Source organism: Chroicocephalus ridibundus, chromosome 23 (genome assembly GCF_963924245.1).
Source record: "Chroicocephalus ridibundus chromosome 23, bChrRid1.1, whole genome shotgun sequence".
Classification (NCBI taxonomy): Eukaryota; Metazoa; Chordata; class Aves; order Charadriiformes; family Laridae; genus Chroicocephalus; species Chroicocephalus ridibundus.
The window spans coordinates 3,693,334-3,834,966 of record NC_086306.1 but is presented as its reverse complement, the minus strand read 5'-3'; the positions used below and the strand labels follow the sequence as shown (position 1 = coordinate 3,834,966).

Below are 141,633 nucleotides of genomic sequence, written 5' to 3'. Positions count from 1 at the left end.
CTTGGAGTAATATTTAAGGTTAAATTTCATTGTAGGTAGTCATGAAGACCAATCTGATTAGTAGTGTTAGTAGCACAGAAGTCGTCTTTGATATTAGATTATTGCTGCTTTTCCCCTATCAAATTTTTTTGCCAGTGTTCATTGATTAAGCGTGCTGCTCCAGGCACAAATAAATAAATAAATAAAATCACATCCTGCAGCTAATCAATGAGCTGGTTTTTAGAAGTCTGCAGATCATATTACAAGGGCAACTGCTATTGCAGGTTCAGCAGATGTGACTGCAAGCTGTGATTTTGCATGCAAATGTGATTTAAAAATAAAACAGTGTCTGTCTCCCTTTCAGCCCTCTGGTTTCAAAAATGGCCTGTTCGCTCAAATGCTAGAATGCATTTCTTTAAACACCATGTTATGTGATGAGGTTGGCACAACCAAAAACTTGTTTCAGCTTTTCTTACTATTTGGTCCTTTGCACAAGGCAAAAAGAATTTCACATCACAAAACCCTACTTTAGCCCATCGCCATTGATCAATATCATTGGACGCAGTGCCCTAATATATACTGGCAAAGCAATTAACTCTCATTATTTTGCCTGATTCCCATCCTGAAGGGACTAGGTGGAAGCAGTGTTGACTCAGTGCAGTTGTAATGGAGATGAGCATTTCAGTGGATCTTTTAACATGCCACAATCGTAATTTCTTTCCTTTAATTTGATGTGCAAAAGCGTACATTTTATTTTTGTCAATATGGCTCTCTCTAGTCACTTATTGACATTTTTATATGTGGCACTTTGACATTCTAATAATATTCTTAAGGGTCCTTCCAATGTTAAGATGATACTAAAAAGCTGAGAATGAAATAAACAGATTTGTGAAAGTTTTGTAGTAGGAATCGTACAAGAACAGATTCCCACAGAGATAATGTTTCAAATTGATAAGGTGGGTAAATAATGGAAGAAGGTTTGTCCAAAATGGCACAGTGCAGTAAGGAAGACCAATCTGAACCTTGCTGTTATTTTCAGTTATCCATTAGCTGATGCTACTCTTCCTCCTTACAATCCCACATAATAGTCCGTGTAAGAAAGCAGACTCCAGCGCTTGCTGTGATCTCACCCGTAAGTGTTTAACTCCATCTTTATGGGCAGTGTGTGCTATTACTATATCCTAAAGTGGCTAAAGAAAGTGGGACTCCTTTTTATTGATTTCTGTGGACTTTTAATTAAGTCCTCATGCAAACCTGCCTGAATCTCTTAAGAGTTACTGGGAGCTTTATCAACAATTCTGCTCAGTTCAGAAGAATATTTATGCCCCTAACTTAGTAAGTCAGCAGGAGTCCTGCTGTGGAATGGGGGACATCTCCGTGTACCTCCATCCTCCTATGGAAGGGTTATAAATGCTTAGAAAATTTTGAGCTGTCATGTGAGTGCTTTTAAGTCAGTAACAGCACTGGCTGAGGTCCACAGACATTAAACTAACCTTATGTTCTAAATATCTACTTATTAAATACTGTGTTTCAGTACTCAGTGATGCTTATTTCCGCACGCCTGGGTGTCTGTCCTTTCTTTCTTTTCCACAGCTAACGCTTCCTAGATTTTACTCTTTCACATTTATAACAAATGTGTTCTTTTGAAATGCAAAACAGTGGCAGAAACCGTTGTGTGGAGAGAACTCTTGAGTAGATTCTGTAGCTGTGATGAATCTTTATTTTAATAACGGGTGGGTTAACAAACATGAAAGGAAAAGCTTTTGAGGAAGTGAGGCTTGTCTCTTTCCTACCAGGCTGCTGATATACTCCTTCTCAACCACAGCTGCTTTGAGCCATTGTGTTCCTGTATACATTACATTTCAGCCTGCGCTTTTTATAGATCCCGTGATTTTTAAAGGAAGGGGATATCTGACCACAGGACCACTGTAAGGTTATAAAATGTTACATGGAAAAACAAGAATCATCCTATAGGATTTAAATTTTTAGTACCAAGTCACCATGGGCAACATCCTGCTTACTTTACTTCTATTTTAGCCAAAGGGTGTTTTGTAAGGATAGGTTCAAGAGGGATTTGGCCTTGTGTCTTTCACAAGGTCATTTTTGTCCAGCCTAGCTGTGGCATGTCTACAGAAGTGCCAGCGTCTGTGACTTGTCTAGCGATCAACAGTGACAGCAGAACATGACACTATTGTGCGTTGGCAGATAACAGCAAACAAATTGACCTTATGTATCGTGCATGTCAATAAACCAAACAACTCTATTCTTTTGAAAATAACTGCTCTTACTTTCTCTATTTCCTGCTTTCTCTCTTCCCCCTGCCCTCCCCCCCTCTTTTTTTTCCCAGTAGGTAGAACCAGTGGTGTGTAATGTAGACATTTCAGTTTTGGTTTAGATAGTCTTCGTGTACCAAGCTACAAATCCCGTTTTGAGTGCTTATTCTGAAGATGAGAAGCCAAGGGCTGCTGCATGTTATTCCAGGTTCTGAGACCAATAGTTAAGTATATCAGCTGCCCTTTGGCTATCTTGGAGCAGAATCCTTTGCCTTTAGATGTCCTTTATTCCTCTATGGAAGACTTACAGAAAAGAGGATGATCTATCTTGTGCAGTGCAGATTTACTCTTTCATTACCACGTTCTCTGTTTCACGATATACTCCTTTCTGTACCAGTCACCTCAGTATACTACCTGACTTCTTCCTGAATAGTTCCTATTTTAAATTGAATTGCACAATGTCATGCAGTTTCTTTGGGATTTTTTTGTTTTCTTTTTAGAACAAGGATAAGTAAGGAAAAGGCTAAAATGCCTGAGAGCCTGCATATCCGAGACTTCAGGCGTTGAGCACTGAAAGGCATCTGCAACACATTATTCAGAAAATACTAGGCAGACAACATACCCAGTGAGTAGGATCAGGGTATCTGAACTCCATCTTTAATGCCAGTACCTTTGTGCTTCTTGCTAGCATGATTTACAGCGCCTTAAATGAATTAGTACCTGAGCTTCACTGGTCTTGAAAGAACACCTATGCATCATCTTACTTTGACAGAGCAGCTAATCACATCCAGGAGAATTAGCAGACACGTAACCATAAATTCTGGCATTTAAACTTCAGATAAGGATTGGAGGTGAAAAACTGGGTTGGGAGCCAAGTAGATGCTGTAGTTTACAAAACACATCCTAGGCATTTGGGCAGAAATCTGGAAATCACAAGGTCAAAGTGTGCAGAAGTTGGTTTTAACTCAGATGCCCTAATCACTTGTTTGCACTCCCAAAGCTTACTAAAGTAACCAGAAGTATTGATCTCTAAGTTTCTTTCCTCCAAACATTAGATGTGTGTTCAGATAGACCGCTTTCCCATTCATCTTGCTAGTGAAGTGACCAGAACTTCCAGTGGTCAACCCCACAACGTTCTCATGCTGGCTGCCCAGAGGTGAATTATCTAGTAATGGAAGCCAGCTTTTCCAATATCCAGTCAACAACTGAAATGAAACAAAGTAAGGGTCTCAAGCAGAGTATCTTTAGCCAGCAGATGTTAAGGATGCTATTTTTATAGTGTCAACAGTAGGAAGAAACCACTTTCTAGTCCAGTTAGCTTTGTCTAGTCCCATCTAGAGGGGAAGCGCCAGTAATAGAGAGCCTTTGAGGAAGGAATAAAACAAGATGAAAGAAACGTAACCTTATCTTTGCTTTCTACTCATAAATCACTAAAGGTAATAATATGTGTCATCAGCTGCAGTGAATTAGGAAAGCTCTGCAGAAATCCTCTTTATACCAGCTTGAAGACGTGGGACAAAACACAGGTTCTGCGCAGTAAGTTTGTATTGCTCAGTACCAGATAACTCCCTGCAAACGTCCTTGAACTCTGAGTCAGTTTGGATCTCCATTTTTCTCTCTGTAAATGGTAAAGGATCTATACATGCAACAGTAAAGGTGTATGTGTAGCCTGGATTGCAAGTGCTCAAGGAACCTTCTGCTATTTTGTTTCCTACTATTCCACCGTACAACATCAAGTCCTATATCCAGTAGTTTCTATTACTAGACCAGGGATTTGCTTTCATTGGCACACTTACTGGGAAAGGTATCTCTAAATACAGGTATAAAAAAAAATGTACAGCAGTCTTATATGACATGGACTGCTTTGAATCTCTTTCTCATATAGATATATACACACATACATATGCACACACACACTGGTGTCTTTATACCCACCGGTGATTCCACTGGCTTGAATTGCTAAATTACCTGAGTGTAAAGGGAAAATCAGACCCACCTACTTAACAAAAACCATTGTACTTCGTTTTTGTTCTGACTGACGTGAGAAGGATTCAGTGCTTCAGCTGTCAGCAGTGAGACAGTAGATATCACCCTTGGAGCTGCTACAAACAAGCAAGAGCACTGAAAAGCTACTGACAGATTTTTATTTCTGTTAATGGGAGGTTTAGGCATTGATGTGAATACAAAAGAGCATAAGTTTTCTCTGTTAGGTACGTTTGCCTGGCTTATGTGTAAGGGCTCAAAGTCACTCCTGTTTGCATTTTCACATGGCATTTTTTTTTTTCATCTTTCCTCTATAACCGGACACTCTCTGAAAGGGATGTGTCACTGATTTCCTCCACGCTGTACTACATATTGTCTTGATTTTTCTTTTCTTTCCTGCAGCCTCAGCCAATTAGACTGTTAACATAGTTATTTGTGATGAAGGATGGGAGGAAGGCAGGAATCTAGGCTCTGAAACAGAACAGCAAGCCGTATGATTCTGCAGTGCATCCCTCCTGTCCATGCTGCATAGTCATTAATAAAGCCCCATAGGTTTCTCACTGCGTGCTCTCAGGCTCAGAATCTGGGCTGCCCTTCACAGGGGAGTCAGGATAATGCTGGTTTGGCTCTTCCCAAATTCAAATAGGTCTAACCTCTGGGACTGCTCTAATTTATTGTCTACAGCAGCTCTCCTGCAAGCTAGTGACAGACAACCTAGAACAGGTGAACTACAAAATGTTTTGTCTGGGTTTCCTCAGATCCTTGCACAGAAGCTTTATTCAATGGCAAGGAGGAACAGCAATCAAAGATAAATATTTGTGTGTAACAGATTGATTTGTTTAGTAATCTAACGCAGACAAAATTTTGATCTTGGAAAGAAATTCAGGTCAATTGTGAAATTAAAAGTCAAGGGCATTCCTTTAGAAAATGTTTCTCTGCTTTAGCTTCAGCAAAGTTCCACTTTTCCTTTATTCTTCTGACTGAAACTGTTTACTGAAGTTGACCTGGATTTACAAATAGCCGGTTTTTCATCAAAAGTTTAATGAAAGCCTGTAAGAGAATTTGTGTGGAACCTGTGCCTCGGTTTACCATATAACCCAGATGGGTTTGGGAAACTGCACTGTCATGCTTGCTTTGTGTCGGATCTTTGCAATGAGATGCAAGAATCAAGATTCTCAGGCAGGCATTTGCAAACCCTCTTCTCTGCGGCAAGCACTTCCTACGTGAAAAACAGCAAACCAAAATATTCTTTACACACATATATACTGAAACTTTGTTTTGAGGAAAGAGGGTATCTATAGTGAATACGGATCGCTTATATCCTAAGTTTCTAGCTTAAATACTGCATAATGTGATGCCTGCTTTTTTGAGGCAGTTTGCTTTAAAAGGGTTAAGCTTTGTGTTTGTCGACAGCATTGCAGCAAAGGGGATGAAGTAAGCTTGAAGGGCAGAAACGATGTACTGCATCTTTAACAGGGTGTGTCCGATCCACTTGCTGCAGTCTCTGCTGCAGTGAGGTTTAAATTGGGCTCTGGCTGTCTGTCTTGTTAACCCTCCTTATTTAATGATAATTGGAGACAGTCATCATATTCAGACATCGTGCCAGAATGGCTGTTGATCTGAAACCGACAATTAGCCCGTGAAGGATGGGAAACTTTGTACAGCACATATCCCCAGCTTTGTCACCCATGACTTTGTCCAGAAAAACTTTTTCACTGATTCTGTGCTTTAGGGAGTTAAAAGGTTGTGCTGCCTATAAAAAGGAGCCAGGCAGAGATTTCAGCACGCTGTAGCGTGTTGCCCTGTTAGGAACTTCATATAGTCATCAAACGTTTTCTGCAGCAGTTGCTGAATGTTGCTGAATCAATTTGGCACTTACAAGAAGGAGATTATTAGGCTGTTGAGTATCCTTGAGATTTTTAACAGTCCCTTAAACTTACTTTACATGTAGTCCTAAAAGATGATGGCTTTTATAAGTACTGAGAAGCAGTTTTTAGAGGATTAAAAGACAGAAGTGATTTTGAAATTGGACACTCTGCCTTCATAACTGCAGTGCTGGCTCTGCTGTGCTGGGCAGTCATCGATGGCGTGTTGGTTTAGGTATCCAGAGCTTCCCATGGTCTCCTGAGTGCGTGTGTTCTTTATATAAAAACATCCATCCGTAACAGAAATACCATATTCAAATCTTGTGAATTTGTGTATTACAAACTTGATAGGCAGTGTTTGCAGTTATTTTTATGTAAAAAGAAGACACTTTCTTAGCCTTCCTTGTAATTTATTACTACTCTGACACAAAGTGCTGCTATAAGAAGACTTCCAATGTCACCAAATGTACTTGCTGTTTCATGCTCAAATCTCATCCTTTTTTAATTGAGGCTTTGATCGTAATATGCGTCCAAGGCTTGATCTTTCTTCTAAGAAACTGAAGCAGTGGCAAATATTTTGCTAACCTAAACCAAAAGTAATATTTAACCAAAACAAAACTATAATTTAGGATATTGGTTTAATAGCAACTTGCACATTCTTACAGATTCATGCTGCTAGCTCATTTGTATGCATGGGCTCCTGCAGAATATGTGGAATCCAGATAAAACCGATCAGGCTTCCCGCTAATATTAAGGACTGATTGCAAGATCAGCCTCTGTAATTATAACATGGCAGACATAATTTCTGCTTGTCTGTGAAGTGTTCGCTGTACTCTTGGTACTGGAAATGAGATAAGTTGTTCAATTTCCTCTGATGTCGTGAGAATTCACAATTCTAAATCCTCTGGAGACTTCAGAGAAGATTGCAGAGAACTGTAAGTGGATAGCATTTCACTTAGAATTATACCCCACGTATATTTTCAAAGAAAGTGCAGAGCCAGGCTTCAAAGCTCATTGAGCGATGTTACAGAGCAAACCGTTTTATACGACACTGTGCATCAACTATATGAACAGTGAAATGCTGCTGATTCATCTGTATCTTTACTTTCACTTGGATGAACTCTGGTGCCACCAAGTGTCAGCCCACAGGAAGAAAGCAGCCCTGCCTGATTGACACAGCCAACTTAACTGATCTTTTTCAGGGAATGCAGTGATCTGCAGCAGGTGGGATCAGAGCTAAAATAATCTCTGAAATATAGAAATACAAAGGCTTGAAGTTGGGATTTACAGCATGGATTCTTCCAAAGCTTTAAAACTTATTGCAGCTTAGCTATTTATAACTGATTTAGCCACATTCTCAGCTTAAATTTGTTGACTGAAAGGACAGAAATCATGATTCAGTTATTAATATACCAAACATAGATCCTACGGCACAGTTGAGACCAAAAAAACGTACCAGATGCTTTGTTCGTGATTATGTCCTTTTCCTCCTGAGCCAGGGATTCAGCAGACGTCTGAAAAGAATTTTGAAGGGGTGGCCTGAAAGCCAGCGTGAGGTTGCTGGGATTTTGCATACAGGGAAAGAGCTGGAAAGGACCTTATTCTGTTGGTCTCTGAAATGCTAGTTCTGCAGGTGACAGGAAAAGGAGACAGGATACTAGTACGAAACTGTGGCAGCCTTAAAGCAATGGTGGGTGAGACAATACCTCATATGAATACATTAATCTTATGTAATCTTAGAGAAGCAAGCTTGCCAGAACTGACGTAAATAGAGAACTGGAACATTTTTAGGTATATACTCTGCTTGATTCTCAAGTGGACTGTATCTGCCAGCACTCACTGTGCTGGTATTTTTATATGTTTTTTTTCTATACTACTCAAGGTGATCCAGGTTTGTCCTGCATTCCTTCTGCTGTGCTATGAGAAAGGAATAATGCCTAGGTTTTAGAGCTTTGGTGATAGAAACTCTTGCTGTCCTCATCCCATCGGTAAAGCTTTACTGAATTGCAGCATCTCTGGGAGTTGTATTATCAAGAGTTGGGTCTTTTTTAGTCCTTGTTTTCTTTTGAACAAAATTTGGAAGATTTTACACTGGCTAATTATACTGTACTATTACAGCAGTCCTGTTAAGACTGGAATGCTTGCATAAGAAATTAAACCTGTATGAGTAGATAGCCTTGAGTCTTTTACAGGAGATCCCTCTTGGACTGGGGACTCTAGCCCAATGGAGAATTGTTCCCTACAGTGTATTTTCTAATTACTATTTGCATATGAATCTTAACTGACAATTCCTAAGTGGGTGAAAACTGGAAATAGCCAAGCGATAGATAAGGTTCTATACCTTTTCCTTTTCTATCCTAGAAGAAAGACTGCAGAGCCCCGTAGCCCAGGCAAGACAATCGTGCACCTCCCCAGGAGATGAGCCGGTTCCCTGCAGTGCTGAAACAAACGCTTCCATGTTCATAGGGCCGGGGATGGCTTCATCAAATTGCACATCAAATCTGCATCTGCCTTTCCTCCCATAAAACAATACATTGAACTGCTACCTATGAATCAGTCATCCCATCTGGTACTCACTGAAACCAGAGAGAGCTGAATCACCAAATTGAAAAGAGTCAGAGCTGGTTCCTTAGTTGATGGATTTATGTCGCAAGGTGTGAGAAACATTCAAAGGCCTGAGCGGTGTCAGCATGTCACTGAAGGCAGCAGAGTGGGGCTGATTTACAGCAGCTGAGATCCAGTGTTCTCATTTGCTTTCTAATGCAGACTTTGGACTAGTAATTACAGATTGAACAAGAGCACACATAAGAAATGCACATATTTTCTCTTAGGACAAAAGGCTCATCCTTTTTGTGCAGTTTTGTGGGGTTTTGTCTGTTTAAGTGGGGTGTGTCTCTAATTTATATTTCAAGACTGAAGTGATGTTCCAGGCTAAAGACTGTCATCTCTCTTATTTCTGTTACTGCATAGGCTTATAAAAGAATGCTCGCCTGATTCTGGAATCCCCTAGCGCTTAATCCTCCACCCTGAAAGCTAGTGTTGGATCAAGCACTTTGTCTTACTCTGATTAGTTTTTGATGTCAGTAGAGCAATAGTATAATCAAGTCTTCCTGCCTTTCTTGCCGTGCAGCTTTGATGAACAAATTAGTTAATGTTTTTAGACTGCTATGTTAGCAATAAGTATTATTTGGGCTGAATTACTTGGGCAGGGTGTTAACAATCTGTTCCTCTTCAATGTCTGTTCTAAACTCACTAATTAAAATCCAGACGAGTAGGAAGACAGAGGGAAACTTTTTCTTACCTATTACAGAATAACCAGTTACCAGCAAGTAATTTTTTTTCCTTTTGCTTGGTTGGTTGATTCTGCTTTGCTACAGGCAGTGCATGTATTTCTAAATGCCTGGCAACAGTGATCTGACGTCAGTCCAGGCTCACTCCTGAGCTGCAGAAATAGAGTGCCTTGTCAACGTGTTCTCCTTGTGAGTGAGCTACATTATGCTATTGCAGGGATAGACTGTGTCTGAGATCCCCTGGCTGCGCAGAGAAGTGAAAACACGATGGCTAGAGAGGGGGGTTATAAACAGGCTGGTGATGGGTGCGTGGTGTGTGCTCCGTGTTTAGGGCATGGGTCCATGAGCACAGCAATAGCTGTTTCCCCACAGGAACAAGTGACAGCTTGTCACCTGATGACAACTTCTGTACAAGGCAGAGTGGCAGAGCCACTGTCTTCCATAGAGCGAAATATTATTCTGTGCAGGGCAGTGGTTCCCCATTCCTGTAGGACCTGTGGAGTGATCTACTGTAGGGAGTTACCACTCAGCCAGTTGGCAGTATCCTTACTTGGTGACTTCAGGTTCTTTTGGGCTCCCACAGAATAGGAAGTTTTACTGGGAAAAAAAAAAAAAATAAAATATGAGACATCTTCAAAATTAAGTGAGGTTGGCATAGTATACAGGGGGAAGCCTGCAGAGGGTATTTGTTACATCACTATGAAGTTTATCTTTGGTGTGGATTTTAAAAACTCAGTGACCACTTAATCACTTTTAAAATTTTGGACTGCCACTTATGGCTTTGGAAAGTGAAGATGTTTTGAGTTGTAGTTCATGTGCACATCTATAGAAAATCCTTATAGAGCATGACTCTGCAAATGCACTTTTTGTTCTCACACAGCAAACACTGAGAGCATAACTGAATGACAGTTTCATCTCATCTTATGGCTCTGTGCTGGAGGAGGTAGTTTTTCATGATAAGAAAATTAAGTCTCCTCTTGTTTGCCGTTGATGTTAGCTGTAGAAATATTTGAGGCAGGCAAGGACTTTTGTAGGAAATAACTTTACAGAAACTGAAATACCGTATGCTGACTCTTCAGCTGTGCAAATTGCGCCATCTTTATGGATTTATGTGGAGCTGTTTTCATTTGCTTTTCTTGTACTACTGCCAAGGAACCTGCCCATTGGTCCCAAATATCACAACTTGTGCTGTCACCTTGCCATGAAATGGGCCAGGGCTGTTTCCATGCTGCAGTGAAGAGCGTTCTCTCCTTCCAGAGGCTGGACTACTCCCTGCGAAGTCTGGGCTAGCACTGTTCTTTTCCATGCTGATCTCTTAGTGGCATCTAGTGTTCAACACATGTCATAGCGTCTTCTCGCAAACGTTTGGGGCTTCAGTAACCTTGAGGACTTGCCCTGAGATAAAGCATTTGTAGATCTCTCTTTATGGAGAATATCCACTCCCACATGAGGGCTGTAGGCTTAGACCTCTTAAAAGAAACCATTTCTAATACCCTCCTTCTCCCTAGATCCCAGTGCTTGCCTTTGATTTTGGTATTTAGCGAGTCTTTTCTTAAACTTTGATATATTTGTCATTAATTCTCACTCTTAGGGATTTAGGATCTCCACAGCCCTCAGTGCTAATCTCCATTTCCCCACAGCAGAGATTTTTCTCTCCCAGTACAGTTGTAAAAGTTTTGCTTTTCTGGAGGGATGAAACAATCTAATGGATTCTGTGTTAGAACAAACCTCATGCTCTAGGAACATCAAATGACATAGAGGGTGTCTGTGCATGTCACTGGCAGAAAGTCTGTGTTGAAGCGCTCTACCCCTTTTGTGAGGTTTGTATGGGGAAGGGAGGGGAAAAAGCAGGACACGGAACAGCCGTGAGCAGCAGGGTGTGAGTTAAGAGATATCTTAAAGGTTAATGCCAGAGGTCTTCAAACCCTTAGACTATACTGCTCATAGGTGTTCATTATTTTGGCTGTTCCACCCCATTCCTGCACGCAGTGAGAACCAAGTCTACTATGCTTCCTTTATTCTCTTTTTTTGGTCCCCTTTAAAAAAGAAAAAAGCTCTATATTCAGTATATTTATGTGAGTGGTGCTCTGCGCAGAGCCAGCGTACTCTCTTGAAGGCCTACCTGTGCAAGAGAGGTGCAAAACTTTGAATGTCATCTGTGCTTTTATTTCTAGAATGGAGGGGTTCCCAGGTGGTGAAGCGTTCTACCTCTGGAGAATTAAAACCGAATGAGACATCACAAGAAATTTACTTTAAAAATGAAAGCCTATTTCAAGCCAGAGAGAATTGACTTACACAGAGGACATTTAAAGCTCTGAAGACAGCCACTTATCAGCAGTATTGCACGCAGCAGGCAGTACCCTAGAAAAAGTGATTATTGTATTGGTATTGTTTCTCAGTTTTGGTTCTTCATATTGCAAATATTTCTCTTTCCTCTTTTTCAATGGGAGAAAAGGGAAATAAGAAAGTTGAAGAAAAAAATTAGAAAGATAAAACTCATAAAAAGAGTCAGATGAATGGAGAAATTCTTAGGGCTATGAATTGAATGTATTGCTCGTGTGCTCATTTATTCCTGTGCAAATGGAACTGAGTCATAAGAAGCATACAGTCTTTATTTTTTTTTGTGTGTGCATTGCGTAATAAAACTTAGTGCTTGTTCAGAGCCTTTCCTATAAAGATCTCTAAGTTGCTTATGCAAATAAATCAAGCCCTGCAAGTAAATACAGGGGAGTTTGTCTTTATTGAGGATGCAAAGAATAAGCTGTACCCAGAACCCTTAAGTTGTAGGTTAGTACTTACGAAGAATTCCATATAACCATTAATTGTTTGCAACAAAATAATGCACATCCACATCTTTGTAGGTCCATACTTAGGTCCATACTAAGTAGAGATTAGTCTGAGTCACAAAATATGTATCTGGGTATTAGATTGGGTGACTTCTTGGCGCCTTTATTGTTTGTGAATAGGTCTAGAAACTGCAGCACTTAGTATTAGCTTGAGCTCATCAGTTCTAACACCTTGATTTGATTTTTCTTTTTATCAGCATTGATTTATTATTTGAGAAATAATTACATCTGACAGTAGAGATAAGCAGGCAGCAAACTCCTGTGAGGTCAGAGTCAAACCCTTCCACTGTTGCTGCTCTCTCTCCATCTGAATCTACATCTCTCTGTCACCAATCAAATGTCTGTGACTTTTTTGTAAGGAAGCAACCTCTGAACCAAGGCAAAACAATTACTGTTTTTTATGAAATGCACGTGAACTCCCAAGGAAAAAAACCCTCTGCTCCTGCACGTAACAGGCTTCAGACTTAAATAGGTGGTTTTAGCTTTCTGGTATCCTGACTGCCAAAATCAGAGGCTTGATTTTGTAATAATACTTTTCACATAGACCTCCCAGGACCAGAGGAAGAAAGAGTCCTGCCCATAAAAAACGAATTATTGATTGCAGTCTGCTGAAGACAACTCCTAAGAATTATTGGATGCTCATTTCCAGCCTTGGACATTTTGATTAAATCTGACCGTACTACCCCCTGCTGAGGACACTTTCGGGAACAAGCTCTTCAGACATTAAAGATGTAAGAGATACATTAAATATAAAATAGTCGATAGGCACGACTCGGCTGTGATGGATAGATACCACAGGCATTGTAAGAGGGCTTCTACTAATAGGCACTTTGGAATTAGCCAGTGATTCTTAATGAAAATGCCTGCCAGCGCTTCCTCCTTTTAATCTTTCACATGATCTTGAAGAGGAGGGAGGAGCAGGATTACTGGCACAAAAGTAAAATATAAATTCAGAGTTTGCAGGTCTCTTGGTACCTGTTGCTTTATCGCAGTTGTGCCATAGTGGCTCCAGATGAGGGTTCTGGCCCACGATAGCAGAGAATCTGGAATAAGAGAGAGACGAAAAACTCAACCTGGATTCCTACTGCTGTAAATAAGCAGAGTTTCTGTCTAAGATTTTAAACTACTGTCCAGAGCAAAATGTATCCTTCATTAACACCACTTGCAGTTCATGCTGTTACACCAAGAATTTTGGTGAAATCTTTATCTTACTATTCGTCTCTCAGCTCCTTAAGTGTTGGCAAAACACCTTTCTATCTGTTTTTAGTGCTAAAACAAACTTTCATCACAGCTTTCCTCACTGCTCCGTGCATTGTAAAGATAGAGTAATTATGTATTCAGTAATCTCCTTTATCCTTTAGTCTTTTGCAATGAAACGTCTCTAACAGGTAGGTGAAAAATGCCACGATAGCAGCAATAACAAAGTTTATTCTTCTATCAGGAAATTAACTGAGCTCTGTTGTATCTCACTGATTATAAAACCGGTTTAATTTTCCATAGTAAATGGGAACAATATAACATAATAAACCCCACAGTACATTGGCATTGAAATTAAGTATTTTATCAGCAATACATTTCTACAAAACATTTATCTCCACAATAATTATTCAGTCGGGTAGCACAAGGGGGCGCAGGCATATTCACGGTGTGAATGGTGTCATAAAACAGATATTGCCCTGGGGACGCTTCGTTGCTGTTCCAAATCCAGCAGAATCCTGTGCTTCCTTTTCACAGTTCCAAACCATTCATGGAGCTGCTATACGCAGTTGCTTACATAGAAAATAGTATTAGAAAGTGTGTGAATATGGTTTTTAACAAAGTTAGGAACAAGGGGCTGAAAAGATAACCCTGGAACCATTTAGTTCTGTAGAAATCAACAAGTAGATGAAAGAAGACCCATCAGTATTACGACTTTATCATAGACAAATACCAGTTTGAAAGAGAGAAGTTTAGATCAACCCACCTGTTGTGAAAATTATCTTTCCTGAATTCTGGAGTCCTTTGTCCAACATCAAACATTCTTTTACTCTAATAAAATAGGAAAAGAATAAAATGATTAAAACAGAGTGTGGGAATTTGGAATCCCTAGGTTATGTCCTAGGGTCTGAAAATTTCTTTAACACAAAGATTGAAAAAAAAAAAATAATGTGAATTTGCTTTTCCCTTCACAGTAATTAGCCGTGGAATATAATTTTAAAGAGCAATGCCACCTCAACTGTTCTTCCTCTACAAGTTAGAGTGTCCTTTTAAAAAACAGTGAAATCAGTTCCTTTAAACCCATTTTCTGTATTTTCCTGGGCCTGTTCTTTAGGGTGATTCACTGTGAAGAAGGAGAGGAAATGACTTCAGTATTTTTGGAGGAAGAGTCACTTGCTGCATGCTTTTCATCATTCTTAATTTGGAAAGCTCGAGTCGGTAGCTGAGGGAGTTTTAAATAACCCCGAGTTTAACTAGATACCAAGACTTGGACACATACACAGATTTCCTTGTCTAATTATCTCATGATAAGTTGATAATGGTCATTTCTTGTGGAAGGTTCTGGTTTCTTTCAGTTACCTACTAAAGAGATCGTGTGTCTGTCCCTCTGGCAATAGATCAGAACCTCAGTTAATGTAATTTGTGGTAGAAACACTGGCATTGGTGGAGAACTGCTCACTCACAGCAGCTGACAATGTGTATTCTGCTGTTTCCTTTAATCTGCCGAGTTTGCGCAGGTAATTTTATGGCAGGCTTCATTTGGGTAGCTCCTACCTCATCAGGTCAGTTGTTGACAGGATAGAGTAACAGAGATCTGTATCTTACTGCACAGGTTTTGTAATAAAAGCTTGAAGTACTAAAGGTCTATTTCTGTCAAACTTTCTCTTCCTGTTATTCCCTAGAAATAGTCACAAATTCCAGTCCGGCAATTTTGCTTATGAGATTTTACCCAAGGCCACTGACTTGCAAAACCTTTCATCAGACATGCAGCCGTCTTTCAGACAAAGGGAATTGCAAGATAACCTCTGCCTATGCCTTCTGCTGACCTTTTTAAAAGAAGCTCAAAAGCAAGATACAACAATTTAACATCCAGCTGTTGGGAAAGATCTTGGCATCATGACTGGAAATATATCAGTCAGATGATCTACAACTGAAATTAATGTCACGACCCTTTTTGACATTACTGAGACCAACATTTGGTGCATGAAATGTGAAAAGCGAGCAAAACCATTTCTTTCAATGAGGCTGTGCTGATGTACATTCATTGAGGATTGTGACCACTGAATGAGTTACTAACATGAATAACAAAGTCTGGCTTCCAGCAGTAATTCATTCATGAGCTGAAGAGTTGAATTTGCTGCTGGCCCATGAGGCTTTTCCTCAGTGCATGTGGCAGCAATAAATGGACTCAAGTGAATTATAGATGATGAAGATAGTTAAAAGCAATTTTACAAGTGAGATCTCTGAATGTTCTACCACTTGAGGTATCATTTCCCATTGTGTTTCATTTCAGGAATATTGGATTTGGGACTTAACAGTACCTACAGGAGTACGGTGTTGGCCTTCTCACGTTGAGTTGGTGCAGATAAGTAAATGAAGGCATGCATCATGCTGGCATTTGTAGCATTGAACATACTCTTGAGCGCTGCAGATGTGGTGTTAACACCTTGCATTTTCTAATGAAGCAAATAACCCTACTGAGCTTTGCAACTAATGCTGGAGTTGATTGTATGATTGATGCTTTGATTTGCATGGATAGAATTCATGCCTGAACAAAGGGAGAGATCACCATCTGGATAAAATGCAGACTAGATGGGAAGATTCTTCTGTCTTTCCTTAAAAAGAAACAGATGGAGGAGGGGTACAGAAGCTGTGCTTTGAAATTTTAATAAACTTAGACATAAAAATACAAAGCTATTAAAATGGAAACGCCAACTTACTGATTACTCAGAACCTGTTCATCTGACTTAAGGATACATCAAGGCAGAAATTTGCAAAGCTGCCTGAGGGCTGTTATAGTCCCCATTCCTGTTTAATTGAAAAGGAGTCAGGTTTCAGTAGTCAGATGGCTTTGGAAATATTTGCACAAAATCATGAAACAGAGATATTATATTTCATCTAGAATTGCTCTTGAGAAAAAGTGATAAACCTGTCTAACGAACTATTACCCTACTCGGCACCGTATCACCCCAGCTCCACAGTGGCAAAATTGTGCTGGAATCAACAGCTCTACCCCATTAGGACTGAAGGAACGCAGGGCTGACTTGGAGGGAATGCAGGGGAACTGCATAGCACCGTGTCTGCAGACATGTCCCGTGCTAGGGATGCCAGTCATGCTACTTGCTGCTGATAAGGAGAAGTCAAGTCCTCCTGACCTCTCCAAGAAACCCGTGCCTGCCTATTACTTGGATGCAAATCCTGAAGCCATTAAAGCTGGGAGATTTTGAACATTGCTGAACCCAACTGAGTAAGCCATGTGAAGACAGTATCTACGCAGCTTCTGAATTTGAGCTTATAAGCTTGGGTGGCACAGGGCTGGGTTCATGCAATGTTGGGTCTTTCTTACCTTAGACATACACTAGCAAATCTAAGCCTGAATGGCTTGCTGAGAAACTTAACGTTCCTACATTAATTTCACCAGGAATTAGCTTTTAAGGTACTTCTAAATTACTACTAGGCACCTTTCAGCATCAATAAGCATCTTTATAAATCTGTCTTCAAGACATACCAGTTTTGGACAGGAAATCTGTCCAAATCATCTAATTGCTTTTGGTATTTTTATACAAAAGCAACGACTTTTACATAGTGTCTTCTCCATTACTGGTCTTGGCACAAACATCGTTAACCACAGTTCTGCTGCTTTGTCAGCCCAGAAGACCATGCAGGACAGCGGGGTGTGATCGTGGGCAGTTAGCCTCCTGGGGAATTTGCTACTCAGTTCTGTTCAGAGGAATACTATATGCCCTGCTTAAGAAGCAACTCACACTGTATGTAAATAGAATAAGGAAACAGTGAACACTCATTCATGTCAGACCTTGGGTCAATGCGGTGTGCACAGAGCTGCTGTATATTTCTTCCAGTGAAGAAACTGTTTCCTTCCATCACTGTAGGAAGACGGAGCGTACCGAAATGTATTTGCAGGAGAGAGAGATCTTGCAATAATGCGTGAGCTGGTGTCGGTCACACGGTCCTTGGCTTACTCTTTAGCTGTAAATCGGAGAAAGTACTTCTGTACAAGTTTGTCATGCTTTAGCTCCATGTGATACTCAAAAGGCGAGTTGTAGTGACTGTAAACCTCAATTTAGTTAATGAGTGTTTGCCCTTTCTCACAGCTGTGCTGGTGCAGAACAATCCAGAAAAAGAGTGTCAGTGAAACTGGTGGCAGGTAAATAGTTGAAAATTTTTTAGAAATATCCCTGTTATATTAACAGAACAACAAAATGAACTGACAATAGAGTATTGCAAACTAAGTAACAAAACGAGCATTATCATACGAGCGTTTGCCTCATTTGGGTAACAAAATTTGCAGTGAAATATTCAGCTATAATGTGTCTGGGCTGTGAGATTTTCAGATAATATGTTAAATATTGTTTCATGATAAAACATGTACAGGCAGATGGATAAACCCACTGTTTTCTTCTATTTGTGGTGTATGTATGCATTTGCATACTTAATTGCTTATCTAGCTTACTCTGCTGCTTTTTATTTATGGTTTCTACTGGTGATTGGAAAATAAGACTCCAATTCTTAACCAGACCTGATCTTTCATCAGCTAGAGGGATTGACTTATTAAATTAATGAACAGATGGCTTTAGTTGTAGTAGTAGTGTTTCAGTTGGTGTGCTAAAACCACTTACTATTTTGCTGAACAGCGTGGTTTGGTTATTTTATGGTTTTTTTCCACGCTCTTTCCATATCCTTTCTCCTGCTTTGAACGTAAACTTGAATCAAATGCCATCTTTTTAGTTTGTATACGCACAGAACCTGGCTAGATAGGATCCGGGCCGGTGACTAGAAGACTTCTGAAGTGTTACCACAGGAAAAACCTTTTTCCTTGCGTTTTCCATTCATTCAATGAAGGTCGGTGTATTCTTAGCTATTGCAGTTCTTACCTGGAACGCAGGAGGGCACTAGAATTACGTTTCTTAAACTTGAATTGTGCACAAAAAGCGGCGCAGTTAGTACTTCAGAACTGTTTCTAAGGACGCGGGCTTCTTTCTAACGACTCTGCTGACTTCACTTTTCGAAATGCTAAGTTTAGATAAAAGTTTTACTTCAGCAGTCTGATAATCTGCAAACATGCTCTTCTTTCAACTATGAAGTAAAAGACACAGGAGTAATATGACTTTCTTAGTGCACTAGAACTATGAATGAACCTTAGTCACCCAAAATCTCCCCAGCTCTGACCTGTAACATGACCTCAGTATTGTGGTTTTGATGTGGTACTTATGTAAACTGATTTAATCTCCGATGTAACCTCAATTAGAATTTAACTATCCTGCTCCTGTTTGGGACAGGGAAGAGCAGGGTCCAGACTGCTCATCGTTAATGGCCCTGTTCAACAACACTTGAGCGTTAAAAGAAAGAAAGAGAAAATGAAAAAAAAATTTGGTGATATTATAAAATTAAATTAAAGGCTTTCTGAAATAAAAGCTACTTTCAGTGATAGCTGAGATTGCTTCCTTCATGTGCCCCTGACAATAACGATTTGCAAATCGTTATATTTAATGAAACATTCACCAACTTTCCCCACTTCGGTAATGAAACCAGATACTCTAGTTGCTACTTGTCTGTCTTTCATGCTTAGCTCTGTTTTTCATTTGCTGCCAAGAATTTGCTTTACCTGGGTTGGAAAATACCGACGCACAGCTCAGCCAGCTTAACTACAAAATCAAGAGTCTTAAAGTAAAATCAAGGTTCTGGGCTGTCAGACTCTTGATGAGAGAACCTCTAGCCAAAGGCCTTGGCAGCCAGGATACAGGTGGTCTTTCAAAAACTCATTTCAGTGTCTCCATGAATACTTTTCTTCTTTAATAAACTGGCCTCAGATCTAAGCGTGTTCCACAGTCCCTCTCATGTCACCTACAAGATACTACTCATCCAGCTGTTTCTCTTCTTTATTTGGGATGATGCTACAGGAAGCCATGGTTAAGCATAAGTAAAATGGAAATAACGAAAACTATCTTCACTGGAAAAAGATGTTTTTCTCTTTCTAAGGAGGGTCATTTTAACTAACCTTGGGTGTTAGCGCACACACAGCACCTTGAATCGCAGCAAGGAATGTTTAGCTCAAAGCATTATAACTTTGACAAGGCTAACACTTCAGGCATTGCTGGAGCAGCCCTCCAGGGGTGGATGGAGTGTTCCCTGGGCAGGAGGCAATGCAGGGTGATGCAAACGCAGCAGTCTCCTCTGCATCGCTGCTTCTGCCGTACACTGCAAAAGGGTCACAGAAGAGCCATACCCCATTTGTAGCAGGGAGTATTTTGGAATCCAGGTGGTCCAGGATCGGAGCAGAGAGGCCTAGAATAACCATCACCCTGTTTAATTGCCTCGATAGCCTAGTTACATTGCTCTGTGTCTTAAGGTCTTGAAGCACTTCGCAATATTAAGCTTCCTTAAAAATAGTCTGAGTAAATTTTCCAAAGAATAAAAATTTGTAAAATATCTAAATATTTGCTCTTCATACAAGCGTGGATGCCCCCATCCTGTGGTGAGGGGGCCCTAGGCAGTGCCCAGTACTCTGTGAGCCCTCAGCTCTCTACAAAAACACGACAAGGACTACATGCGGTGGCACTACACAAACTTCAGCGAGAGGGTTTTGTGCATAAAAACAATGACTTCACATATGCGCCAATACAGTATGGTTGGCTGGGTTGAATTAGTGTTTTACAAATAACAAATTAGTTAACCAGTTCCAGCTTGCAAATATTTTCTTTTTTTTCCTCTAACACGTCCTCCGTATTGACATACTCTCTGTTGAAGTTTCAGTTGCCATTTAAGTATTGGCAGAGCCCCCCGTGTCCATATTTGACCCCTAAGCCGCAGTGTTCTCGTGTTCAGTGGCGCAGATGGGCACATCTGACTATCGCTGGGAGCATCTCAGTCATGGCATGTGCAGCCCTTTGGGAGATCAAAACATCGTTTTAGAGAAGGGTTTGGCCGCCTGGTGGAAACTGGGTGTAACATTACTCACATCACGGCCAGATGAGTAACGCGCTGTGTGTGTAACAAATTCATGGGCTGCACATTCTTGACACATGACGGATCACCACGTATTGTTAAAAAAACAGTATATTGTACAATGATACTGTGGCTAATAGTGATATTGTGGCCTTATCTTTAAAATTCTGGCTTGCAGAGAACAAGTTTATTTGTTAGAGCAAATTACCAGTAATTAGTTCTTATTTATATTACTTTGCCACTTAGAGGCGCCAGTGAAGATCAAGGCAAATTAAACTTATTAGAAGCACAGGTGGGAGAGCCGGTAGTATGGAAAGCTGTTCTGAACACGCAAGAGGGATGTAGGCTGGGAATCCAAGAGATGAAGTGATCTGCCCAGGGCACCACAAGAGCCGAGTGATAGAGCTACCCCTAGTGCTTCTACTGGGACTGTAAAATGATGAAAAAGAGTATCTCCCCAGGTTTTCATGCTTAAGTGCAATTAAACAGCTGGTTAGGTTTTAAGATATTCTCAACAATCACAGTTCTCATTGCTTTCCACGGGAGATGGGCATACAGCAAAGATCAGGCACTAATAAAAATCAGATCTAGTTATTTACAGCCCGAGAGAGATGATGAGGACCTGGGTCTCCTTGGTTTGGACCGAATGCTTTGTAAGGAATCTGCCACTGTGATTTGAATTAAGGGCATAAGTAGTAGGTGCTACGGAACATCCCTCTCCCAGACAATTTGCCACACCACGGCTGATATAACTACAGAAGCCAGCCGGTCTGGTTCAGGTCAGAACGTCGGACTGGCCTTGCAGGATCCAGGAATGTGCACAGCTCGTGTCTCTATCACCAATCTGAAATTCTTTATCGCGTCCCCGTTCACAAGGCTGGAGTCAAGTGGAAGTTTACGTCATGGAGTGCCAAGTCAATCTGACAAACAAGAACATTGCGTCTTCTGCCAAGTGCAGCCCTGTGACCATTCTCACAGATGCTCGGAGTACCTTTAAAATAACCCTTTTGTTTTCTTAGTTATTAACGAATTACTTTTTAAAAATCTGTATTGATGCTCAGAGCAGGAAAACCTCTGCACGCCTATCCCTCAGCATATGAAGCAGCAGTAACGGGAACCGCTCACCGTGGCCGCCCACCCTCCTCATTAGCGTTCACTCATCTCTCCCCCTGCCCCATTAGCACCTTGCAGCGGCCCCGGCCGAGCGCGGGGGCCGGTTCCCCGGGGCCGGGGGGGGCGGGCCGGGCCGGGAGCAGGTGATCCCCGCCGGGGCGGGGACGAGCCGCCTCCTCCCCTCCCCTCCCTTCCCTTCCTCCTCCCCTCCCTCTCCTTCCTCCCCTCCCCTCCCCTCCCTCTCCTCCGCTCGGCGCGGCGGGGGAGGCAGGAAAGTTGGGCGGCTGCCGGGAAGTTTGGGAGCATGGCGGAGCGGCCCGGGGCGGCCGGCCCCCGACAGCGCGCCGGGGCGGCGGCGGGCGAGCGGCCGCGCTGAGCCCAGCCGATCCCCCCCCTCCCCGCCCGCCGGCATGGCCCGCTGGATCCCCACCAAGCGGGAGAAGTACGGGGTCGGTGAGTGGCAGCCCGGACACCCCCGCCCCGCACGCCCTCCCCTGCCCTCCCCTCCGCTCCTGCCGCCGGGCCGCCCCGCGTCCCCTCCCCGCAGCCTGCGCTCCCTCTCCGCGGCGGGGCACGGCGCCCGGCTGCCCCGCTCCGCCGCTGCCGGCTCCCCTCCGCCGCACCTCATCGCTTCCCCCATCTGGAGTCGTTCCTTTCCTTCTGCACACCCTTGACTCGTTTCTCCTCCACGCGCTTTCTTATTTATTTATTTATTTTCTAGTTTGTGCTCTCTTCCCCTTTCAGGTTTCAGCAGCGCCTATTCACTCTTTGAACCCTTAGGGATGGAGGCAGCGGTGTGTGTCCAGCTCACGCCTTGGGAGCTACGGGTTTCTGGCAATTCGGGACTGACCTTTGTAATTTTGCCTCTCTAGCATGCTTTATAGTGAAGAGTGCTCTAATGTAGCAGCAAACATGAAGATGTGTCTAGAAAAAGCGATGACAGGATAAAGGTTGTAATGAGTGAATTCAGGATTGTGGGTGACATCTTTGCAGGCGGTGGAAATCTTGACAGTCATAGGGAGAGGAATGGTGAATGCCTGACTGTCACCTTGTACCTTCTGCCCTGTCCTCTCCTTTATGTTTAAAAGGAGATTGTTGAGTGCTAGCTCGCTTCTCTCTAGGAGGAACATAACCAATGGTGGCGCTGACAAGTTCTTCTTGAGAGTTTGACAAATCGAAAGCCATACAATTTTGAGGTTGCTTGTGAGAATTGGGCAGAGAACAACAGGCAGGAAACCACGAATGACACAAACGACTTCTGATAGTTTATTTTAATGAAGAGTGAACTTCTGTGCCCCTTGTTTTACACAGTGGATTTCCTGACGTGAGGAAAATTTTAAATTTCATGCTTGCAAAGTGTTAATTGCCCTGACTCCCATAGGTTGTTTATGCAAGTTCAGTCCATGAGTTTAAAGGTGAAGAACCCCATCCTGCACAATTTTTCAGAGAGTGAGTTTGAAATAAGTTACCTGCCTGATTTCAAAGTGGCTTGGCAGCGAGGCAGCCCACTTGCAGAGCTGTGGCTTAAGCTTCCGAGATATTATACGCTGCACAACGTTATCTAGTTTCTGCTCTGGTAGCTGGGAGGGTGTGGAGTATTCTACGCCCTGAACTTTGTTTCTTTCTGTGTAGGTAACAGCCCAGGCTATTTATACCTGGGAGCCCGTCTGTATGCCTTGGTGAGATTCCTCTGAGCGTCAGGAATTAAAAAAATTTGCTATTATAATTAAGTAAACTATATAATGCTAGTCTGATTGGCTGTGCTAGGTTACGGTGGGGTTTTTTTAAGCACACCTTTGAGCAAGGCTCTCCTGCCTCAGGAATGGCCTTGGGCAGTGGGATGAATCAGAGGTGCTCCTCTCGCTTCCTTTTTATTAGCTTCCGGGGTGAGTTTTTCGTGCTGGCCTCAGCCAACTGCTGATTATGACAGCTCCTCTGCCAGAAAGGGCACTGGCTTGTGAGTAAGCAGGGTGGAGGGGAAAATCTGCCTCTTCCCTTACGTTACCAATCAAAAAGTGTGCTGGTGGGAAGTTATCTCCTTATTTCTGCGTGTTCAGGCAGCTGTGTGAAAAAGATACTTATTTCCCCTGGACCAAACTGACACAGAGTTTGCAACGCTTCAGCTCTTGCATTTAGTTTGCAACCAGAACTGATAGGGTTAATCCACAGGCAGTAAACAGAATTATTTATGGAGTGACTAGCTTTATCAGGCAGTGTTTGATACGTTAATGGAATGATAATTTTGCCAATTTGATGTTTGCAGACGTGTCCGTTTCCCATCTACAATTGCATCCTGTGCTGTGCTCGAGCTCTGCGCTCAGGTACCAGTCCTCATTGGTTTTGTGCTTAATTTGAAGAATTCGATGAGGATTGAGAGGAAATTGTGAGCTGCTTGGGCCGTTAATCTGCCTGCTAACCAAGGTGCCTGTTAGTACCAATTATGAAGGTGGCTGTAATGAGGGTAATGTCACTGGTGTGTATGGTACAGGCCATTAGATGGTAACAGCTTGGGTTCACTGGTAGCGTGGGTAAGGTGATAGTTATGAAGTGTCAAGATACAAGTTCATCCTTTTTGGAAGGAACACGTACATTGTGGCTGTTAGTAGTCTGTGCTTTGGAAACTAATGTAGAAGTACTTGCATTTATTTTAAACTCAACCCTGTAAATCATACCCATGCAGTAAGAAATTCCAAGAAGTAAGCAGTGTGATTCAGTGTCACTCGTCTGATTTTTGTATTTCAGTTCAGAATCGTTTAAGTCCTGGATTATTCTACAGATTTGTTGATTGTGGGTTCAAACTGATTTGTTGCCTTCTAGTGTTGTCCTCAATTGGTTAAACCTGGAGACTGCTACCTTTACCACGGGTAGTACAGGTGGCATATGGGCTGAGTTTGAAATGGCAGACAGCAGAGAGTACAAGATTGGAAATTGTAGCATTTTTAGGGAAGCATACGTGAGAGACAAATGGCTTGCAGTTTCTCACTTGCAATGAATTTTCAACCCGGTAACAGATGGGATTTTGGAAGCTTCAGCTTCGTAGAGGGACAAAACACTGCAGATCATCTGATGGGCAGCATCTTGCCTCTTTAAGCAACAGCATTTTCTGTGTCTCTCAAAGCTTCCTTGCAACATGCTTCACCTGTAATTCGGGAAGGGAAGATGCTATCTGGTGCATCGTCTGTGAAAGCTGGTCAGTTCTTGGTCTGAGCTAAATGAAGTAACCTGTGCTTGTGCTTCTCTCAAAAAGGTGTCGTTTGCGGAATGCCTTTCGTGCAGACTCTTTTCAGTCACGAGAGCGTGCTCTGAAGGAAAGAATAGCGGAATGGCTCCCCATGATTTCTCACTTTTACCTGCTTGTTTTAAAATTATTAACTTAGGGCATAAGGAATCAAAATGTAATTATTTTCTTTTTCTGCTGGCAGTAACATGGGCTTGCATTAACTTCAACTTAAGCGTTACAATTCAGTTGTAAAAGCAATTATTTCTTTAGTCATCATCTGTTCCTAACATGTAAGTGTCCTTTGTGGACTGAAGAAGACTCTATTGATGGCTTCAGTACCAGGTATGAGAGAATCCGGAGCCTGTGGAATCGTAAGCCGTCCTGGTGTGAACCCAGGGCCGCTGTCAGGACAAGTGGTCGGGCAGACCCCTTTTCCAACTCCTTCCTGCAGGCAGTAGCAGTGTGGGAAGCCAGGTCAGGGAACGCACCCTGCTCAAAACCAATTCAGAAATGCAAAGTGCTGAGTTTTCAGCCACAACGGTTTCCAGGTGACTCTGGTGAGGCATCAGGTACACACATGCTTTATATGTCACCTGTGGCTGTGAACTAACAGGATAGGAAGTGTTTCTTGATAATTCTGTAGCTTGATCTGTGCACGCAGCTATTGTTCAGCCAACCCACAAACCTGGTCTTCCAGTATAAGCCATTATTAACTGAAGTTTTATTGAAAGAGCTCTGAGACGAGGTCCAGAGTAGTTTGCATTTTGGTGAAGATGGCAGCTTGCACCTGGATGCACTCATATGACTGTCTCTTGAAATGTAAATTTACCCTGATTTTTGGGGTAGTGGCTATTTCATAGAGCTTGTATGGTAGGGCTGGGGAAGGACCAGGCAGACTATCGTGGCTTGGCCTTTGCAGTTGCAGGCCACAATGGACCATTCATTCCACATACCACAAAGTGCTTCAGCCCAACAACAAACTTAGAGCTTGCAGCGAAACACTGAAAGCCACAAATTGCGATGTCCTGCGCAGAAGGAGCAAGGGAAAGCTTAAGCGATATTTGTTGCCTGTGATCTCTCCAAATTGTTAAATTTATACCTTAAAATATTATTGAGCCCACAAAAACTGCACTGGTCCGTGAGGTATATCAATGCATTCTTTGTATTTTAGTGATCTTTATAAGCTCTGAGTAAAACTAGAGTCATGTTTTGTTTAGAAAATGTCTTAAAATGTTGGCTTGAAGGGAAGCTAATTAAACAAAGTGGTTCAGTCACTCTGTGGAAAGTGTTTTGATCTGGTGCATTTTTAAGGCAGGAGGCTGGGAGAGAAAGGTTGAGAAACTTCTGGGCAGCTTTAATTCTGAAGCTTTCTCTGCCTCCTCACATCCCATTCTAGGGATTCCCATTTTGCACGTCAAGTGTGCAGATACATAGGTGGCTCTTCGAAAGGGGATGGCGCGATTTGATCTGGTTCCAAAAGGAGTGTGGCCACTTGCTATGGCTAAAATACCTTAGCCATAGCAGCAATAGAAACCTTGTTACAGTGGCAAATAGCAGCCTTTGAGTTTCAATCTGCCATCTTTTATTTTGGTGTTTTTTTTTCTTTTTGAATAGATTATTTTTTTTTGTTAAACTGACAGGTAATTACCTCTAATAGTTATTGGTGGCCTTTTAAACCCATTACATTTTTCCCTGCTGGAGGGATCGGAGCATAGGACTATTCTTGTCGCAAAGAAGTATTTACTTTTTTTGAAATACCATGTGGTGGTTGAGTTACAATCAGCTGCGTCATGTCTTAGGAATGGCAGTAATTTTTCAAATGTAAACCAGTGCCTGCCAGCTACGTTAGTGATTTATGTGAGCAGAAATGCAAAGGATCAGAGAGGAAGAGAGAGTGCTGCAGAATAAGATTTTCTTACTAATGGTTTGATTTGTGATAACTTCTGATATGCTGGGCCATCAGGTCTTGGCTTCGTGTTCAGACCTCATATGTCTTCTGCAGAGTTGTCTCGAAATGCAGTCTGTGATCAAAGGAGTTTCACGGTACTGATAGTAGTATATCATGTCAAATTAGAGCAAAATTCATATTTGTTTCAACTTGCTGCTTGCCTTATGCCTGCCATTCCTGTAGGATGCCTCTGATTTGAAACTTAAGTCCACGGTTGTGCAACAGGCTCCTGACAAGGGCTCTAGAAGGATGGAGGAGCCCATTCCCACTGCAGAAGTGACTGTCTTCCTCTCTATTGACAGAAACACTCTATAGCTACTCATTCATTTCCCCTCGTTTGCGTTATTATAACGTGTCTAAAAATTGTCGCGTTGATGGCAATACCAACAAAACTTTCAACAGGAAAAGTGAAAACTTGGTATTGTTGACAGCAAAACATTTTGAGTCTTCAGAGTAGTATACAACACTTTCTTTGTGATTTGGTTCCCCAGTTTTTACTGCTGTGTGTACAGTTTATTTGATGTGAAAGCTGGCTGTGCTACTTCCTACTTCCATAGTCCTTTCTATTTTTTGTTAATCCGTATTAGCCCCAGTCTGTCTTCCCTTGCTTTTGGTGATAACTACTCTACTCCTTAAGTAGTTCCCTGTGAAACTAATCCTGTGGACTTCAAAGGCATTGCTGACATGGACAAGACTTGGAACCATTTCTTATTCTTACTTTGAAAAGCATTATTTCTAGAAGTGTCTTGTGACTTCTGGGTGCTTTATCTCTTGAGTAGCCACCTTGAAACATCACCAACAGTCCTGATGTTTAGGAACTGTCCTACAGTTCACTGTACTAAGAGTCAGGTCCCTTTATGGAGGCTCCACATCCTCTCTTGAGGGCATCCAGAACTGGTAGTTGCCTTCTAGAGTTTTGTCTGGGCTGTCTCCCGCTGATGAGATGTGGGCCTAATTGTTCAGAGGTGTCAAGAGGCTGTAAGTACGTGTTTTCACTAGAGCTGGGTGTGCCAGCCAGGTCTGAATTTCACACCAGTATCTTCCGTGTTCTTGTGGTGCTTCATTTGGCGTAGGACTGTATTTGCTAGCGCAAATGCAGACAGGGACTATGTTTAAAAGCAAAATAATAACAGTTCATGAACTGAAAAAACTTAAGTCAATAGCATATTGGTCACAAAGCAGTAAATGTGTAATAATCTTTCCCTGTCATTCAGAAGTTGAAAAATGTACACCCCTTCTACATGCAAGCTTGCCGAAGCTCCTTTAATTGAAAGTCAATTTTTTTTTTTTTTTTTGCTATTTAACTTGCACTTAACTAGACTGGTAGGACATTTCTTTCAATTAGTGCTTTTAGGGAAAAAAATTGTATTTATGCTAGCACGTTAAAGACACAACCCTGGCCAAGCTTAAAACTACCTTAGTCCAAAGTCATGAACGCGTTTAGCCCCTTGCTACCAGAGTGAGACTGTGCTTTCAGCCCCAATGCAGTTAACTTGCGATTGCATGCCTAAAATACGGTAATAAATTTGGGTGCATTTGCCAGGAAACATGTGCTAATAAAACTGGAACATAAATATGAATTACTAAACAGCTTGCTGGGTGGCCAGTTCATGGTTGCCTTCAAAAACTGAAGATGTTACAGAGTGCTAGTTGGACCACTACTTAAATGATAAAAATGTCTTTTTGGTACAGTACAGACTGTACCTCCTAGGGGGATCTCCCAGGAATAGAGGGGGGAGCATTCTTTGATGGATGAATTGCTCTGGCAGCCTCTTGAAGCTTTCACATAGGTGTCTGGCACGTTGTCAGAATATATCTAAAAAAAAGTAGTGATTGTTTTGTGAGTTATTCTTTGGCCACTTCTTATACTCTCAAATTTTTGGAGGTGTTGCTGCAATAAAAGTGGACCTCATTCTGTAAAGTGCTGAATCTGGGCAAAAAGCTCATCGAGATACAGTGGAGATGATAACAGTTTCTGCTCTTAGCCAGGCTTGGTACTTTGATCCTCCATAATAATAAAGTAGTTTATAACTTCAGCTCTAAAGCTCTAATACTGTTTCAGAATGTCACATGCAAATAGTGGCCAATTAGTTCTGAAAGACTACTTTTTTTTTTTTTTTAAGGTAAGAGTAACTAGCTTAAATATTAAGAGACCTGAATCTTGCAGCATTTCCATTCTCACTGCTCTGACAACGTAGTGGGGGCTTCAGGCTGCAGAGAGATGGAGCTTAATGCAAAGGAATAAAGCAGCTCTAGAAAACGAAGGGAAGGCTGCAGTGCTTGGTACCCAGTTCCAAATTCTTCGTCTCCTTGCACCTTGTGCAGTTTTAATTAAAACTCATCTGCTTACTGCAGTTTTTTAGCTTGTTCTCCATTCTTGACAGCAAAGGGATTGATATTCTTGTTTGGCTTTTTTCTTTCCAGGGTAAGACCCTTCGTTCCCAGCCAAGATTTCCTGTTCCTTCTTTCAGCGCTGTTCCCCTGTTTGCCATTTGCTTGTTACCTGAGATAGGTGGTGAGATAAAAATGCTTTGGAATTAAAGGTCTCTGGAAATGTGAAACTGTATATCTCGCCATGCAGTGCCAGTTCTCTGATTGGGGCTTGTGTCATTTTGCAGACAGGAATCAATGAAACCACAGGCAGCCATTATGGGAGAGTAATCTGTTACGAAGCCTGTGTTGAATGAGAAGGACTGAAGGTACAGAGGCCAACTGAAATCCCTATGCTTATGCGTATTAGAAATTCTACTTGTGTTAGCCCTGCCAGCATGAGTTAGCTCAAGTGCTAGTTTCCATAGAGGTTCTATCCAGTGGAGGTAAAGAGGTTTTTGGCAACACATCCCAAGTTTCTTAAAATGCAGTGGGCCAAGCCACGCTATGAATTCTTCTCATGCAAATTGTGGGAGAGCCTGTCTGTCTCTTCCTGAGCGCACGGATGGAAGGGGGAAGGTGCTGGAGGCCTGAGAACACTCGTATAAAAATCTGTGGCTGTAATTCTGGTGGGTTACGTTTGCAGCTGATGAAATGGGATCCCTTAGCTTTATGTTCTCTGTGGGTCTGTCAGCTTGAGTTTAGTGTTGATATGAGTAGGTGCGATGCTAGCAAGAGACAATGCTGAAATTTTAACTCGAGTGAACTTTAGGGTGAAGACTAGCCTCTAGGCACAGTTGGACTCCATGCCCAAGTGTTTTACTCATTAGACCTCCTCTCATCTCTCCACCCTCACTCCCTCTGAAAGTAATGCATACAGCAAAACTCATTAGATAGTAGCGCTCAGTTCTGTACAGTAGTATTTCCAAGTTTTCTTTCTGCTTCCTTTGATGTTTTGCCCAGTAAGAACTAGGACAGTAATTTAAAGCCAGTGGCAAATTCACTTAATTCTTTTGAAAGTGCCACACGCTTTCAAGTTGGGAATTAGCTGAGTAGTCCAATTTATCAAGTGACGGTTTTGGGGTTGTGCTTTTACAAATCTGCTTGAAAACTTCATTGCAAAAGTTACTCTTGTACTTAATGTGTCCGAGCACAAGTGTCTGCAGGCTTGGAGGAAAAAGAAAGGTGACTGCAGTTGCAGTTGTATGTGTATTGTAAATGAGCATCTATTTCTTCACAGGCCATAAAAATGGAAGCATTCAAAATCAGAGGTTACTCTGTGAAACTAGATTTCAAACCTCTGGTTGGTAATGAGTTGTTAAAACTAGAATGTAAGTACCAAAATATTCAGAAGGTTCTAGGTACGAACCTGTTTTTTTGTAGAGGACAACCCAAAGAGTGCCCATTTTCTTCCAAGTCTCTTTCTCCAAAATGCACAATAGAGAGAAGATGCGTAATATTTTAAGTTTCTTGAATTCCCGTGATATCAATAGGCTGGCCTGAGTACAAACCAGGTTCTGATACAGCTAAAGCCGGTGGCCAAACCGTAGATTTCTGTGGTCATACAATAGTTGAAACAGCGTTACAGGGTTAGAACAATTGCTCTAAAGGACAAGACTATGATTTAATATAGTTTTGGGAGAATACTAATCGTTCAGGCTAGATGTTACTGCTCAGATTTCAAAGAGGCAAAATATAAAGCTGCAGGGCTTGGAAGATATGTACCTTACAGTAATATCAAGCACTCTTTAACCTAATAAGATCTATAAGCCGCCTGTCATTATGGTATCTAGTTCTTGTAGCCTTGCCAACAGATGAAAAGGAGCAGTCTTGTCTTGTATCCTGCACGCTGAGAAGGTCATTGTGTCACAGTGAAAGCAGCTGAATGTATATCTTGGTAAATGAATGAAGTATTTAAACACACTAGGTGGATGTGTTTTGTGAAATTGGAGCTGGTAAAAGATGCAGCTTTGATAGCACCAGGATCTGAGGTTTCTCTGTAGTAATAACAACATTGGCAGCTGTTGCTGCACCTTTCCTCCCTGAGCCAGCTTCATACTGCTCAGAGCTGAGTACCACTGAAACAACAACGGCAATGTGCTGTCACTGGCCTCTTTTCTTCTGTGTCAACTAAAGGAAGGTTGGCTCGATGAAATTGCAAGATACTCCAGCAGCTGGATTGAGAACCATTAAGTCAAGGCCCACCCTCCAGACCCAACGAGCAGTGTGTATCGTCATCTTTTTGCGCTTGGAAGCTGCTTTTGGCACGTGAGTTCCAAGTTGGGTACTCCTGCATCTATTCATTCCACTTGAACGCTGACATGCTATTGCATGTTGTTTAATTTGAAGCAGCCAGACCTGAAACAGACTGTAGCCTTAAAAACTGTTTTACACTGTGGCTGACACCTCATTATTTTATCTTCTCTTTTTATGTTTGAACACTGTTAGGCAGGTGCTGTTCTCACTGACTGCAGGACGCAGAGATGCCAAGGGCATTCCTCTAAACCACAGCCTAGGGAATCTCGCAGACAGCCTTAAATAGTTGTTGTAGAAAGATGTATCAAGGCAACCTGTTAAAAATTTACACAAGTGTGAATCTTCAAGAAGAGAAGCTAGGCTGTTGGGTTTTTTTTCCATCTGTGTATTTGCAAAAGGGGACATTTCATGATGTTCCAAGGTGACTAAAACCGCAAGCCTAGTTTTTTTGAGTTTTTTTTTGTTTGGTTTTTTTTTTGTTTTGTTCTTTTTTTTTTAATCAAGCACTGGATTTAGTTGAGTGTAGTATATTCAGGAGCAGGTTGGCTCCTACGCTGCTAGTACTGATTTATTCTTCCATTGGCTCACAGCACTCCCTCTTACTCCAGACATAAGCTGAGACAGCTAATGTAGATTAATTCTTTATCTGAGCTTAAAATCCCTAAGGGCCCTTTAGAGTGAAAATAATAAAAGGAAGTAGAAAGCCTAGAGAAGATTGCACAGCTAACGATATGTGTATGCGTTACCCATATGTAAAATAAAATGCACACTTACTGTTCTGTACTGTGTGACTGCTATTCTGGTACGTGTTTTCAGGAAAAAGGTTTAGAAAACTGCTGCGTGTGTAAAAACAGCAGAGCTTTAAACTCTCCTTTGAGATGGGCAGAAGGGAAAATGGGACTTTTGGAGATGGGGGGCATTTGTTTAACTTCGGAGGTCAGATTTTTTCCAAGTGTTATATCTGCTCGTGTGCAGCAAGGGCTGGGTTAGTACGCCATAATGCTATAAGAAATGCACTGTAGCCTGGCTCCGTAGCTACTGACATAAAAGTAAGTCCGAAAAGTCACTGGTCGCCAAGAAAACTTACTGTAGAGTCTCATAACAGAGCATTTCTGCGTGGTTCGGATCACAGAAGCAGCTACAGTTTGGCTGCTTCTACCCTAAGCACACTTACAGAGAGACAAACCAGCTTATGCTGTGGTGACTTTATTATTACTGGTGTCCAAATCCCTGTGTGTTTAGGATCGCTGTCTCCGTCCTGTGTTGCAGCGTAGATGCACTCTGAGAACAGAGTAGCTTTTATTTTCATACAGCTACTGTGTTATGAACACTTGAGATAAATAATTGAGGGGAAAGTGACTAATGGGAGTTCTGTAAACATGAAAAGATAGAAATTATTTCTTTTTCCTTTATAATCAGTATGTCTCTTGCTTCAGCAGTTCTGAATCATCTCAGTTTCCCTGATCTGAATCTACTAAGAAGCTCTAATTAAGATACATGGGCTAATTTCTCCTTGGGTCTGCCGCTTGCTGCAGAGCATTGCTGTGGAGCTGGCTGTGGTTTTAGTCTGTAGAGTTTAAAGCCATAAGAGACCATTAGATCATCTAGTCGGAGCACTTGTGTAACACTCGTGAAGCCATCCATATTCCCATGGGCTGAGATTGTTGTTTTTTTCTAAAGCAGTCCAGGCCTTAAGGGATTAAACCATTGATAATAAAATCTGATCCAGTCTATGATAGAGAGAGAGAGAGAGACAGGAATATCCAAAAGTTGATGATGGCATGACTGAAAATCTTCCCCAAATGTGGAAATTAGTTTCATTTAGACTGTTTGTGCACAGCAGATTCTGCAAAACCTCGGATTATTTGCCTATGCCGTCTCCAGGATAGTACTCTCTTATTCAGGGGAAATCAGAAAAATCTTAGCAGACTTTTGATCAACTGTGCATGTGGCAGACATGCTTCATTCTCAGAAGGTGAGCGGGTAGCACTCTTATTTGGGTTTGGTTATTGGAATAGTCTTAGGCTGGAACTGCAGGTGTTGGGAGCATATTGAGGGTGTAGATCTTCCTGATTTTCTCACGGTTCTCAAAAGAAAGGCATGAATATAGAGTTTGACAGTACAGAATCTAAATAAGAAAGGCCATGCCATACCATATTCTCCTGCATAGGCAGACGGTGTAACTTCTCCGTTGATTTAATGTCCATTTTTAAGATAACTCAGCTTAAAAATTTTAAGGATAAGTAAATTCCTTCCAAGTATATTCACGTGTGTGAGGTCAGCCTGAAACAAGGTGTTAAAGCTCCATGTCTAGCTCATCAGATGTTTGACTCTCAAGCCTAATGATGTCTGTTAATTAAAGCATTTCCATCCACATAATGCTGTTATTCTGGATTATTTGCGTTCAAAATGCTAAGCAGTCACTTGGAACTTTGTAGAACTGAGACTGAATGTCAGCATCAACCAATTCAGGAGTAGTAATTTTTGTTCGTAACAATCAGTTAATGTGCATGTTTCACAGTGTTGAACCATGACTTACTTTTCTTGAAGAAGCAGTCTGACATATGAATCTTAATTATGCTATTCTCAATTTTTCAGACACAAATTCCTGGGAAGTTACTAGAACGTTTTTGCTCAAACATCAAAAAGCCTTTGTTCCTATTAAGAATTAATTCCTTGGGCAGTTCCTTGTTTTTTAAATAAAGCCACTGTTTTTTTGGTTATATCTTGGCACCAGATAGCATACCAGGCTTCTCCAAATGGGGCTGTCCGACATAAATGCCGTTTCTTAATACAGGGTTTTTGCAGCGTAAAAGCACATACTTCTGTTTCCGTACAATAGTTTTTGACTCTTCAGTTGAAAGATGTAATGAGATGGAGTCTGGTTATTGCAACAGCGCTGAATGTGATCCTTTGTTCAGAGGAAGCAAGGCACAGCCCTCTCCTATCAGATAGTGGCGAGGGCAGACCTCGGAGAAGTGGGACGTGGTATTTGGAAGCGGGTATCGTGTCTTTGTCATGGGTGGAGGGGTGGTTATTTTGAGCCAAGTGAGAGATAACGGATCTTGCAGTGGCTGTGTTTTTCAGGCCAATAATCCGCATTTCAAATGCATTTAAGCAAATTATTGAGGAAAGAATTCCATTTCATTCTGCTCGAATCTCACACAGAATAGCATGTGACAGTTTCTGCCTCGTTCACTTTCGTTTCAGACATTTCAGATGAGCTTTGCTTTTAGAACACAGTCTTGAAAATGAGTTACAGACTTGTGATTAAAATGGGTCTAGGAATTAATATTTGGTTTCCACCTTTGGATATGCTGCAGATGAACAGTATGACATTCAGGTTGTTTGTCCTCAGTTTCTCTGCTTGCAGAAGAGAACAGTTGCTCCCTTTCTAACACGCGACGGTGGTACTGCGTGAAAGACACTGCGCTAGTGCAGGAGATCACTTGTCCAGATGTTTACTAGGTCTTTAAGGTGTGGCCAGATCCGTATGTGGCATCCGAGCTGACTGCACCATCGCTTTACTTCCAAAATGATGTTGTTGGTAGGCACTGAAGACATAAGCCTGCCACGGCTTTCACAGCAACGTGTGCCAGAACTCCCACTGGTTTTACTAAAAGCTACATCGGGCTCAATGAGTTGCTGACAGACCTCTTGCAAATCAAGGCTTCTCCCAGGACTCTTGAACAAAGTGAAGCTTTGTGGGTTTTCGAAGTGTGTTTTGGGGTTTTATACATTATAATTGCGCTGCTTCTCATTTTCTGCCCCATCCATGACACTGAGGCTTCTTACTGTTTAAGTGCCACTGTCTGGTGTTTCACAGGTCGGGAGTGTATGCTGTGATTAATCTTCTGTCTTCATACAACCGGAGGGAGTGACATAACTGAACCTGCTCTTCCCATCGTAATACTGCCGTGTGCCAGCTCACATCAAACTCTGTGCCTTCTCAGAAGCTTCCAGCTCACCGTTAGCTGTTACTCAGAGCCCTGGCTACCCCGGAAAGCCCAGGCTCTCTCGGGTTTCCTTTGCCATTCCTGGAATCTTTGCTTCTGGTGCTGACTGTTGCGTGATGCTTCAGACCAGAGCAGTGCATCCCCCGAGATCCAGCGTGTATGCCCAGTTGCGCAATGTCTCTGAGTTCCTTGACGATCCATTTTGAGGACTCACCTTCTGCCCTGAAGCATGAAAATTGCTTCTCCTTATCTTCACCTACATTACTCTGGCTGCTGTCATCGTGTTATCTGTTGTCCTTTTCAAACCAGCCCCAATGTTGACTCCTCTGACCTTCCCTCCCAATGAATTCCACAGGCTGGATGCATCATTGAAAAAGCCAGCATTTCTTAAGCTTACTTTCTGCTAATCAAACTGGGGAACTGCCTTCACGTTTAATTCATGTAAATTAAACAATAAGATACCTTGCCTGTAGTTATACTCAAAGAATATGATCATTAAAACAGAGTCAGTACCTCTTTCCTATGGATCATGCTTTCCATCTCATCCTCTTTGTTTAGATTATATTTGCGAGACTTCAGTGCTGCTTTTCATTCAGGATGATAAAAGGAACAAAATCACCGTTCCAAAGTGAATTTCAAGGGCAAAATCTCACCTGAAGTTTAACTTGAAGGGGAAAGACTTAGCTTCAGATATTCCTGCAGATCTGGGGACAAAACTCTGTATTTTTTTAAATTTCTTTTCTTCCTTTCTAGCTGCAAGGATGAAGGATTTTTATTTTTTCATGCCCTGACCATGTTTGTTATGTGCAGCTTCCTTTAAGTTTGAAAGAGGTCAGATTAAATACACAGGATGCGAAAGAGGTTAAGCAGTTGAAATAACTGCAGATGGACTGTTTCGGACAGGACTGACTTTAAACAGCAGGAAGCATCAGTTGCAGCAGCAAAGCTCCCAGGGAAAATATGCCAGCAATTTGTCTTTTATAACCTTGCGCATAACCATTGGGTGGGAGATTTTATACACAGTGGCCCTCTGTTCTTGCTTAAGTCAATCTAGCAAAGCAAGATGCTACAAATCTCCCCTTTTTTTGATGTGCAGTGGCAGGAGCGTGTTCCTTCAGCTTCTAAATGCTACGCATCAGGATCTGAAACCTTGCCGGTAGAGTAGGGAAAGAGAAGGGAAGGGAACTGGGATGTTTAGTTCTCTGTCTTGCGGCTGTTGTGATCTTTGGTGGGGGGAACTGCAGCGTTTAGTTCTCCCTCCTCTTGTGGCTGTTGTGCTCTTTGGTTTTGAATTAACTGTCTGTGTTCTCAAAAGAAAGGCTTGTCTGATGCCCGCCCACCTTTCTGTTAGGCACTTGGTGCTGCTCAGACTGCTTTTGTCTGATGCTGAAGCAGCATTTTATGGAAAAATACAGACTGATATTTATATAATGTCTGTCCCAAAGAAACCCAAGGCATCTAGAAATTGTACGTCGGAATCCCTAGACGTATAAGCACACATGCCTTTTCTAAACAGCGGCCGTTTCTCCTGCAGAGCACAGCCATGAAACAGGAATCCCAAACAGCATTTTAAGACAGAAAGAAAGGCAGCCCAGCTGTAACCATGGGAGGAAACTTCAGTAGACAGAATGACATCGGCCAAGTTAGAAATTGGCTAAGACCCTGTGCTTTAAGTCTAAGTCTGTTGACAGCGCTATAGGATTATTAATGTCTGCAGACTGCTTGCTGCCTGGGCTTCACCTGAGGAATGACACCTCCTGTGTCCCCGTAGCACGTTACGGGCCAACAGTTCAGCAGGGACTCCAAAGGAAGCCCGGGTTGTTTTATCCTTCCACACCGCTTCCCGCTGCGCCTTGGGGAGGTTTGGAGATGTCCCATCCAAGTAATGGATTGCGACATCCCTGCTTAACGCTAACGATCTGGCAGGTTTACTGCCGCAGGAGGCATGGCCGCGGGGAGCTGACTTTCCTTTGGGTTGGGTGCTGCGCTTTTCTGCTGACCTCTGCAAACCCTTGCAGAATTATTTTCTTTAACTGGCAGAACAGTTTCTTTTTAACTGAATCAAATACAATATTAAGCAGTTCTTCTGTTATGATCTCGGCATCTGTCAATACAGGGAGGTTCTTGATGGATTACTCTGACGTACTCGTGTATGTTCACATTTGTCTTTGCCCATAAACACAATACAAATTTTTCTGCTAAAATGTTGATGGGATTTTTACTTTTAGGCCTATTCAGGGGCCTTTAAGGCGTCTAAACTGAGTATCCAGACCATCAGTCAGTTTTTAATATCTTGGCTTACAACACCGTTGTGGGAAGGGAGAGAAAACTGGATGTCGAACCAGCCAGTGCCTTAGGAGCAAAAGTCCAGTGACATTGGTGTAACCCTCTGGAAAACGTCAGATATTCCATACGTCCTGTGTGTGTGTCTCTGCAGGCACTGAAGTTACGGTAGGCATGAATTCGGGCCACCGTGAACAAACGGTGCCCCTGCAGCATCGGAAAATAAGTATCTGTTTGTGATCAGGGTCTATTTCAGATACTGCAGGGAATTCACATTCCCTGCCTACTTCTGTTGGATTATTTATAGTTACAATATTTTAAAGAAAGCTAGTATATGTGAAATAATTTCCGGTGTGGTAAGCCACAGTCATTTGCTTATTCTGGATGCTTGCCAGGATGCAATATACCTCATCTTGACGGAAATGATAGGCATTTGATGCGAATTTCCTGATATAGGAGCTCAATTCTTTTTATTTAGTTAATTTTCAGAGAGAGTTCTTCAAATACAAACCCTCTGAAAAATTTTCCCAAAGCCCCCCTGAAAATGTTTGCATGATTTATTTCCCTTCTCTGTAAAAATAAACATTGGGCTTACTTCACGAATACATTTTCTCGGGGAACAGATATGGAGACTTAAATGTGACACTTATGTGTGTGAGAAGACTACGTTGCTGCATTCAAGATGCAATCTGCACTTAAACCAGTGTTTTAAATAAATACATAAGATAATATCATTTTGGTATGGGAGTGGTTCTGATTTAGCCGATCAATTCATTGAGCCAAAGCATTTTCCTGACTGCATTATGTCTTTGTGCTCACATTGGTTTGAAAACAAATTCAGATTAAACATTCTTGGCTTGACAAGCCTTCGGCAGCTCAAAGGAGCTCTTCTGCTTTGCCTGGTGAAATTGGGCATCTCAAGAAAGTTCCAGAGAAAAGGCAGTTTAGAAGCCTGGTCTTCTGGGCTTAATCCTATTCCCACTGGAAATCCGATAAGCATTCTGATTAGCTTTGCCTTTGGTAGGGATTAAATTTGCAGAGAATCTCAAGTTTTCATGCTAAGATAGCTCTTGTCTGGAAAGAGCCTTTAGTAGCAAATAGTTCAAGGCATTTAATATAGAATAGTGGCATTTTTTTCTTATGACACCGAATTTATGTATTTTTTCCGGTGCTTGTGAGTGCTACATTGCAGTTAGTCCTGTGAAACACTAATAAAAAATGACAATTACCTAATTGATCCATAACCCCTGCCTGGGGTAAGAGTGACCTTTGCTGGGCAGGTTGTCAGTAAAGTGGGAAGATGCAGCTTCTTAACAGAGCGTCCCAGATCTGCGTTCTTAAAAGTGAAAGACAAACTTCGTTGGCTGTTAAGAATAATGTTTTTTATCCTTGCAGGAACCAATGATAGAATCTGGAAATACATAAGCTACATACTTTTCCGGTGTATTATATGCACAGGATAGCTTAGTAACTTTATAGTGCTTTTTCAAAATCATGTTCTGCCTTTGACAGGTGCCACGATACCAGATTTCAAAATCTGAAAACCTCACAGCTTTCGTGATTGTGTTTTTCATCTTTGTCTCTTGCCTCTTCCCTTTTTCAGCAATATACAATTACGATGCTGTCCAAGATGTGGAGCTCTCCTTGCAAGTTGGCGATACTGTCCACATTTTGGAGATGTATGAAGGTAGGTTGCAGATCACTTCCCAGTACTTTGCAGTTTTTAGAAGTAAATACAACAAATCAAAATACATATTTTTTTAAATAATGCAAATTTCAGGTCTAGAATTTCATCCTCTGGTATGTCCAAAAGCAGAAAGCTTGCTCAGTCGTGTTTGCTGTGTGCACTTTACTCTTAAATCTGTATTAAAAACGCATAAAATACAGAAGCGGCAATCATATCTATACCGTTTCTGGCAGAGGTTTGTCATGGTAAGTTTTAGTAGTATCTGGAGGCAGCACTGCAAGAGAAAGAAACACTTCTGGCTGTTTATTCCTGTTTTCACACCACACCTATTTACCTTGGCTCCTCCTTGTGCCAGGCCAAGCGGTTGTGTAGTCATGTGACGAACTGATCCAGCTGGAAAATAATAATAATTTTTTAAAAAGTAGCTTTTAACCTGCATTAGTTCTTTGATCTGAGACAACAGAGGCAGTGGATGAAAGAAAAGGAGAGGGCAGGCCTAATTGTTTCAAAAGTAATGTTGCTTTAAGCCTTAATATCGCAAATTGGCATTATGTGTTTTAAAAAGCCTTCAGTTACAGAGCTTCCATGCCCTTTTTAGGCTGTTTCTCCCAGTAGTTTACTGGGAAGTTTTTCATAATACATACTTTAATGTAAAACATCTTGCAGAAAGGAAAACAAAATTCCAATTTTAAACAATATGAAAATTACACTTGTCTGTTTCATATCTACTTATTAAACTAGACTGTTTAATGAAGATTTCAATATTAAGAATGGAACACGGCCATTTAATTCTTTTAAAGAATGTAGTAGTCACTGCTTCATTTGGGAGGCTCTCCAAAATCTAAATTCTCTTTCCAAAGTATAAATCCACTTTCACAAGCAGCGTCAGCTTGAAAAAGACTCAGTGTACAAGAACTCTGTAGCGTCTGTGCTGGGAAGGGCGAGCTGCTTGTTCAGCGGTTTGTTCTTAGCCAGTTGGTGTCTTTCCACTTCCCTTTGCCCTTGACATTGGACACAGCCAGCCAGTTCCTACACGTCCCAGCAGATTGTGTTGCTGATGTGTGCTTTTACACTGATGTGCGTGGTAGTGGTGAGTGTGTTTGGCAGGGGGAGAGAGAGGGAGGGAGAAATGGGGAAAAAACCCCTCTGTAATAGTGCTGCTTTGCGAACTGGTTTTGCAAAAAGACACAAGGAAGAGAGAGTGAGGATGAGAACTGCCCTCATGAAGAGGATGCATCTTGTACTCCCAAAACTGTTGGTTATTTCTTTCTCTTTGTTTAAAGCAGCATCATTGTGTAGTCCTCCTGCTTGGTCTGTAATCAGCTGTTGAACAGAGACAGTCAAGAATAGGAAATGAATACCCAAATGGCATCCCTTTCTTACCTGTACGTCCCACTTTGGAACTTCAGCCTGAGAGGATTGATTGTAAATTGTTTGGGAAAGTGAATGTGTTTTGATTGTTTTCATAGCCTGAGCCATCAGCATGGCATCCTTGTTTGTGACTAGAGGCACCGAGGAATTCCTGCAGCACAACGAAATACTTCTCCTGGAAAGAGCAGCCAAAAATTCAGGCCAGACATTTGTGGATCTAAAGGAAAAGATGCAGATTGTCTCTGAGGTGGTAACTCTGCTGCAGGTCTGGTCTGTCTTCCCATGAATTCATCTTAGAAACTCCAAATTCTGATATTCTTTCTGCTTGGGAGAAAATTCTCATGTCTTATTGTATCTATTTTTCTTTCGGGACGTCAGCTTTCAGCTTTGTTTCCAGACATCTGTGGGTTGTGTTTTTGAGAATCAGTGTTCTCACAAGAAGCCTTTTCTGTTTCTTCTCATGCTAATGATGTATACTTACAAATACAACTCCAGTCTGATAAAAGTGGTTTTTTTGTTCCACTAATCGCTGTTCTTATCTGGATACCCAAGTCTCAATTTAGAAAAAGGTTCTATTTAACCAGGGTGTTGGCTTTGCAAGAAGAAAGGCTCAGAGATGCCCTGTGAAGTCTTTCTTTCAGTCGGTGTGAGTTATCCCTGCAGCTCCTGGCTGAGGGCGTTCTGTGGGCTATCGGTAACATTCTTTAGGGAATTAAGGATTGGTTTGGTTTTTTTTTTGCAGGATTGGCCGGAGGTTCTTGTAAGGGTATTAGCCACTTGAAAGATCTTGCTCCTTGCTGTTGTTCCCTACCTCAGGATGCACAGGAGCATCTTCTGTGAGTTACCAGAAGGTTCTCAGGGCTGTGGCATCACAGTTCGCTTCCCACTCTGTGCGTGATCTAGAACATGCCTCCTCTTTCCTTCTGGTCGAAGTCGGCAGGTTTTCTTTCCCCAGCCGTGTTCAGTGAAGGCTCTCTGTGTCTCAAGCAGCCTTCACTTGAAAGCTCTTTGTATTCTGCATCTGGGGCTGCGGCTGGCTCCGCTCTGTCTGTAAGAACTGAAGTGCACGGTTTGTTCCTTGACGGCGAGGCAGCAGGGGTGAAGCTTGGGCTGGGGTTTGGTGTTAACAATAAATGTTATCTGACTCTCAACTGGCTGAATAGCTCTGAGGCATAACATTGATACAGCTAAGCCACGGGGGGAGGTGTGTGAGAAGCAAAGAGCAATAAAGTGAATTAAAGTGCAAGCCAGAAGGTATGGGTGCAGTTTGGTGCAGGCCTCTGTGCTATGAAGACTCCTCGTGTGAAGTGGCTTTGCCACAGACTGGAGTTTCTCACAAGGTGTCTGCCTGCAGTCAGGTGCTGCTGACGCACAAGTCTCTCACAAGGAGAGGAAGCACCTCTAAATTGCAAAATCCCCGATCATCTATGCTAGCACACGCTATCAGGAGTTAGAGGCCTGTTGCAAAGGCTGGAAGTCCTTGGAAAGTTGGCCAGATTTGGGGTGAGACTCCGGCATCACACTCCTGTTAGTAAACCTTTCTCTTCCCATGCTCTAAACAGATGCTTTGCCTAATGTTTTGTAAGTCCCAGTTACAACAACACAGTTAGGCTGGGATTGTGAGTGCACAAAAGAAGATAAGGGAGTGATAACGTGGTAGATGTGTGTTCGCAGTGCCGGACCGCACTTGCCTATGTCAAGGATCGTCAAAGGGCGATCATCCCTGTAAGTGGGAACTTCAGCTTGGGCAAAGTATGTGACATGTAAGTGAAGGTCATCAGAGCTGAAACCACAGGCTGAGCAGTTTGAACTAAAGGTTTCAAATGTTTCTGGTACAAGCTGTGATGTGCTGATGTCTAATGCAGCTTGAATCCGTACAGGGACAATCTGAGAGCTGTTTGCTGTAGGGTTGAATAACTCCATAGTCCAGATGGTGCAGCACTTCCTTCAGTCCAGGAAAATGAAGATTTGTGGCACGCTGCATCCTTGTCACGTTGCCATGACGTGCAGTTGTAAGTGGGGTTTGTGCTGCAGGTAGGGACTAAATTTGCACGTTCAGTGTTTTGCTTTGAGACTGATTTTAAATAACTTTTGAAATGTCTTAGTTGGGCTTCAGGCATGCTTTGAAATGCCATGGTGTATTTGTTATACATAAAGATGTGGAGGATACCAGTTTCCTTAGACTTACCTTCCCTTTAAAATAAACACACGTATACCCTCTGCAAAGCATGAGTTTGTTAGTTCAGGTGTCTTGGTCATGATAGACTCCTAAAAACTGCAAAGCAAGGTATTTTTTTCGTCCTTTCTCTGGTTGACTGCCTGGTTGCAGAAAGGCATGAAGACTTGGTATAAAATTACTTTTTCCAGTTGATAATAAGATAAGCAGTGCGTGCTTATCCTGTTGTTTACCAAATACTGTCAAGACTGGGCATATGCTGCAGAATCCAAACAAAGAAGGAAACTTGCCGTGTCCGATGGTTTGAAGGCTGCTTCAGCGCAGGATTTACTTACTCTCTGGGAGGCTGTCCTTGAGGAGTGAGCTGGGGAGGATACATTTCTGTTTAGGGGCATCTCTTCTAATCTGCAGCATATATTATTCTTTCCTGCAAGCTGTGGGAAATAGCCAAATTGTGGATATAAGGAATGTGTGCCCACGTACTGTGATTCCAATCAGTTTCTTCTCCTGGTGAAAATACGTTTACATTGAATTTGTTCCTGGTTTCAGTATTTATCTTGTCTCTGACCACTGTAGGTAAATGAAGCAATCCCTTCTTTTATTTTGGTGCAGTGCAGCAGTGTGGGTTGTGGTACCGAGAGCCGGTACGCGACAGTGGAAGAGGAACAGAGACCTTGTGGTTAAGCATGTGGTCTGGCATTGCATCACTGCATATAACTTTTAGTTGTCTAAACTATAGTAATTTGAGTAATTTTTTCTTGGATTTTTCTGATCTTTTATGTAGTGCATAAAATCCATTTAATGAAAGGTAAAACTGAGGACCTGTGTTCCATAACAGAACACACCCCAAACCTTTACGATATCTCTTTGTGAGACTCAGTCCGCTATCCTTACGTTCTTGACCGGACTTCGGTTTGAAAGTGTGTTGTAGTAGCTGAAATTTGCCATGTCGTCTTCAACTGAAAAGCCTTTCTCCATTTAGCACATCTCTGCTTGGAGAAAATACTCAAGAGACACACTTATAGTCTATCGTTCCTCTGAAGCTTTAAGCAGATTTTTTCTTTTCTTTAAAGAAGAAATCAAGTAATCAATTGACCTCTGCCGAAAGCTTTAGTTCCTTTTAAAATGATGAATAAGATTATTGAAAATTGGAGCAGAATTCTGAAAAAGTTGCATGAGATGCTTGCTGAAATAGTTTTGCATAATAATATAGAACATGCTTTTATGCAATGATTGCAAAATATTTTACAGGAATATGGTTAATGCCAAGAAGCCATTTTAAATATGAGGAAGCTGTGGTGTAGAAAGGTTGAGAGACTGCGTCAACTGGAATTGAAACCACTGGGAAAATACTTCCATGAGCTTTGTATCACACCCTAAAGAATTTGTACTTGACCATTCAATTAATTACAACTTGGGTAAAAATAGAACCTAAATCTTCTCATCCCTAATCCAGTACCTTATCCATTGGTCCATGATCGATGTATAATCCTATCTTCATCCTGTGGAAGGAATGGAATTTCTTCTTTCCTCTTAATTTACTACTGGAATATCGGGGATTATGTGGTCAAGTTGATTCATGTTCTCATTGCTCGAGAAAGGGGACAAAACTGTGCTTAAAAATAAAAAAAAAAAACGAAAAAAAACCAAAACCAAACCCAAAACAAAGCAACCACAACCACACACACACACACACACACACACATCCCTACCCCTGACAAAACAAAAACCCCATCCTAAGCTCTAATTTATAGTTGAGGGGGTTTCAGACCTATGGTTCTTCATGGACCATCATCTATTGGAGGGGAAAAAAGAGGAAAAACAAACAAACAAACAAACAAACAAACACCAAAGCCCGCCCTCCCATCCTCTCTTCTTTGCATGATTATTCCTCTAAATCCCTTTGCCTTCCTGACGCTGCTCCCTCTGCCACTCGGCTGAAAGTAATCATCTTGGATCAGCGATGTCTGTCTTGATAGCTCTGGACATCATTTGCGCACTGTAGACCGTAATCTACACCCTTCAGGTTTGCGAAGAGGTAGAGTCAGAGTTTGCGCTTTCAGTGCCAGTAGAACCTTAGGAAAAGAGTCAAAAGCTGGAGCTCTAGGTTAATTAAGGTGGTTAATTGAGAGCTGGGATTGCAGAGTGTCTCGGCATTTGGAGTGATGTTTTTAGTGGTAAGAGTCAGTGAGAAAGCGTGAGTCCTATCCCAGAACAATACAAGGGACGTTATCGGTGCACATCAGCATTTCAAACGGAGCAGATTCTTCATCTGAAATGTTTAGTTTGTTATTTCCACTCCTGTAACTTCAGGAGGACCAAAGGTGATGGAAACTGTTGGTTATGGCAGGGAGGAGGCACGCAGTGAAAGAGCGCTTGATCTCACACAGCCGAGACCGATGATGAAGGTGGGAGTGTGAGAGAAAACCCCGTTCGGAGGCGGTGGAAGAAGACTGGGGGTGACTTGCCCACAGCCGTGCTTCTCTCCTGGCTGCTCATTGAGCCAGGCTCGCTTCAGGACATGAGAAGTACAGCAGGTTTTTTTTCATACCCTTGCATTTCAGTGACCTTGAAATCAAAATACTCGTCAAACCCAGGTGCTGAAGAGAGAACAAATGTACATCTGACAGTGACACATGCTTCTGAGTCTTGGGGATCACAGTTATTACTTTGGATCTTATACTTTACTAGATCTTGTCAAGATAATATAGAGAAACAATACCTGTACCAGGCCAGGCAGTTCAGAGTTGGGTTTGGTTTTTTTACCTTATCTAATAAAACATTTTCTTTGAGCCTTCCTTAGAAGGAAAGCTTTAGACTGAGTCACAGAAGAAAATAAAGAACCTACACAAGGTGGAATTCAACCGCAATCTATAAGATGATTTGAATGAAAATGCACTTCATAGAAAAGAAAATTGTGAAGGAATGGTTTGGAATTGGACTTGGGACACTTGATTTCTCTCTGCCGGATAGATGCTGTATGGCCTCAGGCTGGTAGTTGTGCGTGCGTGGCTGTGTGTCTGCCTCGTCGGACAGGTGCTCGTAGCAGTACTTCTGTGCTGTGTATATAACTTGTAAGGTTTATGGGGCAAGGATTGTGACTTTCAAAATGTATAGCACGGGGTGGCCTGCTTTTCCATTGGGGCCTCCCCGTACAACCCTAATGGGAGTGCGGAGTGGAGTGCGGGTGTCAGCTCGTGGTGGGAAGAGACACCTTCTGCCCTGCTCCTCGGAACCGAGCCACCCGCAAACAGCAGAGGTGGCTTCACGACAGCAGATCTCAAATGAGCAAGATCAGTAGATTTATGTTGTAGAAACGTGGTGAGAATGACGACGTGTATTTAATTGCTGTAGAGAGGGGAAAAAAAATAATTTTTATTTCCCTTTGACAGGCTGGTACCGAGGATACACACTCCGAAATAAGTCTAAGAAGGTATGACCTCACTTTTTGCAGTAACTAATTTTTATTTCACACCTTGTCAGACCCCATCTGGTGCCATAATCTGCTGTGCTTCTGCTGCATTTCTTGTCTTAATATTGTGCAGGGCTCCTGATCCCTGCGTCCTTTTCCTTAGCGATAGAAATAAATGCCCTTGAGCTAAACGTTTCAGAACCATTAAGTGGCTACTCCTCCATTGTAAGCATGTGTAATGTCATTTGAACTAGTAAAATTGACTCGTGCATATCTGCATATGCTAGCTTATTGCTTTATTATTATGGTCTTGGGCCTGTACATGTCCAGCATTAGTTATATGTAATGGTAAGATCAGAGTTTTGATTTGGCTTGGAAAATACTCCAAAAATTATGCATGTGTGGATGTCAGCCAAACTTGAGGTTTGTGAAACCAATCTGAAAACTGCATGGAAATCTGGTTTCCCATAGGAATCCTGGCACCTCTAATGTGGTAACATCCTTCGTAGTCTCCACTTTCAGGCGTAAAGGGGAATGAAAAGAAAATAGAAAAGGATTGAAGCACTCCTAGAAGGTTTCTGTTAAATAAAGGAAACTTGGGACTGATGAATTCCTACAAATGTTGTGAAGTGTGTGAGGTTTTTTGGAGAACCCAGGGCAACTTGGCAAATGTCATTACAGTGAAACAAAGAATTGACTTCTCTGAGGTGCTAAGATCAAATATAGTGCTCAGGCATGCAGCCTGACGCTCCTTACGCTCCTTTTTCCTGTGATACTGGGACTGGTGGACCTGACACGTTTCTGTCATAGGTAAACAGTAAACATCAGTCACAGTTACTGTTCTGCTGATCGTGCTCTTACCCGTTTCCCCTGCTTTGTTGAATGCATTTTTGTCATGTCATATCCTACTGTGTGATTTATTTTATTTCTGAATTTATTTTCAGGGCATTTTCCCAGAAACATATATCCATTTAAAAGAGGCGATCGTGAAGGACCGGGGGTAGGTTGGCACTTCTTGGGATGGTAGCAAAACCAATGGGATGCTGTTTCATTTAAAAACAAGCAAGTAAAAAATCAACTGAAGTAGTGGTGGTTGTGATGAATGCTGCTGGTCTGTGCGTGCAGCAGGACGCGCCACCTGTGCGAGACTTCTAGAGCTGCAGAACTGCTTTTTTTCAGAGCATTGCACACACCAAAACAGTTGCAGGCATAGGTGCAGGAGAATACTATTTGCAAAAATAAGAAAGCTCTGCTAGACAAGTTAGTAGCGAGGCAGGTCAATCAAGTTACATTTAGCTCCTCTGGGGACTCCTGCAAGTCATAACACACTCCCGCTCGCAGCCAAGTAGCCAGCAGGAGTGTGGATTCCTTCCTGCCTTGGAAAACATTTAAGGAAATGACTCCTCATTTGATTCTTAGAGCTGATTCTGTGATCGTTGTAGTGAGAGGAAAACAGCAGTTGCAAAGGAAGACACTTTAGAAAGTACTTTTTTACTTTTTTTTTTTTTTTTTGAAGAGCTGTAGCCAAGTTACCGTTGGAAGCGGTGACTCTTCCAAATGTAATTCCTGTCTATTTAGCATGTTTCTGGAACAGATCCATTGAGAAGAACAAGACTGAAAGAAACTTGAAACGCGTTTGCATTAAAAACGGATGATGAATGTGCATGTATGTGTTGGAGAACCAATTGAACAACTTAAGAATCTTGGCATCGTGTGTGAGTGAATTGTGTGATTATCAAGCCCTCTGAAATTTCCATTTACATATTTATCAAAAAAGGATGTTTACTACTAAGTTTTAATACCTTTTTTCTGTTTTCTCCTTTTTTCTCTAGACAACATGAAACAGTGATTCCAAGTGAATTGCCCCTCGGACAAGAACTCACTTCTACCCTGAGGGAGTGGGCAGTTATCTGGCACAAGTTATATGTGGTGAGTTTTTTTCAGTGGTTGGTATTTTATTAAATGACCTGAGATGAGACGCGACTGGGCTTTTTGCAGGGCTCTTTAAGACTTTGAATAGAAGGTTTTGCAGAATTGTTTAACGAACCATATTGTAAAGTTGGTCTTAAGAGAGGTTAAGAATGTTCTGTTCTCGACTGAATGGGGTGCGTGATCACAGACAGAACTGCGGTTTAGTCCAGGCTACAGTGTTCGCTGTTCTTGAATAATCGTGTGATGACACAGCAGTGATGAAGCATTGACTGGCACAAGTCACGCTCAGCATCGTGTCAGCTGGTTGGGGCTGCGTGTGAGTCACAGTTCACTAGTCAAGTAAGTGTTCCTGCTTTGCCTGTCGTGATCTGTCCTGTATGAGGGCAAAATATCTCAGCTGTGTCAGAAAGTTGTGCGAGAAACCATGATGGTGTTTTAACAGAACCTTTAACAAGTGTGAACCCTGGATTTTTTAGAAGTTTTGTAGGTACTTAATAGAACAGTTGATCCTCACGCCAGCTCTACAGGCAAGATAGACAAAGGATGGGAAGGGAATTAGGGCCGTGTGTTATGGGGAAGATTTGACTTCTTAGAAGTCCCATATTTAGTTCTCAGTAGGGCAGGGGAGAGCGCTCTCATCTACTGAATCTGTTTAGTAGCTTGGCCATGTGATAGCCACCTCGGAAAAGTCAGAAGCCAAGGTAATGCATGGATTTGGTGGGTTTGCTGAGGTAGGCGCATTCTTGCTCAAAGAAACACAACTGGAGTTCACAATGAATTGCCTTCTTTCAAAGGTGATTATTAAGGCACATTAAAAAGAGTCAAACTTGATTTTTTTTTTTTGTTAGTACCAAGTTCAGCCTGCATACTGTGTGCTCTGAGACTTTAATTAAGATGAGAGAATGGTTTGAAATTAGCTCTAGCCATTCAGTTTATCCAGAGCAAGTTCTCCTATTGGAAATTTCACCAGGCCACAAGTACGTTTTGTTTGTGCACCACGAAACCACAAGAATTTGTTCCACCCTCTTAATTTAATGAGAGGCTGTATGTGACGTTATTACTGTGTGAAAAGAGAGTTTTGTTCCTGGCTCTTTTTTTTTTTTTTCTGAATAACTTCAGGATCTTAGCCTCAGAATCTATTTTTCTTAAGAGCAGAAATCTTTCATGTTCCTGTGCTTAACCAACATAAGTCTTAAAATAGTCTTGGAAAATGTTGTGGTTTGAAATGGATTTGAGTTTATTTTATTTTCCCCTGTAGTATGTATAAAAAGAAAAAAAAAAAGGCACTAAAGGAGGAAGGAGGTATTTGAGGAGAAAAAGGAAATACAGGAGATTTTTTTTCTTTGGCAGCATTTCATTTCACTTCTTTAATTTCTGTGTTTTTCAGCAAGCATTGCACCAGTGGGTATATCTCCACTGCAAAAGAAATATAAAAATGGGTGAGAGTTTTTAACTTCATTCAGTTAATAAGAGTTAGCTAATGTAAACAGCTGTAGAGATAACAGCTCTAGCTAACTCGAGTTCGGGTCTGCGCTGCATTTCCCTGAAAGCTAACCCAAGTTGCCTTCTCTTTGCCATTATTTTAACGCAAGTTGAGAACACACTTTTTTCTTTGTTTACTAAATATGCCTCTAATATCTTCCCTATAGGAACTGAAAGACTCATCTAGCTTCCGTCAGCCCCTTCACGTTCCCCAGATCAAAAGGAAGATGGCTATTTATAACTCCCTTTAGATTTGTGTTCTCAGGGGGCAAATCATGAGTAGTTTATATAATTCGTGTTCTTCGCAGAGACCAGAATGGGGAAATAATGGAACCGAGTCTCTCTTTCTGCTGTGTGGCAGCAGTTGGGGTTCACGGTTAAACATTAACAGCTTCGGCACAGAGAACTGACGCTCGTCAGCTGCTGCCTGCACGTACCAGCAATACACCATTGGCCAGTTCCCACTAGCTGTTGGATGAGATGTAGTCAAAAGCCTCTTGACGCTCATTTTGGAGCTGCATAACCATAAACTTTGCCCCAGTAGATTAAAGTTTAATATCCTTGGATTTGTGGCACTTCCCTCTGAAAATGAGCGGCACTCGACACTCGGTGTGAGTCAGGACCATCCTAGTGACTGGCTCGCCGTGCAGTGGTACAGAGAGGGTGGGGCCTGGCTTCCCTTTTGGATGGTATAAATTGTGTAGCTCGTGCTTTTAAAGGCTTAATTACTTATCTAAGCACATACTGCTACAAATAGGGTAGGTTACCACATAGGTATTCACTTTTTAATTACAGCGTCAGCCTTGGAACCTGAAACTATAGGAAAGAGGTGTATAGGTGTGTGACTAATTTTATTAGGGTGGAACCAGTAAGTAGCATGAGAAGTATTTTCATTAATTAAAGATGATAACAGTAGAAATAGCAGGAGGAAGCTCTTCACGAAGCAGCTTTTGATGTCCTGTTCAGTCAGTGCTTTGTAATTACAGATGCTGCATTCATTGCAAAAGATGAAAATGCAGTAACTGCAGCAGACTCGAGCAAGTAGATTGGGACAATAGTCTGGTGTCCAGACGTGATACTTTTATTGCAGTTTTGGACGACCTCTGGCAGGATGGGTTCTGAGCAGCCACTGCTGGGGTGGTGCTTAAAAGCATGGGATGAGTCAGGACAGCGTTGTATTAAGTTCTGTACGAACGTAAACAAAAATGAGTGCTCTGAAGAGCAGATAATCTTCAGCTTTATTTGCTGATAGACGCCAGCCAGAGAAGTTGTTGTGTTTCCACAGAGCTACTCTGATTTCCATGAAACTCTTGTCTAGAGATCACACGTGGACATGGCAACCCATGCGTGAGTTACCAGCGGGTAGAATAGGAACCTTGAAGTATAATATGCGTACTGGCAGGGAAGCAGCGTATCACAGATATCACTGCATTTTGTTGCTATTCCTTTTTTTAATATAAAGGATTTTGAGTGTATGATGGGACAAGATAAGAGCATAGGCAGCCGTGAAAATGGACTCATTTCACTTAGTGTTCTGGCTTTAAAACATAATTGCTAACACCGTAAGCAGTGGTGAGGGCAGAGATTCCAATTCACCATGTTGTTCATGTTGTTCATGTTGTAAATGTTGTATTCTGGTGACAAGAGACCTTTTCTATACGTAGCAAAGAGGCTGAAGAGTTCTTTAGGCTGGTGAAAACTATAGGAGAAACAGACATGAGAAAAAGCCTGTGTTGGCTTCAGCGTTGATCATCTGTCATTATTTATGTTTTGGTGTCGCCTTTAGACTTTGAAAAGCAAATAAAGTTTGGGGTTTTTTTTTTTGCCTCAGAGTCTTACAATCTAAATAGGCGAAACAAATGAGAATCATGGATTAAAAAAAAATGACTTGCCCAGTGTCCCATTCTGAGAGTGACAGAGGGAAGGAGAAAGGGCCTTTGTGTATTAGGTCGGCATTCCTGTCTCAATCTGCCAGAACACAACTGCAGTCACTTCACATCATCTCTCTGTCCTGTATATGTATAAAAAGCACCCATCACAGCAGTTTAAGTGCTGGAAAACACCAGGAGTCTATTTTTTTGTCTGTGACGTTTTTCTGAAATAATGTCTTGAGGAAATGGTGAAGACCCCAGATCTTGAGACGCTTAAACCTTGGCAGTGTAGAATTTGTTCCGTGGGTCTAATCTTGTAGTGTCATATGGTGCCAGTTTCTCAGATATTTTTAGTTAAATACAATTTACATGGTAGATTCAGTTGAGTACATTTCAGAAAGCTTAGTGAGCTCATTGTTTTCAGGCTATCACTGGCTTAAAAATGTCCCTTTTTTCCTGTAGGATAACAAGACAACGCAGTTTCGGCATGTTCAACAAATGACTTACAGCCTGATAGAGTGGCGGTCACAGATACTGTCCGGGACGCTTCCCAAAGATGAGCTGGCTGAGCTAAAGAAGAAAGTCACTGCTAAGATTGACTATGGCAACAGGTAAACTCCAAACTGTGTCTTGAAGGTAGGGGACAATCCCAAATCCCAGTAAAGGCTCTAGATGACGATTAATAGAAAATGGTGTAAATGACGGTGCAAGGGGAACACTGAATTAGGCTTTACATTTTTCCTTGGAAAGGGGATAATTACAGCTTTCAGTCCCCATCAGAATGTGGCTAGCCTGGCAGGTGGGCATGTAGCAGTTGGTTCTTCATATGCCAGCAATCTCTTTGACTTGGCAGGAAACCTTACCTGTCTTAATTCTGCAGAAATGCTGGCACATGATCGTTTTTCCCATGGAGCACAACTTGTGCCTGGCTAGCTGGAGCCAGGACTTGGATGCTGGTTATGAACTAAACTGCTTTATCAGCAACTGCGTGATACAACTCTATAGGCCACCAAAAGTCCACCTTTCATTGGTTGGTACAGAACAGGGATTGTCTCCAGAACTCGTTTATCTGCCTGTCAGACTTGATTCAGGTCAAATGAGTCAATTAAGAAGAAAGCTTATGGCGAAGAACAATAATTAGCCATAATCCATAAGCCTGATAGATATACGTACCTTTAAAAAACCACAAACTTTAAGCAAGAACAAAGAAGATGTCATTTTAGAATTACATTACTTGACTAATTATTTTTCTCTTTAATGGGAAAATGAGGAGTGAGAGATAAGTATTTCAGGACAGGAAAACCAGCAATGTGGTTGTTACATGGAATGGAGTTAGTGTGCATTGGGTGCATAGTGCCGTCCACAGTTTGATCTGTGGTTTGTGCTCTTTCAGTCACCTTCTTAAATATTGTGTTGCTGCTTTTATCCTCGTGACTTGCATGCTGCTCAGGATCCTAGGTTTGGACCTGGTTGTACGAGATGACAATGGGAACATCTTGGACCCAGATGAAACCAGCACAATCTCTCTCTTCAAGTCCCATGAAACTGCATCCAAAAGGATTGATGAAAGAATCCAGGAAGAGAAGGTACGTCTCTTGTCACCGTCTTTTTTGTCTTCAAGTAACTAGTACCCACTGTATTTGTACGTGCCTCTTAAGGATATTGTGCTGCTTTGGCAGCAGAACTAAATTCTTCTGTGTTTGTTTTTAATGGGAGTACTCTCTTCCTTTGCAGTCCCTGCAACAGAATTTGGACCTCCGAGGGCAGCCAATATTCAACACAACACATACATACAGCCTGTATGTAAACTTCAAGAATTTTGTCTGCAATATTGGGGAAGATGCAGAGCTGTTAATGAGCCTCTATGATCCTGATCTCTCCAAATTCATCAGGTAGGGTTTTTTTGTTGGTGCATAAGCAATTTAGTCGTCACGGTGGTCATTCTAAAGAAGCCAGCAGAAGCTAGAAAGGAAGATCCAGCAGATAAGTTTTTCAGTTCTATTGGTTGCTGCCCCAGAGGTGATTCGGAAGGGGGTTATTTAATTTCAGATGAGATAGGAAGTCAAGGTTCTGAGCCCATGCACTCCTCTTCTTAGAGCTGGCATTTCTGTAATACATTAGTCAAAATCACATATTGTCTTTTTATGCTCTTAAATTCCCCTACTGTTGTCACTAGACTTGATGCATTTGATTAATTGCGTGCTGTCAAATCATGTATATGCATGATGTTTGCTGTCAAGTCAGTGCATGCTCACACCTAGGAGTTGGGGATCTTGTACTGGTAGGAGAAGAGATGAAGAACTTTATCAAGGAAGCCTGTATGTGTCAGGCACCCTCTGTCTCCATCGCTGACCTTATCAGGTGTGGATACGCAGTCAGAGTTCCGCAGGGACAGACTGAGGGCACCCATCACATTGTGCCTGCCTTCTGCCATCACTGAAATGAGTCACTTCAGAATCACTTCGCGATAGAAGATTTTGGCAGAATTTTTCAAATATTCTGAAAGATCAAAACGCTTTTGAGCTTTTGCCCAGGTGATGGGAATGTCAAGTGTTGATTTATTTATTTTCCCCCCTTCCTTTATTTGCAGCGAAAATTACCTGGTTCGTTGGGGCAGTAATGGGATGCCTAAAGAAATTGAGAAACTAAATAATCTTCAAGCAGTCTTTACTGTAAGTTATTGTATTTATGTCCTGGAAATTCTTCCCTGTGCTGCAGACATTTGAGTTTTGGGTTCTTTCCCTCTCCCCTTCCCTCTCCTCATGCAGCAGGGAGGGGTCACGTATGGCCCTTGGGGGTGTTTTCATGGACACTTAAGGTGTTGTAGGCAGCCTCAGAGGAATGCTGCTGAAAAGTAATCTTCTTGTCTGTCAGTCCAAAGCAGTAGTAAAGGGGGATTATTTAGCAATAGTACTGTCGGTGGATGTTGTTTACCCAGACGTTTCTGAAAATCTTATTAGACACTTCTCTGTGGAGCCTAACTGTACCGAAAGTCTAGGCTTGAGATCATAGTTGTTTGACTTTGTTCGTTGCTTTGATGATCCTTTTCTGTGTTAGTTATTTGTAACAAGATATTAATGGAAGAATTGCACATGAGTGGTATAACTTCTGACAAGCGGCAAAGGTGGCACAAAACTAATTGCCTGGTCATCAGGATTTACTACTTTGGCAATTAACATCATTTACTCTCCTTTCAGTACTGTTGCTGGGCTGTGTTATCAAAGCGTAGTGGGATGTTTATAAAAGCTGTGTGGAAATTGGTAGTGTTTTTTAGTTTTGGGTTTGTGTTTTTTTTCCACTAGGGCTCAAAGGGAACAGGTTTTACTCTTTTAAAAAAAATAATTTCCTTTTATATGTGTGTACAGTCTAACACAAAAGTCTTACTCTCTCTGTTGTCGTCTCTTCCTTTCATAAAGCAGATTGATATAACTTTATTTTAAATCATTGCTAGGATTTAAGCAGTTCTGACTTGATCAGACCGAAAATCAGCTTGGTGTGTCAGATCGTGAGGGTGGGGCATATGGAGCTGAAAGATGGGAAGAAACATACCTGTGGACTCCGGAGGCCCTTTGGTGTGGCAGGTATGGCACCTTCAATCCATGGAGGAAACAGCACGGCCCCGTGGCTGGGACAGGGGGCTAGGAATTGGGAAATACATGCTGTATTTCCATTCCAGCCATCTCTGGCTTCCAAACGGAGATGCTGATGCTGAGCTGCACATAGTACCCCTTTGAGACCTTTTAATGGAAGTTGTATGTTATTGTTCACTTTTTGTTTTGTCACCCCCTGAAAAGATGACGCACTACCATCAGTGCAGTAGACTTTTTCAGATCTTTATCAAAGAGGGATTTGCTCCTCGTGACTAATGGGATAAAGCTGGAGTATTTAAAGGAGCCTTGGTGAACACATCCAATTCCTGTTCAATTCCTGTGATCTCTTGTGAAGAGACTTCCTTGAAATTTGCGGTGGAAAACAATTTCAAGACAATCAGCATTTGAAATCTGAGTGTAATTTCTTTGCCTTGATATGCCCGAGTCCCAGCTGTTTTTTATCAGAGAGTATATTCACATTCACTCCCATAGGCTGACTTGAGCATCAATGAAACGCCACTGTTTAAAAAGTGAAGTTGAGAGTGGTGCTCTCTGTGGCTGTCATGAGGGGCACTGGCCCCAGATAAGCGACTGTTGTTTCCATTCTGGCAGGGGAAAGCTCTCTTTGTATTTTTTAGCAACTTGGTAAAACTATGTGATGAACTTGTGCTGTTGCAGTGATGGACATAACTGACATCATACATGGAAAGGTGGACGATGAGGAAAAGCAGCATTTTATTCCATTTCAGCAGTAAGTACTGGACTTCAGAGTTCATCGCATATCTGGCTTATTTAAAGTAGTTGTCCTTTGGAGAAGGACAAATTTGTATGGGAGCCTGGCAGCGTACCAAGGTCTCTACAAATAGATTAGTTTATGGCAGTAGTCAGCTCTTTGAAGGAAAAGATTTTTCCGTCCTCTGAAGCCTTTGTTCCCCTTGATTTACATGTCTGTATGATAGGCTAAATTGCCTGGGGAGTTTTGGCAATGCAGGTGAAATTGCTTGGTGCCCATATCATCTGAGGTAAGAAAGAGGAGCACAGTGCAAAATAGTGTTGTGGGGTCCGGGGGATGTGACCTTCAAAACTATTAGGGGCTTGAGAGGCAAGATTTTTAGAAACACCTGAGCATAGAGAACACAGCTCCTTGTCACTGTTGTGCGGTACCCTCTGCGGTACCCTCTGCGATTTCTCCTTCTTCCTGGGAAAGAAATGGAAGCCCCAATGTGTTTTGCATTTCTGTGTTGCTAGTTAGACTTGTGTGTTCTGCCTGCTCTCTGATTGCTTTTTCAGCACATTACAGTTACTGAAATGAAGCTTGTTTGGGTAGACTCAGCCATGTTGTTACAGTCCTAAATATAGCAATCCATTTGGTGTAGCCATATGTTATTACAAGGTATTTTCAGGGGAAGTTGTGTGGCGTTTGGGGTTGTTTTTTTTTTTTTTTTCACCTACCCTTTCAGGGCCTGAAAGGCTGGAAAGAAGGTCTTTTTCTTTGCAGAGTAATGTTAGTCTGCTACTTTATATGTTCTTTTTTTGTTATTTTTCTTCTGTTCTAATGGGGCTGAGTCTAGGTCCAAATCTGGACATCTCTACAAGGATGGGGAGCCTGTGGAGACATCTCTCTGTATGTGCTTTGGTTCATTATTGATGGGGTAAATTCAGGACTGAAGTCGGGTTCAAGATCCAAAGCTCAGTAGATGTATTTGTGACCAGGGATAAGTTCATCATTTGTGTGATCTCACAGCAGTCGTTAGTTATGTTAACTTACCAGTACGCTCTTAGGGGCAGCTCTGAGGCACGCCTGAAGACAGGGTTCAGCTCATCTGACAGGAGTGCAAAGCCCTGGGTGCTGAGCTGTTCCTGCGTGGTGGCCCAGAGCTGGGCGTGTTCTCATGGGTCTGGAGGGAGGCCTGTGGATGGGGAACAAGAGCAAAACAGAGCTGGGTTTGTTTATGGTTGTCCTGAAGGCTGATATTTCAGTATGTTACAAACATAGTCATGGAGTCTTTAGGTCAGTGTTACTTACAGAATCACAGGATGCGTTGGGTTGGAAGGGACCTCTAAAGGCCAGCTAGTCCAACCCCCCTGCAGTCAGCAGGGACATCCACAACTAGATCAGGTCGGTCAGAGCCTCATCCAGCCTGGCCTTGAATGTCTCCAGGGATGGGGCCTCCACCCCCTCTCTGGGCAACCTGGGCCAGTGTCTCACCACCCTCAGTGGAAAGAACTTCTTCCCAATGGCTCATCTAAACCTGCCCTGCTCTAGTTTAAACCTTTGCCCCTCAGCCTATCGCTCCATGCCCTTGCAAACAGCCCCTCCCCAGCTTTCCTGGAGCCCCTTTAGGGACTGGAAGGGGCTCCAAGGTCTCCCCGGAGCCTTCTCTTCTCCAGGCTGAACCCCCCCCAGCTCTCTCAGCCTGTCCCCCCAGCAGAGGGGCTCCAGCCCTCGGATCATCTTTGTGGCCCTCCGCCGGACCCACTCCAACAGGTCCATGTCCTTATCCTAAAGCTGAGCTAGCACTGTGATGTACTTCCTAGTATGCGAGTTTAAATGTATTTCCATTGGGTTTGTGCAGGTGAAAACAAAAAAAATATTCCTGTGGAATCCTTTAAAAAAAAAAAAAATTTCTTTGGAAAACAGTCAGCTGTTGGCCAGCCTTCTTCATGCAGAGCACATATTTGATGTTTGTGTGCTTCCCGGTCTCTATTGTTGTTCTTCTCAGGATTGCCATGGAAACATACATCAGACAGCGACAGCTAATCATGTCCCCACTGATAACTTCCCATGTGATCGGAGAAAATGAGCCCCTCACTTCTGTCTTCAACAAAGTCATCGCTGCAAAGGAAGTGAATCATAAAGGGCAAGGTACAGCAGCTGGGCAAGAAGCTAATGTGAAAAACTGGTGCGGGGAAGGATTCCCCTTGCTTACAGAGGAAAATAAATGGCTTGTGAAAGGCTTACAGGAGTTTCCAACCTTCCCTGAGCCAAACGTATGGTCTTTGTAATGGTGTCACTCCAGCAGATTGGGAGCTAGAAAAAAAAAAAAGATAAAAACAGGAGCTGTTCTTACTTGTATGAAAAGAGCTTCCCTAGGTGGTGACTTGCTTGCTAGTCATGTAATATTTTTAAGATAAAACTGTTTATATGGACATAAAATACTTGTAAGTGAACATGGCTGGTTGCATACTCTAAATGGCTTTGGGTTTAAACTGCGTTATTCAGGATTCTTCTGCTCTTGCTTGTGTGTCTGGCCTTTACTCAAATACACTGGAGGATTCATCTCGGAAAGTTTGTGTCTTACTGCAGAGGACCTACTTGCCAACTAAGGTCTTATTCAGCATCAGGGAGGTAGAGAACTGGGCGAGTGAGAGCCAGCTTGGGATATTTAAGGCATTTTTGCATGGAGATCACATAAAGAAACAGTTTTCTGTTAAGCTTAGGCTTAAATTTCATGGTTTTGTACTTTTTTTTTTCAGTAAACAAGTGTTACCTTTCTTTTCTTAGGTCTTTGGGTCTCCCTGAAACTGCTTCCTGGCGATCTAGCACAGGTGCAAAAGGATTTTTCCCACCTTGTAGACAGATCAACTGCTGTGGCTCGCAAAATGGGATTCCCTGAGATAATCCTTCCTGGTAGGTCCCATATGCCTCCCCACTTCCGTGGGGTGAAAGAGCCAGTTGAAATTCTAGAATTTCTGGTATGAACAGGTTTATTTTAAAGCTATCTGAAAACTCGTTTTCATTTTTCTTGACGTTTCCAGCTGATCTTTTGTTTCTTGTTAAAGAGATAAAAACATAAGCTTCCTTTAAAAATGATAGTGTGTGTAGTTTTAGGAAGAAAATTTCTGTTTAGTCAAAGAGACATTTTTGTTCCATATAGGTTTGACCCTGCTCTATTTAATCCATTCAAAGTGGATTTAGCCCTATAGAGCTCATTACGTTAAAAAAAAAAAAGTTAAAGACAGAGGTTTATAAAAAGGAGAACTGTACATTTTAAAAGATTTTGTATAATTTGAGATGAAAATGAAATGGTGTGATGTTGGGTGTCATTGATTAGCTGGTATCAGTAAAGGCTAAGAGGAAGATAAGGATAACGTGGTGCCCAAGGGTGTTAAATGTTAACCTGTGAAACTGTCTGTATGAGGAAAACCGACTCATTAAGCACTATGAATTTTAGGTGATGTTCGAAATGATATCTACGTCACCCTGATACAAGGGGAGTTTGACAAAGGGAAGAAGAAGACTCCCAAGAATGTGGAAGTCACCATGTCTGTACACGATGAAGATGGCAATCTCCAAGAGGTACGATGGCCTTTGCAGGAGGTCACAAGGCTGCTGTGCTTGCTAGATGATAGCTTCGGTCTGTAGGATCTTATTTAGCAACTGTATGCAAGAACTGTGTGATAATGACCAAGAGATATTATGGGTGATCTCAGCGGCCAGATTTGAATAATCACTGTTTATTTTTCTTAAATTAATAAGAGGTGTGAGCAGATCTTTAAAGATTCTGTATAACATGGTTTTACAGGTGACATGCATTGAGTTCCCTTGACTGGGAGGCATAGACTTCGAGTAACTCTGACAGTTAGATGCTCTGAAAATTCCTGACTCAGAATACTTCTTGCTTTTATTCCAGACCTTACCTTTTCATTTTCCCCCATCCCCTTGTCTTTTTGTCCAAAGAAAGCTATCCATCCTGGTGCTGGTTATGAAGGTGTCTCCGAATATAAGTCTGTTGTTTATTATCAAGTCAAGCAACCGTGCTGGTATGAAACTGTAAAGGTAGGAGTGTGTAATTTATAGTCTCCCTTCCTTTGTGTAGAAAACAGAACTAATTTAAAATCAGTAGATGCATCAGTAACAGAATGTCCTGTAAATTGACCGGAGATAGAGAATGCTGGTGCTGCGTTTTTCATTGTGCTATCATCTGCAGGTGTCCATTGCAATAGAAGAAGTCAGTCGTTGCCATTTAAGATTCACTTTCCGTCATCGGTCATCACAGGAGTGTAAGTATCAGAAAAGAAGATCCGCAGGAGTACTGTGTTCTTCCTGCTCTCTTTGAGATGTTCCAAGTAGCCACCAAAGGCGTAGTGCTTGCATTTCTACTTATTTCCAGCGTTGGGGATTTTCTTGCAAGCAAAGAAAAAGAATTTAAACTTTTCACAGCCTTAAAAAAAAGTTTGGTGCTGGTTTTGTTCTACAACTGAAATTAGATAGGGAGCAACATGTTAGCCCCCTTGAAAGACAATTGTCAATGCTTATTGCTGCTTCGGCTTCTCAGTGTATAGTGTTGGTTTTAATTTATTTCAAGGCCTTCCCAAAATTCAGTGCAAAGCCTGGTGGGTTTCTAATGGTCTTCCTATAGGAGGATTTCTAATTAGGTTAATGAAAGGCTAATGAGAAAGTTAGAGCCAGAAGTTTCATCAAAAGACTTCAGAGCCCTGAAACAAGATCAATAATGTGAGACTAAGCCCCTTGAAAGGCTCTCAAAAAAAATTCTCTTCAGTTACCTGGGAGATGCAGGATACCTCCACATCGCAAGCAGATTTGTAAAATCCCAACCAGAATATGTATACAATTATGCATGTCCACCTAGCAGCACAATTAACCACTAAAATTGTGTGGCGAGAGATGCGTCAGAGGATGTTTTTCTGTGTAGTGGCAGGTACCTGCTGAGTGCCTTGAGATGAGAGGGAAAGAGGTAGAGCTCTTTCTACTGTGGGTCATAAAGTTTGCTAGCTCCGTCACGTTACTGTGTGATGTTATTAAATAAAGAAGAAGCTGCATGTAGTTAGAGAGCTGCATTATGAATAACATGGGCATAAATAAGTCATTCCTAATAAAGATTTTTCTTTCTGTTTGCAGCTAGGGATAAGTCTGAGAGAGCTTTTGGCATGGGCTTTGTGAAGTTGATGAATGCAGATGGAACCACACTGCAAGATGGCAAACACAATTTGATTGTTTATAAGGTAGCTTGGGCGTTGGCAGTCTTCACTTTCGTTTAACTAATCAAAACAACTCTTGGCTGACTTTTTTCGTAGCAATGTAAACATCATAATTGCAGAGATTTTTAGTAATTCTTCTAGGATAATAGGACAGTCATTTTTTTTATTTATTTTTTTTTAATAAGTCACCCTCAGCTCTGCTCTCACTGGTGGGTTTTCTGACTGCAAGTACACAAATCTGGTACATCTTTGTATGTATCTGTATAGAGCATTTTTCCTCTAATATCATTCACCTAGACAGCATTCAGCAAACAGGCCTGGTGAACGCCTGCTTTGGAGGGATCAGTGTGCGATGGTGAAAAAGACCTGGTGTCTTTAATCACAGTGAGAGGAAAAAGTTAATTGATTGCAGTAGAAAGCTATGAAATGAGGGGTGTGGGGAAAAAACCCTCCCAAACTCTATGGCTTGAATCACTCTGAAAAGAGGTTAGTTCATTGGCAGTATGGGCAGCTTCTGTTCCCTAAAGTTAGAGACCCAAACAGACGATGTGAGTAAACAACAATAGACATAAAAAGGTGTTTAAAGCCCTCTGTGCTGTCCCGGCGTTGAAGTGTCTGCAGAGGAGAACGGCAGGAGGTCAGCTGAGGTGTGCTGGGTGTGAGATAACCCTTGTCTTTGCTGTGTTCAACCAACAGGGTGATAACAAGAAAATGGAAGATGCTAAATGCTATTTAACTCTTCCTTGTACCAAAACCGAGATGGAAGAGAAGGAGGCCCCCTCTGGGAAAAATCTGCACCATCTAGCCAACTTCACACCCACTAAAGACAGTACAAAAGACAGCTTCCAGATTGCCACTTTGATCTGCTCCACCAAACTTACCCAGAATGGTAGGTCTTGCAGTAGCAGCCTAGCGGCATCGTGCTGTATATTTGAAGTAAAGAGGGCGCTTTCTTTATGCAATTTTTTTTTGGCACTGCAGCACGTGTGGGCAGAGCGCTTTAGCTGTAATCTTGCTGTTTGGTGTGTCAATGGCAGCCCAATCCCAGCATTGTCGGCATCATGTTGCCAGTACAAGCTACAGAGGTTTATGAAACCACTAGATACCATGCCACGTGAATATTTTATCCAAACTACCAATGTTAAATCTAACAGGTTTGTTGGCGTGTATAGAAATGTCACCTGTCAGTGATGGTGTATATGTGTTTTCAGAATCCTTTATGTTTAAGGTTAATTATTTTCTTTCCTCTGCCTGTTAAGAATGTAGCAGTTAGTTAGAACTGAGCTCTTCAGGGTGCTGTTATGCATTAATTCCGCTCTGCATGCTGCCAAAGTGCTCAAAATGAAGGACGGTGTATGTATGTGAATGAACGCAGTAGGCGTTGGTAAATGATGTGAGATTTCCAGTAGCTCTGGAAGGCTCTGGGTATAATGTACTCTCTGGCTTTGGGGAAGAAGCACGTGATAATGACACCAGCTGTGGCTCCATCACGGTGTAGCTGTGTAGCTGCTGGGAGATGGGCATGAGCTCTTCTGTCGCAGTTTGAGCTTGGCCAGTTAGCGTCAGGTCAGTGCCGTACTGATACATCCATGTGCGTGGGGACTGAACCTGACTTCCGTTATCCTGTCCGATGTGCAGGCCAAGCATGTTTGCATCGTTCTGCCCTCCTGCAGTAACCTCTGTTTCTGAATGTGGCATTCTTTGTCACGGCTGTTAAGTTTTACAGGTATTCTTACATCTGAAGACACAAAATGAATTTAGTTTCAGAACAGAGACGATATGTACATATTTCATTGTCGTGGAAGATGAGTGTGAAACCTGACAGACTCCTTTAAAAGCTTCAGCTGTAGTTTGTAAATAAACTTGAGGTCCTGGGATGTCCCAGAACTGTGATAAACAGCTCTGCAGCTTAATGTCATTTAAACAAGAGGTTTCAATTTTAACTTTAAGAACCATCTCCAAGAGGCTGCTCTAAAGTAAACACAAGCTTTAGTAAGAAAAGCTATGCACGGTAATGAAATTCCTAGCTTGAGATGCCTTCTCTTGAGTGAATGAGAAGCCTGCAAAATTGTCTACCAAATGCCTTGCGTTATCAAATTACACCAGGGTTTCCATTCTAGCAAAACTTAACTTTCTTGCCAAGACAAAAGAACCATTTCAAGATTATATTCTGTACCTCAGTGTGACTTTTCCTTGTAAGCTGATTCTAAAAATAACCTCTAGTACTTGTTCTGTATTGTTCTGCAGCCGTTAAGTCAGCTGCATTGTTACAATCTGATTCTAATTGCTGGTGTTCTGTCCTTGCTAGTTGACCTGCTGGGTTTGTTGAACTGGCGTTCTAACTCTCAGAACATAGCTCACAACCTGAGGAAGCTAATGGAGGTGGAAGGAGGAGAAATTGTAAAGGTATGCATAGAGATTTGAGTCTCCTTGTTATGCAAACACTTAAGTATGTGCTTGGTGTTGACCTTGAAGGGTTGTAATTGTGTTGTACCCAAAAGCTCACTGTATAGGCCAGGAGAGGCTGTTCTAGCTGCTGAGCTGCAGGAGAACAAAAGGTATACTTTGGCCCAAGAGCTCTCATTAGTGGAATTCACCGGAATTCCAGAAGTTAAATGTTACCAGGATCAGGGAGATAGTGGTGACTTTATTTTCCCCTGTCTCCTTAGGAAATACAAGATACATTCAAAGCCTTACTTTGAATTTTCAGTAGTGGCCCTGGGCCTCCTTTGTGAACAGGGACATGCTGTGGATCTGGGAAGAGAGTGCAGAGGAGGCCCAAAGAGCTTATAGTCAGAGTATTGTGAGGAATAGACCTGACATGTGGGGAAGTGCCACAGAAAGTACTCTGCTGAAGGATTTAGGAGGCGAGGCATCCTGTGGGGTTCCAAGTGTGGATCTTTTGGGATTATGCAAGGGCATGGTTTTACTTAACTGCTGAACAACTAAAGTAAATTCTGTGTCATTGCAAACCGGTCATCCTGTAAAATCTCATGCCTTAGCACAGTGTACGGGGTTGATTTGTCCCAGTGCAAGCTTAAACTATATGGACAGAATTCAGTGTATTCAGTAGGTCTCTTGCTAGGTAAAAAGGCAATAGGACAGAAAAGCGGGGCCATTTAGAGCTGGTAAGAAAAGATCTTCCTTGCTATAGGGAGGGAGAATAGCGTGGTGATCATGACAAGCATGTGAATTAATACAGGACTTAGATCCCTTTTTAAATGTTCTTTCATGGACAGCTTTTACAGTTCAACTGGGCTAGGCCGGAAGGGGAAAAAGGATCCAAAAAAGTAGGCTCTTGTGCAGGATTCCAGAAGCAGTTGTCTTTTCCCACCCTTTTACTATTCTTTTTTCCCCCCTCTAGTTTTTGCAAGACACCCTTGATGCACTTTTCAACATAATGATGGAAATGTCAGAAAATGAAACCTATGACTTCCTTGTGTTTGATGCACTGGTGAGTGAGTCTTCGCTTGTGGATTTAGAGTATTTTTTTTTCAGCCACATTTTCAGTCTGTTTCTGGTGCCCCCGTTAGATGAGTGATTGCTATTTTGCTCTGAGAAATAAATTATATTTAAACACTTCTTAAGGCATTTTCAGGAGCTCACACTGAGATACTCATTGAGGTTTTCAGTAACCACAGTGAAAACAGTAATAAACATTTACGTAATTTATAGTAGTTTATTCAGATAACATCTTTAAGGCTACAGAAGAGAAAAGCGGTGTTATCTATCTGCAGCACAAAGTGAAATGATTTGTTCAGGGTCATGGTGGTGGAGGACTTGTGGCTGTGGTGGCATCGGGACCTATGCACCCTAAATCCTAGTCGGGTACTTAAGCAGTGGGGATGAAGACTCCTCTGAACCTTGATAGAAGAGACATAATGACTGAGTAAAAGACTTCACAAGTTTTCTGCATCTTTGGAGAGGTTGCTTAGTATGTGTGTGAAAAGCACAGGCTTTGGCGTGCAGTGCAGTAACAGAGCTGTGTGCTTCGTGCTGAGGAACGAATACATACTTGAGAGTTCAAGAAGAAATGTGAAGTCAGATGTCTCCAGCTGACGTTGGCTGGAGGAGTGAATACAGGAGGACAGAATGTCCTGGCTCTAATACCTGTCATTGTACTAAGAGGACTGAGTGTTTGCTATGAGTATAAATCATCAGAATCTCAAGTTCTAGCTTGAAAAAAATAATTTCTTAGCTTTGAAAAAGGGCCTTCATCTCTGTGCCTGTTTAACCTGTGCTAGGACAGTGTCACGTAAAGGCTGCGAGTGGTGTCGCTTCCTGCATCACCGTTGCTGCTTTGAGAAGTAGCTCCCCTTATCTCTAATCCACGTGCTGCTATGACCTGCCTTCCCTCTGAGCAGTGGTGTAGTCACACACACTGCAGTGTTTAGTCACTATTAGAATACGAATAACACTATTTGTAGCATTAATGCTATTAGAAAAACAAACAAAAACTATGACCCAGCAAAATAAATGACATGCAATTAGAGACAGTTATGGTCCAGTTAGTTAGAGGTTGTGCAGCTCTGTACATCTGTTTCCTTTTGAATCTTTGGCAGGTATTTATTATTTCTTTGATCGGAGACATCAAGTTCCAGCATTTCAACCCTGTACTTGAAACTTATATTTACAAGCACTTCAGTGCAACCCTGGCATATGTGTAAGTATTGGTAACCGCAGACCCACGGGCTGTCGTGCACACAGACTCTCCCTGGTACTTCCAGTAAACTACACTAATGCAATACAGGCAGCTTAGACCAGGCAAGAGTGTTCCACCCTATTCTTCTCTGCTTTCGGGAGGGAAAGAAACCCTGTAATTACTCTTTTTACCCTGTAAAAAATGTCGGTTGTGAGAATTCCTTCTGTAAGGAAAAGACACCGCTATCACAGAAAATCCTGTATCAGGCTGTGTGATTCGGACTCTCTTTTGACCTGTAGCCCTCTGTGTGTGTTTGTGTTGTAAAAGCATCTTCATGTTTTCCAGCCTGATTTCCTATTGAAAACAGGTTTAATGCAGCCAGTCTGCATATATTTATATCTCCCTTAAAGCTTTTGAGTGGTTTTCTGCTAAAAGATTGGCGGGGTGGGGTAGGAGTGGTGGTTATGGGTATATGCAGAAGGAAATGGAAAATCTCGTAAGTCGGTATGTGGTGGAGGGGTGGAAATTGATGAAGGAACACAAATTCGTAAGAAATCTGGTCTGATAGGTATCGCTGCTCTCGGAACTGTTTTGGCTTGCCGGTATCTGCCTCAACCTTTTCAATCCACCCCAAAAGTACTTTGAGCAGAAGAAAGTTTGAAATGGTCTGTATGCTTTGTACTCTGTGCTGCGATTTTAGGGCTATGTTTGAACAGGGAGTAGAAGCAGAACCATACGTGGCTGAAATGACATAAGACGCTGTGGTTGATGGTAGCAGAGATAAGAATGATGTTCACTTTCACTGTCTGCCTACCACCAGGCAGGCTGAGGAGGCCACAGACTTCAGAAAAGGGTTAAATGTATGTCATGGTGGGTTTTAAACACACATGCTGCATGAGGTTACGCTTACATACTGAAACTCTCTGACATAGACCGTCATTTGTTTAGAAGAAATTTGGAATTCTTCACATTTGGATGTGTGGGTCTGGAGAGTGGGAGTAATTCTATTTCCCTGGAGCATTTTCATCGGTGGAACTCAAAGCAGTTTAAAAAAAATTCAGCTCACAACCGTTAGTCCTGTTTTATCAGGGAAGGAAGAAGCTGATGCATAGAATTTATTTAGGGACACGTGAAAACTTAGTTTCTTTCAGTCAACCTGTTGACTTCATGTGCTTAAAAATGAGGTATTTGTTTAAGTGCTATAGCTTGTCATGGCTTACGTGCCCAAGGATAGCCAGGAAGTGGGTGGAGAAGCCAGGAACAACACCCAGATCTCTTGACTTTCCAGCTTGACCTGGTGTCCCTCAGCCCGACGGTCATTACGCTCATGGTAACTGGCAACTAAAAAGCTAAAACTGAGGCCAATAGGGAGGGCAAACCCAGAAACCAAACTCCTTTTCCCCTCTAAAAATCTCTTCTTATATTTACTGGCATGCATGGATTCCTAGTCCTGAGTATCCAGCCCCTTTTGATGGCTGTCAGCCTACAGGTAATTCTGTGAGGAAACAGGGTTCCACAAAGCTCTGATGTCCCCATCTCCTGGATTGCTTTCTTCTTACCTGCCCCAGGCACACAAGCACTGCCTGCATATGATTTCCTTTCCTTCTTCCCTGTAACCTATGGAAGAATCATAATTCTTGTTTCTCTTCACTGTAAATAAACTTTTGTCTGATTAATGAGCAAACTGTATCTTAGCTTTGTTGTTCCCTTGCCTTTCTTTCCAGGCAGTGTGTTATCTGCATAATGCCAAGTGGGCTCTAATATTATATAGCGTCCTTCGTGTGCTCCGCATGCCAGGATTTGACAGAGCAGGGAATTGGATGCTGGCAGGGTGGGAAATAGAGCAAGCGAGTGCAAAAGCTGCTGTATACTTGGCTATCACACACCGCTTTGGGTGCTACCAGTTGTTTAAGGAAGAGAAGAGGATTTTGCCTGAATATTAGCTGCCATAGCTCACTCAGAGGGTCCCGATCTTCTGATTCGGCAGAGACTAGATGGCAAATACTCATAGTGTGTTTATGCCACTTGTGTCCTCAGTTCTAGAAGCACTCAGTAAGTATTGCTTCGGAAGAATTCTGTGCCCCACGCATCAGAATGCTAACATGTGGAGAAGGTGTCAGTCCACTTCCAGTAGTAATGGGTTTTCCAGCTTCCTGAACACTTCATTTTAGGAAAAAAGAAAAGCAGATTAAGAAGCTGGAATTTGTAGACTTTTCTGAGAATTGATGAACTAGTTATGAAAATCTGGCATCCCATGAAGCCCAATTTTTCATAAGGAAATAGGCTATGAAGAGGAACCTCTGTCTGTTATCTATTTGTTAGGCTGTAGTTCCTCTCTGGGATAAGGAAGCTGGACTTACACCAAAACTTAACTGCGTCTATGTTTATTCTCCTTTTTGTTTTATTTCCAAAGGAAGCTCACCAAAGTACTGAACTGTTATGTGGGAAACGCTGATGACTCCAGCAAGACAGAATTGCTATTTGCTGCTCTGAAAGCCTTGAAGTACCTGTTCCGATTCATTGTTCAGTCACGAATATTGTACCTGAGGTGAGACCAAGGTCATTGCTGTCCTTGTGTCTCCTTTTGGAAGCTGTCAGAGTTCCTTCCAGTTAACACCACTGGGGGGAAATTCTTCGGCATATCTGCTATCCTTGAATTATTAAAAGTATTTTTCTACCTTTTGTCTACAGGGGGAGAAAATAAGTTGAGTAAAAATTGAAATACCTAATTTGAAGAGGAGAATCCTTTTAGTCACCCGTAGCATGCTATAAGCAGCATACGGTAGTGCTGAAAAGGGACCTGTTATTTATTAAAAAAATTAATGCGCAGAGTGACTTCCTCGTTTTAAGAAATAAATGCACACACAGGGTTAAATATTAGGTGAGGTGAAGCTGACGTGTCCAGTTAGGGCATGGTCCACGACAGCGGTTTTACCGTAGCCCCAAAACATGTTTCTGAAGATCTACAGTGAATGTTTGGAATCCTTTCTTCATGTTCATTCAGGCTTTTTTGTTTAATACAGAATGAGCTACTTATTTTTTGGAACCCAAGCAGAATTTGATGTGATGGCAATTTAAGAAGTGCAGCTTTTTCCTTGTAACAGATTTCACCAGGAAATTACTGCAGAATCCCCAATGCCATTTTTACACTCAAGCCTTTGTAGAAGGAGATTGTGTTACGATGTTGTTCCACAGGATAAAATCGTATTTCAGCTGCTGTGACACTGTTGGCCTGGATTTATGTGTATAACTGTCTCTTTCTGTTCTTTGTAGGTTTTATGGGAAAAGTGAAGATGGGGATGAATTTAATGATGCAATACGCAAGCTGTTCCTCTCCTTCAATGTCCTCATGGACCGGCCTTTAGAGGAGGCTGTCAAGATTAAGGTATGCATAACTTTCAGGGAGAGATAATATCTTTTATTAGATCAACTGATACAGTTGGGGGATAAGGGGGAGGCAGAAAAAGGGCAAGCTTTGAGGCACGTAAAACCCATTGAGATGAGTCACACCAGCTCTGAATGTCTGTTGTAATGAACTGTGTGTGGCAGGAAAGGAATATTTAAACCCCAGAGTTTATCAAATAAAGCTAGGAGAGCTGTGGCCTTGCTGAAAACCCTTCAGCACTTGCTAGGATGAGAGCTGGCAACCAATGAAGATGCAATCTACTGCGGTGTGGAAGATACTTCAACCAGTAACATCATGCTTGAGGGTGTCGGAGGTAGAAATGTTAAACCACTGCAAAAATCAATGTAGTGCCGGCAATGAAAGTAATAAAAACCCCGAATCGTTTCTAAATGTATCTTAGATTTTATATTTGTTTTTTCTGGTGTCAACTCGATTACGAACTTTCTGTGTATGCTCTGAGGAGGAGCGGAGCAGCCGTGCAATGAGGCTGCTGAGTTGCTAAAGGCAATGAGGCCTTGAGATTGCTTTCTTCCTTTCAGTTCTTCTAACCAACATGCTTTTCTCTCTTTGAAGGAAAGATTGATTCTGAACTTCCAATAAGCAATTGGGTGATTTAAAGCCCAACTTTGATTCTCAGTATCTGCTGCCAGCAGCCATAGAACATCACCGAGAGACCTTTAGTTGCTGTTGCATCTAGTTGTCTGGATGCTGCATTTCTCAAAGCCATATACTCGTACCTAGAGAACTGCTACTGTGGCTGTGGGCATGCTAAAGTATGCAGAACACCAAGTCAATTTAACTGACTAGTGCTTTTTACGTCAGGCTATAAGGAGCTTAATCCCTGGAACGGCAGAACGTTTGCAAAAGCTAAAGAACTTGGCTATGAATCCTTCCTCCTTCAGCTCTTCCACTCAGCACTGCAGATGGGTCGTTGCTGGAGGCTCTTCGGGTGCATAAATTTGATCTTAAGCCAGTTCTCTGCAGGTGTCTGCATATTTGCTCTTGACAAAAGCTAGGTTTGCCATGTGAGCTATGGGCATCATTGTTGAGACTTTGCACCCTTTTAGAATGAACTAGCTACTCTAACTCCATTTCCATGTGTGTTTTATGTCCTGGTTTGTTTTTTTTTTTTCTTGCAGGGTGCAGCTTTAAAGTATTTGCCAAGCATCATAAATGATGTCAAACTAGTGTTTGACCCTGTTGAGCTCAGGTAACCATATTAAATTTGTTTGTCCTCTAAACCCAGCTCATGTATTGGGAAGAATTTTGCAAACTTTCCTAAAAACAGCCACTCTGAGTGTGACCTGATGATGCACGTACTGTCCATGAATTTGAGGAAGCGCTTGCAGGGCTTTAAAGAAAGTCATTTTAGTTCCAAGGAATCTGTGCATCTCAGCTGCTCTTTTCTTAGGCACTTTGAGATTTTACTGAAGGATAAAGGAGGACTGGGGAGTGATATGTGGAAATTTTTTGCAAGTTTCCACCAATTCTTAGTGATTGCTGCTGAGGTAAAGCAAAATGTGTGACAAAGGCATAGCCTTGGTCAGGAAAGCAACAGTAGAATTTATTCAGGAAATTCACAGCACTGTGGATTTCTGTTCTTTAGCGTTCATATCTTTGCCCAGAACCTCCCAGCCATGCCTCCTCCTTCTGACACAAATAATTTGCTCATAAACAGTGGACAGACAGCAAATGTACATGGAATTTAATTTAATGGAATCTCAGATTGAAGTGAGTCATCACTCTTGATGAAAGGGGCATCTGGAAGGATACACTCTTGCCACTGTATATAGCAGTGTTTCAAGTTTCAGTAGTGGTCTGCTGAAGCTTTGCAAAATTCTGCTTTCATTTTGTGTGAAAGTAAGTATGATTGTCTCATGCTGGCACCGGAGGGCAGGTAGTATTGTCTATGTATAAGCTTTTGTGATATATCTAGTGTGTCTTGGGATGCAAGCTTCGTTTTAAGCAGTTTAAGCCTGCAGTTTCTGAATACTGTTCAGTTTTACTAAAAAACTGCTGCAGAGTTTCTTGTAAATAAGTTCGAGCTCCATAGTAATTTGCTTGGAGATCACTTCCAGCTGATACCCACCCGGTGACAAAACTGCTTGACCTGCCCAGGTGCAGGACAGCATCGGTGCGGGGTGGAATCACATTGGGTGAAGATGCTGACCATCTGCTTACTTTGTGGTTTGCACACTAGTGTCCTCTTCAGCAAGTTTATCCAAAGTATTCCCGACAACCAGTTAGTTCGCCAGAAGCTGAACTGCATGACCAAGATAGTCGAGAGTGATCTGTTTAAACAGTCTGGTAAGTAGCGAATTGAAGTCTCTGAATTCTGCACGGGGCCGCGCACCCTTAAAAACAAAAGTGTCTTTCCAGTTCGCATGTACTGTACATCAATCATCAGTGGTAGTCTGCCGTTACATCCATCTTTAGAAATATTCCTTGCCATGGAACAACTGAAACTTTTTGCTGTTCAGTCTCTATACAATGCCTCATACTGTGGGATCCTGATCCAGCGTGTTGATTTAGGAAGAGGCAGAAGGTGAGAGTGCACTATTTGATGCAGTACATATAATTAGAGGTTATTTATGATCGTCTTTAATCTGTTAGTGGTAACTCGAGTGGATTTAAGCATGTTTTGGTGTCTAGGATAAAGTCATGAGCAGAAAGCTACTGCGTGGTACCCATGCATAGTGAGTGCTGAAGAACTCTGAGACCAACAAGATGTGGTACTCTGTTTCGTTTTTTAGAATGCAGAGATGCTCTTCTGCCGCTACTAATAGATCAGCTGAGTGGCCAGCTGGATGACAATTCAAGCAAGCCCGACCATGAGGCCTGCTCACAGCTACTTAGCAGTGTTCTTGAAGTCCTGGATCGGAAAGATGTGGTGAGCGTGAACTGCGGAGGGTGTAAATTAAGGTTTAATTCTTCTTTTGAGAAGTTAAGGCAAAGAAATGTTCTCAACTTATGCTCTGAAGAATTACGAAGTTCTGATGTTTACAGCAATCGTGTTGCATTGCCATGTAGTTCTTTGAATCTCTTTGCACGTGAAGTAGCTATGTCTGAAAAGGAGCCGTGAAAGGCTGAATTAGTGGTTATCACTACAGTACAAAGCAAATTCCTTTCCTTTCCAGGGACCAAAATGTTATTCCCAGTTACTTTGGTGGCTTGTTGGAGCAAGTCATAGAAGTATTTGGTTTCGTGTTTTCTCTTCTGTGCAACAGGGACAACAATCATCAGTCAGTCAGGAGAATACAGTTATTTGCCACATTAGTCGTGGAAATTGGTTCTAAGTTGCTGTGAAAAGAACAGTTTGAACTGCGGAGCTGTTGAGGGAAAACAAAGCCAAATCAAAGCGCCAGCTTCGGTTTAGCTATGCAGGATGAACTAATGAAGCTGGTGTAGATCAATCATGTTAGCTCTCCACTAAGTGTATACCTCCAGTATTCGAATCGATTGCTCGTGTGTTTTAAATCTCCTTTTTCGCATCCTGTAATACCAATTAACCACTGTCAGGGCAGTCCTCTTGCACAGGGAGCGCTCTCTAGAGCAATATACATTAAGAATTGTCTCAAATTTTCCTTACTGAATATCCCCAGGGGCCCACCGCTGTGCACATCCAGCTGATCATGGAACGCCTGCTAAGGAGAATAAACCGCACGGTGATTGGAATGAGCAGACAGTCTCCGCACATTGTGAGAGCCTTTTACTTGCTTCAGTTATTACTTTACCATTTGTTATAGTGGAATTTGTTCTCCTGGGAGATTTCAGCGTGTAGCAGTGGTTTATGAAATCATCTTTCCGTTTCCTGCAGGGCTTCTGTGCCACTAAAACATGGCTTTTGGTGGTTTTCTGAGGCCAGGTATTAGGATACAAATTGTCCTCTTCCAGCAGCAGTTTGAACTGAGTCACAGTTGGCTTGGCTGTGATTTCAAGTTCCTTTGGGCTCTTGTGCACAGAGAATTTGGTTTCGGTGCAGTTCCTAATACGCAAAGAGTCTTTGCTGAAAAAATACTCTTTTGTCACCTTGGCTGAACGGGATTAAATGCTGAAGGATGAGGCATCTCTAAGGGGCATTTCTGTGTGGCACCCTAGAAGGTAGAAGCAAGTTGGGAAGTTTTAATTTGCCACATACAGGAAGATGGAAAAATCAAGAGCTGGGTGTATATAGCAATACCTTCGTTTTGATAACTCTAAGGTCAAGTTAATAGTATCACCAATATGTTAGCCATGAGAATTACAGTTGGCCATAGTGAATTTGAAAGTCATAAAACCATGGAATCGTTTAGGTTGGAAGAAACCCTTAAGATACGATGCAGGGATTCTTATGTACAGTCAATTGTTTCAAGGATGTGTTTTTTCTTGCAAAATGTGATTCCTGGGGAGAAGGAAAGCTACACCCAGACTTCCTAGCTGGAATTTAGGAAGTCTTGACTGGCTTGGGGTAGAGGACTAAACAGTCACACAGACTGATGCCAGGACATAGATGAGCAGGACTGTGATCAGTGATATTTGATTAGGCAGCAATCTGCCAAGCTTTGAACTGACAATACTTAATACAGAAAAATAATCAAATGTTTTGTTTTTCCTGTTCTAGGGTATCTTTGTGGCCTGTATGACAGCCATCCTGAGGCAGATGGATGATTTCCATTACAACCATTACATCAATACTTTCAAAACCAGGCAGGACATCATTGTAAGTCACTGTGGCTGGGGCATTAGCTCAGCCCCTAAAGAATTATGCTCTGCTTCTGAAAGGTCATTTCAAGTTGCTGTATTCAGTTTGGGAGTGATTATACTGCATTCATCAGCAGTAACTTAGGGGCACCTAATGCCGCAGCCACTGGGGATATATTCACATCACCCTGCTGGGTACACAGGGGATGTTGCTGACTCAGTAGAGCCTGAGAATAGCGTTTGTAGCACTGAGTAAAAACATGTTTAATGACTATTTAAGTCTGGGCGAGTAAAAAGTCAGGAACCAGACGAGTGAATGAAGATGAAAAGGAAAAGCATTTTCTCCTCCCTTGCTCTCACTGTATCTCTTTGTGATCCTGGTCTCTGTACTTCTTTTTAATTCTTTCTCCTCCTCTAGAGTTTAATTAAGTGCTTTAGGGGGCAGCAATGCAAATAGTTCCCTCCATGTTAAAAACTGTGTACAATTCATGTCCCCAAAGACTTTCAATACAAAACCAGGTGAAACATTAGGGTTTTATTTTTTTTGAGGCCATTTGAATGAACAGATTTTTCCCCAGACTACCCATGACAAGTCGTAACCAAAACCTGTATTTATGCAAGTCTCTGAAGCATGACACAGCAACTGTTCTGGCTTTTTTGTCCCCATACTCCTTGTTTTGCAATTTAGAAGTGCTTGCTTATTTAAATATGGGCTGGGGAAGAGCCTGGAGTTGTGTTCTTCCTCTAAAAGCTAGCTCAAAACCCACAAGAAGGTGTTTGTTATTCGTTTTGGATGACAAGGTGATCTCTCCCTGTGCAGTTGGAATTGCTTGCAATCTGTTGAGCAACATAGCCACCTACAGGACACACACATTTCTGTCACTTCTGCATTAAAAGGCCACTCGACTGCATTGTCTATAGAGAGCACTCATCATCTAGTTTTAGAACGGCTTTTTATATTACCCAAATAATTTTTTGTGAAGGAAGAAAAACCAAAATCAAGTCGATTCAGGAATTCTGCTGATGTTGATCACGTAAATGAGTGACAAGGTTTTCAGCAGGGTTACGTAGCGATACTCTGTCTGAGGAAGAAGGGTGCTAGGAAGACAAATTGATAGATTTTGGAAACAGGTGGATTCAAGGCAGAATTGAAACTAAATTTTGTTGAGTGGGCCTCAAGTCAGGATTTTTTCTTTTTCCCCGAAGAGCTGTTGACTTTTAATCTGATTTTTACAAATCCGTATGTCTACAGAAGCAAGCCCATGTTTGTGGTGGTGTAGTGGTTGTTAATACCAATAGAACATTGCATTTTCCTTTACTGCGATAATTGGTTTTATTTATTTTTGCTGTTTATTGTTGGGTTTTATTTGCTTTGGTATTTACAGCCCTGGCATTGCATCATTACGTGGTTGGTTTAACACTGTTGTAGTTACTTCATATCTTCAAGGTGCCCCTTGTCAAGTCCAAACCTTTCCATCAAGCTCTGATTTAATAATGCCTAAAAGACTTTTACTGAGGCAGCACCAAATGCCCATTTCTCTCTCTACATCGATGTTGCTTGCCAATTCTTCAGAGCAAGCTGTTCAGCTCAACAGAATTTTATTTTTTTTTCTGGTGATCTTTGCAAGGTGGCGATTTCTCATGTGACCTTCTTTGTGTCCCCCTCATTTTTGAATGCTGATGTGTTGGCTTTGTAGAGAATAGAATCCATTTAAATGCTCACAGGTACCATTTATATTTGTAGAGACCACAAAGTAGGGATCAATATCCTTGATATTGCCCTTTTTTGCTCATCTCTCTTCTTTTTTCCTTTTCCTTTTTTCTTATTCTGCAGTTCAACCTTGCCTTGCCCAAGTCTTAAGGTGTGATACAGCTTTGTTTGGAGCAGTTTAGTGTTTGTGCAAAAAGTGTCTTTTCTACAGCAATGTTCTAAACCATGTGTCTGATGGCATGTTCACTACCTCTGTTTAACTGTCCTTAAACGGGACCAGAAAAGACTTAACTAATTGGGCAAGTGAAAATGCATTATTATTTCCATCTTTATAGAAGATGCTGCATGGGGCTGTTACACTGCCGTCATTCAGACGTTTGGAAACAAGTCCTCGAATATTGGATTTGCTTTTTAATCCAGCTTGTGCACCAGAACTCCCTACAACACAGCTTAATTCAAAACAGTAAAGACAGATTTAATTAAACAGATCAGCATGTTCTGTGGAATTATTTCTCCTTCTGTAATTTAATGAATGAGATGTCAGAAATAATGCAGTTATTGGAATATACCCACACAATAAGAGATCTTTCTTAGGAGGTACAGTGTATTGATTGCTGATCAATGCAGTCATTAATCAATGCAATTGCAAACATTTGCATTTCCCTCTGTTTTCATGTGGGTAAACGACTACCATGTTCAACCTGATGGGCTGTGGTTTTTATTTTTCCAACAGGACTTCCTGATGGAAACATTCATTATGTTTAAGGATCTGATTGGAAAAAATGTCTATGCAGCTGACTGGATGGTCATGAATATGATGCAGAGCAGGTACGGAGTTGCCGATGTTTTAAGTCTTGCTTCTGCTTTGGAGCCTTTCTGGTTCTGAGAGGAGGGTGACTCACACAAGCAAGCTTGCAAATCACTGGAGTTACAGAGGCTTATTTTCTTTTACAGTTTCAGGGTGATTTAAATTAGATTTCAGTAAAGTGTAGTGCCTGCGCCTTTCTGTTGACAGACTGGAAATCGTTCTTCTGCCCAAAGGCACACAATCAAAACCATGCAGTCTTTCATCCAGTGACTTATCTGCTGGAGAGTGTAACGTAAATCAGAGAAGCCATTTTGGTTTCAATTCTGGGGGAATCATGTGGCAAACGTAAAGCTAGAGTTGGATGTAAGTGTGGTGTAGGGTTCAGTGTGCTAGCCTGTAGACTAGAACTAACCAGATTCACTTCTGTCCTCTGCTGGGGGCTTTGTTTGGCCTTGACACTGCGTTATCAAAGAGACTGGATGACCCAAAACGTGTTTTGTTTTTCATCTGCCTGCAGTCAGGGTTTCTTTTGTTCATAATAAGTCCCTGTACTAGGAAAGAGGTGAAATAGCATTATAGAGGAATATCTGTCTTGTGTGGGAGCATCTCTTGTTTTCTCCTGAGCTTACATGTAGGAGTCATAAACCCAGAACTGCAATGTTGTTTTTTTCAAGAGCCACATTTTATTTGATGTCTTTTATCTCTTCCAGGGTTTTCCTCCGGGCAGTGAACCAGTTTACCTCTGTACTCAACCGTTTCTTTCTGGATCAAGCAAATTTTGAACTCCAGGTAGTAGTTCCATTGTTTCTGGATTTCCTTAGGGACCCTAGTCCTGAAAGGCAGGAAGAACAAACAAATCCTACTGTTAACAGATTTGTTGATATGGAGAATGCCTGTGGAAAATGCCCATAGTCTTCTATAGCAAAGCAATTCTGAATTACAGACCTGTGAATAGTGCAGCAATAAGCTGCAAGCAGACAGAACTGCTGCAGGCTTTGCAAGGTCAAGTTGAGCAGCGTGCTGACTATAGCTGATTTGTGCTTGACTAGTGAAGAACAAAATACCGTATTGGGTGTACCCACTGTCACTTCCTTTAGTTGGAATGTACAAGCTAAAAAGAGTGAGAAACTTGAAGCTGCCGTATGCTTCTGGCGTGCCTGCCGTGGCTGAGGACAGGCTCGCTGAGTACCAGCTCGCTGTTGGTACGCTTCCTCGTTAACACTTGGGAGACTCGTTAACCTGGGAGACTGCAGCATTTGGGGCTGTGTAGCTCTGTTGTGCTGGTTGTTGCTTTTCCTTTGTCTCTTCCTATTTTAGACTTGTTTCTCTTCCACAGCTCTGGAATAACTATTTCCATTTGGCAGTGGCCTTTCTCACTCATGAATCCCTCCAGCTGGAGACCTTCTCACAAGCCAAACGCAACAAAATTATCAAGAAGTGAGTTTACATTTAAAAAGTCGTCAGGCCTTTTTGCTTTTAAGAAAGCCTTTTGCTTTTAAGAAATTTTTACTGTTCCAGACATACCTCGTACAATCTCAGAATGTGATGACGCGTGCTATGGAAGTGCTCAATTAATGAGTGATGGTAAAGGGAGGAGGGGTGACTAGGACAGACGTCAGGTCTTCACACTGTGGATGTCTAAGTCTGGTCAGACAGATCCTGAGCTGTTTGAGCTCAATTTAAGCACCTTGCCACAAGATTCTTTCCACTGTAAGGTCCGTAACGGAAGGCTTGTCGTAGTTCCCAAAGCAATACCTTATGCAGTTCCTCAGACATCCTGGAAGGTAGGTAAGCAAGAATCCTAAAAGCCCTGCCATTTCTTAGTCCCTTTTCTTTGCTTTTCCTGTTACGAAAGTGAGAGCACTTCAAAGGTGTTCATCAAGCCAGAAGTAGTAATTTTTAGTAACTTGGCAAAATTCACAAAGACACTGAACAGCTTTTACTTCTGCATTTAGCTGGAATCAAGTCCCTAGATATCTTTGTAGATCTTGACACAGAATTTTGTTAGGGCATACACAGTTAAGGTTTGACACCTTTTTTTCTGCAATAATGTGGGCTTTTAGAAGCCTCATAATTAAATATTCTTGCATTCTCTCAATGTCAGCAGTTAAAGCTTTAGGGGAAAACACTGAATACAACAAAATTCTGTGTAGGATTGCGGGAAGCAGCAGGACTGCAGCTTTATTCTGCTGTCGGAGTCTGCAGTCTGCTGCCATAGTGGCACGTGACCGTTGTCTTCCTCTGTGCATTGAGCATTAGTGCTGGGCAGGGTAAGGAAGGGGAAAAGATGAGCTGAACATCTAACAAAAGGCATGTAATACTGAGGAACTGCTTGGTAGACCCTTAGTAGGGAAGACAGTCTGTGAGACCCCTTGTTATAAATGCCCAGCGTATTCAGGTTTGTGTGTGGTGGTTTTTTTAAGGAGAGGGTAACAGATTTTGTAGTGCTGCCATGAAATTTCTTCCGCAGCTTTGCAAAATTAACTTCAGTGCATAGGCCTCTTTCATCTCTTTCTTTCTAATACTTTTTTTCTAGGTATGGGGACATGAGGAAAGAAATTGGCTTCAAAATAAGGGATATGTGGTACAATTTGGGTGAGTTCCAGCAAAAGAATTATCTTCGTTCAAGCTGGGTTTCAAATCCTTTATTTCTTTATAAAAGCTGCTCGTGTTTAATGTGGGGAAATACACTTAAGGTTCAGCTGTTCCAGAGCACAAAATCTCTTTTCCTTTTTTTGTAAATAGCTTGCAAAAAGTGATCTTTTCCCACATCAGCTGCTGAGATAATTTCTTAGATTCCTTATAAAGGGTGTTCTACTATACGAAGGACGAGAGCAGAATTTTTCAGAGAGCCTTTGTGATTTGCAACATTGCATGCAATTCAGTTCAATTATTTTCTTGGACTGTTTCTGAAATTTGGAGCTGTAAGATGTTAATTCTACATTAAGTAGCCATTATCTTTTTAAAATATGCATTCTAAGCAGAATATCTGTCTTTTATGGTCTTTATATGAATAATGTGCTTAAACATTTGGATATCCAAATCCTGCCTTTAGGATGTGTATCTGACTTTGACTTTCTTGCAGGTCCCCACAAAATAAAATTCATTCCAGCAATGGTAGGCCCCATCCTGGAGGTAACCCTGGTCCCTGAGCCTGAGCTACGGAAAGCTACAATTCCCATCTTCTTTGATATGATGCAGTGCGAGTTTAACTTCAGTGGGAACAGAAACTTCCATATGGTAAGGGAGCTTGGTATCTTCCGTATTGATGTTCCACAGTATGTGTTGGGCAAGAAGCAGAAGAGAACACTTAAAACCAAAAGAAACAAAAACCACACAAAATAAGCATCGCGCCAAACACTTTGGGAAGTTATTGTTAAGTGATTTGTAGGAGTCAGGACTCTCCAGTTCTGTCCCTGACTGTACCTTTGCACAACTTTGATAATTAATGAGTTCCTGTTTTCGTACTTCTCTGCGTTTGCAAGTATGTGAATACCCACATCTAAATTGTGAGGCAATTTGGAGACCCTAAGAGGGTACTCTAAAAGGAGTGTTTACTTACATTTATAATAACAACATAAATTCCCCCATGGCAGATCTTTGTCTGTACATGTAAGTCGCTATAATTAAAATCACTGGACGGTGAAGTGTTAGGACTATCTAGTTCCTTAGATATTGACCAATCCTTCATTAATTTTAAAATTGACAACACATTTGTGAGTACTGATGTCAGCGTTACGGAAAGCAGAACAGTGATCCAAAGGACAGACACTATTTGCTTGAGGCTACACAAGCAAAAAGTCAGAGCAGGGAACAGGACGCGGATCCCTGAGTTCCAACCCTGTGCTCATTTCTCCAGAAGTTACCTTTTGTTGCTACTGAGCAAGCACCAGAAAGTAAGGAAAAAAGAGGAGCTTCGCTTTTGCCCTGAGGTTAAGTTTTCAGTGCAGTTTCTAAGGACTTATTCTTCCAGCTTTCCTCTGGGGATATCGGACATTAACATCTCAACTGGCAGGCAGGGGACACTGTAGTTACGCTGTAGACAGTCTTCTCCCTGGAGATAGGTAGGAGCCATCCATCCAAAAGGCAGCCACCTTGGCATTTCAGACTGTTGTCAAATGTGACGTGCATCTCCCTAAGCACCATCCTCACACCAGCTTAGACCCAGCTTCACTGTGCATACGGGATCTTTCTTCCCTTGGGGTCGTCAGTCTTTGGGGTGGTTGGCCCCAGGGCCTCAGGGTTTTTTGGAATCAATAGAAGGAAGCAGGATGTGTGTGGCATGGATTTTCCATTCCAGTGGTGTTTATATACCGGCTACAGTTAAAACTGAGACTATGTACTTGACCTGCTTGCGCATAACAGGGCACGTCTTTATGGCTAGACAGATAGTCACGCAGGACTTGGTTCTTGCATTGTGAGAAGTTGCTTTAATTACTTGTGCAAGTGTTTATGATGGCCAGAGAGTTGTGACTTGCCCTTAACTGACAGTAGTAGTTCAGCTTCTTTAGGGTGGGTGAATGACCATTATCATCTGTAAGCTGGCTGCTAGAACGCTTCTCCATCCTTGCAAAACTGAACAGCTAATGGATGGAGGAGAAGGGGAAGAATCACCTCGGAGAATGACTTTGCAGTGCCTGCAGGGTGAGAGGGAGGACTTGTATTTTCTTGCTCCAGTCTTGTTGTCCTGGCTTCTTACCATTTTTATTCTGCTCCAACAATGAAAGCGTCCTCTAGCTTGGCTCATAAAACCAGTGTCTGATGGTTGAGGCAGTTCAGAAACGCCGGCCACAAGCATTACTAATGTTCACACCACACTCTTGAGAGCCGCTGTCTATTTGATTGTGGTTTTTTGCCTTTTCAGTTTGAAAATGAGTTGATAACCAAGCTGGACCAGGAAGTGGAGGGTGGTCGAGGAGATGAACAGTACAAGATATTACTGGAGAAACTGTAAGTTTTGTAAAGAACACGGAGACTCTTTTTTTACAGCTTAGTTGGCTACTTTTTAATACAGAGAAACCTTAATTCGTTACTCCAGTGAATAGGGAGACAGTGTAGTTGACAGTGATCTTAATGCTATACAGGTACTCTAAGGATATTTGCCTTAAAATGATGCTTTTATTCTGGAGCAGCAACTTGCACGTCTACCCTGAACTTGGAGGTGAAAGCCTAGAGGCAGGTTCCAAACTGGGAAGGGGGCTGTACGTCGAAAAGCTTGAGAACATCAGGCTCTGAGTTAAAGCAAAATCAGGGCCACCTTTTAGCACCAAAAGTAGAACACAGGTTTCTGATGAAGGCGGGCGTTAACCTGCCTGACTTTGGTGTCTCGGATCTGTGGGTGCAGTGGGCGGTTCTGCACCAAGCGTTGCTGTTCTTGAAATATATTTGACTCTGTTAGCTCAGTGGCTGTTGGGGTAATTTACACTGAAGTTCTACTTAATACCGCTCAGGACTGTAACCGAGAATTCCCTTCCATCTCTCTGGGTGTACCTGCAGCCTCCTGGAGCACTGTCGGAAGCATAAATACCTCTCTGCTTCTGGAGAAGTGTTTGCTCTGCTGGTCAGCAGCCTGCTAGAGAACCTGCTGGACTACAGGACCATCATGCACGATGAAAGCAAGGAGAACCGCATGAGCTGCACTGTCAATGTGCTGGTATGGGGAAGGCTGAATTTGGATATGAGTTCTTCTTTACTCACATGACTTCTGCGGATTCTGAAGGATTTTTTTTTTTTTCTTGTAGGGTTTTAAGTAATTCTTTATGCCTTTTCTGGTTAATGATAGGCCCAAATCAGGCCACCAGCTATTGACAGCTTTTCTAGAGGTGATAGTAGCCCTGCCTTATGTTAAAGGGATGGTTGCAGGGATGTATGCACCTAAGTAGTCAAAATCACAGCTTAAGTTACTTGTCTAGAGATGATTATGCAAATCCACAGCACAATCCATCGTAAAAGTTTGACTTTTCTCTATTCTTGGCAGAATTTTTATAAGGAGAAGAAACGAGAGGACATTTATATCAGGTAGGCTATTTCCCTGCATAAACCTGTATAGAAGCCTCTGTTTCTCTTGGTGTGCTGTACACTGGTGCAGGAGCCCTTCACATCAAGTAACAATTGCTTTTCCTTTATTTAGGTATCTGTATAAACTCCGGGACTTGCACACAGACTGTGAGAACTTCACAGAGGCAGCATACACTCTCCTCCTCCATGCAGAGCTGCTCCAGGTATTACACTAAAGCCAATGTTAGTTTCCACTGTCAGGGTATAGGTTTTAAATGAAGTGCAAACAGCTCAGAATAAACAATCCATATTTTTTTCTTAATGTGACTTAGCATTACGTATGTTCTAGTGGTCATTAAGGAGCTTCACAATTTTGCAAATAGCACTGCAGCTAAATGGATAAAAGCAAAAATGTTATTAGCATCGATTTCTTATGTGCTCTTGGTGAAACACAGTGCTATAGTGAGCTGGGAGAAAATGTCCATATTCAGAGTCATAGTACAGGGTTTTTTTCCACTTCTGTGTGAAAGCCTAAGACATCTTAATTTGGATTTAAGTCAACCTCTTCATGCCTGCCACAGATGAATAAAGCATACACATTCAGTTACTGTCTCAGCATAAGACCTTAAGCCAAAATCACACCTGTTTTGCAGATATAATTTAACATGTACTAACATTTTAAAGTGATTTTTAAATATGACTATAAACATTGCACAAGTTCAGATCAATTCCTAAACTGATTTAAAATGAACTTTTAATGTAGAAAAAAATTTGCACATAACTGAAGTTTTGTGGCTGCCTATGCGTGTAGTGGGAGAGCGTAACCAGATGTTTTCTGAGCAGCTGGCTGCAGCGGTTTAAGAAGTTACTGCTTACTGGCTACCTGTTACTCTAACCGTGCTGCTGAGATGAGTGTTTCTGCGGGCATTCCTAGTTTACGTTAGTTAGCCAGCTCAGCTTACGTCCGTGCAAAACTTCCTTTGCGTTGGTGCTGGATTTGTCTGTAATGCTTCCCTGCAGAAGCTGAGCCTATCCACTCTAAGGAGTTGTTAATCTGAAAATGTTCCAGTTCTTTCAACTTTGCCTTTTTTTTTCCCCTCTGTACTAGTGGTCTGAGAAGCCATGTGTCCCTCACCTCCTGCAGCGGGACAGCTACTACGTCTACTCGCAACAAGAACTCAAGGAAAAACTCTACCAAGAAATTATCTCCTTCTTTGACAGAGGCAAGGTGAGTGTGTCTGCAGTGTTCATACGATTCACTGGTAAATACTTGGCTTGGTGAGTGTAGCTGCCCGAGGCTGGCTTCAAGGGTAGCATCAGACGCGATTCTGTAGCAGGCCTTTGATGCTTAAGCTTGACTTTTTAATAGGGACCACAGTACCGGCGTGAGCGGGGCATGTATTTGTCCTGGTGGATAATTGAATCCTTCTGTTTCCTTGTGAGTCGAAGAGCATCTGAAAAATTAAGCCTGTTCAAGACACTGGGTAGATGAGAAAACTATAGGCGTTTTCCTTTCTTTTCTGGGTAACGGCTTTTGTCAGGTTTGTTGCACTGCAGTAAGCGGGGCTTGTCTGGCTGATACTGCACGTGTGGTAGCTGCACTTGGGATAGATGGTTCTACCAGGGCAGAATGAGGCGAACCCCAGGAAGCCTGGTGCGGGGGATGCAGTGTTACTGTAGGAGTAGGTGTTACCACCTGGGCTTCTCCTTCGCTGTTCAGGCATCTCCTTCCACCTCGTTGTGCCTCAGTTTTCCCTATCACCAGTAACAATAGAAACCTTGCTTTGTAAATCACTTTCAGGCCTACAAATCCACAGAACTGCGGGACTATAATAATTACTGCACAAAAATGTACAGCATGGAGTCTCAGGGAAAGTTGGCAGTGCATTAAAGTACTGACTGAATTAAAAATCAGCTGAATGTTTTGTTTACCTATCTGTGGTAACGAATGCTTTTAACTGAGTCTTTTATTTTGTTTGTGCTCTTCTTCCCCCGCCCGCCTCCCTTCACCCTCCGTGGAGATGTGGGAAAAAGCCATTCAACTCAGTAAAGAGTTGGCTGACATGTATGAAAACAAGGTCTTTGATTATGAAGGACTTGGTAATCTCCTGGTAAGAATTTTTTTTCTCCATTTTCAGCAGGCTGCTGACTGCTTAAATTAGTATTGTTGAGCAGGATAAGCCCAAAATACATTTATATTAAAGACAAGCAAACCAACATAATGCCAATGGTTTTGTGAAGCTTAGTATTAGAAGAATGTTTTCGTAGTTTTGTTTAAAGCATGTGGGTTTGACCTTGTAATTAGCATGACAATATTGTGTGCAGATGTTTAGCATTCTTAGTGTTGATCAAATAAGGTAACATTTGCATGGTGTATTTTCAGGCTCCATAAATCTCATCACCTTGTTATTCCTGTGATAAAACTACTGTGCATGAACACAGAACTATAGAATCATTGTGGTTCTGAATTATGGTTTTTAGTGGTTAAAGATGTAACCAGATGGTCTTTATGTTCTTTCGTATGAGATTCATCTGCCCAGTTTTACTTCTGCCAGTTCTCTGACATTTGTCACCATTTGTGTCTGCTCGGTTGCAGAACATATTCATTTTTAATTTGTGTTGCAATAGCTGAGGATTTCAAATATCCTCCTGGAATCCTAAAATACATGGCATTGTTCTCATGTCTGCAAACCAGGAAATGAAGTTGATTCTGGCCCAGACAACCCAAATATTTAACCAAGTAAATGGAGAAGTATGGGACACTCTATCAAAAAAAACAAATGTAAAAAAGTGTTCGGTACAGGAGAACTAATAGATTGGGAATTGTCACTGGGAACGTGAAGTACAATCTGTCAGTCTCCTTGAATACTTCACAGTGAAAATGTCTGGTGACTTTTTCTTTTTCAGAAAAAACGAGCTACTTTTTATGAGAATATTATGAAGGCAATGAGACCTCAACCAGAATACTTTGCTGTTGGATACTATGGTCAGGGTTTTCCCTCTTTCCTCCGGGTAAGAATTCTTCAGCACTCAAGTTCTGGAGTGGTGGGTATCCTAAAATCACAATTCTTGCAGAGCTCCCAAGAACATTCAGATGCAAAACTCCTTTTCCTTTGACACCGAGCGATCTAAATCCCTTAAGTATTTCAAAACATTTCAGCATATAAAAACAGACAAGTGAGAGACCAGATTTTTTGTGTTAACAACTTTAATAAAGTTTGCGTGTTGCAATAGGGTTTGTTCAGTGATTGATGTGTTCTTATATGGACTTGAACAGAATCTACGTTTTGTATTTGTGCCCTGTGCACTTCTCAGAAATACGATTGTTGCCATTAGAAAATGTTTAGCTTGTAAAGAATTTATCCCATTGCTTTTCAGCCTGAATCAACCTAATTTTCAGGACAGGGATCATTTCAGTGCTCAAGCACATTAGTGAGAGTCTGTCCCACGCAGAAGAGCTAAAATACAGAGATGCTTCCTGTTTGAGCGAGGTCCAGCAATGCTTAGCAGCGATGTAGCCATAATACCAGAATCTAGCCAAAGTGAGTCAGATGGGCAGGGTGCAGCATACTAGAAAGTATTCCCAACTATTATTTAAAATTAAGGAACGTCTACATTTTCAGTTGTTTGAAGTTGCTGGCCTTAAATGGAAGCCAAGCTTAATAAAAAAGAAAAATGTTAACTTAGGACGGTGGAACTGGATGGCACAAAAGGCTTTCACCTCCAGGTCATGTTTTTGAATCCATCCCTTCCAGAAACCACTGCTTGGTGGCCAGTTTGGAAAAATAATTGGCTGTGGTCTACTCTTAAGTCTGTAATGCGAAACTGCCATAGCTGGCTGTTTTGTTAATGGCAGCTGAAGAGAGTCAGGAACGGAACGGAGGTAAAACTCGTGTCTTTGTGCATATGGAGATCCCCGTTAACTCATACCATAAGGGCTCTGGCAAGGAGCATGCAGTTCCCTGCATTAAAGAACTTCTTGGGACACATGTAGGACAAGAGGAAACGGGTTCAAGTTATGTCAGGGGAGGTTTAGATTGGATATCAGGAAACATTTTTTCACTGAAAGGGTTATTAAAGATTGGAATAGGCTGCCCAGGGAGGTGGTGGATTCGCCATCCCTGGAGGTGTTTAAAAAAAGCGTGGATGTGGTACTTAGGGACATGGTTTAGAAGTGGCTCTTGTCAGGGTAGGTTAATGGTTGGACTTGATGATCTTAAAGGTCCCTTCCAACCTCAGCGATTCTGTGATTCTATGTTCTCTTATTTAAAATCAGTCCCCTGCCTGAGGCTTCATGTGTTGAATGTGTGAGTTCTTAGAGTGCTAGAAAGCACAAACATGTTCAATAGCACTTGTATGTGGAACAATGAATTTTTCTAGGCAAATATGAGGATGCCATTACCCGGCCTTGCTCCCGAGAGCTGCTGGGTGTATCTCCAGCCTGTGTTTATTCCCTCATGTATTCTGACCGAGTTGAGTTGGGAGACAACCTTTCATATAAACTAGAACTCTGAGACTACTCTGTGTATATTTGGAAAGCTCTTTCTTATTGCTTTGTTTAGTGTTAATTCTCTTTTTCTTCTGCTACCTACAGAATAAAATTTTTATCTACCGTGGCAAAGAGTATGAACGAAGGGAGGACTTCAACCTGAAGCTGTTGACCCAGTTTCCCAGTGCCGAGAAGATGACCAGTACTGCCCCTCCAGGAGAAGAGATCAAGTCTTCTCCTAAACAGTGTATCTTTTTCCTAGAATAAGAGAATTGGTAAACAATAATAAGCAAGGAACTTGCTGCTCCAGGGGGACTTTGAAGGCAGGCACTGGGCATGAAAATAGGACTATCCAGAATTGCAGTAGTGAACTTAAACGTATTGAAAAAGAGAGAGACAGCTGGGTACAGTCAGAGTTAAAATGGGTGCTGTTAGGATGAAACCTGAACAGATTGCAGGTCAGGATTTCTTGTGCCTTCTCGAGCAGGTGGTGCTGACTGCTGTATTATATGTGTGTGATCAGTCCAGTTTGGTATTTCTAGGTGCAAGAGGCAAAATGCAGGTGGTGAAAGTGGGATGTAAGGAAAATGGAAGTATGCTCTCTTCTTGCTTGCAGATAACTAGCATTTATGAAGTGGCTGGTTGTTTGTTGTTTTTTTTCCCCCTAGAAGTCACTTTGTAAGGAATGTGAAGTGGTTATTTATGTTGATGAAGGTTGTTGTGTGAACAACCCTTCTGCTTGTTTGTTGTGTTTTTTTTTTTTAAAGTTTATTTTTTCTTTATGCTGGTGAAACTCTAGCCTGTGTGCCACAGCACACCATTAGGCTTAAGATTCACTTTCTCTTATTTGTGAGCACGGCCAAGTGCAGCCTAGTGAAGATGCTTCAGGTTCTTGTTTGTGACTTCCAGTCAATAGCAGATGTGTTTCTGGAAGATGTACATCAGTAAAAAACAAGTTACTGGGCTTCTGGCCTGTCTTATAGAGGCCAGTGTTATAGAGGCCAGACTAGAGAATGTGGTGGTCCATTTTGGCCTTAAAAGTCTGTGTACAAAGGCACAACTCAAGCAGCGATACCAGATGCTTCCCTTGCAATAAGCCTGCCAAGCACTAAATCCACATAGGAAATTAAAATTCATTCAAGACCAAACTTGGTATCAAAAAATGCCTCTTCTATTGCTGCTTTGTTTCAGCTACTTCCTTTGCATCTGTTTGTGTTTGTTCTAATGTTTTTGGCTCACGATGAACCTGAACTGCAAAATTTGGATCCAGATCTGAACTCTTCCAAAAGTTTGGGGGTGTTTGGTTCCGGGTCTTTGGCATTGCCCCATTGTAAAGAGGAGCAGCTGCATAGCTTGGATTTGGTACAGGTTCTTCTCGGACTCTTACAAACACCTTCTGAAAAGATGAGGAGTTTGAATGCCCAAATCACTGTTGTATTAGGCAGGCGTTGATGGTTCTGTAGTTTGTTTTAATTTCATGCTTTTTTAACCTCCTTTGTCTCAGGCTCTTTTTTGCTTTTGCTCAGGATCTGTTTCTTCACTCTTTCATGATAAAATGCCTTGTTCTTCCTTTGGTTGTTTCATAATAGTGTACTGGAGATATTAATTGAACTGTACGTGGTCTCAGGGAGTGCCTACACAGTCTGGTTTTCCACCAGTTCTGAACTGGAAGCTGTATAGCATGCCTAGCGTGGCATGACGCCCAAGCTAATAAGCTCTCCTGAGAGAAAGAATATATTAGCTTGGGCTCAGTGCTCGATCTAATGTGGCTGTGCGGTTTTGGGTTCGGATTTGGCTGGTACCCAGCTGGCTCTTCAATGCGGGCAGAATGACCTTGCCTTTGCTTTCAAAATACTGTTTAGAGCTACCCTCAGTGAAATAAAGGATGCACAGGGCTGCCCTACCCAGCAGTAAAACCTTCCCGCTTCAGAATGCAATTGGCAGGTGATTCACAGAAATAATCTATTAATGTGGGTCAATTTGTTTATGCTTTCCGTGCGGGTTTTTACTTCTGTAAAGCCTTCAATACAGTCCTTAAAGCAGAACTCGGGAGGAACAACATCGTAAGCCGTGGTGCTTGAGGATACTATTAATAATTTTTTTTAATTTCTGTCATGGTTCACAGGTGCACAAGCAGAAGATGAAGTTAGGTATTGCCTGATAATTTCTTCAGTTAGCTTTATTGATCTAAAAATTGGGAAGGAGGGGCAGCTTCAGAGTACTGGAAGAATCTGACAAATAACCGTGGGGCGTTGGGGGAGAGAGAAGAGACAGAAGCATCCGTTACAGAACCCAGTACAGAATCTTGTTTTCCCGTCCCCAAAGTAGAAATCGGTAGCGCCCGGGCTTCCCAGCATTTCACCAGGGAATTTCAATAGTTGGAAGTATTCTTAGAGCCTTATCTTTTGGGGCTTTTAGATCATGAGTGGCATACAAACTGCAAGAAGCAATATAATGGCTGTGATTCTTGATAAACTACCAAGTATTTTTCTTCAAACATGACAAGAGCACAGGGGATTGTTGAGAAGTCTGACATTTGATGAAAACAGGAAGGGTATTTCTCTCCCTCTCCTGTTTTCCCAAAAGGATTCATGTTTTTCATCCTTAACTATAGCTGCTCAGATGTGCAGTGCTTTATTGTGAAGCCTGTGATGAACCTGCCACCTAATTATAAAGATAAACCTGTTCCTGAACAGATCTTAAAGTAATTTCTTTTCCTTTTCCCTCAACGTTTCCTCTGTACTTTTCTCAGCTAGCCTAGGCACAAGGTGAAGTGCCTTTGTCTCTTGTGTAAATTTATTTCGCAGTCCAGTCTAAACTTGGTTGGTTTTGAGAGGAAATAGAGGAACGTTTATGTAAGGAGGACGGGAGATGAGAAAACTCACCATTTACTCTGCTTCTTTCTAGCTACTACAGAGCAAACGAGGTACAGCAGTTCACGCACTCCCGACCAGTCAGGAAAGGAGAAAAAGATCCAGACAATGAGTTTGCTGTGAGTCCTTTACTTTTGCTGCCGGCGGGCTTAGGTGTCTGCGCTGTGAGGAAACGGTTCTGTGCATTGATTTATTTCGTTGGTGGCATTTTGAACAGCACTGCCACAATTTCTGTCCTCCACCTGTTGCAATAGAGTTTTTCTATTAAAATGTAGGAAAGCAAAGGGCTGCACTTTGCATTCTAATATTTACATAAAGCCAATGTGCTAATGTCAAGAGGCTCCATAGCTGAAGTTGTAATGCCCAAAATCCTCGATCTAGGGTCCATAAATATGGTGCTGCCTGCAGCTTCCTACAGAGCGCAGCTGTGTGTCTGGTAGATGGTGGATGCTGTAGCCATCCTTAAGAAGGCCAGCCTCTAACCATGAAGCATCAGTTCAACTTCAGGCCAACCTTTAAGATTTGCCTCTCACTTAAGAGAGTGAGCATTGGATGCAGTGTAACAGCATGCTTCCTTGCGGCCTGCAAGGTGCACTGTTGCTCATGTGCAGGGGTTGGGCATCTGGCACGTAACTCTGGCTAAATACACCGTAATCACAGTCCTGCTAATAGCGATCCACAGGGAAGGTAACAGCCTACTGCTGCTAATGTTGATACCATTTAAATAGCAGAGGTGGTATTTGTTGCGGTGGAACACAGGGTTTCATCGCAGCTAGTGAACGTGAAAGTCATTGTGTAAGTCCTGCCAGCTAGTGCTGGAAGCCTGGTTCTGTGCTCTGCTGCAGAAGAGAATTGAATTGCAAGACCAACATTTTGCTCACATCTGGGAATTTTTTTCTTCTCTAACTAGAATATGTGGATAGAAAGGACAACCTACACGACAGCATATTCGTTTCCAGGCATCCTCAAGTGGTTTGAAGTCAAACAGATCGCAACGGTGAGTTCTGCGTATGGGCTGGGTCTCCTCCCTTCCAATCTTCTGTGGGGTAGAGAGTCTTGCAACAATTAGGACTACTAGTCCTTCCACTGTTAGATGTGGCACACTGATAATTTCTGCCTGAGATAAAACCAAATGTGTATCATCTTTGATGTGCTTGTCTTTTTATGCCATTCTGCAGACAGCTCTACCCAAGGCAGCAAAGTTCTGTTGACTGTATAATGCTTGGGAGAGTTGTTACTTCTGTAACACACGCCACAGTGGGCAGCCAAGTCCTAAACTGTTGTTCCTTCAGGTTAAGGTATAAGATCATTCTTGCATTTGTCTCTGAATGGCAAGGTAGTTAGCACAGGGGTTCCAAAATCCTCTGCTGGAAACTATTGGGCTGCTATTCATATATGAGGAGTTACTTAACTTCATAGTCAGTGGAGGCAAGGTTTATTCTGTTTCTTCTTTCCATCAGGAGGAGATCAGCCCCTTGGAGAACGCCATAGAAACGATGGAACTGACCAATGAGAAAATCAGCAACATCGTCCAACAGCATGTCTGGGACCGGAGTCTTCCTGTCCATCCTCTCTCTATGCTCCTGAACGGGATTGTGGACCCAGCGGTCATGGGGGGATATACCAACTATGAAAAGGTCTTTTTCACATTTATCTGTAGCTCAGTCTGTTGACCTCTGCAGTGTTGAAAACCTGGATTTGAAACATGGGAGGTTCAGGTTCAGTTTTCAGCTATGACTCATAGTGCATTCTGTAGCTGTATCTGTGTGTTCGGAGCTCAAAGAGGAAGAGAAAAGAACAAAGATTTTTCACTGGACTGCAAGGTGGAAAACCCCCACATCTTTAGTGTTTAGCTTTAGTGCTGTGCGTTGCCACGGAGAGGAATGATCCAGCCCTTTTGGGCTCCATTTACAGTGGTGATAACAACATGATCCTGCCTCGTGGGGGCATTGAGGTGCTTGGTCAGCCCAACGAACAGTGCAAGTAACAAAGACAAGGAAAAGAGTTAAATGCTTCTTCACTGTATTACTGCAGAATGGTAGGGCAAATGAGGATTTCTCTTTCCAGCAGATAATCTGTCTTTGGAGTCTTGCAGCAAAGAACATGTATGTCAGGGAAAAGCAGTATTTTCTATCCAGATTTATTCAGTTGACTTCAGTTGAACAGTGTATGTTCTTCCTTTTTTGTGATGTTTAACTTAAGCTGTTTATTCCCAGTATCTAATGATAATATTCCCGGCACAAAATATATTACTTATTTCCATAAACTGAATGGATGGTGTTAAAACATACTTAATTCTTTTCAGATGTGTTCTAGTCACATGAAATGAAGTGCAAAAGTTAAATGGGAGAGGGTCTGATTTATCTGGGGTCTAACTCTGCTGATTCCAGAAGAGTTGCATACTTTGCAGGGCTGAATTTGGCCCTAAATCCTCCCATTTTATGAATTAAGGTTGACATAAAGTTTAGAATTACGAAAGTGGGAAAACAGTTAAAACTAGGAAACACAAAGTATCTGTAACCACATCTGGAAATACTCATTTCTGGTTCATATTTTCCTATTTCAAACTGAAGAACAGTACAGAACATTTGGCTTTTGTGGGCGGCTAAAATCTTGAGTTTTAATTGTTTCGTTGTAGCCAAAAGCCAAAGTCTGCGTTTTTAACATGCGCTTTCTTCTTGCAATAATTAAACACTTTCAAGACGAATCCGCTGGGACCTATCCGGCAGTCCTTTCGCAGGCTAACCTCCTCTTGACATCAGCCTTTTCCAGAGTCATAGCACCAGGCCTATAAACACTTGTACATACAGTCCAGTTAATGGAATGCAGAACTAAGAACTGCATGCAGAGGCTGAAACGGATCAGAGCCGCGTTTTAAAACCAAATGAAAAATTATTAGGGATTTTATCTAGGAAAAAGAAAAATGAAATTCTTCTGCCCGGGAATTGTGATACATTTCAATGCAATCCGATGTAACTGGCACAATTTTAAGGTTTTAGTCCAGGAAAAGTGTACTTGTGCTTGTCCAACTTTAAACCGATACCAGATTCTGTGGATTAAAGGTAAACACAGAAGAAGTGTAGACTAAAGGTGCTTTGTTGAATCAAACTGTGAGTCAAACTCTCAACGCAGTCTTTATTTCGGCTGAATCTTCCTAACAAGCCCCAAGTGAAAATGTTGAAATAAGGGCCTAAATCATAGAACTTAAGGAAATTGCGGGCAGGTGATGCCCTGTTCACCTTTCTGCAGATGAGGTTTGTGTGTCACTGTGTGCTGCGGGGCACTGAATGCTAAAAATGAAAGAGATTTTTTTGAAGCGAGAACTCAGAAGCTGGATCTGCTGCTCGCGCTTGAGAGACAAGTGGTGTGACCTTGGTTATTCCCATCAATACTGGTTGATGAGAAGGGATTTGGAATTGAAGAAAACTCTTCCAATGAAGTAACTTTTTCTTTATGGATCAGTGTTCACTGAAAAAATAGTAAAATTTGAGTTGTTATTTTATTAAAAAGTCTCTTTTCCCAGTTCTCAACAAATGGTTCTTTGTCCCTCAGCTTTGTGTCAGGGAGATATTAAAAACAAACTTTGCTTTGAGGAACAATGCCAACTAATTGCTTTTAAAGCACAGGGATCTTTCACTCAGCTGTGAAAGCAACGTAGTGTCTATGTCATCTTTTCTCTTTGCTTTCAGGCTTTTTTCACAGAGAAATATCTTCAAGAACATCCTGAAGATCAAGATAAAATTGAGATGCTTAAGCAGCAAATTGCTCTACAGGTATCATGTTGGGAAAGACTGGGGAGCACCATGTGTGAGTGTAGATGGGTTTTCCAGCATCATTGTTTTGGAGAGATAATGCAGATAAATACTGTAAGAACCATCTGGATGTGTGTACGGTTGTTTGGTTTGGGTTTTTTTGGAGGAAACTGTCCTATACTAAAATTGTGGCCTAGACTGTTCCATGTACCTCATGTTGCTCTGAAATGGCATTCTGGAGTATTTGCCAACGTGGCATAGATTTTTCCCTCATGAGTGTAACAAAATATCTGTTACCTTTCATGAAAACATCAGACCTAATGTTTTGTCAGTCTGACCGTTGAAAGCTGTCTATTTTGACCTGCACAGCACTGAAAAATTGCTCTGTTTCTTTGGTAATGCATAATACATCCCTGCAGACCAGTTTTTACGTATTTCCACACAAGAGAGCCCGGTTAAAGCTACCTCACAACCGTACAGTTTTGGGGGCTGAGAAGTGATGCTCCAAAATTTAACGTTCTGCGATTTCCCAAGGAGAATATAGAATCTGAGTAGGGAACCATAGGTATAGGTTGGGGAGGTGTTCATGTTTCATGAACACATGGAGTTCTTCAAACATCAAGTTACTACAGTGTTACAAGTTAGTAGCTGAGCTTCTGTACTGTATGATTGCTTTTTTTGCCTCTGTAAGCTTAAAACATATTGCTTTAAGTCCTTTGATTGTATTTGAGATATGTAACATGCCTAGAAAATCCTTTCCTGGAACAGGAGAGCTGATTTGTCCTTTCATAGCTTAATTTTGTTCCTCCTTTCAGATGCCGTTGTTGGCAGAAGGGATCAGGATCCATGGTGAGAAGCTGACGGAACAGCTGAAGCCTCTACATGACAGACTGACAGCCTGCTTCAAGGAGCTGAAGAAGAAGGTGGAGAAGCAGTACGGTGTAATAACTTTGGTAAGCGTACCTGGCTGTTCTGTGTTTCGCCTTAAAGAAACACAACTTTTCCCTTTCCCACTTGTGAGTGGGTTAGTGTTACGTGATTTATCACGATCGCATCTGTCTGCAGCCTCCTTCCCTCACCGAGAGGAAACCGAGCAGGTCAGGCTCTGTCGTGTTGCCCTATATCATGTCTTCCACGCTGAGGCGGCTCTCTGTCACATCTGTGGCGTCTTCTGTGGTCTCTACATCTTCCACATCGTCTGATAGCACTTCCTCCAGACCAGGCTCAGACGGGTTAGTAATCAGCCTTTACATGGGATTTACAAGAGTGGGGGTGTGCCTTTGCTGGAATTAGTTACTCTTAAAATGAAGATTTATTCCGTACACAATAGTAATACCTGTGCGTTTTAAGCTTCAAATGGAGGCCAATGCTGTTATTCTACTTTACAGACAGGGAGTTTGAAGCACAGGTAGGGATAATTCTGGGAACTAAACCCACAATTCTGTTCCTGGAGTCCTAGTTATCTACGTGATACTGAAGAGGGATGGAGGCAGTGTATTTCAGATGCACATTACTTGTGTTTCCCGGGAATGCTGAAAAACAGAGGTATAACATACTACAAGGTAATTTAGTTTGTGGTCTGCAAAGAGGTGCATAGTCATATGGTACTTGTTCCACCTGCCTGTTTGCAGCTGCATGCATGGCATTAAAAGGAGCTGCTACGCATGGAAACATTCCTGTTGTTACTTCTCCGTAGGTCTAGTTTGCATCTGTGATGACCAGGGAGTCTAGGTGACTTGCTCAAGGTCACAGAGCAGACTCAGTGGCAGGGTTCAGCATCACATGCAGGTCTGGCTCCTTCCCAAGTAGATGACGCTTTATTTGGTTTGTAAGGCATTATACTCAAAATTGCTAGGGTAACTTAGGAGCAGAAATCTTACTGGAAAATCCATGGTCATAACTCAGTTTTTCACATTAATCTCTTATGCAAACTAAGAGAGCAGAGCTTTTTACCAGACAGTGCTTTAAGTGTCTGATGGACTAATGTTTTGTGTTTTTTTCACTCTTTCGGTGTGGGCCACAGATCTATTCTGGAGCCTCTCTTGGAGAGAAGAACATCAACAGCTTCCAGAGCTGAGGAACTGCCCATGAAAGATGATGGTGATAACCGGATTAGCAAACTGAAGCGGAAGGAGTGGAGTATTAGCAAGTCTCAGGTTATTGTAGAGAAGGAGCCAGAAACGGAACTGACTTCCAAAATGGTAAAAAAAAAAAAAAAAAAAAAAAGGCAATAATAAAATCCACAGCAGGAGATTTTAGTGTTTCCGTTGCTTTCAGCCATGCTTGTGATGGGGAACTTCATTAAATAGCGGGAGGGGTTCAAATACCAAAGTCCTTGGTCATCTGAGTAATTCTTTTTTATTTGGAAAACTTGTGTCACAGACGGAACTGCAGCTTGGCTTAAGGTACAAACTGGAAGCAGCAGGCACTGATGTTTCATCTAGGTGCTTGGTGCCCTCCTTTCTTGCAGGAGTGGGGGACTGCGGGGTGCGCTCAGGACAGCGTAGAATTGTTCTGGTTTTGTTGGAGCAAGCAGATGCTGCTAGCCCACTCAGAAATCCAGCTGGCAAGCCAGATGTTCAGCTGCTATCAGTCAGCATCGCTGCACAAATCAAACGTCCTGCAAGGTGAAGATCAGTTTGATAGATCGGGGAGTTGAAAAGATGGTCTTGGTAGTTAGGTCACCAGCTTGGGAGTTGGAAAAACTGGTTCTTCCAGTCTGTACTCTGCTCCAGACCTCCTGTGTGAGGGCAGGAGTGTTTACTCCTTGAGCAAATTATTTTTGAAAGAGGAATAAAAGAGAATCTATACCCCCACGGGAGTGTTGTAACGAGGAATATGTGGGAGACTGTTAGGCATTCAGGTTGACAGTGGGATTCACAATGATCATCTAACACAAACGAGCAAGTTTCAGCCCAAAAGTAGAGTCGTATGACCTTGGAGTATTATCCTGATTTATGCTAAGGGTACGTTACATTATCAGAAGAGTATGTAAGAATTTAAGCATCTGAGTATTTAAGCTGGTGGCTCAGTCATACTAATTTGACTTAACACAGGCTGCCTAAATAATGAGAAAACATGAGTTCTTCGATTTCCCTTTCCCTCCCAAGATCTCAACTGAGCCTGGCAGGAACAGGTTACGCTGCTATATATATTCAGGAATTCTCATCAAATCTGAGTGATGCTGCCAGTACTCGGAGTCTGCAGAATATTTATAAAAAGGGGAACCGCGGTTCTAAATCATGTCGTTGGTATTGACAGGCTTTCCACTCAAGAGGAAAATCTGGGGTTGTAAATATTAGTGGTTCGGGGGCCTGGCCTTCTGTCTCTGGAAGAATTCAATGGGTTTAACCCACAAACTGCGGTGTCAGCTGCTGATCGCTTTATTAAATAAAACTAGAGGGAAAAGGTCTGGGAGAAAGCGCGCTTATACCGACAGTTCGCTAGGACGGCGAGGCATGTCTGTCCCAGACTTTGCATTGCAGATAGCTGAGGATGCGAAACAGAACACCCACCCTCCCCTCTCCCCCCATATCTCTGAGGGCAAATTAATGTGTGATCAGCTTACTGAAGTGAACGAGCCGTTAAGGGTTATATTTGTGCTTAAGAACATTGCGAAGTACAGAAAGCTGTTTTTTATAGCTGGTCTGTTCCAAAGCTGCACAGCGGAGCACGAGAATTGGACAGACTGATTTTCTGTGGCTCTTGACGAAGCTGCTCGGGAGCTGGAAAACCAGAGGGGACCCAGGGCTTGCTGTATGGCCAGCAGCTTTCATCTTTGAGTTTTATATTCACTGTACACCAATGTGTGGTCCCTTCTGCGCAGTGAGAAATACCAAACTGCTCAATGATGGAGAATTGATCTCTAAAAGTAAGTGACAGACTTCTCCGTACAGCAGTAAACTAGTATTTAAAAGGACTGTAATACTCATAGACTCTTGGGACCATGGTCTGATGGTCTCACCATTTCAGTGAAGAGCACAGAGGACACATGTGACACTGGAAGGAACTGGAACAACTCCCAGGTCCCACATGCAAGGGATTTGCTCTGTAAAGCCCAAAATAGACTTTTTTCGCAGCCCTAAGGAGCTGGATGATACTGGCAGTTCTGACTTGCATCCAGAACTTAATCTTTTTTTTTTTTTTTAATTCTTGTAAAGACTTTTTCCCAAAACTTCTTCACAGAACTGCTAGTCAAATCACAGCAATTTTTTAGCTTGACGTCTTCCCTTTTTAGTTAATACACTATGGTCATTAAAACCAGCTTACTATTGCTAGCCAGTTAGTAAGGTTCCACAGCAAACTGCATGTGTCAGCGTGTGCCTTTTGACATGGCTGAGCCAGTGCAGTGCTTTCACTCTTACGTTTCACCTGAATGCACCTTTCTCTCTTACGCGTGGCCTTTCTGGAGCACGTCGATGCCTTTGTGACAGGTCTGATTATCTGATATGTGTGCAGCAACCTTCCTGGCTTCTGACAGTTTTCTTTACTCTTTGTTTCAACCAGGGTATGTCAGGAAAAGCACAAAGGCCAAAGAGTCTTCAATTAGGAGACAACAGACTGACTTTGCTTCAGGGTTCTTCGCTCCAGCCATCAACGCCTCGCAGCCCACCACCCATCACTCCCAAAACCCCAAGAACCCAAAGTAAGTTCTGTTTATAGAGCAATCGCCACATCCTTCAGGGCAGTATCTGCAGCAGTAGGAATTACTTTATATTTGCTGAGGTAACCTCACTGGGGAGGGAGGGAGGGAGGAGCTGCTCTCAAGTAGTTCACAGAAAGTGGCTCTGGGCTGTTAATGTTTGTAGATGTTTTTGTCAGATAACAGAATTTGGCCATGTTACAAAAGGCTCTACGACCATACTTGTGACTCACATATATATCACTGGTTAAAATTAGTATATCAGATTAATTCCAGAGAAGCAGTTTTATCTTTTTCAGTTTCTTTCTTGTTTTCTCCTGTGTTGTGAAGAGGTACGTTAAACCTCAAGGTGAACATCACATCCAGTCACCGTAGATGCTTGTAAATGCATCAAGTCAGAATGCTATAGCACATATAGAGGAATATCTTCTGTGAGTTCACTGCGTGGAACTGCAGCAATCCAGCATGGTATTTTTGATCAGGTCTATGACAAAATTATCTGGGCAAGCCCTGAAGGCTTTGTTAATTAATGAACAACAACTCCTATCACATGGCAAAAAGTTTTAGGAGAAGTTGCTCTGCAGCTTGGAAACTCAGCTAATAAATGTAACACCTGAAAGAAAAGTTTATCTTGAAGAATTAGCAAAGTGCATATCCAGTAAGCTCTGTAGTTAATTTTGAAGCAATATATAAATATGGCTAAGGTAAAAATACAACTGTTGTGTCACCACTGACAACCTCCTTCCTTGCCGTTACATTTCTCACTCTGCCACTCTTTTAATAAAGGAACAGAAGTTCGTATGTAGGACCTGACTGTCCTTCATCTTACGTTGATATAAATTCAGAATCCAGTGTAGATAATGAACTAAACTAGCATAAAACTCTGTGAGAGGATTAAAACCAAAAAATACCTATCAGGGTGGGTGGGGGACAGGGTGAGGAGACAGCCAGAAACCCTACAGGAACACCATATATAAACACAGGAATGCTATATGAAGAGAGATCTGTGAAAGCAACGTGAAACCTCACTCTTCTACTGAGCAAGTGGGTTTAATGGCCATTAGTAGCAGGACAGCTTCCCAGGAATTCTTCTGAAGTTTGGGTACTTATCTACTCCATCAACTGGAGTTAAAATCAAAGTGAATTCTCAGGTTGAGGCTCAGGCTGAAAGGAAACCCCATGGAACATGGCAGATGTGATAATGGATTCAATTTTGCGTTCTCTCAGGCGTGCATTTTTCACATAAGCTTAGATTCATGTGATGAAGATAAAACTCTTCTGGGCATTTTGAACTTAAGGGAGGTGACAGCTGTGACTCTGCTTTGACATATCCATTCCGATTTAGCTGCTAAAGCAGTGAGCTGTTAGCAGATTGAAAGCACAAGATATTAAATGATTCTCCCTTAAAATTCTACATGGTCAATCCCATTTCCCATTCCTGTTCCGCCTACTTTAATGTCTTTTCTTATTATTGTTGTTGCTTCTAGGTTTCCCCTCATTGCAAGCTGATGGATTGGCAACCGCCAGCTTACAGAGTACCCCACCTCCACCTCCGCCCAAAAGCAAACCCTATGAGAATAGCAACCCGAGGAATTCTGTGGAGGTAAGGAAATGAGAGCTGACATTTTTTTGGAGAACAGCTTTTGAGAAAAAGACACCAGTGGAATTTTCCAAGCTGCTTCAAGGGTGGTGCTACTCAAAACTTGTCTAATCATTTTACTGGTACACTCCCTGAAACCACAAAAGAATAAAAAGTTTTTTGCTTCAAGAGAAGGCTATCAAATGCAGTCCCATTTTATTTTTTTTTTCCCAAGTGGGAGTTGTGTTGTCCTTGGTTAGGCAAACTGTATGTGGGGGTGGGAAGCTATATGGAAAACAAAAAAGTGCAATGATTGAAAAGTTTCAAAAACATGATCAACATGAAATAGCACAGTAATCTGGTCCTGAAAGAGAAGGGGGGAAAAAAAATAATCGCACATTTTTAGGAATGATAAATGTCTCCTTTTGAGTGCTCAGCTCAGAAGAATCTAATTTTTCAAGGTATGAATCATTAGTCACTTAAAACAGCCTGTATTATATCACCATTTAGCCACAGCTTTTTTCTCAACTTCATGATGTTTGTTTCCTTCTAGGAACGTCAGATTTACTTTTTTTTAATGCTGTGTCCCTAATCTTTCTCTTAATGCTGTGGGATTCCAAATGGCTTGCAGATATTTAACATGCAGGTACCCTGGTCATTACGTCAGAATCGTTTCAGCTGCCTCTGAAATGTAGGTGCTTCTGACATGAGGCTGGAATTGCTTACCAGCGCACAGCAACAGAAAGCATCCTTTTGTAACGGTGGAAGGGGTGGATGTCTTCCCCAGTCCAATTTGCAAAGAGGATTTATGAGTACCTTAGTGAGATGAACTGGAAATTGACCAAAAAGAATTTAAAGAATGATCGCACTTAACTTACCTCTGACAGCACAGGAAGACAACACAACAGCTGATCACCTTGTTCTGTTAGAGAGAGGTGACACTGGCATAAAGCCTTGAAGCTTGGGTAAATAAAGAGGTTTTCTACTTTGCCCTTCATTTGGTCAGGGCCGACTGCCCTTCTGAAAAGGGGCAGTGTAGCTTCTGGGGGCGGGGGGGTGAAAGGCGGAAATATGCCAGCTCTAGGTATGCTGTGGGGAGTCACTGGTTGAAGAGGATTAATAAAAGAGCCTCCTTCCCTGGAGTCTTGTAAGAAAACTAATTACTAACATGTTGTGGCTTGCAACATTGACCTTGGCTTGCAGCCAAATGAAAAGGATTCAAAGGGCTGTAAAGAGAGATTGTGAAAGTATTTTCTGAAGGGTTTTGTTATGTTGTTGTTTGTTGTAAAGTTGACTCTGTTCTCCTTCAGTTAAAATAATCCTGAAATCTGGACAGTTTTGGCCAAGGAAGTGGTGACCCACACGAGCTTCTTGTTCGCCTGGCCTTTCGCATCTCGTTCATTTACGGATGCCCCTTAAAACAAGCAGAGAGCCAACGTGAGAGAGCCCACTACTGCAGTTCTCTGCAAGAACTTGGAGTTCGTTGTACCATTCTGATTTGGAAGCTTTTTACATCCTTTTGGCCCCTACTCGGTGCAACTCATCAAGCCAGCAAGATAAAAATAGTTGAATTTTGAAACCTTGAGAGAAATGGGTTTATTGCCATTTTCCTGATAAACAAAAGGTGGGACAGAGGGACAAATGGCTCTGGCTCGAAGTCAGGCTGCAGGTTGGAAGCAACTAAAGCATATTCTAGCAACTGAAATCGATCTGCTTTTGTTATCTCCTGGGGATGTGTCCTCGTTTGCCCCTGTCATTGGTTGCATGTAGTGCTGAGAGGATATTGAGCATCTGAATTCAAAGATTTGGTCCTGAAAGATACACAAAGTAGTACAGGACCTTTTGGATTTCTTGCTTGGTAAAACAAAATGTATTAACTTGCCAGTAATGGTTCATTTTTCTGTGTGTTTTCGTTTTATCTTCTCAGGTTGCTCCACCACTACCCAGCAGACGTGAAGCCAAACCTCCCCCTCCACCCCCAAAAACCAGAAAATCCAGCGTTGCCTCTTCAGAGCAAGGATTGCAGTGAGGATCACATCTTGCTGGTGTAACGGCGAGCGCCTAGAGTGAAACGGCTGCTTTCTTTTTACTGACATGCTGGGGCTCTCTGACCCTAAGGACTACTGATTTCACCTGCCATTCCATTCCCTCCCCTTGGGAGTTTTCTTTGGGAAATACTAAAAGGAACTGTTATTGAGACTGTATTCCCAACCTCTGGTTTACCTTTCCAGTACGAGACACTAATCACGGAGCAGGAGAAGTCGCCTGACTGGAATTCTTGTCTGTCTTAGTCTTGTCTGTCCCGAGTTTTTTCACTGATGCAATTTCAGCAGCTCATTCCTAGTGTAAATCTGTCACAGTAGTGATTTGAAGCAGTGTTTGAACCCAGGTAAGCCACACCAGTATGAGGAGAGTCCTACAGCGTTTTCACCCAAGTTCATTTCAGCTTTCCAGCTGTACTCGCACACGGATCCCTCCTCCTGCCCCTGGAGTGTAGCCAAGCCCTGGTTTGCGTGGAGTGAAACAAGTCGCAGCCGTTCCAAAGTCGTGAAGTGTCGGCTCCTGAGATGTCAGGTGCCGGTGTATGATGTGCAGTCTCCTAAGATTCTTGATTGCAGGCAGAGACCTGAGCATAGTTAGCAGAATAAGAAGTCTCTTACTTTCTGCTAGTCATCATATGTATTTAAGATGCAGTGCAGACGTTCTGCCTTACACCGTCTCTGCTCGAGTGGTGGCGGTTGCTCGCTCCCAATGGAGAGCTTAGGTTCCCCAGTACTTTGTCGTAATTTCGCTGTTGATTCTGGTTTTAACGCTAAGGAGGAGTTGATATTCCTCCCTGAATTGTGTTACCTACTTGGTTTGTACTTGCATCTGGGGCTTGGTGCAGTATTTCGTCGTTGTCCTGTTTAATAGGGTGTAAGAAGCTGCTTCTCTCCTCTGACTGTGTGAGAAGAATAGAAGCTGCGTCAATACCAGCGCTGGACTGGTACCAGCAACATGGAGAGGATGGAGTGTGCAAAACTAGTTATACACCCTGACCTCAGAAACAAACTCTGGTGGTTACTGTAACCTTTACTTTGCTGGGCAAATTCACACAAATATAAATAATTCTAATCCTCTTTTTTTTTTTTTTTTTTCCCCTGCACCCCTTTGTGGTGGTACTTGCACTTTGTTTTCCAGCCTTAGGTTTTTAACAGCCACTAGGCTTTAAGGAGCCATTTACATCCGAGGTGCATGTGAAAAACTTGACAATTAACCACCTACTTTCCTGTTGCTTGGATTACTCCAGCTCTGCAGCTTTTCTCTCCTTGGAGGATAGGAAAATCTGTTTAAATTCTTCTTTTAGTTATTTGTTCCCTGCTTTGTCCGGATGTCAGCATCAGTCTTTCTGTTTGTATAGAGAAAAAATGACATGATGTTAGGTTTTAATGTTTTCAAATTCACGTGATCCATGCAGAGAAGGGCTGTTGCCCGCTGTTAGAATAGCCTGTGCTCCCAGTTGCATAGTGACCAAAAATTCAACATAAATATTATTGTTATTTATGGACCAGATGGGTCTTAGACACAGCACTCCTCTATGCCTGAGCTGCCACTGGAAGCTTGCTGGCAAAAAACGGGACATCACCATTTGTGATTAATACTCCTGATGTTGGCAGATGCATTTTGCACCTTTCCGAGCTGCCCCCCTGGCTGGGGCTTGCTCTTCTGCAGCAGGTTTACGGGCAGTTCCTGCAGCACTTAAGCAGAAGACAATTCAGTTTAAAATTCTCTTGCAAAGTCTATTTCTATTCTGTGCTACTCTTAGGGGATCTAGATGACTCCAAAGATAGTTACAGCAGCTCTTTTTTTGCTGTGTGGAGCAGGACTTTCCTAAACTGCCTGTTTCAAAATGGTGAAGAACTTCACTGTTGTCTTTCCAAGCTACGTAATTTAAACTTTCTTTATACATCCCCCAGAGTTGCAGCTGTTGGTGCCACATTCCCAGCAGCTGAAAAGCCAGTGGAGTTTGGGATTTTCTTGATTTGTAAGTTATTCTCTTGTCACTTTCAGGCAGAATATTTTGCCGTGCTATTCTGCCTGGCCTATTTATAAACATCGCTCTGACATGGCTGTTGTTTTTCACTGGTGTTTTCCAGGGAAGGGGAAAAAAAAATAAAAATCACTCGTCATTGTTGTTCCCTCTCACTACGGAAGGCAGGAAACACGGGAGTTTGCTTGTGAAGTTCATATTCAAACTTTTTGGAAAGTTCAGCATTTTTTAAAACTCATCATGAAGAGGGATGAGCTGAGGAATTTTGTGTCCAAGTTTATTTCTGAACCTATACAAAATTTTGGCTGTTTGGTTACAGTCTGTGGCCTGTTTATTCATCAGTGGTATTGATGAAGATTCTGCCATGGGCTCGCTCTTCCAGGAGATGATCGTGCTTGTTATCGGTAGCTATCATTTAGCTTCTGATTATCTGGTAGAAGTTGGAGACGCACTGAAAACCCTGCTGAGGATGCTGCTCACAGTAGTAAATACAAATACTGTTGCACTGGGGTTTTGTAGACCACTGCACTGTTACTCTGCTCACGTGACTTAAATGGGTTTCATCACCTTAGTGAAAAATTGAAGTTCGTTAAACCTAATGAAAGCTTTTCTCAGCAAAGCCTTTTCCAGGGAAAAACCAAGCCAGTGAAACCCTAGGTGTTTTGTTCGGACTAAAGTAGTCCTTTCTTTTCGTCTTATGTGTTCCTTTGGCTTCAGTGTGACTCCAGTTAAAGAAACCCGCAGAAGCTGCGTCTGCGTTGCTGCCTGCAGGGCTCTCTACAACAGATTTGCTTTCATCAAAGGGTCGTATCGGATTCACATCACAAACCGGGTTGGAGACATTTTGGAAGTTGCACTGTAGTCACATCACATACATCCGCGGTCACGTTTGCTACAGTGCACATACAGCTCTCTCCTGGGCTCTTCCCTTCTCGGGGGAAATCTTTGAAACCTTTCCGGACAACTTGACCGTGGTTCACCCCCTCTCTCTGGTGCATTGTAGGACTTGTCAGCTCCACATTATGTTCTTGGACATAAACGCTGCTTGACTTGAAAACCACAGGGTTTTCTTGTGTCTCATTTTTTTTTTGTCCGCTTCTTCCTCTTCTCCTGTCTTCCTTCTGCTGCACATGCAAACTAAAGGACCCTCTGAAACTCTTCACTTGAACAAGAACTTTTGTCTTCGGTGAGAATTTTGCTTTTGGCAGAACGGCAGGATGTGGTCTGAATTGTAGAAAAGTACGTATTAATACCACCTATTGTTAATTCAGTGCCTTTCCCCATTCTGCATCTGCCTCATTCTTGGGTGCGTTTCCTTTTCAGAGCAGGTTGGCCTTTAACTCCTTTGGTAGGTCAGCAGAAACGGAGGCGGCTGTGTAGGAATCCCCGCTAAAGCTTTGTCTGTCCTGGGTAAACAAACTAGCTATCAGGTTTGGTTCCAAGTGACTTTTGAGTCTTATTTCCCGACCATTTTGATCTGCTTTAATAACTTTAACTCGTAGATGTACCTTGTGCATTCAGCATTCAGTTTTCTTAAATGTGTTACTGACTGGTGTGGGGAGGGTTCTGTTCGTGGCGGCTGTAGGGCAGCATAGTTTGCCTAGATGTACAAGATGGAATTTCTGTCCTGTGCGTGATTTAGGGCTTCATGCCAGTTTTAGAAAAAACCACTGTCTTCTACATGTCACATTTTTAAAGGCAATTGGGCGTTTAAGTGTGTCAATAAGCATGGGGCCTGACTGATTTTAATTAAGTGGAATTAAGTGCCCACACTTATGAGAAATCCCACCAGACCCCTGATTTTTTTTTTTTTCAAGTGTTCTGCTCTTTGCTACAGGACCTACCTGACTTAAGTTCTGAGATTTCATTTTCAGAGACAATTTAAGATCTCACTGCTTAGTTTTCAAAATGAGAATCATCTTTCCATGTTAATTAGATGCTTTTGGGAACGTCGTCTGATGTCTTGTAAACGGGAGCCGGAGAACGGTCCATAATGATGTCATCTCTGCATACCAGAAATGAAAGCAAAGAGCAGCCTTTCTACCCAATGCATAGTTTTGAATAAAACAAAATCTCAAAGTGAAATATCCACTCTGCAGAGAAGCCAAAATCTAATCCCATTTCATAGCCATGCTGTTCAAAGCCAGTGTTAAATTTCAAGACTTTAGAGGATTTATTTTTTTCTTTGGAGAAATATGCTCAACACTTGTTTTCTGGAGCTTTTAATTAAAATTTGTCATGCTGTGATAAATTCCTTTAAAAATGTTACAGGCTCTAATCCACATCAGGGGAAGAGAGAAACAGACAGCTTTCCATTTCAGTGGATTATTGGCTTAGGAAAGGACACCGATTCCAGTGAGAGCAGCTCTCTGATCTGCAGTGGCAGAAGCTCCCGTAACGTATATGCAGTGGTTGTTGAGAACCTGCGTCTAATAACCTTCCCACTCTGCAGCCCAGCGTGTGCTCCCCAGATCCACAGTGAGTTAGACTTGTAGTGATAACGGCTCAGACTCTCACATTTTCTCTCCTTATTTATTTTTATAATTGTAAATGGAAATAAATAAGTTTAAGACATCTGTAATTTAACTGTAATCTTTTTCATAGTGAAAACATTCCTGACCCGTTACTGCGACCTTCTTTCATTTTTCTTTTCCTTTCAATTAAAAGCTTCTCTATCTTATTGTTGCAGACCAAATTATCTAGTGGACCGGGGTGAGCTTTTTGTAGGACTACATCAGAAAGAAAAAGTAAAAAAATAATGTGATTTCATTGATTGCCTGGCAGCAGATGGGCTTTTCAAAAGCACATGAGGTTCAGCTAATTCTGCTCCTGTTAACATTGAAGCACCTTTAGGAGAGTTTGGTGGGCGCTGTAGCATGCAAAAGCGAGTCGCGAATTCGGAAGTAGAGGAGCTTAACAAAAAGTGCAAAGCAGCTGCATACGCTGTATTTTTCTGACTGTTCTCATTTAAGGCTGTCGTTGAAAACTCTGGACGTGCGTGACTGCGTACTTTGGACCTGTTTTTCACATGCATGGTCTGCAGTTTTTGTGGGGTTTTTGTTTGTTTTTTTTTTTTTTTTTTTAAACAGAGGTGTAAGTCCCTCAGCAGCTCTGAAAGTCAGCCCCAATATGCATGGTATTAATTGATGTAGTTTTTCATTGTTGGTATTACAAAGGTTTAATGACATGATAAACCTTGGGACATGTTTGTCTTGAATTTGGGAGAATATGGATGTTGTGTAACATGTTTTTGTGAGTGTTTTGAGATGCTGGATGTGACGGCTTAGTTAGAAAACCCACCTCTGCAGACTGCAAATACCTTCCCTGGTTTTTTTCTCTTTTCTTTTAGTCCTCTGCAATTGAATCAGCAAAAATACAGCTTTTAAACTGGCTCTGAAGGAAGAGTAGGAGCTAAGCTTTGGAGAGGGATTCTGCATCTCTCTGGGTAAATGACACATGATTCACTAAGTCTGTAAAGCAAGGTGTATAAATTTTCATGTTTTTTAAAATGTATTAACTGTTGTAAAGTTTGTAAATACCTTTTTAAAATAAATGTAGTTTTTATGAGTGAATGAGTGAAAAAAGAGCATGGAAAAATCTTTTGTAGGTGGACTACTGAAGTGCGAGTGGAATTACATTGCAACAGTAAGTTTGTTATTGATTTTTAACAAAGTTGTGTTAGTGTTTAATCCAGAGTGAGATCAGACAGTTCCTTTGTCCCGGCATTGTCTGTACGTGCGAAACAAATGCTGTCGCGTCCGAGTTGTCGTTGCAGGACACAAAGCAGACCCTGTGCTGCTCAGTCCCCTTTACATACAAGCTAGCGATCTACACAACAGTCATCTTCTACTATTAAATGCAACTTCAGAGTATTTATTCACATAATGCAATCTAAGCAAAGGGCATTTGAAGAGGAATTGATTTTAACATCTCTTTGAAATTTTATTCTGGGTCCATTGTTCCGTTTGGCTTTGTGGGTTTAAATCTTCTTGCGTCTAGCTTCTCCTTCCATCAGACTTTCCTGTAAATACACATCATAGACGTCTTTTAAAGAGAAGAAATAACTTTGATGATGGAATGTTAAAGCCTGGTCAGATGCTAAAATATTCATGTTGTGGCCTCCATTGGAAGGAGGATTAGAATGACAAATCTGACCCGAGGCGATCTCTCTGCCACCTGCCCGTGGATCTGATCATGGGGTATAATGTAACTGACACTTAGAATGGCCCTTTTCATCCCAACGTGCGTGACCAGCTTTACATCTGTTAACGGCTCCACCGCTGCAGCAGGGCTCGGAGTGCAACCCAGCAGCTGGTGAACCCTGCGCTTCGACAGCAGTTTAGGACAAGAAGCACGAACTCGCACAAAGCGTCAGTATGTGGAACGTCTCTGTGAGCTTAAGCAGTTGGCCAAGAGAGCAGAGACAAGAACGCTGTGCTTGCCAGAGCATTACAGGGGCGTTATGGAGGGGCACAGTTGTCCTGTCACCGTTCTCTGCGTACCTTAGTACTGCTCGAATGGAATCCGCGTTCCTCTGTCACATCCTGCTGGATCTGGTCTCCTACTTGACTATTTATTTACGTTCTTACCTCAGAGCTGAAAGCCTGAGGTGTTTTGGATAGATGCGCTGTCTGAATATGTTATTTTTTCCCCTTATGTGTCTCAGCTAGGTGTGTTTTTGTTTGTGCTCACTACCAGCTTCTCCAGGAAACGATGAAGATAATTTGAAAAGTTTTTCCATGGGGTGGACCATTTCCAGACAGCTCCCCTTTCATGGCATAATGTTCCTGTAGCAACTCCAGGAATGTGTTACATTGGAAAAGCTGCATCTGGAAGAGGTTTAATTTGTTTTCAATGTCATTAAGCAGCTAGAAGTAAGAAGGCCACATAGTTCAGACTATGCTACAGGAGGAAGTCGTGCAAACTCGGTGGTTGATGCAGAGGCTTAGAGGTTTTTACATTTATGTGCAAGATTACCAGCAATTTTTGAGCAAAGCTAAGGATCTGATTTTGGGGGGGTGCCTTCAGCTCTGCAAAAAAAGGCCAAGTTGCCCTCAGTGAGCAAGAAGTATCAAGGACTCATTTCAAATATCCTGATAAGTATTCTGGTATCTTTTCCTGCCTAACATAGTCTCTTGCAGTAAAACACAAAAAAAAGTCGAAACATATTAAGTTACTGTTGCTGGATCTTCATTGTGCAAGTTAGTGCTACTGGAAGCCACGGTCATGGACAAAGATTCCATTTTATGATCAGTACAAATGGGATTAACGATGACCTAAAAAATAGATATATTTTTAGGTAGTTTTGTTAGTTTCTGTACAAAAATCCAGTGGAAGGCAGACTCTGACCTGTCTGTGTTACTGTGTTGAGGAGCCTTGATTGAGGGCAGGTTCCTCAGCGAAAGGCTAGCGTGCATACTGGAAACTTTGGTCTTGGCTTCCAAAACGAAGTAGAGATTGAGCGTTTCAACGTCTAGGACAGCGCAGAGACACTTCCCACAAAGTGGTGACCATCTGGCCTGATCGAGTTGTTGCTATATTAATTCAAGAGCACATTTTTTGCTTGAGAGTATTCTTTCTATGGCAGTTAGTGTGTGTGCGAAGTCTCTGCCGTCACTGCATTAGAGCATCTAATGGAAAATGCATTTCCCAGTCTGGGGATCTTGGGAGCAGCAGCTTCCATATGGCTGGATCCTTCAGCTGGCAAAGTGCGCCTTTGAAGTTAAGCATCTGTGAATGCTGCATAGATTTGTACTGAGGTAGAATGGTGCTTGACTTTATTTTGTTTTTAATTTAGTGAGTAATGATGTTGCTACAACGGGAGCATAGAATAACGTAGCCCTGTGCTAGGACTGTAACTCGGAGGAATGGAGGGTGATGCAGACAATAAGGGCAGAGCCACTATTGCCACATGTGAACTAAACTTACGTGTCGCCTCCTCCTCCACCACCACCTTTTTCTTCTTCCCTTCATGGACATTCTCAGCCTGGACCAGTCCCCTAATTTTCCCATAGCGATAAAAGAAAAAGCATATTACTTACCATGGCTTCCATCAGCTCACCGAGCCTGGAGTGCTGCTCCGAGCCTGGGCATTCAGTCCTCTGCGCTTCCCCTGACTTCTCCATTTCGTTTGCAATCTGAATTGGGAAGTGATACAGCTGTCATGAACGGAGACTTTTCTGCTAAAGCAACTCTACCCTAGTTACGGGTGAAGATGAAACTCTTCCACTGCACGACTTGAATTCACCTCTTCCCAGGTCTGGGCTCGCGCGACAGCACGCTCCAGCGCAGGGTGCCGGAATGGCTGCTGTGACGGACTGCACACGGAGTGGGAGAAAGGATGGGAAAGCCACTGGTGGAAAGAACCTTCCACATCTGCTTTGTCATTTAATTGCATACCATCTAATCGGTTACCACGTGACAGCTGCCCACTGGCACATCCTCGGTGGAACGAAGGAATGTTGTCAGGAAACAGCCCGTGGGAGCGTTGGGTGGAATTTTGGGAGAGGGTGAAACCAGGTTGAACCTGGAACTCAAACACCCGTCTCTCCTCTAGAGCAGGCTGCCCAGGCGCTCCTCTCTTCTTTATGCAAGGCTGTCAAATCTCATCTTAGACTAATGCCAATTACTTTCTAATTACTGCTTTAAAAAAATGTGCGCACGTGTGTTTGGAGGGGAAGAGACAGACGTTTACAGTAAGGCCCATGTCACCCCCTTTTTGCTTGCGTCTTTTACAGATACGGGATCCCAGCTAAACCAAGAGGCTTGGTTTTACAGTCTTGACCTACCTCTTGAAATGATTCTACCGGGTTCTCGGCGTTCCTTTTTCCTCCTGGCTGCAGGCCGTAAGACCAGTGTTGACCCGAGCAGATTTCCACAGACATGACAAACAGGAGGACGCTGACAAAGATCTTCCTGAACTTCTCCATCCTGCGAGAGAACAAAACATCTTTCTGATCATAATGACATTACAGCTCCCTTTTTATCCTATAGAATTATGGAAATGTTATGTTTCTGGATCTCCAGTCCTCATCTTCTGCACCCCGGCAGCCTATGTGTGAGCCACAGCTGGATTTTGAGCCTCTCAAAGTGTGGAGTAGCTCATTATGAAGAGATTTAGCATCTGAAAAATTTGGATGAAGATCTAAATTAGGATTTTTGAACACCCTTTCAGTGTTTGAGGAATGTCTGGACCTCAAAGGTTGCATGAAAGTCCCTGTTGATATTTGACAGATGTGTCGCTTTCTGTTCTAATGTCCCTGCTCCATTAAAAGTGCTCTTTGCAGCCTCTTCTAATGCAAGTTTCTTCTAATTCAAGCATCTGTAAGCACTGAATAAGTAAAAAGGGACCGTGGTATGTTGTTCAAGCACGTTACCTGCTTGCTGAGAGAGCTTGCAGAATAACTCCAGCTCTTCTCCGCTGGAAAATGTCCTGCAAAGTACGCTCGTCGTCTCACTTTATATACACCCACCCCACCACCAAAGCTCTCCCAGCAGGTGACTTTATCTGATTCTATCTCACAGGCTGCAATTTTCTTCTTAAAATTGCTGTAATGCAGCGGAAGTAAAGCACATAATTGGAACACCCCGTGGTGTAAGCTGTTAAATTGAGCTGTTTTCTCCAAGACCCATAAAAGTAACAGCCTTTCTTTTAAGAGGTTTTAAATCTGACATCCAAACCCAGCTGACTGCTCTTGCCCTGTGGAAAATACACAGTCTTTTCTTTTGGCGACTTCTGATTTTTAAGTAAAATTTTGGGGGTGAGTTTGAATTTGTTGAGAACTGAAATGGATGAGGAATTCAGCTTAGGCTCCGTCTCTGGCTGGCAGGCGTGAAGGTGCGTCACAAGCGCAGAGAGCGTTTTGTGTGCTCCTTTCCAAGCCCTTAATGTTTAAATTAAAGCGCCTTGATATTCTTTGCTCTATAAAATGCAAAGTAGTATTAAACCGATCAAATGGAGAAGTGTATTAGACTGTAAACTTGCTTTGTTGTCACGATGGAGTCTCTCTCATAAATAAGACTCCCAGACACTTGTTATTTTGGATTTGTATATATATGTATGTGTCTGTGTATCTGTGCTCTTCATTCTTGAGAGTCTATGCGCTGCAGTTTTATAAAGGAGCCGATAGCTATTTGCATGCAGGAGTTAAATTCAGGAATTTTGACTACAGAAATATAATTTTTTAACTTTTATTTTTTTATCCACCCGGCAGCTATTTTCACTTGCTGTGCACTCTTCTACGTGCAATTGAGGGTATCACGTTTAGTGTTCTTCAGACAGCTTCTCTTCCTGCTCCCGTGACCTCTTTGAGATTAATGGATTGAAAGTAGTTTAATAAGTAAATAATTTCAGGAGGATTTAGTGACTCTGGCAAAGAGTAATCCTTCCTGCTCTAATGCTCCTCCTACTCATGGCGAGAGTGGCCAACGTTGAACTTGGGCTGAGAAACTGATCAAGCTGTGAAAATAGTTTGTTTCAGTGGGAGAAGTGTCACCTGGGCGTAGGCGCGTCACTTCAGAGGTGAGATTTTCCTCTATCGGTGGTTTAAGACGCCTTCCTTCCCTGATGAGCCTAGCAGAAATTAAAGTTACTTAAATAGACGATTTTGCTCATCCTGAGGGATGACATTTAGAGAGAGAAGGGGGCCTGCTTAGCCCAATAATTGCGCCTTTTATCAACCCACCATTTTAAGCCAGGCGTGATGACGGCAAACCCTTAATGACAGCCAACCTGTAACATCTTCCAGCAGCTGCTTCTGCAGAGGTTTCTGTTCCAGCTCCAGAGCTCACCTACCAGAAGCTGGGTTTTATCGTGTGACCTCTCTTCAGTTTGCAGACACTGGAATAGTTGTACACACTTTTCAGAAGAGCTCCCAGACCTTCAAGTGCACTAGTTTTTCTATTCCAGGGACAGAAGCCTGAATGCCTGCCATTGCTGTTAAGGACCTACGTGGAAGTCTAGAACTTATTAGGAAAACCTGGGTTTGTGGATGCCCATCCCAAGAATCAAGACCTCTCTTTTATCAGCAGTGGTGGAAAGGGATACCTTTACTGGGTCTCTCAGGCTTTTGAGACAGCATTCCTAACCCAAAGAAGTGTTCTGGAGGTGAGAAAGTGAAGAAAGAACTAGATTTTTTCCCCACTTTTGTTCTCAAGGAGCCCTACAGCACTTACAGAGACGTGCTGTGTTTGTGTTACCACTGTTGTGCCAGTCTGAGACTGAAATCAGGAGCACTTTCTCCCTGGGCTTTCCCACGTCCTTTTTAAGGCGGTTTAGCTGCTTGTGCTGCGTGATGGTTATCTCCAACGCAGAAAGAGTGTTTTAAATAGTGCACACACCTATGTAAATTGTGGTTAACAACTTCTGACTCCGACTGTTTTATTAAGCAAATATGAAGGGTGGGGCCAAAGAAAAACTGAAGTGTTGGGGATAAATGACAGGTCAAAAAACCCCATGAAAGTTCTCAAATTGAATGTATGAGAAACGCTGCAGCCATCCCCACAACAGGAGGTATGCTTACTCCTCCTGCGAGCAGGTGAGCTTTAGTGCAAAAGTAGGGACAGCTAAAACTCCATCTTCTCATAAAGTAAGCACTCAAGCGTGGACAATTCCTAGTTTACAGTAAGTAGTCCGTTTGAGAAAGCACTGGTTACGTACAAGTCCAACTGAGTTGGGCAAAACCAACTTCAGCGACAATATTTTTAAGTTTGTATCCAAGGAGCTATCAAAGTTAAAAGCTAATTTTTTTCTTTTTTTCTAACTTGCTGCCCTTCCCATAGAAATCAGGTAAGATTGAGATTATTTTTTTTAAATTAAGACAACCAAGACACTCTTACATTTCACACTTTTATTAATGCAATTTAAATTAGGCTGGAACCTGCAATTTCTGAATAGGCCGCTTTGGGCTATTCATACAGCTTTGTCATAGCAAAAGAGGTACCTTAAATTCATCTGTGAATGAATGATGCCACATGCTGTGATTATTCAAAACATAGTGCTTCAGTGAAAGTTCAAATATATTTTATACACAGTGATTATGAAAATAGATTTTTTCCATACAATATTTTACTTCTGCCAGCTACAAAATATGGTAAAGAAAAATAATTCATTTATTTCTCTAGCCCTAAGAATCTTCTTCTACTGCAACATATACACCACTCTCAATGAAAGCGATGAGGTGGGAGAAAGGACTCCAAAATCACGCTGAAATATTTCCCTTGAATCTACAGGTGCATTTCACCAGGATCCGGTGTTGTCCTAGAGCCAGATCAAGAGGCCTGGGAAGCTGGAGGAAATAAAATCCCAATTGTGAACTACACGGCAGTGGGATTTTGAGTCCTGGAAGTTCATGTCGTGTGCCTGAGTCAACTCAACTTGAAAATAAGGGAAAATCCTGCACTTTCCCCCCAAACAAATCATTTACTGGTTCTGATCTCTCTAGATTGATGGCAAAGCAGCATTTTTTAACAACTACTGAGACACAACTGGAACTCTGCACTTGCAGACAACCCACTGAGTAACCGTGGGACTCAAACCACTGCTACCAGTGTCACATCCTTCAAGTTTTAGGATACATTGGTTCTTAACTTCCAGTAATAGCTGTATTTCCTTAGATTCAAGGTTAGTTTTAACTTTGGGGTATTTTCAGTAAGCGTCTGAGGTAAGTGTTCTTGATGCACCTTTCTTTTTTTTTTGGTATAGTTTCTTCATGTGCTTTTTGATTGTGTCTAAAATAAATGTTTTGTTAGATGAGAACTAGATTGATACTACACTGGAAACAGCTTATGAAATGAAGTGCACCACCACTGAGAGAGATGCTGTGAGGTTTTTGTGCGCTGCAGAAGTCACGGCCTTCCCTACTTGCTCACAGGTAAAGCAGTCGTGGAAAGGGCGCGTTGCCCTCCACGAGACGCTTTTACACTCACTTTAAGCAGGCCCAAAGTGGAATAGTAAGTTCTGGCTGGGAGAAGGATTATGCCCATGCGTTCAAGGATTCAGTGTACGAGAGTATTTGCATAGTACATTGAGGGGAAACAGGTGCCATTTATTCATATACTGGAGTAAGGACAGGACAGTGTGTGCTGTGGCCCCAGTGCCTAGCTCTACTTTGGTGACAGTATTGTATTTCCTATGTACATTTAGTTCCCCACAATAAATGAAAAAAACTACAGGTACTCTAGTTTGGAGTGGTTAGGACGTTTGAAAGCAAGAGAATTTTTCTTACCAGCTGTGACTGATACTGCAATTTCACACTAATTTGGAAAGGATTGAATAAGACACACGATTTCTGAACAGGGATGTTTTAGTTGTAACAATCTGCTGTGTATGCAGATCCCTTCAGTGGAAGAAGCAGCTTTCACTGGACACTTTAGAAGATGATAAAGCTGTTCTATACCTGCATTCAAACTTCTACAAGGCAATATATTACCTGTGATGACAGTTAACTGCTGTTTTCACCCCAGAAGAAGAGAGTACCTGAAAACACATCTGTCAATACACTGTGCGTGACTGAGGAAACTAACTGTAAATACACTAGTCTAACTGTAAACCTGAACTTTGTTGCTACTAGACATGAATAACATTTTCATATTGCAGCTACAGATTTAATAAATAGAATTGCATATATTGTGCTTCATAAATTAAAATGCATTTCAAAGTGAGGCAATGCTAAACAATGGATCTATTTAACCCTCCCCCCCAAACCGGCCACACATCCTGGTTCTAGAACCAGCCCGCTTCCTCGCTCTGTTCAGAAGTAGAAAGAGTGTCTTTCTACCTCTGAAACAAAAGCTCCCTCCCCCAAAAGTGATCAAAAAAGAGTTTACTTAGGCACTACTGCAAATGTAAGTTGTCTAATAACCATTACTTCTAACTTAATAAGGGGAGGAGGTGAAGAAAGTCACAATAAATGTTTTGATTCCTTCCTCTTCGGCGTATTCTCTTCCCTATCTGACGCTCTGAGACATGTGCAAAGGTGTCAGCATCTCTTCAAAGATAGCTCCTTTTACATTAGATCCCCTCAAATTAGCTTCTTGTAGATCACAACCTGATAGATCACAATTCTAAAGGGTAAAAGAAAAATGTATGTTAATTGAATAGACCCAGAACTTAGTTCAAAAATTTTACCTCGACTACATTTATACAGAAACCACGTATACTTCCACAAGTTTTGGTGTAAACTCCCAGTCTGTCACTCTAGTTTAGAGTTTTAGTTATTTCCTGTGAGAGAGTAGTTCCTTTTCACAGTAACAGCTGGATTTATTTTTAAGTTGTTAGACTTACACTCTTTATATCAAATTATGTTCTAGGAGTTACTAATGCTTGCTGAACAAAGCTAGGAAGAAGCCGCCTACTTGCAATCTCACCAGACATTACTCCAAATACTTCTCTACTACTTGAGGAAGAACAGCCATGTACACAGCTTGCAAAAAGCTGGTTTGTCTTTCTAACTAATAGAGACAGCAGCATATCACGTGCCACCAGTCAGGTACGATTCCAGCATTGCTCTACACATGATGTCCCAGGATTAAAAAGCCCCCCCTCCCCAAACCCAGGCAACTGCATTTCTCTTCAGTGCCGGCATGATCTCACACTCAGAGTTAAGTTTAGCAGTATCTCCATGCATCACTTTTGAGATGATACAAGCCTCTCTGGTGGCTTTGAGGTGCTGGCAAATCCCAGACTTTAGACTCACCTTCCAAACTGAGGCTGGAATGAAACGTCATTCCTTAGATCATCCATAGCTCACTAAGAGTGAAACAAACACTAATTCGCTCTGTTTAGTTTGAAGCTGGAGAACTTGGCCAAAAGCCAGCAATCCCCAAAATTTTATCAGTTGACTAGTTTGTATTTAGCATGAATCATAACTCACTTCCAAATCAGTTCCTGCCAAAGTTGCTCCTCTAAGATTACAGTTTTTTAGTTTTGCGTTCTTCAGCGTTGCGACTCTTAGATTAATTCCTGTCATTTGACTGCCTTCCATGTCAACACCTTTCAGGTTAGCACCTAAAACACACAAAGAGTAGTTTTATGAGGAAAAGCCATCAGAAACACATTAGCTCCGCAATGATGCTTCCTCAGAGCCATGTAAATTGATAGAGGTCAAGGTTGAACTTGGAATTTAGTGATCATACAGTCACACACTCAGTCCGGTGTTCGTGACCTCTTCTCCTGAAGACATGGACTGCATAAACCTCAGCTAAACCTCTCACAAGCCAACAGATTTACAAACGTGGTTCTGTTTCCACAGGGTATCTAACAGGCAAAAACTTCTTACCTTCCAAATTAGCTTTAAGGCCTGATGGATCTTCAAAATTGCACCCTTTTAGAGATGCTCCTTCTGCGTTGGAGCACAGCATCTTTACGCCTTGAAGGTTTGCGCACTGATAGAGACAGATATGTCAGTGAGAGTCATAAAAGTGCGAAGATGAACAATACCAAAAATGATCAGAGTACAGTTTTTGTCTCTCTTTTGGAAGTGAATCCTGTTAAAGCACAACAGCCTTGTTACTGTGAGGAAGTGTAAGAACCTGCTATAGAATTACTTCTCCATCCACAGGAAGGCAGGTAATTCTTAGCCACTGCCTTTTTTTTTTGCTTCTTTTTTTAAAGTTAAGGCAGCTTCAAAAAGCTTTTGAAGTGATCTAAGTAGAACAATTGCAGAAAATATTGAAGAACTACAAGTTTTACACTTATCTGCTTGTTCCAATTCCTCTTCCCTTAAAACAACTAAAGGATAGCTCAGACTTTCCAAGACGCAACAATTCTTACGTCAAGCACCGATCCAGAGAGGTCGGCTCTTTCAAGATTTGCGCAGCACAGGTTGGCGTGTGCCAGGTTGCAGCGGCTCAGGTTAGCCATCTTGAAGTTTATGTATCGAAGATCTAGACGTGAAAGATCCGCTCCACTGAAATTGAGACCCTAAAACCAAAACAACAAACCCCCAAAAGTTACAGAAGGTGTAGCTTGAACACAAAACAGCTAAAAGAGTCAGGTATATGTACATATGTATATAAATATACACAGAGATACAGGCATGCACACACACACACACACAAGACCATCTACTCTACTATATAAGCCTAATGAAATGTAAATGCAAAGCTATCACGCATTGTCCTTGGTTACGCTGGCACATTTTACGTTTAAATAGAATGGCTTAACAAATTGCTCCTCCAGGAAACCTTCAACCTAAAGAAGGAAAGCAGCTCACACAGCACACCTGAATTTTGTGTTAAGGTCACTCTGCCACAACTTGGAATCAAAACTCAATTAAAAAGCAGGGGGGGAAGCACACACAGTTTGAATTTCATGTCACATGATGCTGCAGGATATCACCACCAGACACTGACACCACAGATCCAGACAAAGTCTGGATTTTCGCACCTGACATCGCAGCTCAGACTTGGTTGGGGTTGCCAGTAGGAATCGGACAAACTCCTTTCGAGATATAGGAGAGTGATCCTCAGCTGGCTGTGAATTCTGTTGAGAGAGTTGTTTAAAAGCTGATACGGACAGGACTAAATTATATATTGCCTGGAAGAACAGGACACATGCATTCATGTACTAAAGAAAACAAGTTACCTTAATAGCTATTTCTAGATGTTCAATTAGTGAATCGATACCAAAAAACCTGGCCTCTTCCAAAACACCTAAAAAACCAAAGCAGTATTTGTTATTTCCAGGGAGTCGTCAGACAAGAGAGCCCTCTTCTTCCCTTACTGGAGAAGGCAGTGTGCAGCCACACCAAGAACATGCCAAAAACTTTGGGTTAATCCATCCTTACTATTGGAGGAGCATCAATTCAATCGACTTTCCCTACTTATTATACCTTTTATATATTTTAGCTACACTAGCAAAGATGAATAGACCACTTGCACACACATTACATTAGAGGTAACTGGATAGAGGAAAAGCGGGCTTGCTTGCAGCTAAAAGGAAAAAATAACTCAGAAAGGATGTTTCCAGTACCAGTATTAGGTTAAAGACATCAAATCCAGAACTACAGCCAGATATTAATCCAGTACAGAGAAATTTTAATGCTCTCAAGATAGCTAAGTTTAAACAGTGTATCTTCATTAAACCAAGCATGTGGAATTGCAGTGCTTGAGAATAAATTTCACCAAAGAAAAATCCCAAACATTCAGATGAGCATACAGAAGCCCCACTGACTTTATCGTGTTTACCTCAGGGCAAATTTTAACTTCTAAAGAGTAATAATTTAGGAGATGTCATACAGGTAATACCTACCTAGCAAATTAATGCCATCATTTACAATGAGCTGTCCGTGACGCAAATAGTTCAAAATTGGCTCAAAATACTCTGGACTGCGGTCAATTAGGAATGCTCCTCTATGATCTTGCTTATTTCCCCAAGCATCTGTTTCCACAACATATATATATAATTAAATTTGATATATTAATAGAAGAGCATTTGCTTCAGTTTCAGATTTTTACTACCAAAGGGTACTGGATTATGAAACATTCCACTTGAAAGGGAGTTTCTTAGAGAAAAGGAAGGCAAATAAGAGTGAGGGGGTAAAAAAAGATCACCTTAAAACAAAGTCACTCCTGCTATAAATACCTAAATTATTTTATCACATACGTAAGAATCATTGCTAGAATAAAAGCAGCAGCAAGATTTTAGTCTGTCCCCGTTTTCTAAAGGCTGTCTCATACAGGGTTTGCCCATTGACTCTGTTGACAAAACTGAGCAAGATGCAACAATTAGATGAAAATCTAAAAATCAAACAAACGAGAAAGACCCCACAGTATTAAGTATGGATGGAAGTTATATTTTCAGTTTGTGAAATGATAAGCGTTACATGGGCAACACAGAAAGAAACAATTACAAAAAAACACAATTATACGTTCTGCTTTTTTACTTTAGGTACTTTTAGTATTTTAACATAGGAACAAGAGTCTCAACTTGATAGTGTCTTTTGGCTACTTTGCTAATTTGTTAGCTTAAAAAATACAGTTTGTTTCAATATACTAACCTTTATCTTTAAACATGTGGGCCAACATACTGTCAGGTTCTTTATTAACCAAAGTGCTCCTAGAAAACAAAGGCAATGCAATTTTATTTTTACGTGGAATGTTTTCCTCGAGAGACAAACTTGCAGGTTGGAGTATATTTTCTGCCCTTGCTGTGCGATACGCATTCCAACAGCTACAACACTGTACCGATTTAATTTCGTATAGTGTGATAGAAATACGTTTCTGATCTGCAGTACAGTAAAGGTATTTTAAATATAAAGCACTTAGTTAAATGAAATATTCCGGGGATAAATCCAGGTCCGTTCAGGCTTTTTGCCAATTTTACTTCACGTGTAAACAAAGAATTAATTTGTTGCGAAACTGTAAAGCAAATCCAAAACACAGAGAAAGCTGCAAAAATCAAACAGCTCCTACTCCACAGTAAGTTATTTTTCTAGCTCCTTTGCAGGAGTATCTGAAGCCTCCCCAACTGAGTGTACTGTACACTACCAGCTGCTCTAACTACCTTACTGAAATCAAGTCCTTTAAGAAAAAAAACAACTAGTGGCATTTTTACCGTGTAGTGGTGAAGTATCGGCCTCCAACATTGAGCGTTAACCAATCTGTGTGTGACCCTGTTAGTTCTTCATGAGGTCTCCCATCAGTCTGAGGATCTACACAGATGAGACAGACACAGTAACTATTAGAAAAATTGTGAATATTTCTGAATCCATACGATAAGAGGTATCTTCTGAAAACACCAGAAAATACTATTTTAGATTTACATTAAAGCAAACCCTCTTTCCATTAAACAGAAGGTTAAACATAAGAATTAGAGACTTACCAATGAATGGTTCCCCTTCACAGACAAACAAAACATCATCATCCCTGAAGGGGAGGGGGCAGGGAGGAAAAGAAAAAAAAAATTAATCGCGATTTTTGTTCACCTAAGTGACAGTGGGAACCACTCCTGAATAGTTTCAGGTAAACGATAATCAGTTGCCATTAGTTAGAACTTCAGTATCTGATTTTTATCTTAATTTTGCAGGTTCCAGTGGATTGTAATACGACTGACTTCGCTAGAGATGCTATCTGTACCAACCAGGTAGGGATCACTTGGTACTCAACCAGTTTAGTTTTACAAAATAGTTGCTTTTCTCCCCACTCTTGGGAGTATTCCGGGAAGCCCAAGCAATGCTAGAGTTTGTCTCCTTTTCAAAACAACTTCATCCAAGTGCTGACTAGAACAGTGGGATTTTCCTTGCACACACACTGCACCGTAAGTCAACACAGGAGGATGTTAAGAGGCATAAAATGCAGCTTGTATCAAGTTCCGATTCATCAAGATAGAAATGCTCTGAAGTTCAAAAGACAGTATTATTTTTCTTTGAGGCGTGAAAGCACCTTTGCTGGCCATCAATGTTAAGATTGGATTTTAAGGAAAGCACTGGTTATTGATTAAGGTCAGAGGATTAATAGGCTAGTAAATCTCTTAATCTGCGTCTGTGATTTGACTTTTATTGGATAAACCTTACCTAATCAAAGCGATATCATCAATGAGTCCACCTTTTCCATTGTAAACGCTGGTTGCTTTTATTCCAAGCTTATTACTAGCCACAGACAGCAAATCTGATAAAGTCCCGTACACAGCCACAACCTGCGGGAGAGAGAGGTAGCTACAGGCACTGCCTTCATATGGTTTTTGCCATTTCAGACTTATTACCAGGGCTATCAATATCTTCTCACAGGGGGAAGGAAAGTATGTACGGATCTTTACTAAAAAAAAGGAAACAAACAGACCAAATTTGACACATAGATGCCTTAAAAATGGGATGACTTGCACATCTCTCGCCCAAGGCTCAGTGTACTGAGGTAGCAGCAGCAGTGAAAGAATGAATGTTGGTACTAAAATATTATGATTGAATGATTTATTTCTCTAAAGAAACACGGCTATTTCTGTGTTCCAGGTCTCTCCCGAATTTATTTCCGTCTCTAAACCCAAAGCTTACACTACCGTCACATAAACCGTCTTCACTCCAGAGACGTGAATGGGAAAAATCAGTGATCATGGATAACATTTGGCAGATCTGCATCGCAGGGCCTTTTCCTGGGCTGTTTGTGCCCGGGTTGGGCCTGGAAACCTGAACTATTTTCACTCCCAAGACATGACCGCGTAGGTTTTAAACAAGCGAGCAGAGTTTAAAGCAAGATTATTTGTCGTCTGTGCCACATCGTACGCAGGCGGTGTTAGAGACGGCACAGCCCTGACGCCCTGCAGGCTCTCACTGACGCGCTTCCCCCGTTCCCGAGGACGTGTGGAGCAGGACCTGACTCGGTAACGACGATAAGGAGGAGACTTCAATCGCGACGCCGGTGACAAGTTCCCGGCTCGTCGCGATTCCCCTCAGCGCTCCCACGCAGAGGAGCCGGACGCCCGTATTTACCGGTGAGCGACACCGCGGGCCATGCGCGGCTTTCGGGCTCCTCAGCAGCCCCGGGACTAGGCCCCAGCAGCCACCGCCGAGCCCGGGGAAAAGACGGCGGGAGCGGCGAGGCCCCTCTGCCGCAGCCCCCGGCACCGCAGCCCTGAGGGGCGGCTGTGGGCTCCTCCCTCGCGCCCAGCCGGCGGCGGCAGCCCCGTCCCGGCGGGACCCAGACCCCAACCCCTCCCGCCCGTCCCTCACCTTCCCATTCCGGGGGCTGCCGTTAACGAACAGCGTGACCCGCCTCATGCTGCGGCGGCGGCAGCGGCCCGCTCCTCCTTGCCGAACCCGGAAGACAGCGACCGCTGACCGACATGAGCCGCGGCCAATGACAGCCACGCCGCTCTCGGCGCGCTGTCCAATAAGAAACGTGCGCCCGCCGGAGTGACGGGGAGAGGGCGAGTGGGCGGGGAAATGGCACCGGAGCGGCGGGGGACAGGCCGGCAGGGGCGCTGCGGCAGCCAATCAAAGGAGGAATAAAGCCCTATATTTGCATAAAGCATGACTGGAAGTGGAGTCGCCCCTGATTGGTGCGGCCTGTCACGTGGGCGCGGTTCGTTGACTGGACCTTTTTTTGTTTTTCAAAATGGCACTTCAGCGCGTGAACAACCGTTCGTGATCCCTCCGCGCGGGGAGCCAAAGAGTCCCCCCTCCCCGTGAAGCCCTGCCGCCGTCCTGAGAGCAGGACCGCACAGGACGGGCTCTGGCGAGCCGCTCTCCTTCCGTGCACCTTTGGCCGTCGTGCTTGGTGGGCGCAAGGGGTGGGTGAGGGAGGGGAGGGTGGCGGAGGAATACGCAGTGGTGCGGTCCTGTTTGAATGTGTGGGGCGGGAGCGGGTCTGGTGGCGGCGGGGGAGCGCTGGGGCGGGCGTGAGGGGAGGAGGTGAGGGGGCGCGAGTGAAGGGGGACCGGGAGGCGGTGGGGTGTTTTGGTGAGGGGGCATGAAGGAGGGGAGAGCGGTGGAAGGGTGTTGGAGGGGGTATAAAGGAGGGGGCAGCGGTGGAAGGGTGTCTGAGGGGGCCGGCGTGCGCGAGGCTGAGGGAAGGGGCTGAGGGAAGGGGCTGAGGGAAGGGGCTGAGGGAAGGGGCTGAGGGAAGGGGCTGAGGGAAGGGGCTGAGGGAAGGGGCTGAGGGAAGGGGCTGAGGGAAGGGGCTGAGGGAAGGGGCTGAGGGAAGGGGCTGAGGGAAGGGGCTGGGCGGCAAGGGGGGCGCGCCCCGGGAGCGGCCGAGGTTGGGCACCGATCCCTCTGACAGTCGCCTTTCGTTTGTATAACCGGGTGGATGGAGGCATCGACTTTCGGTGTAGGCTTAAAAAACCCCAAACAAACCGGAACAGCAACAAAAAAGTTTAAAAAAAAAAACCAAAACCAAAAAGTTGTGTGCGCGGTATTTAGCAGCGTAATTCGTGTTGGAAAGGATACAAAAAAAAAAAGGATGTACTTGTGGAAACAGTTTCAGGCTGACGTTGTTGAATTCTATGTGCTTAACTTAAAATCCAAGAAACTAAATGCAAAAATTGTTAGTGTCTTAAATTTCCCAGTTAGTATTAAACTTTTAATATTTCTTGCAACACTTGGAGCAAAACAATCACAGTGTAATTGTACTTAACGTGTTTTATGCTAACATGAAGCTTCAGTTTGATAAAGAGTGAAAGCAGAGCCTTATATTTCCTTACTCATGAAACACTTCCTGTGCAGATTTATATTGTTTTTCTTCCTAGTGTTGGACTTTTGCGTACTCTTTGCATAGCTTTCTGGATATGTGACATTCCCTTTCCACCACACTGTTAAACACCTTGTTCCAGGATAAAAACTAGATTTGGTAGATATTTGAGAATGGTAGCGAACTTTTGCTCTTACCAAATACCTACTAAAATCTCTTTTTCTTTTTGATAGGTGTCTGTAATTACAGGAGAGCAAAGGCTGACTGAATGTTTCTTAAAATAAATCGCTAACGATGCAGAGACAATCTAAGACTCTAAATGCTTCCCTGGAAGTTAAAGAAAATGAGACTAAATACACTGAAGAGAAGGAAGAAGCCTCCCTCCCTGATCTCTCAAAAGACCAGAAGGTTTGCAAAGTGACTAAATCAAAAGCCGTAAGGGCATCCGAGAAGGAGAATTTAAATGATAGGAACCAGGCACAGTTGCAAAAATGCACCCTGAAATACACCAAAGGCTTGGAGAAGGAATCATACCAGAAGAAGGAGGATGTTGTTAGCTGTCAGTTTGCTGAATGCTTTTCTGATATGCAAAAAGGGGATATGGTTGGTGAACATATTTTGCTTTTGAACAGTAAGGAAAAATTTTCAAGTAGACCTGTTTCTTTGGAGGATGAATGCTACTTGACACCTAATAGGGACAAAGCAGAAGAAGAATCTGGTTGTGGAGTATCAGAGAAACAATGGAAAAAACCTGTTGATTTTGCAACTGTAACGGTTGCTGACTTTGGAATTACTCAAGAAAGTTTTACTAAACGATCCATAGGTAAGGCTGGAGTGACTAATGGCTGTTGTCCTTCTCAGAGGGACATCTGGAGGTCATCTAGTCCAACTTCTTATCCAAAGCTTCAATTTAGGTCAGGTTCAGGATGTCTGGCTGAGTTCAAATATGCCCAAGGATAGGACTGTGGTATGAGGTTGCTATAATTCACTGTTTAACTTTCTTCTGCCCGGTTGATGAGGTGTTGATGAGTTTCACGAGTGAGTAGTAAGACACATTTTGCAAGTATTGGTAGACAGTTCCTTAATTAGCAATTGAAAAAAAGAAAAGACAGACAGCTCCTCGCTTAGTATATAGTTTAGTTAAATATTAACTTACTTTTGGGAAGTTAATTTGCTTTTGCTCAGGTAGGTTTCTTGAGCTGAGTAGCTAACTGAATGTTTTCATGAATAGCGTAAATCACTCTTAAAAGAAAAAAATTACCATTTTAAAGCTTTAGGTTTTCTTACCAAAAAATTTCTTCCCCCCCCCCCATCCCTTCTGTTTTTATTTCAGGGAAGTCTCCAACGTCATTAAAATTTAGAAGAAGATCAGCAATTGGAGCACGGGGATCACCAGAACATAACACTCTTATTCAATACCTTGCTCAACAGAGGAGCAACAGGCAAAAAGAAGCTTTTACACAGGTGAGAGTCTGTCTCAAATATCTAACGTGTCAGTTCGGTTCCCCCCAGGAATCAACATATGCTGGCAGAAAGAGAAGACAAGTCTCAGGAAGAGCCAGTTGAAGGAATAACCACGGCCTTAATTTCGTTGACTTCCCTTGGACACCTTACTTTAGAATATGGGATGTTTGAGGTTTTGTTTGTGTAGAGTCTGGAGTCTTTTCTCCATGTCTATCTTGCTCATATATTTTAACTTTTGTTTACCATAACCTTTACTTTCCTGCGTTTGCCATGCTTGATTTTTGGCAAATTGAAGTGTTGATAGTTCAAAGTGAAGTAAATACTAGCATAAGTGACTTGGGTTTTAATCAGACGTGTTCTTAACTCAAACTAGCATAGACTGTCAGAAAACAAATTCTGGATATGGTCTAGACTATGCAAGGCAGTAAAAATTAACAGATTTCTTGATACAGTTCCTTTTTTGCATATTTTTGCTGTGCAACTAAAATTGATTAAATGCAAGATTTGCTTGTTCTCTGAGTTTGTTTATGCCAAAGTACAAATACAAAGTGATAAAGCCCATGTCATCTTGGGGGGGAAAAAAAAGTCTCATGAGGTTAATTTTTTTTTTTAGCAGGTTAGTCCTTTTAAACCTGAAAACGTCAGGTCATTGAAGGACAAGATAGATGCCTTTCAGACATCGTTTAAATTAGTACAAGAAGCTGAAGAGGAGACTGGCTTCTCCGGACTGGCACAAGTGGATAATGCTTCCCAGGAAGCAGGCTCTTGTAAGTGGATTGTATTTCTGATCAATGACTTATCTTAAAAATGAGGTCTTCCTTTAAGCCCAAAAGTATGAAACTACAAACACGTAAGAGAAAACAAAACAAAAAAATGTTCCTTTATAAGGATTGGCACAGGTTTTTTGTGTTTGGTTTGAGGTTTCTTTGTTTGTTTAAACCTATCTTATTTCTTAGTGCATCCTGAATATGTTCTCAGAATAACCACTGAAGAAAAATGAAAACTAGTATTTTTTGTGACTGTTTCCTTAGTTTTACTTTCTAGATTTGTACCCTTTAATTTACTTTTCACTAAGCGTTAGTGTTTTCACACTTTTTCCATGAAACCGAGAACGTTTTTTATGACAACAGGCTTTAGCTGTTGTAACTGTCATCTCTCTTGATTGTGATGTGCAGACTTTAGTTTAATAACTTTTAACTGTGGTAATTCTAGAAATCGCATTACGTTATTGTGGTGTTAACATCCTTATTTTTTCTTAAAGAAAATATTAGGTATTACAAAAGCAAGTCAGGGCAGTACTGTGGTAACTGTGAGAAGACGATAGTATAAAATAAACTACAACGCTTTACTACTTTGGTATTGGTGGTCTAAATAACATTTATATGAAAAGAATAACTAGCTTTGTTTTGAAGGTTTGGTAATGTTATTTTCAAAGTAGAACTAGAAAATGCATGTCTTTTCTTTTTCCTGACTAGCAAATTACCTAGCTTTTTGAATCTCACCATCCTTTTGGTGAAGAAACACAAAAAGAGCATTCATTGAAAAAAATGAAGTTTGTGGTTTGTTGTTTGGATTTTGTTTTTTTTTTTAATTGATGCAGCTCAGAACAAAGTACCATTTACAAAAGTGTGGAACCTGGATCAGTGCAGTGAAAAGTTCATGTCAGACAGCAGTGGAGCTGATTTGAAAGAAAATGTAGAACAAAATTTGACCGACAGCATTAAGTCTGATATCAAGATCTGCACCATCTTGTCTTCACGCCAAGATGTGACTGTCACTGAACCTGCTGCTGCGGCTTCAAAGGTACTTTTATAAGTGTGGGCAAAGAACATGGAGAAAGCAAATAGCAGAGCAAATCTTCCTTATGAGAATTTTATGTCTTATTATGATAAGACAAAGGAAGCAAAATCTGGCATGGAGACTGGTCTGTTTGGACGGACAGTGAATACAGCTTAACCTCAGATACCTGCTGCTGGCTCTTGCGGGGCTGCGCTCAGTGTTCTTTTACATGCAAATGTTCAATGTGGATGCTGTAAGCTGTTCTAGTCAACAAGATTATAGTCTTTTCTGATAATCACATAGAAAAGCTTGTTTTATGCTATTAATACAATTTAAATATGTCTTAATTCTTTTGAATCCGCAGCTGTAACTGTGAGATGTCAAATTCACAGATCTGGCCAATACAGCTTTTTCCAGATGTCAAAACCAACTTCACGGATCACTGGGATGACTTTGAATGGAATTTTTAATTTTCACCATATATCTGTTTAGCAGTTATTTGATGTTCCATGGGAAAAAAAAAGGATGTACTTGTATAGAGATGGAGAGTTTAATTTGTCTTCTATATAAATATCTCTATCCTTTTTTTTAGTGTCATATATCAAAACAGTGAAGATGGGGGCCACTTTGCTAGGTGTGTCCTTTGCTGCTGCTGGACCTAGCAGCTTCTGAGTTGTAAAACAGCTGTGATAGTGTAACAATTGTATGGAGGTTAGGAAGGAACTTCCTAAATTCGTGATTAAAATATACATTTTTTTTCATTCCATCTTTTTTTAATTTCTGATGTCTAATCCTTTTAAGCACTGAGCCTTGGTGTTTCGGGAAAATAAATTCAACTAAGTAGTGGATGATTGAGAAAACTCTGAAATCCTTGTCTATGGGATCAAAAACTCCATAGTTTATGGTATTTTAAAAGGTAGCATTTGCAAGTAGTTTTTTAGTCCTTTATCGTGTTGTGTGAGCGTGTATATAAATAGATGCTATATACGTGTATATATATAATCCTATGACTTTTTCTCCAGGAATGGGTTTATGAGCAACATAATCCTACTAAGTGGTTAGAGACTGCTCAGATTAGAGATATCTTGGAAACAGGTCACGGTAAGAGGATTCATCATTATTATAATCTTTGCTATATTCTTATTAGAAAGTAAAAATACTTAGAATATTTGTAAGGAAGTGTTTCACAAGCAGTCATCCCGTGTCTGTCATCTTGTCTTCAATTTCTAATGCAGAAGAAACCCGATATAAGTTTGACATAAAGGCTGATGGGGAAACAAAAGAAATAATAATAATAAAAAAAAAAAAAGTACTGCAAATAACGATCTCTTCAAGTGCTGCTGCAGAGGAGGCTCAAGTCCCAGTTTAAAAACTGAATTCAGAGCTTGTTCAGTACAGTATAGCATCAAACATGTTTTTACTTAAGCACAATTCTTAGGAAGGAAATAGCTTTTATGAGAGGAGCTGAAATATTTGGAAGGTGGTGTAGGGCCTCTTGGGTGGTGTGTTAGCAGTTTGATTCTGATAGAACAAGCAAGCTGAAACTGAGACAGGCTGGGAGTAATTGTTTAGAGTTTTCCTTAATTTTGCTAGTCAGTCCATTTTAGGGAAAAGTATAATTGAGTAGTTCATGCCTGGAAAGGACAGAGGGATGTTAATGTACAGAGTCCATCTCTGTACATTACAGAATACAGGGGTTTTTTTCCCCTAATTTACATGGATGAGAGATAAATCCTTATGCAAAATGTTTTCATGCAATGCTTCCTTTTTACTTTTGTACGCTTTGTAAATTTCTCAAAATACGAAACGTAAATGTGCCACAATAATAGTGAAACGTCGAAACAAATGGATGGTTTTTGTGATGTTGATGCACAGAATCTATGGACATGTGCACATTTATAGTTCATCTTGCTAATACTAAAGTCTACTAAATTTTACTTCAGTCTTTAATTGTCATATGTGTCTACTTGCTCTAAAGCTTTCAGCTTTGACCACATCACTAAAGACGTTAGAAGTGATGTCGTATCAGATCTAAGCAGAAAAAAAGTTAGTTTTGCAGAGGAAGTGAGCCTGGAAATATTTGATGAAAGCAAGCCACCAGTCACACCAGTACGAACAACGGGAAATGTTTCATTAAATGAACATACACAGAGCGGCTCCCAGCTGCGATCTGCATTGAAGAAAACGCCTATGAAACAACTAATGGATAAAACGAAGGTTGGTTAACTTGATTATATGGAGGTTCTAATACTAAGGATGAACTCCTGCAGTCATCATTGAACTACCAGAAGTTGAACTGTGGTTAAAGCCACTCTGACTAGTTGGCATGCATTGGAAACAATTTAGTGCTGTCAATGGATATCTATTTGCTGTTTGGTCATCTTGGAAGCTTTGCTTGAAGCTTTCATGTTATGAGGAGATCCATATATATGTTGTTAAGTTTTATTGATTTGGAAAACAAGTAGGTTTTTTAAGCAGTAGGACAGATTATTAAATGTTGCTTACAGAAAAAGTTATTTTCACTTTTGATTTGAACAAGGACAACTAAATGGTATTGAATAGATGATTGTATCACTTAAATTTGATAGGAATACTCGAATGATGCAGTTGACAGAGGAGGAGGTGAATCTCTCGCAGTCTCCAATTGTGCAAAAATCTTTGAAGCATTGCAAACAGGTCAGATTCTCCTTTTGTTTTTTAACCAGGCAGAATATTATATGGGATCATAAGGTTTTGCCTCTTTGGTAAATCTGAAGAATTATATGCATTAGCCACCAATGAAGTAGCTCGTGTGTGACATCCTACGGCATGAGGTGGAAAATAAGGTTGCCAAGGAAAATAATGTCTATTTAAAAAAAAATAATCAGTATCACAGAATTCAGAATCACAGAATGGTTCGGGTTGGAAGGGACCTTAAAGATCATCTCGTTCCACCCCCCTGCCCTGTGCAGGGAATCCTTCCACTAGACCAGGCTGCTCAAAGCCTCATCCAGCCTGGTCTTGAACACTTCCAGGGATGGGGCACTGACAGCCTCCCTGGGCAACCTGTTCCAGTGCCTCACCACCCTTACAGTCAAGAATTTCTTCCTGATATCCAATCTAAATCTCCCTTCTTTCAGTTTGAGGCCGTTACCCCATGTCCTATCATTACAGTCCCTGATAAAGAGTCCCTCCCCATCCTTCCTATAGGCCCCCTTTAGGGACTGGAAGGCCGCTATAAGGTCTCGGAGCCTTCTCTTCTCCAGGCTGAACAGCCCCAACTCTCTCAGCCTGTCCTCACAGCAGAGGGGCTCCAGCCCTCGGATCATCTTTGTGGCCCTCCGCTGGGCCTGCTCCAACAGGTCCATGTCCTTGTGCTGAGGACTCCAGAGTTGGATGCAGTACTCCACGTGGGGTCTCGCAAGAGCAGAGTAGAGGGGCAGAATCACCTCCCTCGACCTGCTGGTCACACTTCTTTTGATGCAGCCCAGGATGCGGTTGGCTTTCTGGGCTGCAAGTGTGCATTGCCTGCTCATGTTGAGCTTCTCGTCCACCAGCACCCCCAAGTCCTTCTCCTCAGGGCTGCTCTCAAGCCATTCTCCACCCAACCTGTATTTGTGCCTGGGATTGCCATGACCCAGGTGCAGGACCTTGCACTTGGCCTAGTTGAACTTCATGAGGTTGGCATGGGCCCACCCCTCCAGCCTGTCAAGATCCCTCTGCATGGCATCCCTTCCCTCCAGCATGTCGACCGTGCCACACAGCTTGGTGTTGTCAGCAAACTTGCTGAGGGTGCACTCAATCTCACTGCCCATGTCACCGACAAAGATGTTAAACAGCACTGGTCCCAGTACTGACCCCTGAGGAATGTCACTTGTCACCGGTTTCCATGTGGACATTGAGCCATTGACTGCAACCCTTTGAGTGTGGTCATCTAGTCAGTTCCTTATCCACCGAGTAGTCCATCCATCAAATCCATGCTTTTCCAATTTAGAGACCAGAATGTCATGCGGGACAGTGTCAAATGCTTTGCTTAAGTCCAGGTAGATGACATCAGTTGCTCTCCCCTTATCTACCAATGCTGTAGCAACATCATAGAAGGCCACCAGATTTGTCAGGCACGATGTGCCTTTGGTGAAGCCATGTTGGCTATCACCAATCACCTCCTTATTTTCCATGTGGCTTAGGAGAGTTTCCAGGAGGATCTGCTCCATGATCTTGGCAGGCACAGAGGTGAGACTGATCGGTCTGTAGTTCCCTGGATCATCCTTTTTTCCCTTTTTGAAAATGGGAGTTATGTTTCCCCTTTTCCAATTAGCGGGAACTTCACCAGACTGCCACGACTTTTCAAATATAATGGAAAGTGGCTTGGTGACTTTATCTGCCAGCTCCATCAGGACCCGTGGATGGATTTCATCTGGTCCCATGGACTTATGCACCTTCAGGTTCCTCAGATGGTCCCGAACCTGATCTTCTCCTGCAGTGGGTGGTTCTTCATTCTCATAGACCCTGCCTTTGTATCCTGTAACTTGGGTGGTGTGGTTGGAGCCCTTGCCAGTGAAGACCAAGGCAAAAAAGTCATTCAGCACCTCAGCCTTCTCCATATCCTGGGTGACCAGGTCTGCTGTCTCCTTCCTGAGAGGACCCACATCTTCCCTGGTCTTGCCTTTACCCCTGACGTACTTATAGAAGTTTTTTTTTGTTATCCTTGATGCCCCTAGCCAGATTTAATTCTATCTGGGCTTTAGCTTGCCTAATCTGGTTCCTGGTCGCTCGGACAGTTTCTCTGTATTCCATCCAGTCAACCCGTCCTTGCTTCCACCCTCTGTAGGCGTCCTTTTTGCTTTTCAGCTTGTCTAGGAGCTCTTTGTTAATCCACGTGGGCCTCCTGGCATTTTTGTCTGACTTCCTCATTCTTGGGATGCACCGCTCCTGAGCTTGGAGGAGATGATCCTTGAATACTAACCAGTTATGTGTTTTATTAAAATAGAGAAAACTGAAGGACATAGTTCTGAAAAGCCAAAGAAGAAAAAAGTTACTTTTGGAGAAGCTCTAAGCCCAGAAATATTTGATGAAACTTTGCCTGCAAATACTCCATTGCGCAAAGGAGCAATGCCCATCCGTCATCCAGCATTACAAAGTAACAGCCCTTCTGTAAGGTCAAGTCTCATTGGAGAACCATTACCCCAGCTGAACTTTGACTGCGATGATGTAAGTTTTTTGTTGGTGTGGGGGTTTTGTTTTTTTTTTTAACGATAAAAACAGCCTCTTAGTCTCTGTAAACGTTCAATTTTTGTTTAATTTTTTCCACAGTCTGCTTGGTTTTGAAATTGCTAAAATATTAAAATACAGTCTCCTTGGAGCTTTAGAATGACATTGAGAACTTCTGCTTTATGAATTCTAAATAGCATTTTGGCCTGTAGAGCTAGTTTGAGTCCTGGTAGTACATGAAATGGTTTTGCCTTGGCTTATTCATATATTTTTGATTCTGTATTTCTCTTCTGCTGTTTATAGCAGATGAGCCGCCATATTCTTTTTTGGGGGGGGGGGGGGGGGGGGAGATCTTTCTATTCCAAACACTGATGGACCAGGGGTTTTTTCAGTATATAGCTGGTACAGTATATTGCCAAAAATTTAACTTTTTTTGTTTAAAGGAATGTGTTGAGCCTCTTCAAAAGTTAGCGGAGGGATCTGTTGCTGCGAAATACCTCTTACCTGCTGAAAATGCAGAAGGTAACCACAACTTGTATTTATGTCATTAGATAATGCATCTTTCTGTATCTGGAAATTGACAGGTGACACAGGGGTTTGTTGTTTGTTTATTTTTATTCAAGGGATATATTCCAGTTGTGGTAAAATTTACATGCTCTTGCTTTCTTCTAAAGGTCTTTGCAGTAGCAGCAGTGTTTACCTGTTGTTCAGGTTAACTAGATACTTGACCTTGTGGTATTTTTCTGTGAAAGTGGCTGATCTAATTAGGCTTACTGCTTTAAGTAATTGGGCTTACTATCTTGATTCTGATACTGTAATTTTGATGTTTTTACAATAGCGAGCAAGACAACAACAAAAAAAATTGAAAGGGTGTTGTGCATGTGTATGTATCTCCATGAGAGCTGTGTAAGTGCTAACTCTTTTGTTACCAAAACCTCACAAGTTTTGCTTTCCTCTGTTTTGTAAAGCAAGGTGGTTTTTTTTATCTTGCCATGCGTGATAGTCCTCGAGACTATGTTACTAGTTACTCAAGACTAAGATGACTAAACACACTGTGCATAACGTTAGAAATTATGTGGATCATTTCCTCAAAATATTATTAACTTCTTGTGCTGCAACTGGATCAATATTCTTATTTTCTTCATATATAATAGCAGAAACTGACAGATCCGATATGGTAACAACTCGTTCTTCTACTAAAAGGAAGGTAAGTTTCTTTAGTGATGATGTTTGTTTTGTTTTGGTTTGGTTTTTTTTAACTTCTTCAGGCAGAATTGTTATCTTTTATACCTCCTAATGCTTATAAGAGTTTTTACAGCCTCAGGTGTGAGGATTGTATGTATCGAGGTATATGGAAATATCTCATGTTAGTGCAGGTAACTGTCTTAAGGAAATCTCATTTTTGAGTGAAAGTGGTTTTCCAGTTATTAAAAATATTTTTGGTTATAGCTGATACTTAAATTTACTATTGAATTTTCCAGGAACTTTTCCAAATAGTCTGACAAAATTTTGAAGAGACTTGTTCATAGACTTTCATCCATAGGATCAGGGGCTTCAGTCACGGGAATCTAAAAACTTACAATCACAGAAGATTAAGGGGAATGGAAACAAAGTTTTATGTCTAATTCTTCTATTTGGTTTAATGTGAGACACAGGAACATGAGAGAGAGGCTAAGAAAGTCAAGTTCATTCTGCAACCTTTGGTGGCTTTCGGTATCGCTGAAAGTGTGGTTGTGTTCCCAAGGCCAGTGCTAAAGCACCTCGTCTGCTAGCCTAAGGCAGGCAGAATATCATACGTGTATCTCTTCCGCACCCCAATAACTTCAAATTCATGTTCCTCAACAGTGTAGCACCATTTCAGAGGGAACTGATTTTAGCATTCCAAGACCTACAAATAGTAAGAACACTAAAGATACTAAAAATCCAAGAAAGAACAAGTTTCAAAGTCAAAAGAATACAATGTCATCTGCTGCCAAAAAGACACAAGTAAGTGACAGCCCATTGCTGTTGGTGAACGCTGCCTTTATTTCTCTATCCAAGTGTCTCTTCTTTCTTGTGTATTTTATGTGATTATTTTGATTTTTGTCATAAAGATTTTCTAAAGGGTGTTACGTTTCCTGTTGCTGCCAGTATTCTCTTCTTCATGCCTATCTTGTTTTCCTACTCTTACTGCTTGTTAGGGCTGAGTGGTAGGGTTTAAATACTTGTAGGGCAAAAAGGATACTTTATGGAGGTGAAGGGGGTGTTACTTTTCAGACCTCAAGGACAGAAAGAGAGTTTATTGTTCTTCTGTAACCGAGTGTACATAGTAGTAGTTCTTTGAACTTCTCCAGTTATATACTAGTTAAGTATTGTAAAGTTGCGAGACTTCTAAAAGATTTTTGCTTTCATGTATTGGAAGGGAAAGCACATATTCCTTTCCAAACTAAGCATGAATGAAGAATATGTAGTTTTGAGCTGAAAGAGTAATTTCTTTGTCTTCTCAATTTGGTTAAATGAAACAAAAATCAGATCTGACGTTTGAGAAGTAATTTTGCCTTGCTTTGAGTTTTCAGATTAATTGGTAGATGGCAGAATGAGTGGAACCTTCATTTTAGGGGAAACAATTGTTATCTATCAAAATCCAGTAATGGTGTCACTTATTTGTTGGAAAATATTGTACAGGATCATAACCACATTGTGCTCTATTCAATCTTCTCAATCTTTTCAGAAAACAAAACAGACAAGCTATGGGAAAAGAAGAAAGAAAAAAGTAAAAAAATCTTTATATGGGGAAAGAGAGAGGGCTTCTAAGAAACCAATTCTCAGCCCTATCGCTGAAATTCCAGAGGTTTTCTCTTCTGCCTCATCTCCGAAACCACCAAAGGAAAATGCATTTTTTTCAGGTAATGTTGGTTTTAGTTTTGTTTTGCCTTGCTCTTTCTGTTGCTTCTAATGTTTTATATCAACAGTTAAACAGAAAAACTCTCGATAGTTATCTTGAGTTCTGTGCATAGGTAAAGAGCCCAGTGTACAGTTTTTTTACTTTTAATTGTTCCTGTAATAGTAGAGTCTAGAGGATCTAATGGGTTAATAATCTCCAACTGGTTAAATTTAAGTCTTGTTGGACTCCATGGTAATGCTGACAAAAAACCCCAAACAAACCAGCCTCTCTGTACTTTGGTACTTTGACTGGGTACTGATGTTTTCATAGTCTGTAAAACTAGTAAGTTGGACATGAATAGTTAAGTGATGTGCCGTAGCTTTCTGGGTTTTTTTTGGTTTGGTTTGATTTTTTTACACTAATTATCTGGAATAGTTGTTTAGAAGGTTACTTTTATGTAAGTAAAATACCATAAAGCTTTTGATGGAATATTTAAAAAAAGATTTTGTATATTCAGAGGTAGAGTCAAGTAACCATGTGTTTATTCTAATTCAGAGGACCTACTTTTAGATAATGCCAAATCTGGGAATGCTTGCAAGGATGTTCAACAAAAGCCAGTAGTTGAAGGAATAAGTGGGAAAAACATCTGTGCAGTTCATATGTATGCAAGCTCGAAGGACCTGGACATGGTAGAAGCCAGCAGCTCCAGCGATACAGCGTTTCAGGTGTCAGATGGTGATCTGAAGTCTGTATCTGGCATTGATCATAAGGTAACTGATATGCTTAAGGATAGTACTAGAAATTGAGTCATAATTGTGCTTGATGTTGTTGGATATAAAAAGAAATATTTTCGGGAAGAAAAACGCTAAATCTAAGAGTGATTAAACATTGGAACAGGCTGCCTGGAGAGGCCATGGAATCTCCATCCTTGGAAAGAGGTATTCAGAACTCAACTGAACAAGGCCTCAAGCAACATAAGTTTGGCCCCACGTTGGAAGCAGATTCCAACATACAGGGTTCTCTTGGTTGGTTGGGTTTTTTTTGAGAATGACTAGACTTGGTGAGGAAAACAGTAGTGGTTGTTTAGTTGTCAGCTGTTTGAAACCAGTGTTTTATGGATTACCTCTTGCCTATATTTAAAAAAAAATATATTTTTCTTTTCCCCAGCTTTCAAGCATTGTGCCAGATGCAAAGTGTGTTTTTGATACACCTAACTATTTCCAACAAGGTGAAGAGACTGCATGTGTAAAAGAGGCAAAAGAAGGTGGTTTCTTGATAGGACATGAGAAACTACAAGGAAATCTCCTAAATGAGGCAGAGCGGCTAACCGGGCTAGAATTTCTGGAACAACAAGACACTAGCGTACGTGAGGGTGGCCAAAGAACTCAGTCTACACAAAAAGATTCTGTAAGAGGTAGTCCACAAAAAAGAAGAAGAAGAAGTAGTGCCATCTCTTTTCCTCCTCTTGAAAAACTGGAAGTAACTGGAAACAGTCCTCCAGTTTTTTATTTTAATGTGGAAGAGGTCTTATCAGCTCCTCAGCTGAAAAATGACTCTTTAGAGCCTTTTAGAAGAATGAGTGATAACAGTGGCAAAAAAGTGAGGCGCAGCATGAGATTACATAAAGATGCAGAAATTGAAGGACTTGCGTGGATTGAAGTACCCAATGAGATTGAAAAGAACCCTCCTCTGCTAGCTTCTGCTTGCAAAATCAGGAGAACCATAAGCACATCCATCCTTACAGAATCTGAGAATATTCACCACCGAGAACAAAATCTCACCCAGCCTTTAGCACCAGGGAAGGAGAACTATGACTCTGTTAATCTTGCTAATGATCCTTGCAAAAGGTGGAGGAGGTCTGTATTAACACCTCAAGAGACAAAAACTTGGTCTCAAACCCGGAAAAGAAGCATAACAAACTCTGTATATAGGAAGGACAGAAGTAACCAGAAACACTATGAAGAAGTAGAAATACCTCTTGAAAATAAGTCTAACATTTAGTGAGGTTTCAGCTATCTCCTGATTTTCTAAAGCGAAGGTCAGTATTAGATTCTTATGTTCTCTCTCTAAAGCGCTGCTTTCTTCTTCCTACTTTTATTTCCTTACTTATTATTTCCTTACTCATTTTCTGGATAACTTAAAACTGATTTTCCTTGTCTTGATGCCTAAAATGCTTGAAGGTCAGAAGTGCGTGGAAGACCTAGCTTGGCTCGGAGCATTGGTCTGGTAGACAGTCATGGCAGGTAATCAAGAGGATAAATTTTTCTTCCTTGAACTGAATTTAACATCACCTCTCTATTGTAGTCTACATCCTTGCTTACATGTTTTCATACTTTTGTGCTGTCCATAGAGCAATAGCAATTAAACACTGCTAATATTATAAAAAAAATGACAAATGACTGACTTTTTCTGCAACACGACGTTTGGTCATTACAAGAAGGCAAAGACTTTTTTCTCTGCTGGAAGGATTTCTCCAAGGGAGCTAGTGAATTTTGTTGCAAGATTCAGAGTAAGACAATACCTAAAATTTAAATAATGTTTATGCATGCATTTGTATGCATGTTATCCCAGTCTGGGATTTTCTTGTGTTTAGATAAATGCTTACAGTTGTGGTACCTGCACAGTAGTGTGTGATTTTTGCCTTTCAAACTTAGTTGTGATTGTTAGACTGGATGTGTTTAGTAAACCATCTTGAGACACTTTCTCTGCCCTCCAGTGCACAATCAGCATTCTCCATTGTGAAATGAGACATGGCAGCAAATGTGTGACTCTCAGCTGTTTTAAGTAAAGAAGAACAAATTCGATAGTTCAAAAATATGGTCTGTGGTGACAAGTTACTTCTTAGATGATTCTGAGTCGATACTAATCCATATTTTGCTGATAGGGCTTTTTTTTTTTTTTTTTTTGAAAGAATGGGATTCAAGCTTATGAGTTTGTTATATTTGTGAAGTTTAATTGAAGTAAATAAAATGTGAATTTGTCTTTAGTAGTTAAACCATGATGTTGTAAAGTATGCCCTTTCAGCTAGAATTGCATGGAGTGTTGATGTGTGCTTGATCGTTCCTTGCAAATTGTTTTCGAAATCTGCATGAATTTTCTTCCAGATTTCAAAAATATCCTAAAAAGCCCCTTGAAATTCTATGCGAATAAGAAAGAAATCACTTCTGGCTTGAAAGGGAGGAGTAGAAGGCAGGGAAGCTGTTACCATCTTCTGAAAAGGCTTTGCTTTACCTTCGGGCACGAGCAGGGGTAGAGTTCCTATAAGTAAGACTAAATTTTGTGTTAGACAGAGTTAATGAATTCTGCTTCTTTGGTGTGAAGGTTGGTCTCTTTTTTTTTTTTTTTTTTAAAGTAAGCTTTTAAATCTTGATTGTATATAACATTAATTTTAAACAATTAAATTGGCTAAGGAAGGTGAAACATTCATCATACAATAAAGCTGTACTTTTTTTCTGGACACTTCCAATCTTCAGTGTACACGTACTAAATACAGTGCATATTATTCAGTAGCTGACCTGTCATCTTACTGTTTTCATTTTTCTAGTTTGAACAATGTAATAAAAAGTGATGTCTGTAGGTGGTCTACTTAAACATTTGCTGTTGCTTTCATTTTTCATACTGTTCTCATTCAGCTTTAGTGAAATACCTGCGCCAGCTTGGAGGAAATAGCTTTCTGTTGAAAATGATCTCTTCTGTGACCTTGTTTTTAACATTATTGATGTGGAATAAAATACTGTATGTACTTGGCTGCTTTTATAAAGCTTAAAAGCAAACAGAACGGTTTCATTTGTATGAATGTTTTACTTTTCTCTAAAGACGACATCAGTTTTTCCCAAGACAAGAACTCGTAAGGCAACTTGAAAGAAACTTCACTACTTAAATGATGTTCATCTTATGTTGCTTTAGAAACATTACTGAAGTTATCAAAACAGTTTCCTTGATGTTTTATTTTGGGGCGTGCGTCACAATGAAAATTTTAGATTTGGAAACAGAATGGCAATAGTTACTTGGGTTGAATCTTCTTGTGGTAGCAGTATGTTCGCTTACCAGGAGAGGGCAGTCTGACATGAGTTTTTTTATGGTTGTAACTGAATTTGAAAATAATACCATAACATACAAAATCTTTGAAGAGAAACTAGCTAAAGTTAAAATCTAAAGCTCCTTGAGATTAAAACTAATAATAGCTGGTACTTCTTATATTCAAAAAAAATCAAAACAGCAACTGAACCAGGCACTGAAATTAATCTAGAAAAGTGAAGCGCTTATGCACTGTATTCAGATATGACTCTCTCCGTGGAAATCACATTGCATTCTTAAACACAGTAGAGTACTGCAGTTGCGGCTGAGATGTTAGGGGTTTCCTAACAGGTTTTAGATAGCGAATCTAGCAGCGAGTGAAACCTTTGGAGACTGGGTGTCGGATACTGAATACCAGACTTGAATAGTCAGGTCAAGTCAAGAGGTGTCCTGGAGGAAGAGGCAATAAATTAGTATGGATGATACTAGGGGCTTAATCTAAAATGCTGCCTAGAATGTGCTTTGTGCGATGGTGCTGTCCTGTGCATCAGTCACAGCAGCGCTAGAAGAAAATGCGCCCTTGAGGTTTCTTGAGTGGGTAGGCTAAGTGCACTTTAGATGTGAAGTGAAGTGAAGTGTAAGTAAAGTCAGAAACAGAAGAGCAAGGGTAAGGAGAAGAAAACAAAGCTTGGATTTTCCTCTTGGCACAGCTCGGTTGAAAAGGGGTTGTTAGGAATTATACGTAGATGCTGGATGGAGGTTTGCCTGGCTTACGTGAGGGTGAGGTTGGAAACTACAGAGAAACAAAGAGGGTGCAGTTAACAGGGCTTAATCTGGAGAGGACTTGAGAGGAGACAAGTCTTCAATTGTGCAGAAGGTTGTTGTAAGGGAGGGGTTATAATAATCTGTTCTCCATCTCTGTACTGAACTAGACAAGAAACAATGTGTTTAAATTAGAGAAAAATGTCTCTGTTAAACATTAAGGAAAAAATTCCAGCAGCAGAGATAGTTGAGCACAGGAATACATGGCCTCGGGAAGTTGTGGAATCTCCATCACTGGAGGTTTTTAAGAACAGATTAAACAAATATCTGTCAGGAATGACATATGATCCTTCCTAGGGGTAAGGATAGGGCCTGGATGGCCTCTTGAGGTCTCTTCTCGATGTATTTTCTGATTGCTAGAGATTAGGGTTGCAAGAGGTGATTTGGGACTTGCCTAATAGTTAAGACCTGAGATAGAATCTGTCATGGAATAGGGAGCTGGAGAATTACTAACACTGTAGGCTGTTTAGCATGGGAAGGAGCTGGGGAATTTGGGAGAGCGCTCTTCATGCAAGGCTAACAAAATGGTCTTAGTACTTTAAATGGTCAGGTCTCATGTGGCTTGCTGCTCTTCCTCAGAAGAGTACCTCTATAGACTCCTGAAATACAGTGGAACCTACAACTTGGTGGCCATGCTGTTATGCAGGAAGCGTGAGCAGCAGTGAACAGTGCTGTTTCATTTTCAGATTTGCTTTTCTAAAATTGAGTTAACATTAAGCTCTGAATGACCAGCAACTTCACTATCCCTATTCAGTCAACAGAAGAACTTTCTGAAGCGGTCTCTTGTCTTCATTGCCGTGTAAGGGGGTAGGAATTAAAATTAAGGTATATTGTGTGCGAGCGCATACAGGACTCAAGATACTTTGAGTTTGTGGTTCTAGTTTTCATCTGTTAACTGCAGTGCTATTTGGAATAGATTTTAATGGTGTTCTGTCACATTGGGTTACAACGTAATACAACCTGCAGTTTTACTTGCAATGAAGTCAGTGGACAGAAGAATGCACAGAGTCAGCAGCGTGAACTGAGTTGTGCGTTAGTTTGATGGGTGAAGCATCACTACACAGGTTGTTAGACTGGGGAGTTGGCGGGTGCAGTCTCCCAGTGTGAAGACTAGCCTTTGTAGCCTTCAATTTAAGTCACTCTTGACTTTTTTTGTGCAGCACTGAGCTCCATGTCAGTCTGCGTGTTATAGTGGCATCAAAATACATCTATGGTGTTGGCCAGTCTCTTTCACCTCTCCTTTACTCTCCCTACTCTTCTAAAGGGAGGCTTTTTCTTGCTATAAAGGTTGCTTTGTGTCTAAAAGCACCTCACTAACGTTAAGTGCTGTATTGTATAGCCTTTAAATGGCTTCAAGTATGGTAATAGCTAGCATTAAGTGTATGTTGCTGAATAATTGCATTTAGCAGATTGGCATGTAATTATCATGCTCCAACTGACATAGAGGACAAGTGGTGGGTCCTAGAAAGACTGATTATTTTGCCACTCTGTAATTATGATGTCGTTAATAAGCAAGAGTAATTGCATATCACTTCTGCTTGCGCTGTCCTATGAAGTGAAGTCTTGATACATTTCCAGATAGCTGAATATCTGACAACTAGCAATAAGGAGTATTTCACAGTTGGAGCGGTCTTCACTTAAATTTGCTTAATGTCAGTGAGCTGAAGATACAGAGAACAACAGTACTTATTCTTGACTTCTTCAGAAAGTTTTAAAGTGTGAGTGTGCCAGGAACTATTTTATGCCAATATTTTGCCATAAC

At 41.8% G+C, this 141,633-nt stretch overlaps 4 protein-coding genes across 10 annotated transcripts; 2 read left to right on the top strand and 2 right to left on the bottom strand.

The window, feature by feature from the left end:
- Positions 1–21,785: 21,785 nt before the first annotated feature.
- Positions 21,786–107,271, top strand: DOCK5 (dedicator of cytokinesis 5). 2 transcript variants are annotated; one of them, XR_010074000.1, is made up of 53 exons: positions 21,786–21,962; positions 39,146–39,229; positions 46,169–46,209; positions 47,133–47,188; positions 48,021–48,117; positions 51,936–52,084; positions 52,924–53,059; positions 53,208–53,365; positions 54,064–54,145; positions 54,925–55,054; positions 55,742–55,814; positions 57,787–57,929; positions 58,569–58,694; positions 59,239–59,363; positions 59,745–59,843; positions 59,995–60,067; positions 60,927–61,030; positions 61,703–61,895; positions 63,315–63,412; positions 64,371–64,460; positions 65,569–65,669; positions 68,062–68,196; positions 68,922–69,033; positions 70,194–70,264; positions 71,255–71,361; positions 71,808–71,944; positions 72,657–72,752; positions 73,655–73,753; positions 76,179–76,273; positions 76,964–77,042; positions 77,590–77,690; positions 78,790–78,848; positions 79,339–79,493; positions 81,118–81,203; positions 81,750–81,906; positions 82,231–82,271; positions 82,384–82,474; positions 83,359–83,478; positions 84,272–84,361; positions 85,158–85,262; positions 86,845–86,986; positions 89,362–89,443; positions 89,647–89,731; positions 90,523–90,609; positions 91,073–91,249; positions 93,302–93,385; positions 94,180–94,317; positions 94,430–94,596; positions 95,388–95,565; positions 97,871–98,009; positions 99,494–99,609; positions 101,513–101,974; positions 105,887–107,271. XR_010074000.1 is itself a non-coding variant. In XM_063358574.1 (52 exons), the coding sequence occupies exons 1-52, from the start codon at positions 21,920–21,922 to the stop codon at positions 101,612–101,614; spliced, it is 5,634 nt and encodes a 1,877-aa protein (XP_063214644.1). In that variant the 5' UTR covers positions 21,786–21,919; the 3' UTR covers positions 101,615–107,271. The 2 variants fall into 2 exon arrangements, 1 of the variants encoding a protein (XP_063214644.1); XM_063358574.1 differs by having other exon boundaries at positions 101,513–107,271.
- A 323-nt stretch (positions 107,272–107,594) lies between these two features.
- Positions 107,595–110,776, bottom strand: GNRH1 (gonadotropin releasing hormone 1). Its single transcript, XM_063358682.1, has 3 exons — positions 110,404–110,776; positions 109,657–109,752; positions 107,595–107,636 (listed from the first exon to the last, which is right to left on the bottom strand). Exons 1-3 carry the CDS (start codon positions 110,542–110,544, stop codon positions 107,595–107,597), a joined length of 279 nt encoding a protein of 92 aa, XP_063214752.1. The 5' UTR covers positions 110,545–110,776.
- A 3,520-nt stretch (positions 110,777–114,296) lies between these two features.
- On the bottom strand, positions 114,297–122,395 carry KCTD9 (potassium channel tetramerization domain containing 9). Of its 3 annotated transcripts, XM_063358653.1 has the most exons (12): positions 122,278–122,395; positions 121,129–121,250; positions 120,438–120,481; positions 120,171–120,267; positions 119,614–119,672; positions 118,866–118,994; positions 118,200–118,267; positions 118,002–118,097; positions 117,387–117,536; positions 116,893–116,998; positions 116,488–116,621; positions 114,297–115,678 (listed from the first exon to the last, which is right to left on the bottom strand). In XM_063358653.1, the coding sequence occupies exons 1-12, from the start codon at positions 122,323–122,325 to the stop codon at positions 115,562–115,564; spliced, it is 1,170 nt and encodes a 389-aa protein (XP_063214723.1). In that variant the 5' UTR covers positions 122,326–122,395; the 3' UTR covers positions 114,297–115,561. The 3 variants fall into 3 exon arrangements, with proteins under 3 accessions (XP_063214723.1, XP_063214724.1, XP_063214725.1); XM_063358654.1 differs by lacking the exon at positions 118,866–118,994; XM_063358655.1 differs by lacking the exon at positions 121,129–121,250 and having other exon boundaries at positions 122,278–122,373.
- CDCA2 (cell division cycle associated 2) lies at positions 115,686–138,761 on the top strand. 4 transcript variants are annotated; one of them, XM_063358652.1, is made up of 18 exons: positions 115,686–116,103; positions 120,642–120,698; positions 121,561–122,039; positions 123,970–124,559; positions 125,070–125,200; positions 125,814–125,967; positions 126,801–127,003; positions 128,002–128,080; positions 128,958–129,196; positions 129,568–129,655; positions 131,949–132,169; positions 132,613–132,691; positions 133,324–133,376; positions 134,015–134,155; positions 134,880–135,054; positions 135,588–135,802; positions 136,200–137,070; positions 137,213–137,233. In XM_063358652.1, exons 4-17 carry the CDS (start codon positions 124,031–124,033, stop codon positions 137,031–137,033), a joined length of 3,141 nt encoding a protein of 1,046 aa, XP_063214722.1. In that variant the 5' UTR covers positions 115,686–116,103; positions 120,642–120,698; positions 121,561–122,039; positions 123,970–124,030; the 3' UTR covers positions 137,034–137,070; positions 137,213–137,233. The 4 variants fall into 4 exon arrangements, with proteins under 4 accessions (XP_063214722.1, XP_063214719.1, XP_063214720.1 ...); XM_063358649.1 differs by lacking the exons at positions 115,686–116,103; positions 120,642–120,698; positions 121,561–122,039 and adding an exon at positions 122,682–122,824 and having other exon boundaries at positions 136,200–138,761; XM_063358650.1 differs by lacking the exons at positions 115,686–116,103; positions 120,642–120,698; positions 121,561–122,039 and adding an exon at positions 122,682–122,837 and having other exon boundaries at positions 136,200–138,761.
- Positions 138,762–141,633: the final 2,872 nt, after the last annotated feature.

What these genes read in the sequence shown, in the direction of transcription:
- DOCK5 (XM_063358574.1), top strand. Translation starts at nt 21,920, where the DNA reads ATGGCCCGCTGGATCCCCACCAAGCGGGAGAAGTACGGGGTCG. An exon ending in TTTGACCCTGTTGAGCTCAG is followed by an intron (nt 70,265 to 71,254) that starts GTAACCATATTA and finishes TTTGCACACTAG; the next exon opens with TGTCCTCTTCAGCAAGTTTA. An exon ending in TCCATGCAGAGCTGCTCCAG is followed by an intron (nt 82,475 to 83,358) that starts GTATTACACTAA and finishes CCTCTGTACTAG; the next exon opens with TGGTCTGAGAAGCCATGTGT.
- GNRH1 (XM_063358682.1), bottom strand. Translation starts at nt 110,544, where the DNA reads ATGGAGAAGTTCAGGAAGATCTTTGTCAGCGTCCTCCTGTTTGTCATG. An exon ending in CGGTAGAATCATTTCAAGAG is followed by an intron (nt 109,753 to 110,403) that starts GTAGGTCAAGAC and finishes TTCCCAATTCAG; the next exon opens with ATTGCAAACGAAATGGAGAA. An exon ending in GTGAGCTGATGGAAGCCATG is followed by an intron (nt 107,637 to 109,656) that starts GTAAGTAATATG and finishes GTGTATTTACAG; the next exon opens with GAAAGTCTGATGGAAGGAGA.
- KCTD9 (XM_063358653.1), bottom strand. Translation starts at nt 122,325, where the DNA reads ATGAGGCGGGTCACGCTGTTCGTTAACGGCAGCCCCCGGAATGGGAAG. An exon ending in CGATACTTCACCACTACACG is followed by an intron (nt 119,673 to 120,170) that starts GTAAAAATGCCA and finishes TTTGTTTTCTAG; the next exon opens with GAGCACTTTGGTTAATAAAG. An exon ending in TGATGGCATTAATTTGCTAG is followed by an intron (nt 118,268 to 118,865) that starts GTAGGTATTACC and finishes TTGGTTTTTTAG; the next exon opens with GTGTTTTGGAAGAGGCCAGG.
- CDCA2 (XM_063358649.1), top strand. Translation starts at nt 124,031, where the DNA reads ATGCAGAGACAATCTAAGACTCTAAATGCTTCCCTGGAAGTTAAAGAA. An exon ending in CTGCTGCTGCGGCTTCAAAG is followed by an intron (nt 127,004 to 128,001) that starts GTACTTTTATAA and finishes CTTTTTCTCCAG; the next exon opens with GAATGGGTTTATGAGCAACA. An exon ending in CTGCTGCCAAAAAGACACAA is followed by an intron (nt 134,156 to 134,879) that starts GTAAGTGACAGC and finishes CAATCTTTTCAG; the next exon opens with AAAACAAAACAGACAAGCTA.